This window comes from Gobius niger (genome assembly GCF_951799975.1).
Source record: "Gobius niger genome assembly, chromosome: 18".
In the NCBI taxonomy this organism is placed as follows: domain Eukaryota; kingdom Metazoa; phylum Chordata; class Actinopteri; order Gobiiformes; family Gobiidae; genus Gobius; species Gobius niger.
The window spans coordinates 7636755-7774811 of record NC_136869.1 but is presented as its reverse complement, the minus strand read 5'-3'; the positions used below and the strand labels follow the sequence as shown (position 1 = coordinate 7774811).

At 41.3% G+C, this 138057-nt stretch overlaps 11 protein-coding genes across 16 annotated transcripts; 7 read left to right on the top strand and 4 right to left on the bottom strand.

Moving 5' to 3' along the window:
• Nucleotides 1–3657: 3657 nt before the first annotated feature.
• LOC306978074 (pyruvate dehydrogenase E1 component subunit alpha, mitochondrial-like) lies at nt 3658–15220 on the bottom strand. Of its 4 annotated transcripts, XM_079576534.1 has the most exons (13): nt 15079–15220; nt 14287–14307; nt 12664–12792; nt 10355–10420; nt 10093–10266; nt 9894–10020; nt 8472–8563; nt 7485–7577; nt 7259–7414; nt 6864–6935; nt 5768–5835; nt 5570–5678; nt 3658–3938 (listed from the first exon to the last, which is right to left on the bottom strand). In XM_079576534.1, exons 1-13 carry the CDS (start codon nt 15136–15138, stop codon nt 3765–3767), a joined length of 1341 nt encoding a protein of 446 aa, XP_079432660.1. In that variant the 5' UTR covers nt 15139–15220; the 3' UTR covers nt 3658–3764. The 4 variants fall into 4 exon arrangements, with proteins under 4 accessions (XP_079432660.1, XP_079432662.1, XP_079432661.1 ...); XM_079576536.1 differs by lacking the exon at nt 12664–12792; XM_079576535.1 differs by lacking the exon at nt 14287–14307.
• Nucleotides 15221–16768: 1548 nt separating this feature from the next.
• On the bottom strand, nt 16769–32988 carry ezh2 (enhancer of zeste 2 polycomb repressive complex 2 subunit). Its single transcript, XM_079576533.1, has 19 exons — nt 32445–32988; nt 28661–28784; nt 28459–28587; nt 26431–26550; nt 26223–26343; nt 25991–26143; nt 24471–24573; nt 23394–23557; nt 23217–23314; nt 22857–23148; nt 21298–21461; nt 21087–21222; nt 20888–21013; nt 20615–20793; nt 19003–19098; nt 18845–18926; nt 18685–18765; nt 18493–18577; nt 16769–17300 (listed from the first exon to the last, which is right to left on the bottom strand). The coding sequence occupies exons 2-19, from the start codon at nt 28775–28777 to the stop codon at nt 17240–17242; spliced, it is 2307 nt and encodes a 768-aa protein (XP_079432659.1). The 5' UTR covers nt 28778–28784; nt 32445–32988; the 3' UTR covers nt 16769–17239.
• Nucleotides 32989–35415: 2427 nt separating this feature from the next.
• LOC306977689 (cullin-1) lies at nt 35416–59912 on the bottom strand. Its single transcript, XM_079576104.1, has 21 exons — nt 59732–59912; nt 50482–50810; nt 48801–48975; nt 48510–48677; nt 48323–48373; nt 48154–48244; nt 47794–47957; nt 46720–46882; nt 46497–46627; nt 46167–46274; nt 45872–46027; nt 44528–44659; nt 44293–44410; nt 41380–41456; nt 41184–41302; nt 39862–39967; nt 39721–39768; nt 39529–39611; nt 39281–39386; nt 37514–37627; nt 35416–36227 (listed from the first exon to the last, which is right to left on the bottom strand). The coding sequence occupies exons 2-21, from the start codon at nt 50619–50621 to the stop codon at nt 36147–36149; spliced, it is 2331 nt and encodes a 776-aa protein (XP_079432230.1). The 5' UTR covers nt 50622–50810; nt 59732–59912; the 3' UTR covers nt 35416–36146.
• Nucleotides 59913–62432: 2520 nt separating this feature from the next.
• Nucleotides 62433–65880, bottom strand: LOC306977460 (uncharacterized protein). The gene is made up of 4 exons (XM_079575775.1): nt 65424–65880; nt 63164–63222; nt 63002–63085; nt 62433–62803 (listed from the first exon to the last, which is right to left on the bottom strand). Exons 1-4 carry the CDS (start codon nt 65786–65788, stop codon nt 62700–62702), a joined length of 612 nt encoding a protein of 203 aa, XP_079431901.1. The 5' UTR covers nt 65789–65880; the 3' UTR covers nt 62433–62699.
• On the top strand, nt 65765–71065 carry LOC306977459 (E3 ubiquitin-protein ligase TRIM65-like). 2 transcript variants are annotated; one of them, XR_013793837.1, is made up of 3 exons: nt 65765–65902; nt 66970–68541; nt 70961–71065. XR_013793837.1 is itself a non-coding variant. In XM_079575774.1 (2 exons), exon 2 carries the CDS (start codon nt 67079–67081, stop codon nt 68477–68479), a length of 1401 nt encoding a protein of 466 aa, XP_079431900.1. In that variant the 5' UTR covers nt 65765–65902; nt 66970–67078; the 3' UTR covers nt 68480–68745. The 2 variants fall into 2 exon arrangements, 1 of the variants encoding a protein (XP_079431900.1); XM_079575774.1 differs by lacking the exon at nt 70961–71065 and having other exon boundaries at nt 66970–68745.
• Nucleotides 69504–70922, top strand: LOC306977877 (E3 ubiquitin-protein ligase TRIM11-like; the record flags this gene model as incomplete). The annotated part of the gene is made up of 1 exon (XM_079576316.1): nt 69504–70922. The coding sequence occupies one exon, from the start codon at nt 69504–69506 to the stop codon at nt 70920–70922; it is 1419 nt and encodes a 472-aa protein (XP_079432442.1).
• Nucleotides 71066–72713: 1648 nt separating the features above from the next.
• Nucleotides 72714–74102, top strand: LOC306977876 (E3 ubiquitin-protein ligase TRIM65-like; the record flags this gene model as incomplete). Its single annotated transcript, XM_079576315.1, has 1 exon — nt 72714–74102. The coding sequence occupies one exon, from the start codon at nt 72714–72716 to the stop codon at nt 74100–74102; it is 1389 nt and encodes a 462-aa protein (XP_079432441.1).
• Nucleotides 74103–77760: 3658 nt separating this feature from the next.
• LOC306977875 (tripartite motif-containing protein 16-like) lies at nt 77761–79212 on the top strand (the record flags this gene model as incomplete). Its single annotated transcript, XM_079576314.1, has 1 exon — nt 77761–79212. One exon carries the CDS (start codon nt 77761–77763, stop codon nt 79210–79212), a length of 1452 nt encoding a protein of 483 aa, XP_079432440.1.
• Nucleotides 79213–82895: 3683 nt separating this feature from the next.
• Nucleotides 82896–84290, top strand: LOC306977874 (E3 ubiquitin-protein ligase TRIM65-like; the record flags this gene model as incomplete). Its single annotated transcript, XM_079576313.1, has 1 exon — nt 82896–84290. The coding sequence occupies one exon, from the start codon at nt 82896–82898 to the stop codon at nt 84288–84290; it is 1395 nt and encodes a 464-aa protein (XP_079432439.1).
• A 2690-nt stretch (nt 84291–86980) lies between these two features.
• On the top strand, nt 86981–91194 carry LOC306977873 (E3 ubiquitin-protein ligase TRIM65-like; the record flags this gene model as incomplete). The annotated part of the gene is made up of 2 exons (XM_079576312.1): nt 86981–88109; nt 91085–91194. The coding sequence occupies 2 exons, from the start codon at nt 86981–86983 to the stop codon at nt 91192–91194; spliced, it is 1239 nt and encodes a 412-aa protein (XP_079432438.1).
• Nucleotides 91195–91415: 221 nt separating this feature from the next.
• phc3 (polyhomeotic homolog 3) lies at nt 91416–133927 on the top strand. 2 transcript variants are annotated; one of them, XM_079576088.1, is made up of 13 exons: nt 91417–91642; nt 98701–99322; nt 111385–111537; nt 113439–113513; nt 115622–115853; nt 117639–118799; nt 120938–121278; nt 123820–124009; nt 124201–124312; nt 127264–127384; nt 128884–128982; nt 129062–129401; nt 133086–133927. In XM_079576088.1, exons 2-13 carry the CDS (start codon nt 98720–98722, stop codon nt 133238–133240), a joined length of 3582 nt encoding a protein of 1193 aa, XP_079432214.1. In that variant the 5' UTR covers nt 91417–91642; nt 98701–98719; the 3' UTR covers nt 133241–133927. The 2 variants fall into 2 exon arrangements, with proteins under 2 accessions (XP_079432215.1, XP_079432214.1); XM_079576089.1 differs by lacking the exon at nt 113439–113513 and having other exon boundaries at nt 91416–91642.
• The last annotated feature ends 4130 nt before the right edge of the window (nt 133928–138057 follow it).

Genomic DNA, 138057 nt, shown 5'->3' with positions numbered 1-138057 from the left:
GTGTACTGTGAGGGAAGTGCGACAAAACGGGGTAGTTTAGAGTAGCTTTAATATTTTTGCTAAACCATATCAACACAGGACCAATCGTATCTCAAACATGTTAACATGACCGAGTGTGACACAGATATTGAATATTTTGAGCGTTAAAACTCTGTGTTTTTAAATGACTTCTGTGAGAAACGGGGACACAGTGTCACTGGGAAGAGAAGAATAACTTGTGGCCCTTGCTAAACCAATAAATACATAAAAAACATGCGATTTTTTAACTTATTAATTGTCTTGGAGTGTAAATACTACGCTGACAGGAAAGGCGAAGGGAGAGAGGGATATTGTGCATCCAATTTATACAGTGAAAATAATTATTTTCACTCAAACTTGGCTGTAAATACGGTTTAAAGTGATGCTAGCCGGCAGTTAGCTTAGCCCGTTAGCATGTTAGCCCGTTAGCATGCTAGCTTCTTCTTCGTGATTGTGAAAGTCAACTTGCAAGCATGGTTTTCTGGACAGAGACACCAGGGGGAGATGACGACGAAAGGGGTTTATTAAGGTAAACACGTTACTTACAGCTTTAAATTAATAGACGCATTGGTTACAAATAGTATTACTAGTTATCTATATGTCAAATTTACTCATTTGTCTTCTTACAGTAGGAAATGTGATGAGTACCTATGGTGACTCGCATATACAATGCTGTGAGGTTCCTCTATTACACTCTTCACTAGAGCAAAACTCTTCCATAGACGGATCAAGCCCACGTGGAGTCGCACTGTAATGGAGAATGAATGCGAACCTGGCATATCACAGTAAAACAACTTTAATTGACGTAGTAGTCACTAAATAGCAGAAGTGGGAGACTCGAGTCACATGACTTGACTCGAGTCAGACTTGAGTCGCAATTTTTGAGACTTGACCAAAGCTGCAAAAAGACTTGACTTAACTTGGGACTTGCTGTTTGTGACTCGAGACTTAACTTGGACTTGAGGCCAATAACTCTCAATGACTTGCTGTGACTTTATAATTATTATTTATTTGAGTGAAACTGTCGAAAGATCAGGATTCATTTCCTAAAAGCGGCGCATCTATGTTTACATTATGGTAATTAATTAGCCACATGTGTGTCTAATCAATACAGCGCGAAAAGGCAGGAGGAAATACCACGTGTTTCTTTGGATGCATTAAGAGTTTTCTAAAGACAGAGGAGGAGGAGATTTACGGACAGGAAAACGTTTGAAACGATGGGCTGGACCTACAGGCAGACAGAGCCTCCAGAACCACGATGTAAGGGCTGATTAATCAACAGAAATCTTGGGGTTTGTTCGATGTTTTAATTAATTCGTTCACACGAAAGTTACAGCTGTAGTGGTTATTTTACGCATCCGCACACAGTCCAGTGACAGCTGGACTGAAGCCTGCGCGGAATCTATTTTGAGCAGGGGCGAATCCGAGTATACAGGGCCTGGGGCATTACAGGGGAACCACTGACAGAAAAACTGCCAGAAACTAACTAAAATAAAAAAAATATTATTGTATATTTATATTTCATACTACAAGGAAAAGCAGCTCATGTTTCAAAGACTGTTTCATTTGTCTTTTTAAGTCGCCCCCCCGAGATTGATTGATGAGTTTGATTTTAGCCTAAATTTTCAAAATCGCTATATCTTGAGAAAGCGCTTGTTATTTTCAAGATTAAACACATTTTTAAACGTAGACACGCTGGCGTTTGTGACTTGAGGTGACTTGCCGGCTAAAGCAAGACTTGACTTGACAAAAGCTATGACTTGACTTGACTTGAGCCCATGACCGATTGACTAGGACTTGCTCGGGACTTGGACCTTCACGACTTGGACTTGACTCGAGACTTACTCCCACCTCTGCTAAACAGCCGGTTGTTATGATAGTGTGGTTTTAATGGGCTTTGTTGACACCGTGGGTCGGTATGAACTTTGACCGGAACATTAGGCTGTTTCGTGTTGGGTTCAAGATAAAGCCAAAATGCTCTCAAACCTTTTACTCAAAACCGCCATTAAAATCAACATTCCTTTGAAAGTAATATTAAAAAACTACCAAGTTAAACACCAGAAAGTCTTCCACTCCCTCACATCCTGTCGGTAAGGGGGAATTACCGTACACGTTTTTGTATTCATTTAAACCACGCCATGTTTTCCAAATGCTCAAGTCCTTCACAGAAATACACAAAAACACAGTCAGGGCTTTATTATAAATGTCTCATATACTGTACAGGTCGCCCACATTTACAACACAAACACTATATTGCGTCCCGAGATTGCACTTTCATCATAAAATCTGCATTATTACCTCATTTCTACTTGATAAGTGAAATATGCAAAATAAAATCTAGATAAATACTCACTTTCATCGATATATTCAGTTAACATACAGTTTCTATGGTAACTCTTACTCCCAATCCTTTACTCATGAATCTCATTTCCTCCAAACAAAAGTCAGTGGTTTCTTATAAAGCAAAAGTGCAGTAAGTAATGGTATAAAGCTAAATAAGACACTGACAGTCAACCTAACAAAGCCCTTTAAATAAACTATAGAAACAAGCAGCTTAGCATAATGAATGTTTTGGCATTTGGCTCTCCTTGGTTGTGTCGACTAGAGGTGCATTGTAGCAGAAAAGTGGAATTCTGTGCACAAGCTTAGGCTAAATAGAGAAATGTGTGATTTTGACGGTCAAACTTGTTCTACCAGACAAGTTTAGGTTAATAACACCTTTGAGCACACAGGAATGAACGTACTATTAGTCAACCCCAGAGCTACATGCAGCTCTTTAAAACCTCTAATGCGCCTCTTTTGAGGTTTGATGGACTAAAGCAGGGGCTGGACTGGGACTGAAAAACAGGCCTGGACTCTGACCAGCCTGGCCCAAAATTAGCGTAAATGTGCACCTACCACCCGCCTTAACGGAGCACATTTTCTCCAGTTCGGCTTTACCCAAATCTAAAAGCTTCTCGGCTGGAGAGCAACAATGTAACGCCTTATTTGAAAGCTGCATTTTTTTTTTCGTCATAGTTTTGTTTCTTCATGACTTTTTGTTGTGTTTTTGTCACTTTTTTGTCACATTTTTTCTATCATTTTTTTGTTATGGTTCTGTCACGTTTTTGTTGCTTTGTTGTCGCGTTTTTGTTGACTTTTCATCACATTTTTTGTCATTTTTCGGCACATTTTCGTTTTGTTTTTATCCTCTTTTTTTTGTCGCTATTTTGATGCTTTTCTTTTTAGCTTTTAGATTTGGGTAAAGCTCGGTTAAGGCGGGACCGGTGGCCCTAGAGCCAGTGGCCCTTCTGTGCTCTTCCAGAATGGACATATGGCCAGTCCGCCCCTGGAATAAAGTAAACCCAAGAAGTCATAGAGTAACAAGCTGCTGATATACGGTGTTACGTCTGGAAGTGACACAGGGGTTTGTTCAGATTTTCATAGAGAAGGATGCCCTCAAAGCCTGCTATATTTCCTATAACTGCAGCCTTCATTTATGAATTTATTGTCTACATCTGTGGGGTTGCGGCTCTTTTAACCCCTTGTACACGTGCGTTGACATGTTAAACACTGACTTTGTAACAGCACCTATTGAAATAAAGACAATATAATAAATGATGTATAAATTAAAGATCAGAGCGACAGTTTGATAAAAGAGCAGCTTCACACAGAGCACCGATGACTCGCCTCCACAGTGCAAATGGATCTTCTGAAGGTTCTGGTGATGTCATATTGTTTCTGGAATTCAAAGTCTTAAAGGGTCGTTAGCTGCTGCTGCTGACGGACTGCAGTTTGATCCAGGGGTTTGTTCCTCGGACCTGCACTGGGGGGCTGTTGTGGTAGATGTCTTTACACAGGTCGTCCAGCGGGGGCTCCGGGTCTGAGGTCGCGAACTGAGCCCCGTCGTCCACCTCTTTTCTGATCTCGCCGTCGATTTCCTGCATTGAGGAGACAATAAACATGCTTAAATGTAGAAGAATTCTGAAAGAAAGTTTCTATAGGGTTTGTACAGATGACGGCAATTCAAATTTAATGTTTTAACGCATTTTTAATCCCCAAATACGACATTTTTAATGCCTCAAATGGAGAAAAACTGGGGATACTTCTTTTCTTAAATGTGTTTTTATTTTGTTATCCAGGGGCGGACTAGCCATATGCCCATTCTGGAAGAGCACAGAAGGGCCACTGGCGAGTCTTGGGCCACCAGTCTAAATTTTCTCCTTAACCTCTTCAACCCCCGCCTTAACCGAGCTATACCCAAATCTAAGAGCTTAAAAGCAAAGCAACGAGTGAGCCAGAAAAGCAACAAAAAAGTGACAAAAAAGTGACAAAAAAACATGACATTAAAGCAATGAAATAAGCAATAAAAAAAACGACAAAAAACTGAAGAAAACACAACAAAAAGCCACAAAAAACGTAATGAAAAAACAACAAAAACCTGCTGCAACAATGTGACAAAAGGGTACAATCACTTTTGTAGGTCTTTCAAATGAGGCATTATACTGTTGCTCTCCAGTGGAGAAGCTTTTAGATTTGGGTAAAACCGAACTGGAGGAAATGCACTCGGTTAAGACGGGAGGTAAGAGGTTCACATATGTCTTTGTGGAAGTGCTGCATTTACGCTAATTTGGGCCAGGCTGGTCAGAGTCCAGGGCCCTTTTTCAGTCCCAGTCCGCCCCTGTCATTATCCAAGAAATGTACATTGAAAGCCAGTTTCAATCAAATGTAATGCTTCTTAAAGCGCAATGAATGGCCAAACCAACTTTTTTTCCTCTGCTGATGAACTATGTATCTGATAATTCTGCAGTATCATCTTCTGTTGATAGTATATAGGCTAAAACTGTGTAAAACTGTGTGTGTTCTGCCCCCCAATGGCTAAAAGTATACAGATTTTGAAAGTCATGAACGTCTTAACCTCTTAACTCCCGCCTGAACCGAGAGCATTTTCTCCAGTTCAGCTTTACCCAAATCCTGTAGGCCAGTGTAACACCTCATTTGAAAGACCTACAAAACTAAATTGATCTTTTTCCTCACATGATCAGATTTTTTTTCATCACTTTTTTTGTGGGCATTTTCTGCACTTTTTCGTCAAATTGTTCGATTTTTTTTGTCAAATTCTTATCACTTTTTTGTAAATTGTTTGTCACTTTTTTGTAAATTGTTTGTCACTTTTTTGTAAATTTTTTGTCACTTTTTCATCAATTTTTTGTCACTTTGTCAATTTGTCTTTTTTTTGGTAAATTTTTTGTAAATTTTTTGGCACTTTTTTCACATTTTCATCCTTGTTTTCGTCTCAGTTTTGTTGCTACTTTCACCCGTTTTTTTCCAGAAGCTTTAGGATTGGGGTAAAGCTGGAGAAAATGTGCTCGGTTCAGGTGAGAGTTAAGGGGTTAAATCCAGCACATTTAAGACTTTCCCTCCATTAAACTTTTTCCTGTTATGGAGCCATTTCGAGGGATTACTGACCATTAAAATGAGTGATGCTTGGAGTTGTTCGTCACTATGGAAACGGTCCTAATGTGTCTATGGATTTTGAGTACATTGGGATTATGAGAAAAAAGTGACCGACCTTCAGCTCCTCGACCGACGCCATGTTGTTGCTGAGCATTCGTTCCTTCAGCAGCGAGATCGGGTCGTTCTTACTCCGCACCTCCTGGATCTCCTCCCGCGTCCGGTAACTGGGAGAACGAAGGCAAAAACAGTTGTGTCGACTAAAAGCTGGGGGAATTTCAGATTTCTGAGAGACTTTTCCGTTGAAGTTGCTGACCTGACTCCTGGGTCGCTCATGCTGTGTCCGTGATAGCGGTAGGTCTGCAGCTCCATCAAAATGGGCCCCTGAAACAAAACACATCATCATCAAACAGAAATATATCAAACGAATAATCCCTCCATAAACTGGCAGTCTTTTTGTTTTTAAATCAAGGAAACAGAGGTGGTCAGTAACTATGTGAATCTACTTTAAGTACAGTACTTAAGTAGAGATTTTAAGGATCTGTACTGTAGTAGTATATACGCTACAAAACATGAAATACAATAATTTCTACACCACGCTTTCTAAAACAGCTCAACAGTAAAAGCAGAACTCATGCCCCTAGAGGCCATAAGCGCCACCTCAGATATCGCAGCATGTTGCAGTTTTTTACTCATTAACTGTCCGTGAGAGTAAATACTATGCTGACAGAAAAGACAAAGGGAGAGAAGGATATTGTACATTGTGCCAAAACATAATGACACAATGGAGATATTTTCTTCACTCAAACATGGCTGTAAATACTGCTAAAGCGGCGCAAGCCCAGTTAGCTTCTTCTTCGTGATTCTATTAGTGTGTATTGTGACTCCGACCGGGAGGCAGGGAAGTTGCAAGTGTGGTTTTCTGGCCAGAGACACCAGGGGGAGATGAAAGACCCTCCAATCATCCCACTAACACTTGTATTACCTCCAGAGGGACTACGAAAAGGATTTATTAAGGTAAACAAGTTACTTAGTTCTTCTTTAAGGCCTTATGATACTGCAGACCACTAGGTGGCAGTGTGCAGATACAATGTCCATGTCAATTTGGGCACAATATTTATCAATTAAACAGATTTGTATAGTATCAACAGCAAATGGTAATTTTGACTGATCAACTTATTCAAGCAATCGTTGTTGTTTACTTGTATTGGTGAATGTCAGGCATCAGCTCATGCATCAAGGCCTTTCATGCCGTTTCATAAAATTACCGAAGCAAAGCCCTGTTTGTGAACATTGTATTTGACTATCATTGAAGTTATATTATTTATTTACTACATTAAATTGACAACCACAGCCAGTTGTATCTGCACTTTTACTCAAGTATTTGACAACCACTGCACAGATGAACTCACCTTTCCCGATCGACAGTGGTCGGCGGCAAACTTTGTGGCCTCTCGGACACAGAGGACGTCCATCCCGTCCACCTGCGGAAACAGACGTCCACGAATTCAAAATGGCGCCTCTAATTTGTAAAGAACATAAGACACCAGACTAAAAATAAATCCAGGAAACAAGAGACACATTCAGAAAGATTCCAGATTTGGGAGTCGATTGTGTGCAGCATCATACATGAACATCAGAGTCTAGGTGAATGCTCACACCTGCAGCTGCCGGGACGTTCCAGACGGTCCCGTTATAATGTAAGGTCTGAACGGGGCGACCACAGAGGACAAGACCCCTGCAGTCACGGACCAAGACCAGGCAGACTAAAGGCAAGAGAGCGAGGAGAAGACGCTAAAGACCTCACCCTGAGCCCGGGGATGAAGTCTCCTCTCTTGTAGTAGTCGGTGCTGGCCGCGGCGCGCTCCACCGAGGTGCCCATGCCGTACCTGTTGTTCTCACACACGAACACGCAGGGCAGTTTCCACAGCGCCGCCATGTTGTAGGCCTCAAACAACTGACCCTGAGGGGGACAGACGGAGAGTTTAGATCAGTTTTGGAGGTCTTAGCTTTCAAACAGGCTGTTCTCTCACCTGATTGGCCGCTCCATCTCCGTACAGCGCCACACAGATCTGCCCGTTGCCCTGATACTGACAGGCCAGAGCGATCCCAGCCCCCAGAGGAACCTACATTGTATTAAACAAGATATTATTAGTTCAGTATGGTGGAGAAATACTTCATCTTTAGTGATAGAAAAGAACCAGACTAGATGGTGGGTTTTAACCTCTTAACTCCCACCTGAACGGTGAACCCATTTTCTCCAGTTTGGCTTTACCCTAATCAAAAAGATTCTTGGGGAAAAAGCACCAAAACAGCCACAAAAAATAAGAAAACAAGGATGTAAACACAACAAAAATGGGACCAAAATTCAACAAAAATGTGACAAAAATGCAACAAAAAAGTGACAAAAATTCAACAAAAATGTGACAAAAAAGTGACAAAAATTCAACAAAAATGTGACAAAAAAGTGACAAAAATTCCACAAAAATGTGACAAAAATTCCACAAAAAAGTGACAAAAAAGTGACAAAAATTCAACAAAAATTCAACAAAAATTCAACAAAAATTCAACAAAAATGTGACAAAAATTCAACAAAAATTCAACAAAAATTCCACAAAAATGTGACAAAAATTCAACAAAAATTCCACAAAAAAGTGACAAAAATTCAACAAAAATTCAACAAAAATGTGACAAAAATGTGACAAAAATGTGACAAAAAAGTGACAAAAATTCAACAAAAATTCAACAAAAATGTGACAAAAAAGTGACAAAAATTCAACAAAAATGTGACAAAAAAGTGACAAAAATTCACCAAAATGTGACAAAAATTCAACAAAAATGTGACCAAAAAACAAACAAACAAAACAAAAAAGGTGACACAACACAGCAACAACGCAAGGAAAAAGATCAGTTTTGTGGGTCTTAGCTTTCAAATGAGGTGTTACACAGGCCTGTATAATAGCCAAAGAGGACAGAATGCAATTGGTTCAGGCGGGTGGTAAGAGGTTAAAGAGAGATACCTGTGCGCCCACGATGCCGTTCCCGCCGTAGAAATGTGGCGCGTACATGTGCATCGAGCCGCCTTTACCTTTGGCCACGCCCCCTTTACGACCTTTAGGAAGATAACAAGTGAAATACTGGTTTAAATGGCCGTCTCGGTGAAGTATAATCGACCACAGAGGAGCTACATGTACACAAAGTAAAAATTAGCAGTATATTTTGTCCCATTAAAAAAAAAAACAGTAATGGAACACTCCATGAGCAGCAGGTGGCGCTGTGCCGATTTACCAGGTCGTGTTGCTGCACAGAGGGAAATTTGAGCGTGATCTCCCTGTTATTGAAGGCTCTGACTGAGTTCTTTCCAATGTAAAAGGGGAAAGAAGGGCAAAAACAAAAAGTCTCCATCACTGAGTTCCGGAGATATCGGCCATTAAAGGGGCTAGATGCAAGTTGGTCATTTTATGCTCACTACTGCCACCTCAGGTCTAACGCCTAACTGCAGCTTCTATATTAAGCTCGTGCATGACGGCACTTCAGACCCGAATTTACAAATTTAAGATTTTTTTGAGTGACAGTGCAGGATTTTAGAGGCAGTTGTGGTGAACAGGTCATTCTACACATTAGGACATGGCTGGAACATGGGGAGGAAAATACTTAATTTGAACATTTTTAAACTCTGTATAGTCCCTTTAAGCAGCATTAGATCGGCCGACAGCCAATATTGTCAAATATCAGTGCACTATAGCAGTCAACCTCTACAGCATCATTATTCACAAGACTACTTAAAGGGGGGTATTATGCAAAATCGACTTTTTCAAGCTTTACATCATGTTATTATGTCATTCCCTCATTAAAAACATGCCTGAAGTGTTGCCTTGGTACATTAACGTATTTTTGAGTAATCTGTAAAAACTCTGATGGCGGCCATTTTAGGGATAGGTTAGTCCTCCTAGGAACGCCCCCACCTCCTGGAGACGCCTCCGAGCTTTCGTCACCAGCCGAGTAACCTCCTCAGCAGAACCCCCTCCCCACTGATGCCACAGACAGCGTGTGGAGGGGGCGTGTCGGAAAGGCTCAGAGGTTCTTAAAGAGACAGAGGCCTATTTCAAGACATTCACTACAGCCATTTTGAGAGAGCAATTTTATACAAGGCAGTTATTCTAATTTACTGCATTTACAGACCAACAGAAGGTTTCGTAATCATTGTAGTGTGATGTAGACTGGTGCTATGTGATTGAAAAAAGCATAATACCCCCTCTTTAAAATTACTTGCACTTCCTACTTTGAATACTTAAGTTCTTTGTACAGCCAATACCTCTGTACTTTCACTGAAGGAAAACATTTGACTGGACTACTTTTACTTTTATTGGAGTAATATTTGACAAGTAGCATCTGTACTTTTACTCCAGTAATGAAAGTGTGTCCACCCCTGGTTGTCTCACCTGTGAGTTCAGCGAGGATCTCCCTCACGGACACTCCTCTCGTGTACGTGAACGCGTGGGCTCTGTACGCCGTGATCAGGTGGTCGGTTCTTTCAATGCCGGCCTCGATACCTGCGGCACACGCCTCCTACGAAAACACAACAACATCCTAAGTTAGTGACAGTGTTTTGCTTATGCGGATGCTCACGGGTCTTTATACCTGTCCGTCGTAGAGGTGACAGAAGCCTCGGATGATCTTCTGCTTGTAGAGCTGATCCGCCTTCAGCTCCATGCGTCGGATCGTCTGCATGCAGCGGTAGTAGCTCAGGCCCTGGTCACGGGTCAGGACTGCGGAGTCAGCGGGACCCTCCTCCAACCCATGGAGATCACAACTCTACACGGTGTCCAGAAGAGAAGAGAAGACGTCTGACCTCAGGGGAAAACGTTTGTCATTTTTAACACATGTGGAGAAAAAAACTCACCTTGATGTTGAAAGAGACTTGAGGAGTGAAATCTGTGAACGACCGAGAGGCGACGACCTGCGCAGCCTGGAAACAAAAACACACACAAGTCAAGGAAACAAACGCTTCACATACACAATGCCATTATTACCAAAGCATTTCAACAACATAAAGGAAGATTATACTGGAGTAGGTGAAGAAATAGAGCCCAAAACAGGTTCAAATTGTTAGACAGATCAGTTTCTTTACATGAAATCAAATCAGTGCACAGTGTCATTAAGATACTACTTTGGACAAACTAGTTTTTAAATCTACAATTAAACAGCCAAGTGAAGTAAATTTAGCATCACATGTTAGTTTAAGCCAAGCATTTAGAGACTAAAGCAGAGGAAAACAGATTTAGTGCCGAGTGGAAAGGTTTCCCCCATTAACCCACCAGTCTGTTCATAAAGATGGACATTTTTCACATCGCAAGAGCCAGTGATGAGACACAATGGAGATTATTTAGGCGGATAAAACCTCTTAACCACCGCCTGCAGTTACACGTTTGACCTGAGGTGGCAGTAGTGAGTATAAAATGGCCAACTTTAATCTAGCTCCTTCTGTAACCGAGCACATGTTCTCCAGTTCAGCTTTACCCAAATCTAAAAGCTCCTCAACTGGAATTTACAGCCTATAGGCCTCATTTGAAAGCAAAGACCCACAAAACTGACTTTCCTTGCGTTATCGCAGCTTTTTAGTTGCTTTTTCCATCACTTCTCTGTCGACTGTTTTGTCTGTATTTTTTATTTGCTTTATTGTCACTACTGTGTCCCTTTTTGATGCTTTTTTGTTGACTTTTCATAACTTTATCGTCTGTTTTAATCTGTGTTTGTTGCTTTTGTGTGGCTTTTTTGTTGTGTTTTTGCAACAACTTTATTCTCATTCACATCTCTTTTTGTCGCTAGTTTCATTCAAGAAGCTTTTAAATTTCGGCAATGTCGAACTGAAGAAAATGGACTCGGTTAACCTCTCAACTCCCGCCTGAACCGAGAGGATCTTTTTCCTCACGTCAGACTTTTTTTCATTTTTTTGTTGAGTATTCAAATCATTTTTTGTCACATTTTTGTCATTTTTTTTGGTCAATTTTTTTTATTTTGGTCAAATTTTAAATCAGATTTTTGTCATTTTTTGATCACATTTTTGTCGTTTTTTCGTCATTTTTTGTCACATTTTCACATTTTTGTCACATTTTCACATTTTTGGTCACATTTTGTGTCATTTCTTGTCACATTTTTGGTCATTTTTTGTCACATTTTTGTCATATTTTCACTTTTTTTTTGGGTCAAATTTTAAATCAGATTTTTGTCATTTTTTCATCATTCTTTTTATCACATTTTTTATCACATTTTTTGTTCACATTTTTGTAATTTTTTTTGGTCACATTTTTTGGTCACATTTTTGTCATTTTTTCATCATTTTTTTATCACATTTTTGTCATTTTTTTGGTCACATTTTTTGGTCACATTTTTGTCATTTTTCCGTCATTTTTTATCACATTTTTGTCATTTTTTTGGTCACATTTTTTGGTCACATTTTTGTCATTTTTCCGTCATTTTTTATCACATTTTTGTCACATTTTTTGGTCACATTTTGTCACATTTTTGTCATTTTTTTAATCACATTTTTGTCATTTTTTGTCAAATTTTTGTCAATTTCTTGTGCCATTTTTGCCACTTTTTCATCAATTTTCCGTCCCTTTTTTGTCAATGTTTTCTCACTCCCGCCTGAACCGAGAGGATCTTTATCCTCACGTCATCAGACTTTTTCATTTTTTTGTTGGGTTTTCAAATCATTTTTGTAACTTTTTTGTCATTTTTTGGGTCAAATTTTTGTTTTGTTTTTTTGTGTCAAATTTTAAATCAGATTTTTGTCATTTTTTGGTCACATTTTTGTCATTTTTTGGTCAATTTTTTATCACATTTTTGTCATTTGTCACATTTTTGTCCATTTTTTGTCATTTTTTGTCATTTTTTGTCAATGTTTTCTCACTTTATTGTCACATTTCTATCATTGTTTTCATCTGGGGTAAAACCAAACTGGAGAAATGTTAAAAGTTAAAAGTCCAACTGTTGCTTCATTGACAGATTTTCACTGAAAAACATTATTGGCTTAATGTGTATATTTTGAGTTTGTGGTAGAATGGGGACAATACGGAAACTTGAAAAGCCCCACACGGTTTGGGAATGACCCCAATCCCGCTGTGATGTCGCCCTTTTGTTCATCTTTACAAACAGACTCATCGTTAGTTTCCATCCACACATACAGTGCAACCATCGCCTGGTCCTTACAGCGGAGTCTATGAGGTCTGTATCTAACTCTGGATCTCTATCTGCTCCCGGAGGAGGTTCAGGAGGAAGCTTCCGGATGTGTGTCGCCCCTGACGACACATTCACGAACTCTGATAGGTCGATAAGGAGCTGCGGAAAACAGGAGCCCACCAATCAGAACGCAGCGTGACGGCCGCCAAGACAACACATGAGAAATCACAGGAGGAGGAGGGAGTTCAGTTTTAACTATGGTCTAATGGGACACGATACGACCTTAAATAAACAACATCAAAGCATAGGTTGTACAAGTGGTCAACTAGACTGGGCTGTTAACGGTTGACGTTGCTCAACTCGTCTGAGAAGCTTCTTTGTGTTCATCTGATAGAACTTCTGGACGCTACTTACTTCTCCTGCCCTAGGCCTCTTTCACTCACTCAACTTTCCTGGCCTGCCAAGCATTTTCAGTAAACATTAAATAAGGAAGGGAACTTTTTTCTTATAATTTGAATTAACAAGTTCCTCTTCTGTGAATTAGCTTGTTGCAGAATGTGGCTACGCTAGTTCCTCTGAGCTGAAGTTGTGGGGGCGCTAGCACTTCCTGTTCGTATTAACTTCCATTAAGATTAGCTTAGACCCGTTCGAATCATCGTATTTCCTACAGATCCTGTGGTGGACAGTGAGTTCCTGGTAGACGATCACTTCCTGCAGGTGAACGAGTCGCTGTACAGTGTAAATGTTTCCGTAGAGGAGACGTCTATGTTCATAAGGATCAGTGAGTTTGTCTCGAAGCTAAAGGCTAACATTAATTTCATGCATTATACAATTTGAAACGGCGCCTTTTATTAAAAAAATTCTATCATGTTAGCCTTTAGCTTCAAGACAAACTATCAATCCTGCCCACAACATAATCTTTAGACGATATGATTATTATTCCAGGAAAAGAATCCAGACAGGAAGTACTGGCGCTCACAACTTCAGGTCAGAGGAACTAGCATAGCCATACCGTGCAACAAGCCAATTACAGCTGAGGAGAATTAAGTGGTGATGTCACAGCTCTACTTCCGGGTCCGCAGATGCACGAGAAACGACAAAAAACTCCATGTTCAGTGTTGAGTTTCAGATATATTAATTGTGGTATTACTTATTCATTTTCTTTATTAGCCAAAAATACCGCACCTACTGCTATAAAAGTAATATTTACCAAAATCGGTACATCCGGGTTAGCGGAGATAAATGCTAACGGCTAACGCTAACCCCGGAAGTACTGACTTTAGTAAATATTGCTTTTTTTAGCAGTAGGTGCGGCATTTCTGGCTCATGAGTCTGAGAAATAAGTAGGTTCAGTAACTCTCTGTTGAGTTTCAGAAATATTGACGGTTGTTTTTAGAGGGTTTTTTTCTCGCATATTTGCGTGACAACAAATGTTATAATCTTAGGACTTAGAGCAAAGAAGCTTCACAGAAAACAGATGAAAACGCCCTGAACACAAACAGCTAGAAAACATCTGAAACTCAATATTGAGCCACACTAAACACCCTAAACCTACTTTTAACCCTGAAGCCCAAATTATGAAGTGAAGTGTTACATTTCTGAATATTGTCACAGGAAATGAAGCACAAAGGGTGAGGAGGAGAAGCGTCTTACCTCGGAGACGGTTTGTTCGGCCTACGATTCGGTTTGCAGGCGGGACGGGCAGCGGGAGAGAGGCCAGACAAACATTAGGTTTCTGAGAGGAGTTAAAAGGAGCAAGGCAGGAGTGACAAAACACAAGGTTAAGCGGCAGCAAACACAATAAACCAACTAGTTTTTAAGCCCGTAGAAGGAGTAAGCACATAATACTCTTCCATGCAGCTTTACTTTAGGAAATAGTTCATTGAAATCACAACTAGAATGATCCATGCAAGTTTATTTTGCTTTGTGTTGCAATAAGTGGCCAGTGAAAAGTATTAGTCAAATGAATCTTCTTTGTCCTCAACAACAAGTCTGCTCTGTTCAGTCAAATTGAATTCAGAGTGGAACAATTCAGGGCAATGACTGCACATTTTCAAGAATGCACAAACAATGCTCCATCTTTCTGAGGCTTTAGGCGTGACTGTGTTGGGGGAAAGACTGAGAAAATGTGAAATAGTAAATAAACGTTAACCAACGTCATGCAAGTTAGGTGTGACCCCAGTTTCCAACACCATGTAGTCTGGCCAAGTGCTTTTTATAACTACGAATTCATTCATTATTTCCACATGCTACTCCAAGTGCAATGATAAACTCGCAAAACATAACAAGCATGCGAGAAGGAGGGAATCAGAAGTCACGTCAGGCAACGAGCAGCCGCACAAGGTCAGTAAACACAGTCGGGTTAGCAGTTAGCATGTTAGCATTCCGCATCAACCCAGCCAAACTAAACACCGCAAAAGCCGAAATCAAACCCCGGGGACTCACCACCTTCCGGCCCGTGATCCGACACAGTGCGTTGGAGATGAGAGTTAACATGTTTCTCATTGTGTCGGGCTGAGAGGAGCAAGTTGAGCGGGCAAAAGTAAGCCGCTCGCTCAAATAGATGCAGTGGAGTCCGTTGATGAAAAGTCCCCGGGCAGAACGTGACACCAAATCAATGGTTCCGCGTTTAAAAGTTCCACGCAGATACTTTAAATTAAAATGACAAAGTGAAGTGGGTTTTCAACTGTATGTACATATTTAGAAAAAAGGGAAAAAAATCAATATTATCAACGCATACTAAATACAAACATGTAGTCATCAGTTCGAGCAGTAGAGCTGTTTATTACACATGCTTTCATAAAATAAATGCCTCTTAAACCCCACCTGAACTGAGCACATTTTATCCAGTTTGGCATTGCCCAAATCTAAAAACTTCTTTCATAAAACAAGAAAATGAGAATGAAAACGCACCAAAAAAAAGGGACAAAAGAGCAACAAAAAAGTGAAAAAAATGTGATAAAAAAGCATTTAAAGTGCAGCAAAAATTGGCAATAATGTGACAAAAACTCACCAAAAAAGAAGCAAAATTAGATGAAAAGAATATGCAAAAATGCACACAAAAAAGAAACAAATATGTGACAAAATGCACAAAAATGAGCGAAAGAAATGTGAAAAAAGTGACAACACGGCAACAACGCGAGGAAAAAGATTTGTTAACATTGTTTTTTTCTAGGTCTTAGTTTTCAAATGAGGCCTGCTGTGAGCTCTAGTCAAGAAGCTTTTAGATTTGGGTAAAGCCAAACAGCAGAAAATGCACTCGAAAAAATGTTTTGACCAAGAGACAGTTGAGATACTGTAGGTCACAGGTGTCCAAAGTATGGCCCTCTCCTCTCCTCGATTCTTTTTACTGTAAGTTCAATAACCCCACACAATTAAAACTTCAAAAATCAACATTTTATTGTGAGAAAAAGCTGCCATTAAAGGTGCTAGATGCAAGTTGGCCATTTTAAACTCACTACTGCCACCTCAGGTCTTATGCGTAACTGCAGCTTCTATATTAAGCTCGTGCATGACGGCACTTTGGACCCGAATTATCACTTTTTGAGTGACAGTGCAAGATTTTAGAGGCAGTTGTGAACAGGTCTGGGCTCATTCTACACATTAGGACATTGTTGGAACATTTAGGGGGAGGAAAATACATAATTTATAGTTCTAAGTATCTAAGTCTAGATAAAAGGTGTGGGTGACGAGTATTACCTCATCATTTTAGGTGTTTGTGTACACGCACCAGAGTTCAGTTTGAACACGCAGAACGTCTAATGGAGGCAATTAAGGGCTGAAATTATTAGAGTGAGTTACGTGCATGAACTTAAGCACGGCAAGTGATGGAAAAACTGAACTGCAATGAACCTTAACATGCATGAATGAAGCCACGTCAAACTGTGATTACGCTGGAAGAATTATAATAGTTTAATTATGCTGCACCTTAACCTGAGTTTGAGGCTTAGACACATCGACAATTTGCCAAATGTCTCTCGGTGCTCTTTCCCCATGAAGAAACCTTTTTGAATATAAATAAAATGGTTGAATAGGTTGTGATGGGACAATACGACAGTACAGAGGTACAGTTCGTATATTCATTTATTGTAAAACTTTTCAAACATAACAAAGAAAACATGTTTTTAAGGCTGCAACCTTTTCCCATTAAAATAGATAAAACTCAAATAAGTCAAATACTGTTTCCAGAAATTTACCTCCATATTTTTTTCCCCCCCGTTTCAAAATAAAGTTACAGTTTCTCAAGGCCTCACATTTTCTGCTGGCGTTTTGATTCGAGTCCTAATACAAATTGACAGTGTTGGCTCTGATCTCTCGCAGCGTTTTGAAAGACGGAAATATAAAAAAGGGTTGATTTGGATCGTGTGAAAAAACAGCTGGTGGTGGAAGTTGGTCCCTGAAGTTTGAACTAAAAACAATAAAGAAGAAGCAGAAAGACTTGGTTTGGTCTCTTCACTGTGTTTGAGTAAAAAAAACAAAAGAAACATGTTGATAGTCCGTCGGAGTTCAGTGAAATAATCCCATAGAAAGGTACAAAGTTGGCAGTGTGTGATTCCTGACGTGTTCCTGCGGGTCGGGGTAAGGCCTGTGTCTCAGAGGTAGATTCTTAGGCGATTTCGTTCTCGCGCTCGATGCCAACGTACTTCAGGGCGTCCGCCTGGCTGTACCTGCGGGCGGAGACGGACTTTAGCTTCACGTGGGATTAAACAATAACATCCAAGAGAAAAGCTGGTATTTGTCCCAAAAAAATCCATCCATTTCAACTTAAACCATCAGTATTGAAGCTTATTTAAGTAGATTTTGCACAGTGGAGGCGTCACAAGAGGAGCTACAGGACACAAAAACGGGGCAAACAAGGAGATATCCAGGCATGACTCACAGCTAGACCATACAAGCCTCATTTCTACTATTGTTCTGGCTTATGCTTGTTCACTGGAGAATAAAACGGATTATATTATGGTGAAAGACTGTTGTGGAGCGAAGGGAGCTGTGCAGGAGGAGGAGGAAGGTGGAGGTGATCAGTGCAGGACACCACGCTCTGAAACAGGGACGACACACATGCCCTGACAGACCTGAGATTGCACTGCCCCGATGTGTTTGTCATATTTTTGAAGGGTTTTCGTCATGTTTTCTTCTTTTTTTGCTCTTTAGTCACTTTTATATTGGAGTATTGTTGATTTTCTGGCTCGTTTTTGTTGCTTTTTCAACCTGGTTTTAATTGCTATTTTAAAGAGGGGGTTTTATGCTTTTTTCAATCACATAGCACCAGTCTATATCACACTACAATGATGACGAAACCTTCTGTTGGTCTGTAAATGCAGTAAATTAGAATAACTGCCTTGTATAAAATTGCTCTCTCAAAATGGCTGTAGCGAATGTCTTGAAATAGGCCTCTGTCTCTTTAAGAACCTCTGACCCTTTCCGACACGCCCCCTCCACACGCTGTCTGTGGCATCAGTGGGGAGGGGGTTCTGCTGAGGAGCAGTGGTTGGTTACTCGGCTGGTGATGAAAGCTCGGAGGCGTCTCCAGGAGGTGGGGGCGTTCCTAGGAGGACTCAGGCAAACCTATCCCTAAAATGGCCGCCATCAGAGTTTTTACAGATTACTCAAAAATACGTGAATGTGCCAAGGCAACACTTCAGGCATGTTTTTAATGAGGGAATGACATAATAACATGAAGTAAAGCTTGAAATAGTCGATTTTGCATAATACCCCCCTTTAAAAGTGTTTTTAAACAAAGAAGGAATTTGTGGGTAAGGAATCTAGTGCTATTGCCAGTTTGAATGTCTATCTAACCTTGTACCTTGGTTTACTCTACTTATCCCGAAATGTTCCTGAGGTCTAAGACTTCGTACAAACCTGTAGTCGAAGAACAGCTCCTCTCCGGTCTGAATCGCTCGTTTGGCGAAGATTCCTATTCTGTGGTCTCCGTTCACCATCATCACTGAAAACACAAGAGGTAAATCACAACAAACCAAACACATACAAAGCAAATGCGTCTTAACTTGAACCATGAAGTCTATTTCTAATACTAAACTGAGATCTCTTTACCTTTTGCATAGCAGTTGGGGTTCACAGAATGATTCGCAAAGCGGATCTTGTTGCCTTTCCTCGTGGCGTCAACAACAAAATCTAAAAACCAGAGAGATTGATCCGTCTTGTTATAGTTAAACAATAACCATCTGTGTTTCTGTATTCAGTTGTTTCTCACCGTTGTTGAGGTTGAAGAGAAAGCTGCACATGTATTTGTCGTAAACTTTTCCTCTCCGATCGGCTTCGTCCTGAGAAATGATCTGCACGAGAAGTCATGTGATTTAAAACGACCCCTTGGTTAACATGTGTCTCGAGTGTCGTCGGCTCCTCGCTCACCTCTCCGCAGTACTCTGAAATAAACTCATTCTTCTGAACGGGCTCTTTGATGAAGATGCCCCACCCGGCCACATCTGAGGGGGCCAGGAGCAGGTGCTGCGACACAGACACAAACGGAGGTTAACTCCACAAAGTTAAATATGTGGATGGGTTTGAGAGTCCAATGTGCAAAACTAGGAAGTTGTTTGTCCTCCTGGCTCAAAGCAAAGAGATTCACATGAGGAGTTTATTTAACCTTTATCTGAATACGTTTTAAGTTGAATATAGAAGCTGTACAACAAAACTAGAGATGCACCGATCCAGCTTTTTTGATTCTGATACTGATACTGGGGGTTTGAGTGTCTGCCGATATTAACCGATACCAAAAGACTTTCATAAAGGAATAGGCCACCGTTTTTACATACCGAGATATGTTCCTACTTTAGCTTAGACGAGTTCATTTGTACCTGTCTGTCTTCACGCGTGCCCTCAGTCACGTAAACACAGCACAGTTAGCATTTAGCCTCCTCCTCTCCTCTATAGCTCCAAACCAGGTGAAGATAGAAGCGACCAAGCTCTTCCATGTTTTCCCTATTTAAATATGGTTACGTGAAGTGTTACATGATAAAGTATACTTATACAAAACTCAACAATGTGGATTTTCTAAGCAGATAAAAAGGGGAACTATATTGTAAGGCGTAATAATATCAGGAGTAGTTCGGCGTCTGCACAGTAAAGTGAAGATATTACTGCGAGGATGTCGAACTACTCCCGTTATTATTACGCCTTACAATATAGTTCTCCTTTTTATCCGCTTAGAAAATCGACATGTTTAATTTTGTGTGACTATACTTGGATGGTGTAACTACTCAGGCAACCATGTTTAAAAAGGGAAAACGTGGAAGAGCTTGGTCGCTTCTAACTTCACCCCCGTTTGGCCCCAATTAGGAGAGGAGGAGGCTAAATGCCAACAACATCTTTGGTCTTTTTGTACATAAAAACACATCAACTCGTCTAAGCTCAAGTAAGAACATAGCTCAGTATGGAAAAACATTGGCCTGTTCCTTTAACTGTTCATATGAAGTCATCTGATCATTACAAGTATTTTATATCAGCATTACATTAACTAAAATACATGCGAGCAGTGGGTGATTTTATTTTATTAGGTCACTTTAGGTATTTCTTTCACAGTTTCTGATCCAGCCTTGATTAGTTCTTGTTAGCATTAGTACGCTGCCAATAACAGTAGCATGCTATTGCTATCAAAAATACGTTTACGGAGCTTAAAACTAACTCATTGATTGAATTCTCCAGGTTCTTAGCTTGAACATGATATACAGCATGTCTATATTCACTTAGATTTCGTCTGTGAAAATTGTGTTTTTAAAGCGGTGAGCAACAAAACTGGTACCGGTTCCATATCAGATCTTTGTAGCCGATACCCGATATCGTATTTTTTCCAGTATCGGATCCGACATCCAAAACCAGTATTGAATCAGTGCATCCCTAATTACACATTCAGATTGGCCAGATATTAAAAAAAGTTGGGCTGATGGTCTATCTCATTGCTCCTCTCGTTATAGTGCAGTTACAGTAATAGTATTTAAAAGTAGTGCAGAAGTATTAGTCGTACCTTCTTGGCTCCTCTCTGTATGGAGCAGTTCTTGCAGGACACGTTCTTGCTGTCCCAGTGCTCGGCGGCCCCACAGGTGAGGCACAGGTCCGGGTCGCACTCCCTCACGGCCAAGTAACACGGACACTGCTTCGTGTTGCACTGGGCCTTACAGCGGCAGCCGGGGAATCGGTTCTGACCTGGCAACGGAAAACAAAACAAAGGATTAAAGTCAATATAGATAAGAGTTTGGGCTCGATACACGATTCAAGTAGAGAGTCATGAACCACTCACACTCGGAGCTGCACTGACAGAACTTCTCACAGAAGTTTTGTGCCGTGACGCAGGGGCAGGACGAGTCACAGGGCTGGCGCGGGTGGTCACACGGCTGGTAGTTGTACACGTGATTCGAAGAGCCGTCTGTAAAACAACAGCACAGGTCAGTATCCATCTACGACTTCAGGGATTTGACAAACTGAAAGAAGAGGCTGACCTTTCTTGAGCTGGATCTTCCTGCAGTGCGTGGCCCAGAGCCGGTGTTTCCGCTTCTTCTTTCTGGGAGGAGTGTCTTCGTCTTCGGTCGGCGCTCGAGCGATTATACTCGACTCTTTTACCCTGAACTCGTAAACCTGAACAAAGAGGAAACGGACCAAGATGTTTCATTCACTCTCAAATCTCTGTGTCTAACCTCAGTAGTTTCTCACCTGTCGGCACGTCTTGGTGCTGATGAGGCGGGCGATGGCGCAGTAGTTGTCGTAGTACGTCCCGATGAGGACCCGGAACAGAGACGCCTCGGCTCCGCTCCACTCCACCGGCTCCGGGTCGCACAACTTCAGCTTCACCGGAGTCTGGCACCGCGAGTTTCCCTCTGCACAAACACAGGACGGTCAGACGGTCACTAAAGGACTTACAGCTTACAGAGCAACTACGACTAGCAACAACAGAAGCATCAGTCGAACTGCTCATAGCCTTTTTCTAAAGCTGCTCCATGGGCTTGTGTTGATGGCACTTTGAAAATGACCTGATTTAGACCCAGTTTTGTCTAATTCTGGTATTAGAAAACGAAGCAGATTGTCCAGTACAAGTGAATAAGACACTCACAGCTCGCGGTTAGCATGTAGCATGAAGCTAAAATTAGTATTATGGTTAGCATCTCCGTTATATATGATTGTATGAGCTGTCGAACCACTTTGCTCCTCTGCACATCTTTATCTGATAGAAAATACATCCACAATTCAGCATTGTTAAAGCAGTGGAGCAGGTGAGAAAGTAGTTATTTTCCCCTTTTGTTTTCTTTCTGGCAGCGTCGAAAGTGACAGTTTGTGGAGACACTGTCGGCATCTGTATACTGGGGAACAACAGACAGCTTTTCATGAACTTAGTGTTCTAATATCTAAAAGTTAAAAATGATATACTGGACCACTTGATTTTTCTGCGCCATCTTTCAGGTGACAATTATTTTTGTTTAGCACTGAGTTAGGCCCAACCGATAGTTTTGGGCCAATATTTGGGTATCAATTATGGCCGTTATCTCCGGAACCTAAAGTAAGAGAGATTTCCTTTCCTTTGCAGTGGAAAAAGAGCTCAATCAAACTCTCCCACAATCACATCGCTGTGAAAATCGCACAAGTTCGTACCCATTTTATGTTGTAGATTTGCAAATAATTTTGGAGTCATAAGAGACAGACGTCTTTTGCTGATTTTTGTTTTCCAAACAAGCTCTCTCTGAAGAATCTACTAAACATGAATGTCCTGAATAACTCAGCCCTATGTCCCTAATACAGCGCCCCCTGCTGTCATAGTTCAACACTGACACATTCAGGAGCAATACAAAGAATCATAAACGAGACATTCAAAAAAATTTGGCCCACAAATATCAATAGTGCTTATCTACATCGACCTTGGAAGAAAAAAAAACCTCCATTTTGATATATCTCTATGATTGAACCTTTACTATCAAAAAAAGTTTAACTACAGGTTATTAGAGATAAAAAACATGTTTAAAATCAAATTAAATACTTACAATATCGGCCAACTCCCTTCATATCCGTATCGGTGATCATTCATAAGCATTTTAGGCAAAACACTTGGTATTTTTGTGCTTTATAAAGTGACTGTATTTTATGTATTATAGTGTTGTAGAAGCTCCTGTTGTCTCTGAGTAAACAATGTTGATCCAAAATGGAGGTGGGCGACGTTATTGTGACGGGACTCATAAAACCAGATCAAAACCACATTTAGTTCTGGTTTCGTGATGTGGTACCTGAGCTGCTGCTGGTGTTGTCGTCCTTCTTGTCCTCCTCCTCCTCCATGTCGCGCTCCCCCTCGGCGCCGGCGTCTCCGTCGTCCTCTCCGGCGCCCCCCGTCTCCGGCTCGTCGTCCCGGCTGCCCTCGCGGTCGCTGTCCGTGTCTTTGGTTTCCGAGGAGACGGTGGGGGTGCCGGGGCGACTGCCGCTGTTCGGGAGGCGGCCTCGGCGACGGCCCACGCTGCGTTTGGACGGCGTCTTCGCTCGCTCCGCCGCGACTCCATCGGGGTACTCCCTCACCATCCCGTCCTGTTCAGAGAGGACACGTGAAACCTCATCCCAAAGTAACACAGGTGAAACATGGGGGCGTTCATTACCTGCACCAGATACATGTAGCAGTCGATGCCGCACGGTTTACTGTCCACCAGGTTCTCCAGGTTCTTCCTCTTGTAGGTGTTCGGCGTCGCATGAAACGCTGAAACACAGGAACAAACGGGTCACGACGATGCTTCAAAGCCTGTCCCGGGACGTGAGGTGTGAATCCGTGCACTGACGGTGGAGGAAGCAGTCGTATTTGAAGCAGCGTCTGCAGAAGAGCGTGTGGAAGGAGTGGAGGCTCTGCTCGCGCTGGACCGAGCGCGCGTTGGGGCCGTCGATGTTCGGGGTGCACTCGGGAGGAAGGGCCCCCGGGACCTGCTGCTCCGTCAGCTCTTTGTACCTGCAGCACACGGGACAACAGCCTTTAAGAGCTTTGCTGTGATACAGCAGCGGTTAACACTGGACGACTGGACAACATTCACACACAAAATGAAAGAAAACTCTGACTTTTAGGGCTGGGCACCGTTCACTTATTTTTTTCCAATACCTACACTAAAGTATTTGTCATGCAGAACCATAAAACAGATTAATAATGTTCATTTATTCCTTCCATTTCATTTCATTTGCATTTATATCATTTGTTTTAATTGAAACCACCAAGAAACTTCCTTTAACGACAAAAGAGCAGAATAAACACTTTCCAAGTTTTTCTTATTTGCCCCCATTTTTAACACATCCCACCCCATCTTCTTTTTTTCCCCCCAATTTTGCTCCAAATGTTCCCAGTTTTTCTGAAACTTTCCAGATTTTTTCAGATTTGTTCCCTACATTTCCTCAAAGTTTTCTTCATGTTTTTCCCTCAGTTTTCCTCCAAATATTCCCAGTTTTTTTTATTCCCATGTACATTTTTTCCCAAATCTTCCATATATATTTCCCCCCCCCTACATTTCCACAAAATTTTCCAGCCATTTTTCCCCTTACATTTTCCCCCCCACATTTACCCCAGTTTTTCCACTTCTTTTTTCCCAATTTTTTGTTTTTTTTTCCCCAACTTGTGTTTAATTCTTTTTTAATTTTTGATGACGAACAGCATCAACATTTGAATATAAATTTTTAGCTTTCTTTTCATTACCTGCTTTATTTTTCTGATACCAGCAGCACCTAAACCTTTTCTTTTATACCAGACTGGTATACTTTAACGGTACGTTGCCATAACGACCTTGTGTTCAGGGTTAGTGACAATGACAAGCACCTTGATCTTAAACCTTTATATAGTGGATATTTTTCCACAAACACCACAGTGATTGACTCACTTTTCTTTCAGCTCCTCAGTCGATCCTTTGTCGGGAAACATGGAGGAAATGGCTTCAAAAATCTTGTCTGTGGGAAACTTCTTGGAGACGTTATTGGCTCGACCTGGTCAAAGAAAACATCATGTTGAATATCACAATAATGTTAATATTTTAGTTCATTAACCTCTTACCCTATGCCTTAACCGAAGCTCATTTTCTCCAGTTTGGCTTTACCCAAATCTTAAAGCTTCTCAACTGGAGAGCAACTGTGTAAAGCCTCATTTGAAAGCCAAGACCTACAAAAATGATCGTAACTTTTTTGTCACATTGTTGTGTTTTTGTCCTTTTTTTGCTGCATTTTCATCCTCATTTTCGTTGTTATTTTGATGCCTTTTTTTAAGCTTTCAGATTGGAGAAAATGCACTCGGGTAAGGCAGAGGCAAGAGGTTAATACACATGTGTAAAGGAAACAAAGGCAGAGAAAATGTGCCAAAAACAGGGAAGAGACGAGCAAGATTTAAAGCTTTTTAATACCTAAATTACATATTTATAATGCAACAAAGTGAAAAAAAAGATCTATGCATTTATACATTTTTAAGATTTTATTCTGTTCCAGTAAACGGAGGAATAATGGAAGATTTTTCATATTTTGAAGCCAATTGAACAAAGATTTGTGTAAAGAAAAGTTAAAGGAACAGGCCACTGTTTTTAAATACTGAGATATGTTCTTACCTCAGCTGAGACGGGTTGATATGTAGCCGTCTGGTCTTTACGTGTGCCCTCAGTCACGTAAACAGAGGCGTAGTGATATTACGCCTCTCTACGCCTTGCAATATAGTTCCCTTTTTATCCGCCTAGTACATCTACATGTTTAATTTTATGTGACTGTACTTGGATCGTGGAAAGGTTCATGTAACCGTATTTAAATAGAGAAAGAGCTTGGTAGCAACTAACTTCACCTCAGTTTGGAGCTCTACATGCCTTTCAGTCATGTGATCTTGGTGGCCATTTTGGATACCGAAGTAGCACTATGTAGTACTACCACATGTAACAATATCAGACTGAGGATGAAAATGGGAGACAATTAATTGACAGTGGCATTTTTATGTACTCATTGCTCAAGATAACAGTAAAAACAAGAGGCTACATGCTACCGCTGTCTGTGCTCTGTTTACGTGATTGAGGGCCCGCATGAAGACCAGACAGCTACATAACAACCCGTCTCAGCTAAGGTAAGGACATATCTCAGTATTTAAAAATGGTGGCCTGTTCCTTTAAGGAAGTGTTCAGCAAAATGTGGACCATAGTCTTCGTATTTTTGCTAAACTTCTGGTGCAAAAAGTCAGGAATTTAGCTCAATGCCTGGAATCAAATGTAATGATCTTTGTCACATGGAAAACCACAGTATTGCTGCTATTCTTTGTCTCTTGTGACCGATTGTGATGATATAATGTGCAGCCCTAGGTTTCACATGGCTCGTTTTCATTATAAAGGCATTACTGATTAAACAAAAAGGGCCTAAACATCTGAAAGCGTGTTACCCTCGTGGTTGGCTCTCTGCTCCTCCGGCCGCTCTTTGCCGTCGCACATGTCGACCTCGGCCTCGTCGTCCTCGTCGTCGTCCTCGTTGTCGCTGTACTGAGCCAACGCCGTCACCAGCTCCACGAAGATCTCGTCGTTTATGAACCCGCACTCTGGAAAGAAAGACTCACATTTACACTTTCCTCAACCTCTTAGAAAGTCTTTAAATAAATGAAGGGTCACATGTCGCACCTCGGTCCCCGTGAACTTTCCCGTCGTAGTTTTTGATCAGCTCCTCGATGAAGGTCCCGTCCTGGTCCAGGATCTCGTCTCCCATGTACGGGATGTTGTGTAGCACCGTCTCATCCTCCACCTGTGAAGACGACAGAAACGTCCAGGTGCTTTAAAGAGGAGCGTCAGAGCCAGAATATGAATAACCGTAAACTTTTTATTGCTTTACCATGAAGTTCTGCTGCAGGGGGGACCAGGAGTACATGACGGGGACCGAGGCCACGGCGTTCAGCGTCTTCAGAGGAATCACCTGCCGCGGGAACTCAGAAAACCCACTGTCCACCGTGCACTGAAAACAAGAGACAGATGCACAATAAGGACATGTTGTTAATTTATGTGGAGTATGATCCATGGCCTTCAATAATAAACAGTTACAGGAAAATTTAATGCGAGACATTGAGAGGTGAATGAAAACCTTACATTTAGGGATCAATTTGAAACTTTTGCTGTAGATTACCGGCATAAATATGAGAAAAATGTACCTCAAACTTCAGTCATTTTAAGTTTTCATACAAAAAAAAGAAAAAAAAGCCCAAATTGCCTATGTTTTCAGTGACAAAATCTAAATAATGGATGGAGCAAAGTTTAAATGAATGGTTTTAAAATGTTAGGCAATAAATAATATTGAAATACAAGCATTTATTTTATGACAGATATTTTTATAATTTGAAAATTCCTCATAAATGTAAAAACCAACATGTGCTTTTGTTGTGAGCGGCTCAGCTCTCCTAAGACGTGACTAACTTTACCAGGAGTGGGAACGTCTCCAGCTCGTCTCTATGGAGATGTGACTAAAGATTTAAAATCCTTTCTTTAATCACCCACTGCAGAAAAAGCCTTTTCTGTGTCAAGCTGGTCATCAGGAGCATGTAGTCCAAAATGTTACGCAGTGTGGCTTTAACCTCTTAACGCCTGTCTTAATTGAGCACATTTGAAAGCCAAGACCACCAAAACTGATCTCTTTTCCTCGCATTTTGTGATTTTTTTCCCATTGCTTTATTGTTACGCTTTCATCACATTTCTGTCACTTTTTCATAGATTTTTTTTTCTCACGTTCACGTCTTATTTTCGTCTCATTTGTGTTGCTATTTTTTTAAAGAAGCCTTTAGATTTGGGAAAAGCCAAAGGTTCAGGCGGGGGTTTAGAGGTTAAAAGATCCCTCTGAAAAATCCTTTTAAATATTGTTAAGTCTGGAAAGCTTGGAGTCTGCATGACGGCAATTAGAACCAGAACCAAGATTGTAGAGGCAGTTGTGGTGAACAGGTCTGGGCTCATTCTACTCATTAGGACATGGCTGGAACATGTAGGGGGAGGGAAACACTTAGGTTTAACATTTTTAAACTCCGTATTGTCCCTTTAAAGGGGGGTATTATGCAAAATCGACTTTTTCAAGCTTTACATCATGTTATTATGTCATTCCCTCATTAAAAACATGCCTGAAGTGTTGCCTTGGCACATTCACGTATTTTTGAGTCATCTGTAAAAACTCTGATGGCGGCCATTTTAGGGATAGGTTTGCCTGAGTCCTCCTAGGAACGCCCCCACCTCCTGGAGACGCCTCCGAGCTTTCATCACCAGCCGAGTAACCAACCACTGCTCCTCAGCAGAACCCCCTCCCCACTGATGCCACAGACAGCGTGTGGAGGGGGCGTGTCTGAAAGGGTCAGAGGTTCTTAAAGAGACAGACGCCTATTTCAAGACATTCGCTATAGCCATTTTGAGAGAGCAATTTTATACAAGGCAGTTATTCTAATTTACTGCATTTACAGACCAACAGAAGGTTTCGTCATCATTGTAGTGTGATATAGACTGGTGCTATGTGATTGAAAAAAGCATAATACCCCCTCTTTAAGAGTGGAACGAAAACTTAATTTTGAGAAAAAGTTTTTTTAACGTCTGCACAAGCGCCTGTATGTTTCTCTTTACTTTAGCCACAGCGTCTCCCTGCTACATGTGGATATAAAACATATCAATACTTGTGACTGAATAATGAAAGATGAGGGAGTGCTGTGCTGTAGTAGTTATTCCCTGGATATCTCAGACTCCCTAGTGGACAAGAGTGAATTCAGTCTTTTCTTTTACTCTGATTATAACTGAGATGTAAAGGGAGAAATCCACCTAAAAATCTCTATCGCTGCATGAAACACCGATGCCGTGTCTCGCCTTAGCACGAAGCGATACTGAAATAAACGGTCACCTCTCTGGTTCCTCGCAGGGAGCTCACGGAGGTCATGATGTGCACCGGCTGAATCCGCCTGGTTTTCCACTCCTGGTTCAAAACGTCCGTCCGATCGTTGATTTTCTGACGATTCGAGTTGAACATGGTCTAAACCCAAGAAAATCATCATCAAAAACGGTCACAACTTTCTTTGATTCGAGACATTTCTGCGCGTTCTTACCTTGACCTCGTCGGCTCGTCTGAAGCGCTTGAGTTGCCGGAGTCGCGTGTATTCAGACTTGACTCTGCGTTTCCAACACGCAGGGCCTTTCTCCGAGCGCTTCCCCGTCAGCACCATGGTTCGGCTGCAGCACAGAGGAGCGGCCGTTATCAGGGCACCAGAGTCTCCATCGGGTTTAGAGCTTGACCTATATTCAGCCCACGTATGCATTATGTATGTACGCAAAAGAAACTATGACGGCGAGGAGTCTCTGGTGAATCAACAGACACTCAATCATTGCAAAGACAAATGTGCTCAAGGTTTCTCGAGCTCTACATAAACATGTGGGTTCGGTGGAGTTGAGGACTTTTCGCTTCTATTCACAGAAGCTTCTAAGCTCTTGGGGTCAGCTCATAGTTTAATCTTTTTATAGTTGACATTGAAAGTATATATGCAGTGTAGATCTTGATAAAGAACAGCAGCAAATCTTCTAAACCAATGGCCGTCGACTTGGGGGTCGCGGGACCATTTCCAGTAAATGCTTTTCTCAGGAAGCATTTATTTACTGAAAAAGCACTGAAGTCTCTTAAAATGACTGGTGTCGAGCTCTTAGACTCTTTAATAGCTGTATTTAATTCTAAAAACAACAATAATCTGCACTGTAGGAATATACTAATAGCACTTTTAGGTTCCAATGTGTTTTTTGAGTTTAAACAAAATTGTGTCATGGATTGTCCTGCTGTGATGGTGGGTTATATCGTTATACTGGCAAAATTTTTTATATTGTTGTAATTGGTGATGATGTTTTGGGAATGATATAATTTGCATGTTGCTCCAGCTGATTTTGACTCAAGTCACGACCAGGAGATGCAGCTAATGTTACGCTCAGCTCCATCAGAGCAGCGTAAACACTGACTGTGTAGGACAAAGGGGCAGCTGCTTAAAAGTAAAGTGAAGGATGTAAATGCTTGTTAAGATCATATAGTGCATGTGTGAGGAGATTTGCATGCAGGCTTGGACTTTGCATGATATCGTTGCTGCTCTAGTGGACCATGAGGTTAACCAAGTCAAAAACCACTGCTCGAAACAGTAATTGCTATACGGTAACAACCATATAATTGGGGTGGTGCTGGTGGTGGGACTGACCCTTCATGAGCTTTTGCTTTGTGGGAGTACATTTTTCACAATAAAACACGATTGTTTTTTTCTGGTCACTGTTGAGCAAGTCACTTTGTGGTTGTAATGTGTTCTATATCGGTAGTTACAGCCTTAAAGTGTAATGTGTTTTGGGTCACATCACATATTGCTGTTTCAAGAAAGTAGCTTAGTTACAAAACTTTCAGTTGCTCAACACCTTTAGCAACACATGGACTGAGATGGTCGTGATGCCGCCGAGCAGGGGTTTCCTTCTCTTTCCCCATTCTCTTGTGTTTCGTTTTGATGTTGAGCTCCTGCAGATCTCCTACGCCAGCGTCCAGCTTGATTTGGTAGCGCAGGTTAGCGTTCGTGCTTCACAGCCAGAAGGAGCGGGGGGGCTTTCTGTGTGGAGTTTGCATGTTCTCCCCCCGTGTCTGTGTAGGTTTCCTCCGGGTACTCCGGTTTCCACTACCACTAAAAACATGTACAATAGGCCAGGATGTCTGAGAGTGTGTTTGAGAGTGCGCATGGACGACGGATGGAAATTAAATCTCAAGGCTACAATCCGGTGTGGTTTGTTCATTAACTTGCACTGTACCTACCAAATAAACCAATAAATACATTTGGGGATTTCCTCTAGTGCTAATATTCCTTGGCTACTGAAAAAAGTATTGTTTTTTGTAACTTGTTACTTTTGTAATATGTGACCCCAACACTGCTTCTGATGTAGCAACAAATGCAATGTGTGAAATTGTGCAAATAAACTAAACTAAGCCGACAAACAATCTCTTTTTGGGCTCAATACTCATTTAAAGGGGGGGTATTATGCAAAATCGACTTTTTCAAGCTTTGCATCATGTTATTATGTCATTCCCTCATTAAAAACATGCCTGAAGTGTTGCCTTGGCACATTCACGTGTTTTTGAGTAATCTGTAAAAACTCTGATGGCGGCCATTTTAGGGATAGGTTTGTCTGAGTCCTCCTAGGAACGCCCCCACCTCCTGGAGACGCCTCCGAGCTTTCGTCACCAGCCGAGTAACCAACCACTGCTCCTCAGCAGAACCCCCTCCCCACTGATGCCACAGACAGCGTGTGGAGGGGGCGTGTCGGAAAGGGTCAGAGGTTCTTAAAGAGACAGAGGCCTATTTCAAGACATTCACTACAGCCATTTTGAGAGAGACATTTTATACAAGGCAGTTATTTTAATTTACTGCATTTACAGACCAACAGAAGGTTTCGTCATCATTGTAGTGTGATATAGACTGGTGCTATGTGATTGAAAAAAGCATAATACCCCCTCTTTAAAGTACATTTAGTTGTATGTTTTATATTATTCAAACAACTACATTATGCTTCATTGTGTCTCTTGTTTATTGCACCTGATGTGTTATTGAAGATCGTGTTAATAGTTTTGAAACAAGAAACTACGGTGCTTTCCATTTTTTTTTAGTAAGTTTCAGTGACATAAAATGGTGCCCTCCTCTCCTCCTCAGTGAGCCGTGCACCTCTGTGGTCACAGCTGCACTGGAGCGAACCTCAAGACTGAAAGTCAACTCTACTTCTCGGTGAGACTGGAGGCTCTCCCTCCTGAGGCGCTGGGATGTTCACAGATTTTCTGCACTTCTCAACGATCCAGTTTCTCTCAGACAAGCAGTCCGTCACTATGACAACAGTCTGAACTGAGCGTCTGTCGCCCCCAAATTAAAGGAACCACTGTCTCAGACAAAAACACCACTTTCTACACAAACAAATGCTTTTATATGTTAACAGACACGCAGGGCAGGGAGAGAAAGAAGTCTCATTTCATACAAAGAAGAGCTGCTTTTTCATCAAATAAGAACAAAAATGCAAAATAAACTAGGAAAAGCATGACTAAAACTCAACAATTGCACATTTGTGAGTTTGTTTACGGTGCTTGAGATAAAAAGTAAGTCTCAATCAGATGGATGGCTTCCTGAAATGGATATTACATCATCTAATAGCCCACTTACATTGACACTCAAGTCTAGGTCATCGTGACTTTGTGCTTGTTGAATAAGTATGACCCAAGTTTGACCAACGGAAGTCCTAATATTAGCCTTTACAGTAAATACACTTTAAATAAACAACATTAATACAATAGGAAGAGCCAAGAGTGTCATTTCCCAGTCACATGTACGCACAATAATTACAGAAGAAAAAGTGAGTGAAATGATTCGAGCTGAAAGACAACTTGAAACTTTCGGTATTGGTGGCTCTAGGTCATGACATGAAGGAGTGAGACCAAGAGGAAAGATGTGCAACTAGTCCATAAAACTCTGGTTCTTGTGAGTTTAACCTCACCCAGTTATGTCAACTTCTGTGCCAAGGATAATTGCTTTAGACTTCCTGTACAAAACAACGAAAAGCAAAACGGGTTTAACACCAAGACAACTGCTGAAATACACATGCCAAACTTCATTGGACAAGACTGTTTTCATCCTAAAATACTGAAATGTAATCACAGTTTGTTAGTGTAAAATACAAGATGCTCAAATCTGTAAGGGATGCACAATCTGGCACGACACCACCAACCGGCGAGCGAGTGCTAACACATTTGGACGCCTAACAAAAGGGCATCCGCGGCTCGTTTTAATCTCGAAAAAGGCGTCCAAAACACACACATGCATAGCTGACAGTTTGCCTTACCTGTTCGGAAAACACAGTCCTCATCCAACGCAAAGTTTGGGAGAAAAAGATGACAACAGCGAGCGAAGTCGTCTTTTGTGTTCAGGATTAGCTCCCCCCGGTTAGCTTCGCGGCTAGCGACCAGTTTCCTTACAACGAGGGAGCGGCTTTATCGCTAGAATATCACAAAAAACAGCACTTTCCCCGGCTCCTTGTCAAAGTATCTTAAAAGCAGCGGCGTTCGGGTGCGGAACACGATTGTTTTCTTTTATGTCCGATGTAAACAAAGTACCGAATTCGTGTTTTTTCCCCAGCTGAAACGGTTCAAACTGTGCTACCAGCCGTCGCTCTCGCCGCCCACCACGACAGCGGCACATTCAAGAGGCGCCAAACCGTACGGGCCAATCGCGAGGCCCGGTGTAGGCTCGCGCATCGCTGATTATCCGAGGGCTCTCTCAGCAATAACCAATGGGACGGGGGGGAACGTGTGGGGCCCTGCAACGGGGACATGTGGACGGCTTCTTTGTTCTCCCGAATGTCAATAAAAACAAGCGAAACGGCGAAGAAAGAGAGAATACGCGCTCGCGGGTTCAGTTGATCAGCTCGCGAGTCGTGTTTGGAGCGACTGTTAGCTTTTTAATATTTCGATTAAAAATATAACAACAAATAATATTAACATGCAAACAACTTTACACAACATATAAGCATGTCAAGTGTTTATAAACGCTGGATTTATATATTTTAATCCCTCAATTTGGGGCATAAACACGCAGAACGCGCTCTAAACCCATGTGGCACCTGCAGCTGTCCCGACAGCGTTCAGGTGCGCATGCGCGGAGGTGAAAGCGATTTATTTGTATGAAGAGAAAGCCGCGTGCCACGGTAAACAACGAGCAGATTAAATTCATCCGAGGACGAATTATAATCCATTTAAATGAAGCAGGTTTGGGGGGAATATACCTGGATTACAGCCTCGGATGCAGAACTAGGGTCGACGGGTTTAACAAGCTACGCCCCCCCTCGGTCTCGATTGGCCGGACGTCATTGAGGGCAATGCAGGCAGAAAATGCATTGCTCAACTACCCCTGGGCAAGCAAAAGTGCCTATATATAACCAACTTTCAATAAAGAATTGCGCAAGTGAGCTCAAGGACTCAGTCAATGTTGAACAGCGGATAGAAACCTGATAAATACAAGGAAAGTTACAAATAGAGGTTGTTACAGTAGGCAACAAATTTCCCATTATTGAACAAACAAGGCTTTTCAAATAGATTTTGGTAAAGAAAATGCTGCCATTACATTTCACCCAGCTGTTGTGAACGATGTTGAACACACACACATGTTTAAATGAGAATAAACTGAGATTAACTGTATATATTTTTGTTTCAATTTAAAGGAACAGGCCATTTCATACTGAGATATGTTCTTACCTGAGCTTAGACGAGTTGATGCGTACCTGTCTGGTCTTTGTGTGTGTGCTCAGTCACGCAAAACGACCAAAGATGTTGTTAGCAGTCTGCTCCTATGGCTCCAAACAGGTAGCCTGGCATCCAGACTAATCTCCGATGTTTATTAATTAATAAACAGGAGACTAGTCTGGCGACCCTGTCGGAGAAAAGCTACTGCTGGAGGCGGGACAAATGTGGGATAACTGAAGCGCAGCAGCCAATGAGAACATAGCGGATGTGATGACAGAAACAGCGACAAGAAAGCTGTATCATTCGGACATTAACAATGGCGCTCCTGCCACACGGAGTTCAGTAAATGACTTCTGTCGTTTATGTCAGAAAAACTTAAGAATACAAGCAAACCGGAGCATTACGTGAAGTGGTTGCTTGTGTTGAAAAACTACAAAACAAAGGCGCAACAACGTGACGCCCGTTCAGGGAGCTGCTCTGATTGGTCGGTAGGCTCCATATCACTGCGTCACTTCCTTTGAAAGCGCGCAATGGAGTGTTGCCAGACCCTCTTCTGTAAAGAAGCGGAGTCTGGTTGGCGAGACTACCAAACAGGGTGAAGTTTGAAGCTATCACGCTCTTCCACGGACACAAAGACCAGCATCAACTCGTCTAAACTCAGGTAAGAACAGATCTCAGTATGGAAAAACGGTGGCCTGTTCCTTAGTAAGTTATTCATGCATTTCTTTCTTAACCTCTTAACCGAGTGCATTTACTTTAGTTTAGCTTTACCTAAATCTAAAAGCTTCTTGACTGGAGCTTACAGCCAGAGTAACGGCTCAGACAACAGAAATTAAGTTTCTTTTGTTATGATGGTCATGTTTTTCTTTCTTTTTTGACACGTTTCAGTCACATTTTTGTGGCTTGATCAGGAACATAACACACCACCTGTATGTAGCCAAAACGCTACAAAAAAAGCAATAGAAACGTGATTAAAAATGTGGCAAAAAAGTGATGAAAACCTGACAAAAAGTAACAAAGGGTGCTGAGGGCGCTGCAGCAAACCCTGGTGGATAATTTGCGAACTGCAGGCAATATTAAAAAATCTGAAATATGCACAGAAATTGCGTTTTTGGGGTAAATTTTGTCCCTCAGCACCCCCTAACTATAATATCTTCCCACGGCCGTGCGAAAACATGATAGAAAACGCATCAAAAACAACTAAAGGCTGATCAGAAAAACAAGAAAGGAGATGTGTTTCAAATGAGGCGTTACTCTGCTCTTTAGGCTGTAAGCTCCAGACAAGACGCTTAAAATTGGAGAAAATAAGAGGTTAAAAGCCCAACTGCATAATTATAGTGTCACAAATTTTGAAAGAACCCTTATGTCGAGACATTTAGAGCAAACAAAACCTTGTTGTTGGGGCTTGACGTGTAAAGGTTTGAGTATCCGAGCTCCAAACCCAAATAAATTCAGTCAAATCTTTGCTATAAAACCCACTAGAGACAACGATTTGCCTTTGTATACTAGTTTTCCACCGTCAAAACCTTTTCTTTTTAGCAGCAGGTTTAAGAGACTAACCTCCGAACAGAGAGAGCCGAGCGTTAGAGAAATCTTTACTCGTTTTTATTTTCACACATTTAGAAAATGAACCACACTATACAAATGTCCACTGTTCAGTAATGAAACAGACCTCCTGCGTGAACTCTTTTAAAACAGAATCGGCCCCTTCTTCCTTTGCGGTTCACCCTCCTCTCTCTTTCTCCTTCTCTCACTCCCTCTCTCTCTCTCTCTCTCTCACTTGATCTGTCGTTGTACGGTGGCTTGCGTGGGGCCAAACCAGTGACTCCGCGGTAACTTTTTAGGATCATTTTTGTGGTCACTGTGGCGCTTGTAGCATGCAGAAACCTTTGGATGCGTCTCTCCTCTGATTGGCTAAGTTCATAACATTTGCGCTATGTAAGTAAGGGATAGGGCGTTTTTTTCCTTTTTTATTAAGAGTCTGTGGTATTTACATTTTTGACAAAAAGGGGGGGAGCGGGAATGATATCTGAGCAGATTTTTCCGAGTCCTATACATGAGAGGCAGGCAAGTACTGGGACGTCTCATCCCAGGTCCCGACAGCAGAGGGTTGGGTGTTTTTGTCCAGTTTTGGGGGGAAAGCGCGCCCCCTCCCCCCCCGCCCTCGTTGATAATTCGAGTCCGCCGCTCAAGAGGAATCCACAACTTTTTGAACTCAGACGTGAAATAAAAAAAAATGAATAAGATAAACAAAATAAATGGGGAGGAGAGCCGACAGGTGGGAGAAAGGGGCGGGGCGTTTTTATTCAGGCCAGGTAGCTGTAGGTGTCCTTCTCGCCGTCCACCCGCTCCAAGTACTCCTTCTCGATCAGGATGTCGATGCATTTCTGTCCACAAGAGGGAGACAAAGTGTTAGAACCTGGAGGCATTTCATCGAGCCAGTGCTCAAAAGTATGACTTCATTTGCTATTGTTTTAAGCGGAGGAAAAGAGGAAAGAGGACTCAAACACTTCACTATTATCTGTGTGAAACCTGCCTATAATCCGAACAGTGTTGCAAGTGTCTGCAGGATGTATCAATTTTTAATAATAAACCACTGAAATGTTAATTTCAAATAGTAAATCGTGTAGGGCAGGGCTGGATACCGTTGATTTTTTGATACTGGTACTTTCACGATACTTGGTTTTCGATACCGATACCTGAACTTTTTTCAATACTAAATTCTAAAACAGATTCATTATGTTAATTCATTCCTTTTCCTTCCATTTACTTTCTTTTGCATTTGTATCATTTGATTGAGGTGAAACAACCAAAAGAACTCCCCTTTAACTACAAAAGGGCAGAAAAAACACTTTCCCAGTTTTTCTTATCTTTCCCCAATTTTTAAAAGATGTTTTCTCATTTTTTCCCCTAAATTTACCCAATTTTTCTACGTGTTTTTTCCCAATTTTATCCAAATTCTTTTTTTTTTTTACATATTTTTCCCATTTTTTTCTCTCCACGTTTTTCAAATTTGTTCCACTTTTGAAACTTGTGTTATGCTTTTTTTTCTTTCAAATTTTGATGACCAACAGCATCAAAACTTGAACATAAAGATTTTATATTTCTTTTCGCTGCTTTAAATTTTTTCGATACCAGTAATAACTAAACTTTTTTTTAGATACCAGACTGGTATTGGTAAACCTCACAGCAGGAAAAAACTCGAAACATTTGATGAGTATTTGTTTTTTAAGTACATTACAAACACTGAACGATGGTGCGAGGAAATTAAGTTGTTAGTTGTGCTCCAAGCTCAACACATTTCAAACATCCTAATTCTTCACAAGGATTAGTTTATGAGCAACTTTCACAACTATTATGGTCAGTTTTCAGGGTGAGCGTCATAGAAAATGAGCCCGCAAGATTATGAAATTAATACAAATGCTTTATAATTGGATGCACAGTATTATTTCTACAGCTCGCAAGTTCCCAAAGGAAAACAAAATCTATTTTATTCCACTAATTATCTGGTATCGGGTTTTTAATAAGAATTAATACATTAACTGATGTAGCCCCCATTATTTTCAGAGGCACCAAGAGTGACAAGTGCATCGGGTTTATATAAACTTTCGTCATTACTACTGAAGGAACAGTGACGCCATTTTGTCTGACACAACAGTGTTGATGGTCGTACCTTGATGACTGGGACTCTGGGCTTGAATCGTGACGAGAGCTGGTTCAGGACTTCGGCCAAAAGCTGCTGGTGCTTCAGGACCTTCCTCATCTTCATGATACGAACGATGGCCGCCTTTAAAAGACACAAACGATACACTTTAAGCTCCGTGTTTGTGATTAGAAGGGCTGCATTCAATGGAAGAACTCGTTTGACCAAAGACATGTCCAAAATCCTTCAAAACTACAAAGCCTCCGACCTAAACTGCTCTCACATAACTTTCTATACAATATTGAAATGGAGAATAGGATTTATTTCTAAGTAAAAAAGGCAGATTAAACTCACCATTCTCAAAACTGAAGCTAACTCACTCCACGCCTCCTCCTTTCTGATGTCGTTCTCGCCTTGCCTGTCTGATCTCACACACACTGAATGTATGTACTGGTATTGTGTTACATTTGTACTCTGGTCTATAGCTCCTTATTTGAAGGCCACCTTTCACAGACATCACAACAAAGCCCTTTACATGGGACAATATGACGTTCACTCCATGGAGGTGGGTCCTGAAGCTCCTCAGGTCGAGAATCACTGGTCTAAAATAATGTAGAAAGTAAAATCTGTGCTTCTGGTTTATATGTTTGATGGAGAATTTAATATATTGTGCACCGTCTTGACATTACCCAGTTTCTTTGAGAAAAACAAAAAAGCCAGTTCAGCATTACCCAAACCTAAAACCTTCTTCTCTGCGCTTTACAAGCCTGTGTTACCAAGTTTCTCAAGCCGCTGCACTGTAGTCATTAATCCCTCACACCTGACTCTAATTCATGATCTAGCGTGGTCGCCTCCCTCGGGAGGTGTTCCAGGCATGTCCTATTGGGAGGAGGCCCAGACCCAGGACACGCTGGAGGGGCTATGTCTCCGAGCGGGCCTGGTGTCGCCTCGGGGTTCCCCCAGAACAGCTGGAGGAGGTGTGCGTGGAGAAGGAGGTCTGGGCATCTCTGCTGAGACTGCTGCCTCTACGACCCAGCCCCAGATAAAGCTTAAGAAAACGGATAGATATATATGTACTGGGTAATTCTTGACCTGAGAGCTTACAGCCTGTAGGCAGAGCGTAACACCTCATTTGAAAGCTGAGGCCTAAGCTCTTTCCTTGTTTTTGTTGCTACGTTTTCTTTGTTTTTGTCACATTTTAGCGGCTTCATCACAGTTACATTACACACAAAAAAGCCGCTAAAATGCTAAAAACAAACTTACAGGCCTTAGCTTTCAAATGAGGCGGCAAGGTAGCGCAATGGTTAGCACTCGTGCTTCACAGCCAGAAGCTCCCGGGTTCAATTCCCACCTGGACGGGGCCTTTCTGAGTGGAGTTTGCATGTTCTCCCCGTGTCTGTGTAGGTTTCCTCCGGGTACTCAGGTTTCCCCCACAAATAAAAACATGTACAATAGGCCAGGATGAATGACATGTGTGAGTGTGAATGCATGGTGGTGTCAGAGGGACCGTTGGTGCAGATGTGTTTCTGTCTTCCCAGGGGAAACTGAACACCACCGAGTATGGAGTGAATATACAACAAAGTGCTTTGTTACCATGTCTGTGAAGGGCTCTATATAAATAAAGTTCTTCTTCTTCCTCTAGGCTGTAAACTTTTAGATTCGGGTAGTGACAAACTGGAGAAAATGTGCTCGGTTCAGGTGGGGGTTAAGGAGTTTATTTCTCCAGCTGAGGCGTGCTCAGTGGTACCTCGCTGGTGGATAAGCCGTTTGAGATTTCCTGCCCGTTCGTCTTTGTACCTGAATGAGCAGTTTCCGGTCCTCCTCGATGTTTTTGTGGGTCGTTTCTTGTTCCTGCTTCTGCTCCGTCTTCATTGGGACGTTAATGTTCACCCTTAGCTTCTTGCTGTGATAAAGAAGGGGGAAAATAAAGTGTTAGGGAAAGTATTCTATCAAAAAAAGCAAAACCTTCTGACTTATTGGTAACTATGGAGGGATTTTGAGAAGGCTCACCATTACAAGATCGTAAATAATAACACTTTTCTTACTTCTTGTAGCCGAGGAACAGCTTGATGACAGTGTCCGGCTTGAAGTCCACCTCGTCCACGTTGGCGTTTTCATCTTCCAAAACCTGTAAAAAATCAGCAAAATATGAATGAATACTGTCATTTTGATAGAACTACTAATAAAAGATGATTGTTCACGCTGAATACATTGTTGGCCTTGATTGTTGCACTCACCAGCAGCTTGGACTTTAATAAAATCTGTAGAACTTGAACCAGTATGTCCTGAAACGAAATACGTCAAAGATCAGTTGACTTGTTTTGCATAAAGACTGAAATAATCTGGCCGGCGTGAGAGGAGGAAAAAGGGATGCTTACAGTTTTGATCTGTGTGCTGTCGGTGAGCTGCTGAACGGTGTAGCTGTCCTCCGTGTTGTACTGGAGCAGAATGGCCATCTGGAACGTCGAAGCCTGCAGCGTGTATCTACAAAACAGAAGACGTGATATTAACTGAGGTCGTTTATCACGGCTGGTCTCGTTTCTCACATCTCCAACTTCCCTCCCTCTGTTTTCGGCTTAAAGGGATATTTTTGACATAGGGCCTGATTTCCTTGTTGAGAGTGTTTTTGACTTTATATTTGAAGAGTTTAGTGGTGCTAGGCTAGTGCTAGGCTAGTGCGTGTCTATGGTAACTAGTAGCCTGCATTAAAAACCTCTTCAAAATCATGGGGTCGTCCTCCAAACGTTGCCATATCTGATTTGTAGAAAGCTCCTTTGTGAATTCAACCTGTACTAATGCCGGTAACGCAGGTAAACAAACTACTGTAGATCCGGTAACTGAGCAGATCACTCCGCCGCTGCGTAGCTACAACCAGGAAGCTGATGCTGCTCAAATATAAGTTATTTTAAATGCAAAATGGTTATATTTCAAGAATTATTCAGTCAACACAGACATTTATATCAGTAGTCTGGTGTTATAAGTGATTTGCCTCAGGTGCACTGTGCTTGGGTCAGACTGTTTTTAATGCAGGCTACTAGCTACCATAGACATGCACTAGCCTAGCACTACTAAACTCTTCAAATATAAGGACTGCATGAATTACACTCTCTGGATAACTAGGAAATGAGGCCCTATGTCAAAAATCCTGAAATATCCCTTTAACTCTTGAAAAACGACTTCACCTCATTTTCTCCGGTTTGACTTCACCCAAATCTTAAAGCAAAAAAAGTGACAGCAATGTTTAACACAAACGCGACAAAAGAGCGTCAAAAAAGTGAAGAAAAAGCAACAATAACAAAGAGACAAATCCATGACTAAAGAGCAATAAAAAAGTGACAAAAATTAGATGAAAAAGCGACGAAAAACGACAAAAACATGACCAAAGAAAAGATTAAAAAAAAGAGGAAAACGCAACAAACACATCCAAAATGTGCCATAAACGTGCTGGGAAAGCGACAATAACAAGCATGACTAAAGAGCGATGAAAAAGCAACAAAAAAGGCACAGAAGAGCAACAATAATGCGATGAGTAAGTGATCAAAACATGACAAAAGAAAACTACAAAAACGCTTGTATGCCTTATCTTTCACATGAGGCGTTTAAACTGGCCTATAGGCTGTGAGCTCCACTCGAGAAGCTTTTAGATTTGGGTAAAGCCGAGCTGGAGAAAATGCTCTGAAAGAAGGAAAGTCTGCTGTACCTGTTTTTGAAGCAGTTCGTGACGAGCTCCCCTTTGGACAAGTGATAGAGCCAGGTGAGCTTCCTGCCGCTGTGTCGACTGGCATAAAACGCCGTGAACCGCTGATAACTGCGCTCCAACTGCAAACACACCCATAAACATTTAATTGCAATCGAGTAACCGGGTTAAATTAGGCGAAGGGAAGCGGCAGTCTCACCTCCGACGGCAGCGCGAAAGTGCACGACTGTTGGAAAGGCCAGGACCCGGAGCTCAGGACCTGGATACTGAAGTCCACTGCACAAAGACAAGAGGAACAGCAGCTCAAGACCAAGTGAAAAGTACAGCCTCGTGCACACAACAGCTAGGAAAAGAAAATTACCCTACATTAAAGCCTCCTCATGGTGTAATTATGAGTAGATAGTATGTCGTTCTGGACTTCCTGTCTCTTAAGGGCTCATTTGCTGATCTTTTTTTATTTTTTATTATTACTTATATTTTATTGAACTTTTTTTTTAAATGAACAATAACATTAACATGACTGGGTTTTACATCATTAATTACTTTGCTTGTACAGTGTCCATTTTTCCCATTTTTTTCCCATTGTGGTTCTTGTAGTCTCAGTCTGCATGTTATTTTTTCCATTAGGAATATGTCCTCTATTGTGGTAATCCATTGCTCCTTTGATGGCACCGTAGCGTTCCCCCATTTCCTTGTGATGGATTTTTTTGCTGCTATCAACATTATTTTTACTAAATATTCATCACATTTATGAATAGCTCCATCACCAAATTTACATAAATATAACACTTCAGGTTTCAAAGGAATGGTATACCCTAAGACTTGACTAATGACATTACAAGTATTTTTCCAAAACTCTGAGAGTTTCTGACATTTCCAAAAAATGTGTGAATGGTCCACATCTGTCTCCCCACATTCTCTCCAACATAACTGTTGCCTCTGTAATTGTTTACTTTTTAATTTGGGCGTAATAAAAAATCTTATAAGATTTTTCCAGGCAAACTCCCTCCATGGCTCATTTGCTGATCTTGTTGGGTAAAACTAACTAAAACTCTCTCTCCTCTGTCCACCTCCAGTACATTGTGGAAAAAATACAATGCATCTAATTTAAAGCATTTGTATGTTTTCTAGTATTTCTGTGATAATTTGTTGGACCTCAGGAAGAATAGTGAAAGCTTGACTGTGCCAATCCTATCAATAAAAAGCAAAACTAAACTAAACAGTGACCCTGAAAAGTGGCTCCAAGTTTTCCCACAGTCACTTCATTCCAATCTTATTTAGTTCTGAGTCGGCATTTTAGTCTTAGGGTGCGTTTCAGTCGACGGGAGAATTGGCCAGTCCTGTCACATTCTGAAAAAAAAAAATTCCAGGTGATGCTGCAGCGCCTGTCAGGGCAAGTCCAGGGAATACTCTGACTAACAAACAGGAAGGCACATGTGACAGCAGGAGAGAAGAGCATCTGGTGGATTTAAGGGTAAAAATCAGCTACAAACTCGCGCTAACTCGTCTAATGGGTAAAACAAACATGTGAGGAGCCAGAGGACGATAAGGCCGCATTCACAGCTGGGTCTCGGTTCGATTGTTCCAGCTTTCTAACTGGCGCGGTTGGCGTTCACACCTCTTTTTTGTCAATCGAACCAACATTCTAGATGCAAAGCGCCTCTGCACGCCTGTATGAAAATTATGAACAGGAAAAACAGTGAACAAGAAACACGCTTCTCTGATTGGTCGAATAAACTCCACTTCCTGCTCCGTCATTTGTTTACAAAATGGAGCGGTGTCAGACCAGGTTTCTCGTAATTTGTAATATGACAGTGACTACGCTCGGAACGCACAGATAATTTTACTAATGAAATGCGAACAGAAATTAGCCGATACTCATGAGCGGCAGACGAGGCAAAACTGGGACTAAGACAGGACTAAAGCGGGGCTAAAGCGGAACTGGCGGACCCCGGAGATATATTTTCTTCACATGACAACTGCGAAGGCTCCGGGCAGAGACATAGGAAACTACATATGACAACTGTCCGAGGGAAACAGACGTGGAACATGGTACAAAAAAGGATCTGATCAGGGTTCTTTGTTCTCTGGCGCTGCTTATTGCAAAGGTTTCTGCCTCATATTTACGTCTTTTGGTGTAAATTTCGTATTAACCGTTAGCTCTAACTATAGAGGGTCTGCACATGCGTTTTCATTTTAAATAGAACCAACTACATTCCTTAATGAACGCCGTGATTGTCAGCGCTGTTCTGTCTTTGCGTTACTCGCTTGTTTCGGTTGTATCCGACGCACCACGTCCTGCAACTTTCTCTTCATGGTTTTGTTTCCGCTCTCTGGCTCAGTCGCGTTCACAACCCAAATGATCCACGAGACCCACGTTTTCAGGCAGACCATGGTTCACTTCTTTGGCCCGGATCAGAGTCCAGGATTCGGTTCAAGATGGGGTTGTGAATGCGACACAAGTTTACCATCGAAGAGGAAACTATCACTGTATTTGGACCACACGGATTATTTTTGAGGCTTCTAACAGTAAATTGTAAGTTTTATACTCTTTATGTTTTTTATACTCTTTATTTTTTCTTTATGATTCTTTATGTATATCAAATTGTTAGCGCTAAACTCTGAAGTCGCAGCTTTCTTAGGGCTTCCGACATTCTTCAACCATACACTTTTTTGCGGCTCCTTTGCAGATGTTTGTGTGTTGCTGGTGCGGGGCAGGTAAAGGGATGTGGGGATGTTGTTCTGTGAGGCTATAAGTGTGGATCTCGTCTTTGCTGCTTCCCGACAGAGAATCCGGCTGCAGCATCTGTTTACTTGCTAGTCCAGGGAAGGCCACATTTTAAATTGAATCGAAAATCCAGATCGATCAATAAGGGGAGTCTTATTAATACAATTATGCTAAAACTTGAGAAAACCTGTCCTGTTTTGCTGCCTTCCCTCAGCATGACATGTCTTCAATCTCGTCTCACATTGTCCAACAAAATGGCGGCAGCTGCACTTTACTTTTCTAAAATGACACCTCTTCCTCTTCCCACTTCCCTTCCAAACCTCACAATAGTTTATCTTCAGACCGCAGTAATTACGCGCTTCATTGTGATTTATGTGAACTCACAGTCCAGAGGCTCGGAGTTGGTCAGGTGCTTCTTGAACTGTTCGTTGAGGTCTTTGCTGACGCCGATGTCCTGGAACATCCGCTGCAGTTTGGACGTGTACTCGAACCCACAGGCTTGCTGCACAGATTACGAGGAGGAAAAATAACATCAGATAACAAAATAAAAGCCTATTATGAATACAAAAGTAAAGATGCTAAAGCTAAGGTACATTTGTGGGCGACTAAAGAGACGCACCTTGAGTTTAGAGATCATGCTGGCCTCTGCGTCGTCGCTCGCGCTGTTTTGATGCACCAGACGCTTGGCCAACATCTTCGCGTAAAACTTCTGGAAAACGTCTTTGTCCTCGATGTATTTGAACACAACCATCTACAGAAGAAAAAGGCAAAAGGTGAAGACACTGGTTTCCAACCTTCACACAAGACTTGAACCCACTAAACATTTAAGACTCTTTTAACACCATCACGGTGAAATTTAATACCACTATCGCAGGTCAAAAAATGCAATTGGTTCTCGTTCTAATAAATAAATTGCATGTTAAATTAAAAACAAATCTAAGCGATAGGCTAATAAGGATGAAATTAATAAAATAACAAAGTAATATAAGCAGAAGGATACAGTTTATTTTATGCATTTTTAGACCAAGTTGGTTGGATGAAGTAATTTGTCAAGAGTGGGCAGTATTTCAGTCAGTTTCAGACTAAACCCTGATAAATCAGTCCTGTAGAGCTTGGACTTCAAGTCTAACAATGTCCTAGACAGAACAAGGGCTAAACCAGGACTAAACGATCATGGTTCTGCGCTCAGTCACCAGGAGCAGCCATGTGAATACAGGACTATGGAGGAGCGTTTCAGTCACACGACAAAGGGCCGTGGTTTAAAGTTGTGCTTCTGGGCGACGCCCACAGGTGAAGCGTCAGGACTCTAGACATGTTTCTAGCGCAGTTCTCGCCTCTCACACTCGCACACCGATGAGGCGGGTCCAGGGAAGGTGAACACCGAGCAACAGAGATACAGTGTTTATGCAGACCCGCTTAAATGAACTGCCAATGAACAAACCTAAAACATGTTCTTCTTCTGCATTCCTCCCATCTCTCATTAGGCTAGCGTTAGCATCCTGCGCTGCTAGTCTAATTCTTTCCAGAGTATTTTTGGCTCCTTTACCAATGTGGTCTTGATTTACAGACTTAGGAGAAGGAGTTTTAGTTTCAGGCGCTGATGTGGAAGCACCGGCACACGCGAGCATTACCACAACATCACAGCCTGTTGCTACTGACGTAAACTGCACTGTCGTAATGACTTTAAGTAGCGCGGGTACATCGATTCTCAAATTAACATTACTCTAAAGGGACTATACAGAGTTTAAAAATGTTGAAATTACCCCCTACATGTTCCAGCCATGTCCTAATGTTTAGAATGAGCCCAGACCTATTCACCACAACTGCCTCTAAAATTAACTTTTTTTTTTTTAACTTTTAAGGCCTTACTTTTTTAATGATTTAAGACCCCGCGTCTACTCTGTGATGTTATCCGAGTCTACAGAACGACCACTCTCTGCATCATCGTAATTCCTGCTCTCACCACTTGGTTGAGCGTGTCCTCCAGCTCGGCCTCCTCCGGGTTCTTGGAGCTCTTCTTCAGGAGCGAGTCGCAGTATCGGGCCAAAAGCTCCGGAGATTTACTGGACGACTGCGCCATCCGAGTCACCGCGTTGTTGTTTATGAACCGACCGCAGGCCTGCAGAGACACACGAGGACATTCGAGGATTACGGCCAAGAAGGTACACCGAAATCTAAACCAAGTACTGGTGATAGTAGACCATATTTATATTGAAGTACAGTATATGTAACGTTAAAACACAAGCTGTAGCGCTGACCTTGTCTAGTGCAGCCACGAAGCCTGCGTCGTTGTTAAAGGCGGACATGACGAGTGCGTTGTATTTCTTATGAACGTCCAGCGTCGTCTGAACGTAAACTTTAGGGTCCTGGAGGGAGAAAGACTTGTAACTAAACAGAAATTTGCTGTAACATCAGTATCTAGTAAACAATAGACACTTGAGCTGCTACTTTTGTACAATAAAATGCGAATTTACCTAGAAATTCACCTAGAAATGTTTAAATCAATGTTTGTCTATCCATCTTTAAACATCTGCCTCTTTCTATCACTTTGATCTAGTATGAATCGACTGAAAGAGAATGTGCCGTACGTTGAGCGCGGCCTCTCCACACTTCTCGATGGCAGCCAGGCCCTGGTTGTGGATGTGCGTCTCCAGGAGTTTCTTCAGTTCTCCCAAACCGTCCGTGATCCGCGACACCAGGTTATACATGCGGCCCAGGTCTGAACAAGATGGAAGAGAAACGGTAGTAAACAGTCACGACAATGTGCCGTTTCCACGACAATGACGGCAACTCGTCCCTTTTCCTTCGTACCTTCATTCTTGTCGGCGTCGAGGAGATTCTGGAACTCCGTGTGGAAGATCTCCAGGTGCTTCTCGATCAGGACCTGCTCGCACTTTCGGGCCAGCTCGTCCTGCGTCGACTCGTGGAGGTAAACCTGGACGCGCCGCTGCTCCTCCAAGAGTCGAGCCTCCGCCTGGAAAACAACGAGCATGAAATACATTTAGAGAGCGTGTAAGTGTTCCAACAATCAGGCAATAGAACCGCCGCAACTGGCAAGAGGATTGGTAGGTTGGTTGTCTGGGAGAGCTTGATAAGATAATACTTTATTGATCTCACAATGGAGAAAATCACTTGGTAAATCAGATCCCAAGAAACACTCAGGGTGTGGAAAAAAAGACAGGAAATGTGGACTCAACTGAATAATAATAAAAAATAAAGCTCGAGCAGACTATAAAAACGTCAGCAGTCCAATTTCTGTCAGCCTTAGTGCAGGTAGAGTCACATTGATACAGAGATTAAAATGACACTTATTTGTTACATACATTTAAACGTCATAAAGCATATGTAATTATTTTAGGGCCTAGCGATAATGACAAAAACCATCAGAAATACTTTGTTTCTACCCTCTTGCATCTATTCAAGAGTCTGAGCGACAAAACAAAACAAAAACTCCCTACTTGACCCGTTTCTTTCTTCATCTTTAACAAAATGTACTTATTTTTTACCCCTTTTTTCAAAATGGTGCCCTATTTGTTCTTTCCATTTTTTTTAACCAATTTTCTCACATTTTCCCCACAATCTTTACCACTTCTTACATGTTCCCGATTTCTGCCCTTGTGTTGTTGTTATGTTTCCCAATTTTTCTCTTCATTTCCCCCCCATTTAAAAATAATGGTAAAAAATTCCACATTTCTTGACATTAGACATAACCTCGATCTTGCAAATTTGCACATGGTCCAATCAGGTATCTCAGTATCATCTCGTAGACGATGTATTACCTCCCTCTAAATTATTTATGTATTTGACTCGCAGAGACAGACCAGAGCCCAGTTGCATTAAAACTGTAACAACAAGGATCTGTAGGTGCTTGAAAACATGACTGACCTTCTTCATGTACTCTGTGACCGGGTTCTGCTGCAGGAACTCTGTGCTCTCTCGAGTGTAGAAACGCTCCGTGTCTGTGAGGAACTGGCACTCGAAGTACTCTTTGTAAACCGACAGCGTGGGGCCTTTGGCGAAGGCGTCCTCCTCGTTCAGACCCAACTCCACTGCAGCACAGACCAAGCAGAAGGAACGGTCAGAGCTTCAGGGGAAATCACTAATTACGATACAAATGTCCTGTATACATTAAGCTCAGTGTCGTTTGGTCATTTTGATGGCTTGGTTGTGAATATGACATTATGTTTTTGTTTCTAAGGGAGACTTTCGAAGGTTTATGGGTAAAAGTCAGCCATAGTCTCTTACCGTAGGATTGGACGACTCCACTGATGAGCCGTGTGTTTATGGTTTCCCCATTTCGCTCTCGCTCGATCAGCTTCAGCACGGCGTTCGTCACCTGAAACACGACATTAGCGACCGATTAAAACCGCAGATGGTTTGATGGTTTATGGTTCAAATGAAAAGCAACGCTCACCTGTTTGTTGAGGGGTCGGAACAAACACTCCCTCCAGGTCACGAGTGCGAGCTGAAGAAAAGAAATTAGATTATATTGGATGCCAGTTTGGTAGAAAATGAACCTACAAATATCAGCCAGTTCATGCCCACAAAGCAGAAAGAAAAGCTGCCCAATTGAGAGGCATTTAGCTGTGGACAGTATTTACCGAGTAGATTTCATAGATGCCCTTGCGGCCCTCGTCACACTCCCGTCGGACCCAGTGGCGGTTGAGGTAGGCGCAGATCCCGTTCAGGACTTTACTGGAGAAACGGTAGTCCTCCCACTGCTGTGTGTAGAACTTCAGCACACACTCGTCCATTAGGTCCTCTCCATCCTGAAATCACCAAAGCAATTACATTTGAAGACTGGGTTTTGCCTCGTCTGCCTTTCTGAAGTCCAAAGTGAGTCAGTAGAAAACCGGGATGTTGTTCGGGCGAGTAATCGTGTTCACACTCACCTTGAGCAGACTGGTCAGGTAGTTCTTGAGGAACTCTTTGAGCCTCTTGTAGAGCTCCAGGCCGACGAACTGCGCCCCTCCTGGAGTGGTGGACTTTTTGGAGGGTTTAGTGGGAGGCACAGAGCCGCGGCCTTGGCTCGACTGGTGCACACTGGTGCAGTAGTTATATACATGTCTGAGGGTCAGGGGTTAAAGAATGCACTCATATCAAATACAATATTTTAAGAGTGGACAAATTAGTAAACTCTTACATAACAAACAGAATGATGACAAAGCCTCATCTCGAACAGTGGTTCCCAACCTTTTTTGTCTTGCTGAACCCTTCATTCAAACCCTTCATCGAAACCCCTCATTGAAACCCTGCGCACCACAACTTAAGGGTTTAAGATTATTTAGAAGGGATCAATACAACTTATTAGTACAAAAAGACCATGTTGTGTTCAAAATAAAGCTAAAATCCATACATTATACTACAAACTCCAAATTGCACAGCCTAGTCAGTTTCATCCTCTTCTTTTTTAGGGAGTGTTCGCCTATTGATTCAATGATAATGATCCTCGCTCCCTTTGACGCTTACAATTGTTGTGTCCTTAGGCCAGACACTTAACCCACATTGTTTGCAAACTCAGCCAAAACAAACAAGCCATAGAACTTGTGCAAAATTACATTTTCAGTTACAATTTTCTTGATTTGGTGTTTTTCAGGTCTTGTTTTGACACAATTTTCTCATTTTCTGTTGAAAGTAAATATCTTAATATTGCACACTTGTTTCATAAGTTTATTCAAGAGGTCCTGCCTTCAGGTCTCCACTGTGAGGTCCACACCGCCACAGGCTCCACTCTCAAGCTGTCAGGACAGGAAATACACGGGACAATCGACTCCCTGATTGGTCAGTTTCATACTAACGCCTGAAAGACACCTTCTGTAAACTCCACTATCGTTAAGGTAAGAATTAGAGTCAGGTATACGGTTAGTGAGGATTATTATTAATATTTTTTCAACTCATATTTTTATTGTTTTATATGGAATGTGTCCAAATACAGGCTTATAAAAAGGCATATGCACGATGTCTGGTTGTTTATAAATGCTTGTACTAGAAATAATCTAAAAAAACACACTTCTATTAACCTCTCAACCCCAACCTGATTAGTTTAATGTTGTTTTGTTGCGGTGACGTCATGGTTGGAGCTCCACTTATCATTGGCTGCCCTAAACTGGCCAATCAGGGAGGGCAGGCCTGTCCCATCCTACGAAAAAGGAAAAAAAATTGGCTCCCGCCCCAAAAAAAACTCTGCACTTCCCGTCCTGACAGTGGAGGCTGCACCGGAAGCGACCTCACAGTGGACGCCTGCAGGCCGGTGCCGCTCAGTTTTTTTAATTCAGCTCACCGCAGTATGAGGCTTCACTCGTCACCAATAGTGCCCAAATACATAGAACATACATGCAGACTCAGACATAAAGTTGGCAGAACCATCACCAAGATTGACAAGATTTTCACGAACAAACCAAGCCTCATAAAAAGCCAGTTTTACTAAGATTTGCCCGTGTGATGCCGACATCCAGGAGGAAAACCTTTACACATGAGGATCAAACTCTCTAGACAGTGAAAACAAATGAAAAGGCCCTGCATCCGTCGAAAAGCCTTCATTTTAAATCCAGTTTCAGACTCGGTGAAGGATACGTGTAAAGCTCCATGTAGCGCGACTTGGCCATGCTCTGCCGCGTGTAGACCTGCTGGATGCCCGCTCTCAGGTCGTCCCATATCTGGTCCAGCCCGATGGGTTTGAGTCCGTGCGGGTTCTGGGTGCGGCTCGAGGACATGGTGGAGCTGCTCCCGTGTGCTCCTCCCAACCGTGGCCTGCCGTCTGCTCCGCTCCTGTCGCTGCGTGTCTCGGACGAACGCTCGGACCTCACTGTGCCATGGGCTGGCGGGTCAGCGTCAGTCCCACTGCCAACACCAGGCGGCGCCGTGTGCCTCGCCTCCACCAGCGCTGCACTCTACCCGATGACCTGAGGGGCAGAGAGGGGAGAGCGTGGGTGTGGGTTCTTGTTCTCAAAAGATAAAGCTCATGATGTTTTGACAATCCTTCTCTTTCATCTTACAACACATTGCTCATTTTTCCTGAGTAGAGCAGACATGGTTTACACTCAAATTAGATGGGGCTGCACAATATACTGCTAAAAATATTGCAATATTGGGTGAGGCAATATTCGTAAGAAGTCTTCTATCTGACAGGTTTTCCTCTCAGCCAAATGTGCAAAAGTTAATTAAGTTCAAACTAAACATGCTCCTAATGAGCAGCTCCACACAGAAAAGTTTATTGTTGCAATGGTTCTTCAAGGAATGGATTTGTATGAGGACCTAACCTATTTAAATCTCATATTTGGCTGCTTTTTGGAAATATCTCCATGGGGACGAGCTGGAGACGTCCCGTTCCCAATAAAGTTGGTCAGGTCTTAAGAGAGGTGAGCTGCTTACAGCAAAATACACTGATCAATCTTTAGGTATTTTTCCACTATATACCGTATTTTCCGGACTATAAGTCGCACCAGCCGTGGCAACTACCTGGGCCTCGAGGTGTAACTGCACCGTTGACAAGCTTCTCCCGGCATCGCGTTGTTCAAGCGCTCATTTGCGAACTTGTTCCTCTAGCTTTGGCCATCTAGCTTTTTTCAGTAAGAATAACCTCCGCTTTTCGCTAGTCCTTCACAAGTTTCTCGCTCACTCCAAACTTTCTTTCTGCTGCTCAAATTACCATTTTAAAATCCAGTGGTACAGGAGTAGCAGATATTGGTACACAAGCCTTGAGCGCCCTCTAGCAGCGGTCAGCGTGAAAACAACAAACATGTGACATTATATATTTTGATGCACCCCAGGCAAACAATGAAAAAATAAGCAAGACTTCTAGTCCGGAAAATACGGTAAATGTTACACGGCGTAGATTCGTAAAATATTGTAATAATATCGTGTCTCAATATTGCAGGTATCCCACCTTTTTACAATATAGTGCAGCCTGAGTTTAGATCTAGACAAAGTGTGTGGCCAAGGGGTTAGGTTGCAGGGAACATGCAGTCTCTAATGTCCTATCCAAAGAATAAAAATCACTCAATGGGATAATGAAAAAGCATCTCCCTCAAAGCCAGAATGACCGTACGCACTTGGGCAAGGTTCAAACCACTGACTCTGAGGTTAAGGGGCAAATGTACGGTGCCACACGCAAGAAAACGGACAAAATGCATCAATTATTAAACAGGAAGTGGCAAGATCTTCAATTAGCAGTGGCTGTAGTAGTAAAAGCGTCGCTGTAAAGGGGTAGCTCATCTGCTGTGATACTTTGTTGGTGGAAAAACCTGTTGTAGTAATGTGCAGTATGTTTGAGTCCAGGGTTGGACTGGTTTATGAGGCGACACCTGGCTCGGCTCCTCAGACACTCAACGTCACGGTCTTTAATGAGGGATTAGTCCAGTTCACAGAGACGGGCCACCGCTACGTGCCGCACACTCAAGACGCCATCTTTACAGTAGACGATCCCATCAGCTGGAATCAGATACTTGGCGACGAAGGGGCCGCATCATATGAGGAAGCGTTTGATTAACATCTTATTCAGGAAGTCGCGGAGCCATCTTGTGTTCGTGACCCGACTGCAGGCCTAACTTAAGCTGACGTTGGCTTTAATTACTGCATGTACATACTGCTGTGTAAATAAAATGCATTTGGACAAACCTCAACTCAAACAACAACGGGAAAGCACAAATGATATGTTCATGAAAAAGCTAGATGTATTTATATTTATCATGAAAATATCAAATCAAAAGAAGAAAAAAGTAGTGATTGATTTGTTTTCCTCACATCCAGCTCTAACACAAACTTATTCCTTTGAGCTTTGCCACGAGTTTTCTGTTTATTACCATGTTTTATTCATCACTCTCTGTGATTGACACCATAGAGTTCAGGGCTTATTCCACAATAAACTGAAGGAGATTTTCAAAGGTATTTTTACATTACAATATTTAGACTGCTGTGTGTTCGCTGCTACATCTTTACTGGTAAATACATCTACTACAAAGATCAAAATCCTTTGCAAACAAAATCATGCCATCTCCACTGGACTCTTAATCATTCACGAAACTTGCAAAGGCTGTATTTTACTTTACACGTTGACAAATGAGCTCCTAAGAATGTGTGTGATTACGGCGACCAGCTTGGGACAATCCCCAAATCCAGGCTTTCGTTTCAGATCCCGAATCAAACCTACACTCGCCCTTGCCCCCGGATCACCAGACCAGACCGATTTAAGGCCAACACAATCGCATCAGTTAAAGCAGGGGTAGGCAAGTTTTCTTAACGGAGGGACAATTTTTTTCATTGGAAAAAGACTGAGGGCCAAAGCTGCCAATTTTAGACCAAAGTAAAGCACTACACTGGAAAATGTCCATCTTAAATGAGATAAATGACTTAAAATTGCTTGATTAAAGGTTCTATATGTTGAATTTGAGCCTGTTTGGACTCATCTAAGATAAAAGATACAAATGCTAATACCAATGGAACAAGCATTTCAGATCTTTGAAACCAGACAAATGAACTTTTACTTTTAAAAAGTTTGTTTTACACCTGAAATTATACAATATAATCTGAATTAAGAGAATAATGACTTGTTCCATTGGCAAAAAAATGTTTTATCTAATCTAAGACCAGACCAAATCTACTCAAATTTTAGATTGAATCTCTTAAAGCAGTACTAAGAAACTCTTCCCCCTAGAGGCCATAAGCGCAACTGCAGGTGTAGTAGCAAGTTACGATTTTTTAACTTATTAATTGTCTTGGAGAGTAAATACTACACTGACAGGAAAGGTGAAGGGAGAGAGGGTTACTGTGCATCCAATTATATAATGGAAATATTTTTTTTCACTCAAACTTGGCTGTAAATACTGTTTAAAGTGACGTTAGCCCGCAGTTAGCTTTGCCCGTTAGCATGTTAGCTTCTTCTTCGTGATTACATTAGTGTGTATTGCTTTCTCCGGACCGGTGGCAGTCAAGTTGCAAACATGGTTTTCTGTCCAGAGACACCAGGGGGAGATGAAAGACCCTCCAATCATCCCATAAACACTTTTATAAACACCCCACAGGGACTAAGGAAAGGATTTATTAAGGTAAACAAGTTACTTAGTACTTCTTTAATTCAAGCAGGCTTAATTCAATTATTTTTCCAGTGCACTTTCTACAAATGCCAGAGTTGTAAATAATATGAACTAATTGGGTATTTGACAGTATTTCTCCCATTTAACCCTAAAAATGTTAAAGTACTTTCTGATTTGTGTCTCAATGTTTCTCAAAATCATCTTGAGCGCCAGGTCTGTGCTGGAGGGGCCGAATTTGGCCCCCGGGCTTGACGTTGCCTTAGATGAGTTGATACGTACCTACCTGGTCTTTGTGTGTGCCCTCAGTCACACAAAACGACCAAAGATGTTGCTAGCTTTTGGCCTCTCCCAACGTATTCCTATAGCTCCAAACAGGGGTGAAGTTAGAGGTGATCAAGAACATATCTCAGTATGCAAAAACAGTGGCCTGCTGTTCGTTTAAAAAGAGTCGCTTTAACGTCAAGAGGGCTGTCGGTAAATGCAATCGAAAAATGAGTCGTCCCTTTGCTTCTCCAGCTATGAAACTCTCCCCAAACTAAAAGGAGGTCAAATCTCTGTGAGAAGTTTAGACTGAGGCTGTAATTTCATCCCACAGAAAACAACAGGGCTTAAATCACCGCGAAGTCACAGCACGATCAGATCACATGATGAGTTTACAGAAAATTCAGCACTAATTTCATGTTGGAAAACTCGACTTAATAGTGATAATATCTAAGAAAGCAACCATTCAAAAAAGCAATTCAATCAATCAAAAGGTCATGGTGTCGATGATTGATGCACCGTAGCTTAGAAATCCTGATGAACCTTTCAAAGAGGAGCACCTGTAAGTTTTCTTTCTTAATATCGTGAGTAAATTTTCGTCCGGCGCTCCTTGGGCTGTGGTTAAATTTAGCGTTGCTGCCCACACAAACAGCTCCCACAGGCTGCTCTCGCGGCGCTCCAACGCCAAGACAGTTTGGACACTATTATTAGACGTGCTTCAAAGACCAAATTAAACTGTCTTAAAAATATTAGTGCGCCTCCGTCAGGGCTTTGTTCCAACACAATGGAGCCGTCACTTCGTCACTTTGTGTCAAAATAAAGCAATCCTTCCTGGCACATTGAGAAAATGTTACACCTACGTTAAAAGCTGAGAGTTTAGGGCTGAAACGACTCACCGGATGAATCGATGAATGAAACAAGCGACATGTTTAAAAGCTGAGGGCAAACTTAAATAGCATTTGGGGGAAACGCTTCAAAAACATCCGAAAGAAACCACTTAATTGAAGGATATCCCACAATAACACTTAAAATATAGACTCAAGAGCAGTTTGAAGAATCAAAGTGTGAACCGTTCTATTTTTATAAAGGAGGCAAGGGAAGCGAGGAAGCCCCAAAGGACACATGGGCACAGAGGGTGAGGCCCGATTCAAACATGCCACTGAGCACAGATTCGTGATTAGGTGGAAAACACTATTTCACATTTGATTAAAAGACTAGGAGCCGTCACGAAGTCCTCAGGCAGCGTGGACTCAACTTCACATTATTGATTTATTGAGGGGGAGAATAAAGTAATCTGAATAATCAATGACCAAAGTACTTGTTGGTTGCAGCCACAGATGAAGACACAGGTTAAGGAAGTGTATTATCCAACGGATCGTCATCAGTGGATTCTAAAACACTTTGCAAGCACACAGTTATAAAAGGGTTAAATGTTTCATCAAGAGGAGATGAAATGAGCAAATAACATCCCCAGGGAAAGAGCTCATCTGACTTTTGGTTCTGCTCCATTTCCATCATTTTGTGCAGTTCCTGTGTTACGCAAAGATTAAACGTCCCTCTTGTGTTGTTTGCATTTGACCCGACACCTGGGCCCCACTTCTCCAGACGTCCGTCACCGGAGAAGTAACTTGCGTTAAGCTCAGAGACCAACATAAAACTCTACATTTTAAAACAAAGCGAGAAAAACCCTCCCAGAAACAAACAGCGGGATCTCCACACGGCGTGATCCTCATCGTGCCAGTCCCATGCACGTCGTACGGAGAGTCTACGGTCCTTAAAAAAAACAAACCGCTACATCTCGCTCCCGGCGTTGCAGAAGTCACCTCAGGTGCCTCTCTACCTGCAGTTGCCATGGCGACCGGGGCAGACAAAAGCGAGAGGAGCGATTCAGCGAGCCGCAGATCAGATGTCCAACTCCCACCGTCTGTTTACATGGAGTTCACAGGTAGAAGTTATGGCTTTTGTTTGCAATTGGATCTTTTTTCCTGATCTGTTCGGCGATTTTCTACGAGGGGGGGGGATACTGTTGTGGGATGGGGCTTCAATTTGCAAGTTTAAGACTCAAGCACTTTTATAATATATCCATGTCGAGAACTAACATTGTTTTTGTGGACTTTGTTTTGCCAAAGGGTTACAATCGGGCGCTTTTTTCCATTACTGAAGGTTGCCATTGTGATTCCAAGTCATGTGACGCCGATCTTAGCCTATCGACAAACAGGATTCATACGTCGTGCTGTGGTTGCGTCCCATACGTTCCTACAGCGAGGGTTCAGCATGGCACGTCCAAAACCCAAAAGTGGCATCACAAGCATCTAACCAGTAAAGGCTTGAAACGAACAGATTCTAAAACTGAAATGGCTGCAATGAAAACGATTTTTGATAAACACTAAGCTGCCATTTTAATGAATACGTTTGAGGGCTTCCTTTACTCTCCTTGATCCAGTTAATACAGAACCACAATGAGACCAACAACAACAACAACACTGAGTTGTAAAGAAAAGTAAAATGCTTAATGAAATAATGGATTTTCAATATGCTCTTGAAGGTTTATTGCATTTCTAATTGTATTTGTTGCTTTTAATGGCATAATTGACACAATCACTTTATAGCTTTATATTTTATCGATGAACTACTGTCTTAGTGGTTGTACATTTTTTTATTCTGCTAAAATTGCTGTGAAAACACTGTATATTTATTCATTGTAATGTCTCACTGGCAATTTTCTTTTTTTAATCGGAACCCCAGGAAGATTAGCAACCGCCATGGTGGAAGCTAATGGGGATTCCAAAATAAATAAACAATAAACAAACTGAGAAGAAGGTCTGACTTCCTGAACAGCATGTTGTGAAAGAGAAACCCAAGTGTCAGGATGTAAACAGCAGCACGTTTCTATGGATTTCAGCGCGGCAGCAGAGGTTAAGAGGTTAGAGTTCAAAGGCTGCGACAGGTTTTTCGAGGAAGACGCTATTTTTAGGCGGACCACGGTAAATAGGGCAACACGGAAGATGCGGAGCAAAACAACATGATTGCACACAGCCCAGAGATGTCATCAGGAATGCAGGTATTTCGTTCAAACTAGCCGCATCGAGCCCGAGTGAAATCGAGCAGCGTTTGTTTAATCGTGGGAAAAAAAAGGCTCCGCGGGTTTAATCTGATTACACCGCTCAGACGCTACAACCTCATTCCCTACATTCACGCCGAGGAGCTATTGAAAATCCATGTACTGTATTTTAAATGGGGCCGCAACAACGAGGCACTATGGTATCGAAATCTCCGCTTGTATGGGGGGATATTGGCAAACTGCACATGGCTGCCATTAATAAGCGGTAATGTCCTCCGCAAACAACTAATATCCTGCCGGCTTGGGATCATATGACGTCCACAAATCAGCAAACCCTGGAAAGCTAGGCCAACACAAACGCACTGAAATAGAGGCCATTCTTGCAATAGTTTGGGAGTTCGGATATTTGTCAAAGAAATGAAACACTTCCCCCCAAAAAATGGACCAGGTTTTTGTGTTGAAACATCTGAAGAAGAAGAGCAAAGTGAAAACGTCCCGGAGCTTTTCAACGCGTCACCTGGATCTGCTCTTGAGAAAAAAAACTGGGCCCTGTCCCAGTTAAAAGCATTTGTCAAAGCCTGAGGGGCCAAAGGAAACTCTACCCAATGCTTTGTCTGCAGGTCTGGCATTCACGTTGCACAATCATGAGGAGAGGATAAAAATCAGTGTTATATGTTAAAGGATTAGGACTTAGGAGAGTGTTAAAGGGGGGGGTGTTATGCAAAATCGACTTTTTCAAGCTTTACATCATGTTATTGTGTCATTCCCTCATTAAAAACATGCCTGAAGTGTTGCCTTGGCACATTCACGTATTTTTGAGTAATCTGTAAAAACTCTGATGGCGGCCATTTTAGGGATAGGTTTGCCGGAGTCCTCCTAGGAACGCCCCCACCTCCTGGAGACGCCTCCGAGCTTTCGTCACCAGCCGAGTAACCAACCACTGCTCCTCAGCAGAACCTCCTCCCCACTGATGCCACAGACAGCGTGTGGAGGGGGCGTGTCGGAAAGGGTCAGAGGTTCTTAAAGAGACAGAGGCCTATTTCAAGACATTCACTACAGTCATTTTGAAAGAGCGATTTTATACAAGGCAGTTATTCTAATTTACTGCATTTACAGACCAACAGAAGGTTTCGTCATCATTGTAGTGTGATATACTGGTGCTATGTGATTGAAAAAAAGCATAATAATGAGTGTTTTTTGTGTACAAGATAAATTGAAATGGGGCTAAGCATCAAGATTGTTGTGAATAATCAGACAAATTAGCCTAGAAATAAATGAAAAAACTGACAATATTAAGGCAATTTCCTCAATCTTTGAATAGTAAGGCATCTCTTGTTTCTGCTACGTGCCCAGTGTGACAGATATAGGTATGAAAAGGGGGAAGTCAATGTCATCAAACGTAGAGAAGGGTAATCGATGACTATGAGGGCTTGCTTGTACTGACGTAAAACGTTGTAAAGCACATCTGGCTTCCTCAAAAGTTGGACATTACTAATCTGCCTTTTTGGGAATTGCACAAACGTTCACAGTAAGACAGGCAGACATTGCAAACGCGGTGGATATTGCACATTGCCGCTTCAGGTTGTTTCCACTGGACCGTGTTATTATTGAAGTGGCTCGCGCGTTCATACACAGCCTCCCTCACTGTTGTGCAACACACAGGCTAAACTACACTCGGGTGTTTTTGGGGCGGTTGAAGAATAAACAACGCGAATACACACTTAGATTTTGGCCTTTTTTAAACTTTGTCAAGCGGAGTGCAGGCGATAAACCATAGTAAATAAACATCACAATAAATATACAAACTTTTCCTCGCATTTGTGAACAGCGCAGATCAACACAGACCCCTGGGGAATGCAAGTTCAATCACGAATAAAGCCAAAACGCTCCGATTACACCGAAAGGCAACATGACGAGACTTAAATGGACCTGATCAATAATAGAAAATCAGCTACACGCCTCCAATCGTTTGTAGCCACAGATTATCCATACACAACGCGGAGAAAGAGATCAAATTGACATCATATGAGCGAGCTTAAGGTGGGAAACCAGAAGCGGGCATGTAAATAAGCCTTTGTTAGAGTTGGATACGAGTAATGAGGCTTTGTATATTGTCTGGTTAGCTGTGGGGGCCCCTCGGATGTATTTGCCTTACGCCACTTTTGAGTTAGCTCGCGGCTAACACGGCAGCCTGGATTTACGAAGGCTTGTTTTAGACCCAACCAAGCGAGCCATCTGGCGCTGAAACACATCCTAATCATCCCGATCCGTGTACAATCCTTATTATTCTGTCTATGAGAAACGCCAGGTCCAGCCGAAAGGGCAAAGATCGAGGCGCTGCTGTATAAAATGGCTTCTCAATAATGAGTCAGGAAAACAGTCCGCTAAAGGTAGCATTAGCAGGCTAGCAGTTAGCATCGGAGTCATTGGGAAACAGCGGGGCAGATATCGCCACAAAACACGTCCTTACCATTTTAATCACGGTTCTGTGGCGTAGTCGTCGGTGTAATCGCCACCCGCCGGCTGTTCAGAGGCTTGTATTCGTAGTGTTTAGAGTTTTTTTCCCCCCGCGGCTCGGCGGTGTGTTTCCGTACGATCCCGTTGCTAACTGCGACCGCTCGGTTCTGCTCGCACAAAGATCCGCCGCTGTTCACGCGCCCTCGGAAATAACGAAGAGGCTGAACGGGGGAAGCAGGTAAATAAATCACAGTCAATGAAACACAGGGACTTTTCATGCTCAGAATGTTTCACTTTTATGTTTAAATTGTGTACAGTAAATACATGTAGAATTATTTATAAAGTTCGAAAACAATTGTATCCATATGGGCAATATATCGCCAAATTATCCTTATCAGATGACACGAATATACATCGCAAAATCACTAAGGGTTTCGGTCTGAGATTTACATATTTACACCACTCAGCCTAAAAAAGAAAGCAACTTAAATATATGTATAAAAGTTCGGTTTTAGTCGTAATTTTCCTCACCATTTTGTATAATAAAGTGCAGTACTTATGACTTTGGTTGAAAGTGAATATTATTCAATATTCAAGACAATCATTGAATATCAACATTTTTCCCTCTTTTTATGCAATTTGTTTCATCTGATTTTCCAAATAGTAACAGTAAAAACAATGTTTCCCATTATCGGTACAAAACAATAGTGCCCCCATTGTGGTCTAAAACTTTGGTACATGTACCACTGGTAATACCTGGACCTGATTCCAAAGTTTATTCATTTTATTTCCATCCATTTTTCCCCATCCATTTTCTTCCGCTTTATCCGGGGCCGGGTCGCGGGGGCAGCAGTCTCGGCAGAGATGCCCAAACTTCCCGATCCACACACACCTCCTCCAGCTGTTCTGGGGGGACCCCGAGGCGACACCAGGCCAGCTCGGAGACATAGTCCCACCACCGTGTCCTGGGTCTTCCACGAGGCCTCCTCCCAATAGGACATGGCTGGACCACCTCCCACGGGAGGCGACCAGGAGGCATCCGGAACAGATGCCCGAGCCACCTCAGCTGGCTCCTTTCGACGTGAAGGAGCAGCGACTCTACTCCGAGCGCCTCCCGGGTAGCTGAGCTCCTCACCCGATCTCGAAGGATGCGCTCAGCCACCCTGTAAAGGAAGCTCATTTCGGCCGCTTGTATTCGTGATCTTGTCCTTTCAGTCACGACCCAAATCTCATTGTAATAAGTTACTAAGTTATGCTTCAGTTATGCATCGAAGGTCAGAACTTTTCTGATTTAGACCGGGTTTATACTCAGTTTTTACAGAATTTAGATCTATTTCAGATCATGTTCATGCCAAAATGGGTCCTGATTTGATTTTGGTCCAAGCCTATTGTTTCTCGCATTTTCATATATTTTATGAGATGTAAAGCGTTTGAGAACCACTGATATAAAAATAATAATTATAAGTAATAAGCATTGTAAACTTGTATTCTATATGTTTCCCTTTTTGTGTAGTAAAACAGTCACGTCAAAAAACTACAAGCAGGAAAAGAAATCTAACATTAAAACTCAATGTATAAAAGAGTAAAATTAGTGGAGATCAACCTGAACGCACCACAGTCGTGACGATCGTGTTCTTTTGGACTACAAACATGGCCGCCCAAAACAACTACAAAGGCGAAGGACGGTGCAGTGTGTCAGGACAGGAGCATGCGCAGAGAGCTGCCCTAGTCACCTAATATGACATTTTAATTATAAATGCCACGGACTGATTCACGACTCTGACATTTGCTTGCGCCTGATAGTGCACGTGCCCGGGTTGTACACTTAACATTAATAACAAAAACACACGTCTTGCTGCTCTGTTGCCCTTTGTTAAAACGCAGGGGGTTCTCAGCGCACAAGAGGTGACCGGTTTGAGAGGTTATTTAGCGATATATTATTATTATTTTAATTTCAGAATGGGGCAATACGCCAAAATCATTGAGGGTCATCCTATTATGCACCTGCTACATAACAATCTCAAAGTGCCCTCTGCTGGAGAAACGGAGAAAAGGCATACATCTGCAGTATGGGGAAAACATACCAACAACTCGAGATGACTAAATGAGACCTGTTCATTACTTTATTGATCAAATAAACCAGGGGTGCTCAAAGTGGGGCCCGCCAGAGACCTACTTCTGCGTCGCGTATGGTGTTAATACCAACTCTCTTCCATTCATTCTCAATTGTAAATAAGGATGCAGTACACATTTTGGCCACCCGCGTCAAATCGGGGGCGCTGTTTCACTCCTTTCATAAAGTTAAGGAAACACTGTTGTATCTTGGTACTATCAATCACAGAGCACTTTCCCATTTGTCCAACTTTTATTGCAAAGTTGTTTCGATGAACAAAGGTACAGGTTAAAAATGGACTTATAAAAAAAAAAAATGCTGAACTGACACTTTCAAAAATGATCTAATGTGGCATTTTCTTTAAGTTAACAAATGAATGAGGTAAAGCCACTGTACTGTAGATACAGGTGGTGGTGTTGTTAAGATTTTGCACTATATTGCTAAAACAGTTGATTTTGTTAATGTGTAGCATGTTATTTGCATAGATAGAATCAAATGCAAATGTATATCAAAAATCAAGTAACTATTATTTGCAGTTATATGTGTTTCATGCTTGACATCGCCGTGTTTGGTCCGCGACCCACAGGAGAACCACTGCTCTAAGCAACATGATCAAGTGGCAGATTTATCTAATTGTGGAGTTTTGGTGGTGCTGCGAGGAGGCGCTAGTTCTTATGCATAAATGTGTGTCTCCAAACCTTCAACATCCACACACACATTTTAAGTAATTGATGATTTTACCAAAAAGCAAAGGGTCCACTAATAGCCATCCTTGGAACATTGCTTGCGATGTAACCAGGTCATAACTAACAGTGTTGTCTTCACACCTGTCACAAAGGGATGCTGAATGTACACAGTAGAGGAAATGTCAACGGTTTGTTGAGTTCGACGTCACCTCTCTGGGTTTTCTTCTTGTCTGCACCATTTCTTGCTGCTGCTTCTGTCGAACCTCCTCCAAACTGAGACAACCTCCTGTCAACATGCATGAAAAGGATCCATGAGATTTTTACACTATGTACAAAGTTGAATATTGTAGTTGTTGGGCAAGTACCAATGTAAATTTAACAGCGAGGTTCATATGGATTAATCTGGTATTTACAGATATATTCATCACAAACAAGAGGGAAACGTTTGACATTCTAACAGCACATTTGTACAATTAAATCTTACCCACAGCGCTGGGACTGATAGAGACATAGGCCATGGCTTTTGATAGACGAAGTTCCTCTAACGCAGTAAGCTCTGCCTCCGCCTCTGCCCCAATCAGATCATAGCAAAAACATGATTTAAAGCCTTTGAAAAGAGAATCACATTATGATGAAACTAACTCACTTTTCTGTATCTCAAGCCTCTTCTTTGGGTCCGGGGGAATGACTGTGAACGCTGTGTGACTAAAAAAGAATACATGGTTTGTTCTAGGCTTAGGTTAGATAAGTGTTTCATCTGGATTAGAAGGCAGGGCAGATACAGTGTAGTAATTTGCAAAAGCATGAAGACATAGAGTCAATAACATTGGTTTAATTAGGTATAAGCAGGTAAATACGCTTTTTGCACAATTTAGCTCCACCTCCTATTTCCACATTCATCCCTGTCCAGTTGAAACGAAGCACCAGAGGCACCACCAGAGGGACTGCACAATCCCTGTGAGGAGATCTGCATCCAGTCACACTGTTTTCTCCTTCACTGCCTCCCATCACTGGAACACAGTACCTCCATCAGTAAGAGAGGCTCCATCTTATCAGTCTTTTAAATTGAGTGGCAAACAATGGCTAGTTGAGTTGCAAATCTGTGAACACTGAAACTAGCATTTGATTGTGTGTATATAAGTTATGTGTTTGTCTTATCTTATCTGTTATGTCTGCTTACACTGTTCCATTACTGTAGTATGTGATTTTTGTATTACTTTTTTAGGGTGCCTTATGAGATCTGGCAGGGGGACTAGGCAAGGCAAAGCAAGTTTATTTGTGGAGCGCAATTCATACACAAGGCAATTCAAAGTGATTCACAGTTGCATAAATACAAGAAAAGAAAACAAGTAGAATCAATAAAAACATAAAAAATTGATCAATTATATTAAAAGGCAAGAGTGCAGATAAAATACTTTCAGTCATATGCACGGGCAAAAAGACCTGTTTTCAGCCTGGATTTGAACATTGTCAGAGTTGAGGCCTGTCTCACATCCTCGTGAAGACTGTTCCAAATTTTAGCTGCATGAAACTGAAACGCAGCCTCGCCGTGTTTATTATTGACTCTGGGAACCACCAGGAGACCCCTCCCTGAGGTTCTCGGGGCTCGAGATGGTTCATACGGCTGCAGCATGAAAAGACTTGTACACGAGCAGAGCTGTTTTAAATTCTATTCTCTGAGTGACAGGAATCCAGTGCAGAGACCTGAGCACTGGACTAAGATGGTAGTGTTTCCTGGACTACCGGTGAAAATGAGCCTTTTGGCTATTTCGAGGACATTTACATTGTCCTAATGTTCATTAATGTACATTGTCCCACTTAAAACTAAATAAATAAATACAATAATGAATGCCATGCTTCTGTGGTAAGATGACTGCGCTCCTGTTGCTTGTCTCGTTGTCTCCAGCAGAGGGCGGCACTCCACTGAAAGTACTTTTAAGAGACGCACAGGTGTTTTGTTTGAGCACGCTTGGGACGCATGAGAAATTTGGTATGTTCCTTATTGTTATGTAGATTTAGCTACTTTTGCCTTGATTTGGTGGACAACACATTTTCTCGATCCTAAAATGAAACTAGAGTTGAGAGATAACTCGAAATGGGCCAATTTAGGGAGGAGGGGACAAGCTAACGAGTAACATTAGCTTAAAAAAAGTGGAGAAAATGGCGGCAAAACAATTTCCATTTGCTGTCCGTACTAATTTAACCTCTTAACTCCCACCTGAACCGAGAGGATCTTTTTCCTCACGTCATCAGATTTTTTCCCCATCATTTTTTGTTGGGTATTCAACTCATTTTTGTAATTTTTTTTTGTAATTTTTTGTCACTTTTTGTCATTTTTTCGTCCTTTTTTATCACATTTTTGTCACATTTTTTTGTCTTTTTTTGTAAAATGTTTGTAATTTTATTGTCAATTTTTTAATCAATTTTTTGTCTTTTTTTTGCAACATTTTTGTCATTTTTTGTCACATTTTAGTCATTTTTTGTCCATTTTTTGTAATTTTTTTGTCAAATTTTTGTATTTTTTTACAACATTTTGTCACATTTTTGTCATTTTTTCGTCAATTTTGTAGCCATTTTTTGTCACATTTTTTGTCAATTTCTTGTCAATGTTTTCTCACTTTTTTTTGTCACATTTCCATCATTGTTTTCGTCTCAGTTGTGTTGCTATTTTCACACCTTTTTTCCAGAAGCTTTTGGACTGGGGTAAAGCCAAACTGGAGTAAATGTGCTCGGTTCAGGTGGGAGGTAAGGGGTTAAAACATGCCTCAAAAATGATTTATGCGGACGCTAGCCAGAAGTTTAGTTGTCTTTATTACAGTAAATTAGATTGTTTTGTTTTTTTAATCACATTGGTCAATACATACTACATACTATGATCAAATGTGGTAAATACTTTCACATCTCACCCGGGCTTGATAGTTGTGAGTTGGTGCTTCTGAGCCGGTCCGTGCGCCCCCTGCTGGCTGCATTTCGTGTCTTGCTTTACGGGGCAGCAGCCGGTGGGCTTCTTGCACCCGGGATTTGTTTTTGAACCCTGGACGGTGAGTTTTGAAGCCGTGGAGGAGGCTCTGGTTCCTCTCTGGGAGTCTGAGATGGGAGGTCCGGTGCGGGGATGCAGTGAGCTCTCTGTGCGGTCCCCACTACGGACACTGGACACTTTAGATCCGCTCTCTCCTGTCGCAGCTCTTACCTGCAGCAGACTAGCTTTCTCTGCTCGGGCTTTAATTGTTGTTTTCCGTGGGTTGGGCTTTGTTACTTTTGGAGTTGCCATATTTTATGATGAGTTTTTACCGGGAATTTGCGTAACCTAAGCGTAAACCGGTTGCTAGGGCTCCATAGCAACCAGGTCGGTGTGTCACATCGAAAGAGGTAGTTCCGACTGAGGGTGAAAAAAAGTTTATTTATTTTTTTCACTCTATGTAGGGCCCAAATTACTTATTATTATTATTATTATTATTATTATTATTATGATGATTATTATTATTATTATTATGTAATCTCTTTACTCCCGCCTGAACCGAGAAGATCTTTTTCCTCACGTCATCAGATTTTTTTTCCATCATTTTTTTGTTGGGTGTTCAACTCATTTTTCTAACTTTTTTGTCATTTTTTGGTCAATTTTTTTTTCCTTTTTTTATTCAAATTTGTATCACATTTTTGTCATTTTATATCACATTTTTGTTATTTTTTTGTCAATTTTTTTTTCTTTTTTTCTTTTCTTTTTTTGTCACTTTTTTGTCATTTTTTCATCAATTTTTTATCAATTTTTTGTCATTTTTTGTCTCATTTTTTGTCACATTTTTGTAATTTTTTGTCAAATTTTTATCACATTTTTGTAATTTTTTTGTCACATTTTTGTCTTTTTTTTCCACATTTTTGTCATTTTTTCGTCAATTTTTTGTCAATTTCTTGTGACATTTTTGCCACTTTTTCATCCATTTTTCGTCACTTTTTTGTCAATTTTTTCTCACTTTTTTGTCACATTTCCGTCATTGTTTTCGTCTCAGTTTTGTTGCTATTTTCTCACCATTTTTCCAGAAGCCTTTGGACTGGGGTAAAGCCAAACTGGAGAAAGTGTGCTCGGTTCAGGTGGGAGGTAAAGGGTTAAAACACCCGCACCAAAATAGTTAGAGCTTATGATGTCAACTGTCTGTGGTCATAACATAGCAACATCAGTAAGCTTTCTATCATGGTGAGTGGTGTAAAATTCATTGATTGATTCAAGCTTCACTAAGGACATTGAATTCTGTTCCATTGTATTAAAAGAAAAGGAAAATAATGGTATTGAAAGTAAAGTTGCATCATACCTAAAATATGTGCACACCCTCTGTACAATTAGCAGTGGAAACACCTGCTCAACAACATGCTTGTTTCAGCTGGTTTTCCGATACTTGATAGTACTCATTGATTGTACTCATTCAGTTCTGACTCATCTCTCGCTTTCTGTTTTAGGTGAGCTCAATCCAAATGGGAGCGGCTTCTGTTTCCACTGTCTGTTTTCCACTACTCTCACTCCTCTTTCTGTGAAACTGAAACTGCAGGATTCGTTCTGAGCAGGGAAATGTCACAGGCAGCAGTTCAGCTCGACAAAGAGGCCTTTTCCTGTTCAATATGTTTGGATCTTCTGGTGTGTCCAGCCACTCTTCCCTGTGGACACAATTTCTGCAGGAGCTGTATTCAGAGCTACTGGGACAAACAGGAGCAGAGCACCTGTCCTCAGTGCAGACAGAGGTTCGATCCGAGGCCCACCCTTGTCAAAAACACCATGTTGGCAGAGTTAGTGGAGAAACTGAAAACGACCGAGGTCCAGCTCAATCCAAAGTGCCTAAACGTGTCCATTGTTGGGTCTTTTGAAATTTCACAAAGGCAGCTGCAGAGCAGGAGGGCACAGATTCTCCGCACCATCCACGACAAAGAGACAGCGCTGCAGAAGCTCCAACAGGAGGCGCTGTCTTTCAGACACTGTGCGGATGAGGCGGTGAACCTCAGTGAGCAGAGCTTCAATGGATTGGTCCGAGAGTTGAAGTTTGTCCACAGTGAAGTTTCACAAGCGATAAGAGCAGTGCAGGAGAGAGAGGAGGCCAAACTCAAACAGCTCCATGATCAGCTGCTGCAGGACATCACTGAGCTGAGAATGAGTGTCTCTGAACTGGACTCACTCCCTCCAGGCCAGACTCTCCAACACTGCCCCCCTCTCTCAGCCCTGGACCCCCCCAGGACCTACTCACTGCCTCTGGGCTCCTTGGAGCAGGCGGCCTCAGCTGTGACCGAGCTCACTGCCCTGCTGAGGGTCACTCTGAATGACGGGCTCCAAAACATCTCACAGGGATTTAGACCTGACCAACATCCACCGCCCCGACCAGAGGCAGCGCTGTCTCTGCCTGAGCCCGAAACCAGACAGGAGTTCATCAACTACGCACGAGAGATCGTCCTGGACCCAAACACGGCTCATCAAGAGCTGACATTGTCCAGAGGAAACAGACGAGCTACAAAGAATCCAATTAATACTTGCGTAAATAGGTATCCTGATCATCCAGACAGGTTCAGTTACTTCTATCAGGTCCTGAGCTCTGAGGGGCTCACAGGCCGCTGTTACTGGGAGGTGGAGTGGGAACACTATCATGACGCTGTTATTGCAGTGTCGTACAAGGACGTCGAGAGAAAGGGCCACTCAGAGGACTGTGGATTTGGATACAATGCTAAATCGTGGGCCTTAGATTGCAAAATAGATGGTTTTTCGTTTTGGCATCACAGCATTGAGACCAAAGTATCACACTCGGTTTCCTACAGAATCGGGGTTTACCTGGACCACAGCGCAGGGGTTTTGGCGTTTTACGACATTGATGAGAACAAAACCATGAGCCTCTTCCACAGAGTCCAGACGACCTTCACTCAGCCGCTCTACGCTGGAGTCAGGCTGGAGATCTTTGATGACACTGCCTTTTTCCCTAGACTAGAATAATGTGTCCGGATCACAGTGCAGGGGTTTTGGCCAAATGCAACAAATATGTGAGTCTCTACGACGTCTCCCTAAAGTAAACTATGGTCCCAACAAGCCACCACCTGTTTAAAGTTACTTTATCCTACTTTAGGCCTGGCTCATCCTGGGTTAGTTCCTATACACACGTTTATTTACTTTGACGATTTCTGTTTTCTTAAGCTGGAAACCAGACAAGTTTCATGTCCAGTTCAGAGCTAGTTCTTGTTCATTTGTGATTTACCTTTTATGTTTTTGGAATTCTTTCATTAAAAAAAGAGTAAACAAAAACATAAACAAAACAAAGAAAAAATAGAACGTTTAGGTTTTGAGATGACAAGTGTTTTTCTCAGGAGTCATGGGACAACATTAGCCAATCCCGTATTTTCATTTTAAAGGGAAGCTACGCAATCTTTACCTGGTTCAAACCGGTGCGATTGACATTTTTATTTAATTTGTATTTATTACTGGTTTGTAATAGTTGGTCCTTATAGCCTAAGTCTATCTGACATTGTTCTATTGTAATGTTTGTTCTGTTTTTGCAGTTTGAATGGTAACATTTTGTAAAATGACATTAATATGGCATGGCGTTACACATTTTGAAATGTTCATTCATGTGCATGGCAAAAATCCTGATCGTTAATTGTCTATCAATAAAAGATTTGTTTGTTTAAAAGCTTTTTATTTGTGAATAACGTTGTATATTTTGCCTATAAGGGAAGATGTGAAAGACTGAAGGTGAGAGTTTCTTAATGCAAAATTTTATGTGTTAAGAACACCAGGAATTCCATTTAGGGTAGAACAACGGCTTTATTATTGTGGGCTGAAAAAAAATCAAATGAGGTTGCTTTAAACTCAGAAAGTGTTATACAATGGACAGTATTTAAAGAGGCAGTTTCCTGCTTTTCATGAGCACAGTCTAAATGGATGGATCCACAGTCTACCTGCACAAATGGAAATGCAGCCTCACCCTTCTTTATGCAAAAATGCTTTCACTCTGAGCGGAGAAATGGCGCAGGCAGCAGTTCAGTTCGACCAACAGGCCGTTTCCTGTTCAATATGTCTGGATTTTCTGAAAGAACCGACCACTCTTCCCTGTGGACACAACTACTGCAGGACTTGTATTCGGAGCTACTGGGACAAACAGGAGCAGAGCAGCTGTCCTCAGTGCAGACAGAGGTTCAATCCGAGGCCCACCCTCGTCACAAACACCATGCTGGCAGAGTTAGTGGGGCGAATGCAGTGGACAGAGCTCCAGCAGAGTCCAATGGCTGTCCGAAATTTCTTCTCAAATTCGGAGAGAGATGCTTCTTTTCAAATGGCTCAAAGGCAATGGTTGCAGGGAAGGAGGGGACAGATTCTCCGCACCATCCAAGACAAAGAGGCAGCGCTGCAGAAGCTCCAGCAGGAAGCTCTGTCTTTCAGACACTGTGCTGATGAGGCGGTCAACCTCAGTGAGCAGAGCTTCAGTGGCCTGTGTCCAATACTGCACTCTGTCCACAGTGAAGTTTCACGGGAGATTAGAGCAGTGCAAGAGAAAGAGGAAGCCCAACTCAAACAGCTTCAAGACCAACTGCAGCAGGACATCACTTTGCTGAGAATGACTGTCTCTGAGCTGGACTCACTCCCTCCAGACCAGGTTCTCCAACACTCCCCTCCTCTCTCAGCCCTGGACCCCCCCAGGACCTACTCACTGCCTCTGAGCTCCTTGGAGCAGGCGGCCTCAGCTGTGACCGAGCTCACTGCCCTGCTGAAGGTCACTCTGAATGACGGACTCCAAAACATCTCACAGGGATTTAGACCTGACCAACATCCACCGCCCCGACCAGAGGCAGCGCTGTCTCTACCTGAGCCCGAAACCAGACAGGAGTTCATCAACTACGCACGAGAGATCGTCCTGGACCCAAACACGGCTCATCAAGATCTGACATTGTCCAGAGGAAACAGACGAGCTACAAAGAATCCAATTAATACTTGCATAAATAAGTATCCTGATCATCCGGACAGGTTCAGTTACGTCTATCAGGTCCTGAGCTCTGAGGGGCTCACAGGCCGCTGTTACTGGGAGGTGGAGTGGGAACACTATCATGACGCTGTTATTGCAGTGTCGTACAAGGACGTCGAGAGAAAGGGCCACTCAGAGGACTGTGGATTTGGATACAATGCTAAATCGTGGGCCTTAGATTGCAAAATAGATGGTTTTTCGTTTTGGCATCACAGAGTTGAGACCAAAGTATCACACTCGGTTTCCTACAGAATCGGGGTTTACCTGGACCACAGCGCAGGGGTTTTGGCGTTTTACGACATTGATGAGAACAAAACCATGAGCCTCTTCCACAGAGTCCAGACCACCTTCACTCAGCCGCTCTACGCTGGAGTCAGGCTGGAGATCTTTGATGACACAGCCTTTTTCCCTAGACTAGAATAATGTGTCCGGATCACAGCCAATCTGTGAGTCTCCACGAGTTGGGCCTCCCTAAAGTAAACTATGGTCCCAACAAGCCACCACCTGTTTAAAGTTACTTTATCCTGCTTTAGGCCTGGCTCATCCTGGGTTAGTTCTTATACACACGTTTATTTACTTTGACGATTTCTGTTTTCTTAAGCTGAAAACCAGGCAAGTTTCATTTGGAATTTCTTTTGGAATTCTTTCATAATAAAAAAAAAGTACAAAAACAAATACAAAAACATGAACAAAACAAAGAGAAACAGAACGTTTAGGTTTTGAGATGTTTGAAGAAATGTTTTTTGCAGTTGTCACAGGACATTAGCCAATCCCATTTAAAAAAACAAACAAACTATACAATCTTTACCTGGTCTGAACCGGTGCGACATTTTTATTTCATTTGATTTTTTTTATTACTGGTTTGTAATATTTGCTCCTTATAGCTTAAGTCTATCTGACATTGTTCTATTGTAATGTTTGTTCAGTTTTTGCAATTTGAATGGTAACTTGTTGTAAAATGACATTAATATGGCATTACACATTTTGAAATGTTCATTCATGTTTATGGCAAAAATGATCATTGATGATGATCCTGATCATTTATTGTCCATAAATAAAAGATTTGTTTGTTTAATCGCTTTTTATTTGTGAATAAAGTTGTAGGAAGGGTGGAAAGATGGGACAAAAGATGTTAAACTTTCTTAATCCATAAAACATTTAAAATCCAGAGAGGTTGTTTTAAACTCAAAGTGTTATATTCACAGTGGACAATATGCAAAGAGGCAGTTTTTGTTTATACTGTATGTACAGCACATATCAGAGAAATTCCCATTACTTTATCTCCTTTGCATTTAAGCTTCCCAGTGGAGCGTTCCAGATTATATATTGCTGTCACAAGAACGATTTTCTCACAGTGGAAAAAACAACAGCCTATTTTTACTCAAGAGTACAGATACTTCATTAAAATTTTACTCAAGTAGAAGTAAAAAGTAGGCTACTGTATGATAAAACTACACTAAGAAGTACAATTTCTTCAAAAGGTTACTCAAGTACATACACTTGAGTAAATCTGTTCTGGCCATTACAGGTGAAACTCGTAAAATTAGTATTGTTAAAAAGTGCATTCATTTCTGTAATTCAACTGAAACTGTGAAACTAATATATGATATAGACTCATTACATGCAAAGTGAGATATGTAGCCTTTATTTGTAATCAGTTTATCATTATGGCTCAGCTTCACCTCAAATTAAAAATGTCATAAAAATGTATTTTGGAAAATTGAATATAAGTCATATCATCAACATTTTAAGTTGAGAGGTTTTGAACGACATTCTAATTTTCCGAGTTTCCCTGTAGACTATGTAAACATCGGCTCTTGCTTCCTGTTTTTCTTTAGCACAGTCTAATGCTTTTTGTTTCCTTCTTTTTTTTTTTTCTTTTTTTCTAGCACAGTCTCATGCTGCCTTCATGTGCTCTGGTACAGATGATCCATTCCAGTTGTCAAGTGGAAAGTACGAATGTTTTAAAGTAAAACTTTTAAAAAACAAAACAAAAAAACACACCAATGAATACACTAAACAAATAAGTGATGTTACTTTGCGTCTGCTTTGATCTGGGGGGAAAACATAAAGACTGAGCAGCTAAATAGCTAAAGGCATCTTGTTATTTACCATAATAATGAAACACTTGAAGGCAGCATTAATGGGTGGATCCCAAGTCTGTACCTGCATAAATGAAAGCGCAACCTCATGCTTTTTACTATGAGCGGAGAGATGGCGCAGGCAGCAGGTCAGCTCAGCAACAAGGCCGTTTTCTGTACAATATGTTTGAAGGAACCAGCCACTCTTCCCTGCGGACACAACTTCTGCTGGAGCTGTATCCAGAGTTACTGGGGCGGACGGGAGCAGAGCAGCAGCTGTCCTCAGTGCAGACAGAGTTTCAACCCGAAGCCCACCCTCGTCACAAACACCATGTTGGCAACTTTAGTGGAGCAACTGAAAACAACCGAGGTCCAGAAGAATCTAATGGCTCTAAATTTGTCAAGCGATGCTCCTTTCCAGATGGCCCAAAGGCAAGGGCAGCTGCAGGTCTGGAGGGGTCAGATCCTCCACAGCATCCACGACAAAGAGGCAGCGCTGCAGAAGCTCCAGCAGGAGGCGCTGTCCTTCAGACACTGTGCTGATGCGGCGGTGAGGCACAGTGAGCAAAACCTCGGTGGCCTGTGTCAAATACTGCAGTTTGTCCACAGTGAAGTTTCACGGGAGATTAAAGCACTGCAGGAGAAAGAGGAGGCCCAACTCAAACAGCTTCACGATCAGCTGCAGCAGGACCTCACTTTGATGAGAATGAGTGTTTCTGAACTGGACTCACTCCCTCCAGACCAGGCTCTCCAACTCTCCCCTCCTCTCTCAGCCCTGGACCCTCCCAGGACCTACTCACCGTCCCTGGGCTCCTTGGAGCAGGCGGCCTCAGCTGTGACCACACTGACTGACCTGCTGAAGATCACTTTGAAAGACGGGCTCCAAAACATCTCACAGTGTTTAAAACCTGACCAACATCCACCGCCCCGACCAGGGACAGCGCTGTCTCTGCCTGAGCCCAAAACCAGGCAGGAGTTCATCAACTACGCACGAGAGATCGTCCTGGACCCAAACACAGCTCATGAAGATCTGACATTGTCCAGAGGAAACAGACGAGCTACACTTGATATTAAATATGAGATACTTCCTAGTCATCCAGACAGGTTCATTTGCTTCTGGCAGGCCATGAGCAGAGAGGGGCTCACAGGCCGATGTTACTGGGAGGTGGAGTGGGGCACGTTGGCTGCTGTCATAACAGTATCATACAAGACTATTGAGAGAAAGGGAAACTCAGAGGAGTCTGAATTTGGGTACAATGATAAATCCTGGGCCTTAGATTGTTCGAAGTTTGGTTTTTCCTTTTGTCATCACAGTGTCGAGACCAAAGTATCACACTCAGTTTCAGACAGAATCGGGGTTTACCTGGACCACAGCGCAGGGGTTTTGGCGTTTTATAACATTGATGAGAACCAAACCATGAGTGTCCTCCACAGAGTCCAGACCACCTTCACTCAGCCGCTCTACGCTGGAGTCAGGCTTCAACTCCCAAATGAAACCGCCTATTTTCCCAAACTAAAATAAGCTCTGTGCTTGGGATGTTCAGCCATACAATATTAAAACTGAACAGAGATGACCTCCCAATCTGGAGAGATACTGCCTAAGTTTTCATGCAGACCAAAGTGTGATCATTTATTTGTGGTGGGTTATTAAAGTAAATTATTTAGAAAAGGTCCTGAAGCCAGAGCAAAGCATCAGCATGTCCTGCTGACGGATACTTTTCGTTGTATACACAAACTTGAATGTTTGTTTTTATTCTGCACAGTTCTTTTCTTGATATGACACGGCCCGAGAATTATAATTATAATTGACTTTATTAACAACAATTTCTGTTTTCTTTTTTGTTACATTTGTTATTTCCTGTGTGCAGCGGTTTAGGTCTTGTTTAAAAGAACTGTATTTTGTAGTTTATTTGTGATTTACATGTAGCGTTTGAGACAATTGTACATGTTTAAGCAGTTAATAAAAAGTAGTCGCCATATTGGCAAATCATCTCTTGTCATAGAGGGAAACTATTCAAGATTTATCTGATTCAAACCAGTGTAATTAACTTTTTTTTTTTCTTCCAATGACTGATTGTAACATTTTCTCCTTATAGGAGAATCCTATAATACCATTTTAATGTTTGTTACAGTTTTAATGGTTATATATTATAAAAATTACATCAATATAGGAGGCTACGGTTCTATACATATTGTCTATAATCATAAGAGATGGTTGTTCAGAGCTTTTTACTTTGCAAATAAAATGTTACGTTTTGACTCTGACTTTTCAGTCTTATTTCTCACCACGTCCAAAAGACCCTGAACGGTCGGCAGAGTTTTCTTCCAGTTTATGGAAGAAATCATAATCAGTTCAGTTTCGCTTTCTTCTCAATATCACGTGTAAAGCAAATCCAAGGAATTTTGATTTTGTGAAAGAAAACTATAAGCAACACTATGTACACTAACATTAATAATATGTTAACAATGACGGCAGCAGAGGGAACATAAAGAGTGAGGCAAAGAAGATAAGAACAAGTTTTTGAAATGTAAGGCTGTATGTGTAAACAACACCTAGTTGGACATTTAAAATGTAGGTTTAGTCCAGTTTAATTAAAATATTCAGGGAGCTGGCGCCATCTGCTGACCATTCTGATATTAACCATAAAGGCCTAATGCTTTATGAAATTCAGTAGCGCTACTCAATACAATTGATAATGGCACACAATCAAATGTGGTTCGTTTGAAACTCAGAACTAAGAGTTAAATTCACAATGGACAACAGAAATGCAAAGAAACAACAGTTCATTTAATTTTACATATACTACTGCATATAATAACATCTGTGAAAATCTCAATAATTTACTTAATCTCCTTTGCATTATAGACACTCTGTGGAACTGCTCATCAAATATCTGTCACTGTCCAGAGGAAACAGACGAGTATCAAAGGATCCTAGTAGGAGTGGTGATTACCTTGATCATCCAAACAGGTTCAGTCACTTCATTCAGGTTCTGAGCAGAGACGGTCTCACCGGCCGCTGTTACTGGGAGGTGGAGTGGGAGGATTTTGATATTATAGCAGTGTCTTACATGAATATCGAGAGAAAGGGAAACTCAGAGGAGTGTGAGTTTGGGTTCAATGATAAATCATGGGCTTCACAGGATAAGTCACACCGTGGTTCATTTTGGCATCACAGTGTTGAGACTAAATTTCAAGCATGATTGGGGTTTACCTGGACCACAGCGCAGGGGTTTTGGCATTTTATATCGTTTGCAAAAGCAAAAACAACCTCATCCACAGAGTCCAGACCACCTCCACCAGCCTCTCTACATTTCCCTAAACTCAAATAAACTCAGAATTCATAATAATTGCAATATACTGTCGGCTAAATAACAAAATTAAGACGGTTTTATTGGCTCTTTTATTAGTAACACATTGTGAAAGATCTATTAATATGGAATGGCTGTTTATGTGTTGTCAGTATTCATGCATTGTGAGATATTTGATATCTCAGTGCAAAACGTAACAATTATTTTTACTCAAGTAAGAGTGCAGATCCTTCATGTACTTGAGTAACTGTGACTGAGTACTACCCGCCTCTGATTAATACGAGTTGGGCCTCCCTAAAGTAAACTATGGTCCCATCAAGCCACCACTTGTTTAAAGTTACTTTATCCTGCTTTAGGCCTGGCTCGTTCTGGGTTAGTTCCTATACACACGTTTATTTACTTTGACGATTTCTGTTTTCTTAAGCTGAAACCAGACAAGTTTCATGTCCAGTTCAGAGCTAGTTCTTGTTCATTTGTGATTTACCTTTTATGCTTTGGGAATTCTTTCATAATTTCATCCCCACTGCTGTCAGACTGTACAATAAGACTGTGAAGTAACGCCGACTATAACAAGTGAATTTCTCCTTTGTGAGATCAATAAAGGTTTATCTAATCTTATCTTATCTTTAAAAAAAAAGTAAACAAAAACACGAACAAAACAAGGAAAAAACAGAACGTTTAGGTTAGGCAACATTAGCCAATCCCGTATTTTAATTTTAAAGGGAAACTACGCAATCTTTACCTGGTTCAAACCGGTGCGATTGACATTTTCATGTAATTTGTTTTTTATTACTGGTTTGTAATATTTGATCTTTATAGCCGGACTCCATCTTGCATTGTTCTATTGTAATGTTTGTTCTGTTTTTGCAGTTTCAATGGTAACATTGTAAAATTACATTAATATTTCATGGCGTTGTGCACATTTTGAAATGTTCATTCATGTTAATGGCAAAAATCCTGATCGTTTGTTGTCCATAAATAAAAGATTTGTTTGTTTAATCGCTTTTTATTTGTGAATAAAGTTGTAGGACGGGTGGAAAGATGTGAGGGACAAAAGATGTGAACGTTTCTTAATCCAAAGCTTTATGTGTTCACCTGGAAGTCCATTTAGGGTAAAACATTTCACATCCAATGAGATTGTTTTAAACTTGGAAGGTTTTATATTGGCCAATTTGCAGATTTGTGGGATTATACAGTATGTACAGCACATATCTGACAGAAATTCCCATTATTTACTTTCATCTCCAGATTATGTATTGCTGTTACAAAAATAACTAAACTGTTGAAAAACTAAACATAAGCAAACTTGATGGACATGTCACTGATGATCAGCTAGACATGGACAATATAATTGTGGTGGGTTATTTAAATAAATTATTTGGAGGAGATCAATATGTTCTGGTGATGGATACTTTTCTCATCAACACAGTCATCCATGGGTAGAGTAGCCAAAATATTTACTCAAGAGCAACGTTACTTTGCAATAATTTTACTCAAGTACAGGTTAAAAAAAAATAGTGACCAAAAGGACTCGGGTTATAAGTACTACCAGAAAATGGCGTGAAAATACAGGGTGGGGGATAGGTGGAAGAGGAACTACATTTATCAAAATGAAGCATTTGCCACTTAAATATTTACTCAGTGGAAAAAGCAACAATTATTTTTTACTCAAGTAAGAGTGCAGATCCTTCATGTACTTGAGTAACTGTGACTGAGTACTACCCGCCTCTGATTAACACTGAGCTCTGTTTGGCTCATTCGCTCTCTACTTCCTGCATTTCATGAGCACAGTCTGAATGGGTGGAGCCACAGTCTACCTGCACAACAAAAATGCAGCCTCACAAAAATGCTTTCACTCTGAGTGGAGAAATGGCGCAGGCAGCAGTTCAACTCGACCGACGGGCCTTGTCCTGTTCAATATGTCTGGATTTTCTGAAGGAACCGGCCACTCTTCCCTGTGGACACAACTACTGCAAGAGGTGTATTCAGACCTACTGGGATGTACAGAAGCAGAGCAGCTGTCCTCAGTGCAGACAGAGGTTCAGCCCGAGGCCCACCCTCGTCACAAACACCATGCTGGCAGAGTTTGTGGGGCAAATGCAGAGGACAGAGCTCCAGCAGAGTCCAATGGCTGTCCGAAATTTATTCTCAAATTCGGAGAGTGATTTCTCTTTCTCTTTCTCTTCTTTACAAATAGCTCAAAGGCAGATGTGGCCGCACGAAAGGAGGGAGCAGATTCTCCGCACCATCCAAGGCAAAGAGTCAGCGCTGCAGAAGCTCCAGCAGGACGTGCTGTCTTTCAGACACTATGCTGATGCGGTGGTGAAGCACAGTGAGCAGAGCTTCGGTGGCCTGTGTCGAGTGCTGGAGGATGTTCACAAAGAAGTTTCACGGGAGATTAGAGCACTGCAGGAGAGAGAGGAGGCCCAACTCAAACAGCTTCATGATCAGCTGCAGAGGGATCTCACTGAGCTGAGAATGACTGTCTCTGAACTGGACTCACTCCCTCCAGGCCAGACTCTCCAACACTGCCCCCCTCTCTCAGCCCTGGACCCCCCCAGGACCTACACACTGCCTCTGGGCTCCTTGGAGCAGGCGGCCTCAGCTGTGACCGAGCTCACTGCCCTGCTGAAGGTCACTCTGAAAGACGGGTTCCAAAACATCTCACAGGGATTTAGACCTGGCCAACATCCACCGCCCCGACCAGAGACAGCGCTGTCTCTACCTGAGCCCAAAACCAGACAGGAGTTCATCAACTACGCACGAGAGATCGTCCTGGACCCAAACACGGCTCATCAAGAGCTGACATTGTCCAGAGGAAACAGACGAGCTACAAGGGAATGTAGTTTCCTTTTCCATTATGCTATAGGGAGGCATGAACCTGATCATCCAGACAAGTTCAGTCACTATTATCAGGTCCTGAGCACTGAGGGGCTCACAGGCCGCTGTTACTGGGAGGTGGACAGGGAACACTTTCTCTCTAAAAGGGTTGTTATTGCAGTGTCGTACAAGAATATTGGAAGAAAAGGAGACTCAGAGGAGTGTGGATTTGGATACAATGAGAAATCCTGGGCCTTAAATTCTGGATTTCCATTGGCGTTTTGGCATCACAGCGTTGAGACCAAAGTATCACACTCAGTTTCCTACAGAATCGGGGTTTACCTGGACCACAGCGCAGGGGTTTTGGCGTTTTATGACACTGATGGGAACCAAACCATGAGCCTCATCCACAGAGTCCAGACCACCTTCACTCAGCCGCTCTACGCTGGAGTCAGGCTGGAGAGCTTTGATGACACAGCTTATTTCCCCAAACTTAAATAAGCTCAGCATTCTGTCTGTCCCTGCAGTAAAGTGACGTGAACAACTCTAAACACAAACAACCTTCAGCCCTCCTTCATTTAGCACCAGAGTCACACCAGAGCTTAGAGGAGTGGGGAACATAGATTCAATCAAAGAAACAAGGCAACATATGAGCTTTTTACAGTTAACATTACCCTTCAAAAGAGTTTTTTTCCCCCTGATTTAGTAGGTTTGTTATCATATGTATGTTTTATTCTGCTTGACACCAACAATGCTCTTTGTAAAATGTTCTGCAGTGTGACTTTAATCTTACAAATGCACAAAAGTAGAGCCTTTGTTTTCCTTTCTCATTCCTGATTTAAATCTACTTTAGACTCTGCATTTCTCTTGGTTCTGACATAAAGAATAAAGGCATTGTAACTACACTAGAGTGACTTGGTTTTTAATAAATATTGTCTCATAGTTAATCTCTTGTTTGAAGCAATTTTAAATCTGTATTTGTGATCCATGTTTAAGGCTCTGGGACGAGTGTATTATTCATAGTAATAAAATGTAGGTGTTGTCATTTGACCTATTCCTGATTCAAACCTGTTTTTAATTAACATGACTTTGTTGTTGAGTTCTAATAATCTTTCTTCAAAAATCTAAGTAGGCCTAATATTGGAATTGCTTTGATTTATTTATTTATTTTTTCTGTTTTAGTTAGAGGGGAAAACCTACAAGGAACAGTCACATGTGCTTTAATATCCACACGCACATAAGTCTTTATAAATAAAATACTAATAATTATTCATAAAGTTGTATATTTTGCCTCTACATTGTCAGGCTTCTTTCTCTCCACGTTTTTATGTGCATATTTTTGATTGTTTTATAATAGAAAATGTAAATGAAAATATGATTAATAATATATGTTTATTAAAGTTTTGAGATAAATGTTAGTTGACAAGGCTGTGATTGCCATATGTTAATTTTTCTATAAAGTAATGTTTTTGTGATCCTTTGTGAATCACTATGTGATTTTATCTGTGAGAGGTGCTGTATAAATAAAGTTTCTTCTACTTCTTCTTCTTCTTCTTCTTCTTCTTCTTCTTCTTCTTCTTCTCCTTCTTCTTCTTCTTCTTCTTCTTCTTCTTCTTCTTCTTCTTCTTCTTCTTCTTCTTCTTCTTCTTCTACTACTTCTCCTACTTCTTCTTCTTCTTCTTCTTCTCCTTCTTCTTCTTCTACTACTTCTCCTTCTTCTTCTTCTTCTTCTACTTCTTCTTCTCCTTCTTCTTCTTCTTCTACTTCTTCTTCTTCTTCCTCTTCTTCTTCTTCCTCTTCTACTTCTTCTTCTTCTTCTTCTTCTTCTTCTTCTCCTTCTTCTTCTTCTTCTACTTCTCCTACTACTACTTCTCCTTCTACTTCTTCTTCTTCTTCTACTTCTCCTTCTACTACTTCTTCTTCTACTTCTTCTTCTCCTTCTTCTTCTTCTTCTACTTCTTCTTCTTCTTCTTCCTCTTCTACTTCTTCTTCTTCCTCTACTTCTTCTTCTTCTCCTTCTTCTCCTTCTTCTACTTCTTCTTCTTCTCCTTCTCCTTCTGCTTCTTCTCCTTCTCCTTCTTCCTCTTGTTTTTAGTCACGGAACTTTACAACATTTACCCGATTCAAACCTGTGTTTACTAGTTTGTTATATTGTCTTCTACAGCTTAAGTATTTTCTGTTCCATTGTAATGTTTGTTTCTATTTTTACGGCTCTTTTAATGCAAATTTATTGTAGAATAACATGGCACAGCTGCTAACATTCACATGGTGATGGCAAAATTTAAATCATTTTCGTTTTGTTTATAAAGTTATATATTTTGACTAATCTTGTCTTCTTGAACAAATACTAAGCTGTCGGCCGAGTTTTGAGAGGGGCCTCTGTAGCAGGTCTTCTCCAAGTTTCATTATTCAGAAAACTGATTTCAGCTCAGTTAGATTTCCTCCCTGTTGGAGCCATGTGTCACCACTAGGAGGTGCTGTGTTGGTGCTCTATGAAAGGGGAGACACAGGTGTTGGCAATCCAGAAGAGCACACAGTTTGTGGACCAGGACGCTCCGGGATCAGTTGTTTGGAAGGTTTTCACTGCTGACGGACCCTCTCACCAGAAAACCTACAAAACAAGTGATCCTGGAGCGTTGTAGAGACCACTGTGATGGAAAGTAAAGGCGCCGCGCTGACCAGTCATACAGCCAATGGGTCACTACAAGATTAAATATGCACAAATATCAACATAAAAAGTTGCATAATGCACCTTTAAGTGGAGAAGTTGTGAGATCTTAAATAATGCAATTGAAATTACCATTGCCCATATAAATCAATGACGAAACAAAAGAGACACAAAGGGAGATGAAAAACCTTCCAATCATCAGATCAGTTATTAACATGCACTGTCCCTACCAAATAAAACAATGAATAAAATAAATTTGATAGACATGTCACTGATGATCCGCTAGAAATGAACAATATTTTTGCGGTGAGGTATCGCAGTAGATTATTTGGAAGAGGTCCTATAAAGCTCATGTTTTTCTGGAGTCAGAGCAAAGCATCAATATGTCCTGGTGATGGAGGATACTTTTCTCTTCAACATAATCATTAATCAGAGATGTGTAGAGGAGCCAAAATATTTACTCAAGAAAGAGTAATGTTACTTTGAAATAATAAGTAGAAGAAGAAGAAGATCTTTATTTATATAGCGCCTTTCACAGACATATAGTCACAAAGCGCTTTACGTGAGACAATTGTACATTCACTCCATACTCGGTGGTGGTAAAATACATTTGTAGCTTCAGTTTCCCCCAGGGGGAGACTGTCAGAGGCGCTTTCGTGACTGCGCCAACGGACCCTCTGACCACCACATTCACTCACACACATCATTCACCCTGGCCTGTTGTGCATGTTTTTAGTGGTAGGGGAAACCGGAGTACCCGGAGGAAACCTACGCAGACACAGGGAGAACATCCAAACTCCACACAGAAAGGCCCCGTCCAGGTGGGAATCGAACCCGGACCTTCTAGCTGTGAAGCGAGAGCACTAACCGCTGTTCTACCGTGCCGCCGAAGTAAAAAGAAGTAACCCAATAATACTCAAGTAACTGGAGAAAATGTTACTGGAGTAACTGAGTAACTGTGCGGAAAAGTCTGATTCATTTTCAATTATGCCACACATTGTGTGAAACAAAACATATAATCTTGTGGAAATCGGGATATTTTCAAAGAAAATGACCAGAAAATGGCATGAGAATACAGAAAAACAAAATAATTCTAAAGATTAAGGTACACAAGAGGAACTACATCTATTTAATAGATCAAAATGAAGCATTTGTAAGGTAAGGTAAGATATATTTTATTAATCCCCGTAGGGAAATTCATTCTCTGCATTTGACCCATCCTTGGTGCCGCTGGGGCGACCTGTAGGAGCAGTGAGCTGCCACTTAAATATATACTCACAGTGGAAAAGTAAAGATTATTGTTACTCAAGTAAGACTACAGATACTTACTTGAGTAAATGTTACTGAGTACTACCCGCCTCTGATTAATTAAGTTCTGTTTTGGCTCATTCGCTCTCTGCTTCCTGCTTTTCATGAGCACAGTCTGAATGGGTGGATCCATTGTCTAACTCCACCTGCATATACAAATGTGCAGCCTCACCCTTCTATGCAAATCTACTTTGCTTTGAGTGAAGAAATGGCGCAGGCAGCAGTTCAGTTCGACCAACATAACTTTTCCTGCTCAATATGTCTGGATTTTCTGAAGGAGCCGACCACTCTTCCCTGTGGACACAACTACTGCATGAGCTGTATTCAGACCTACTGGGACAGGCAGAAGCAGAGCAGCAGCTGTCCTCAGTGCAGACGGAGGTTCAAGCCGAGGCCCGTCCTCGTCACAAACATCATCTTGGCAACGTTAGTGGAGCAACAGAAAACAACCGAGGTCCAGAATAATCTAATGGCTCTAAATTTGTCAAGTGATGCTTTCCAGATGACCAAAAGGCAAGGGCAGCTGCAGGTCTGGAGGGGCCAGATCCTCCACAGCATCCACGACAAAGAGGCAGCGCTGCAGAAGCTACAGCAGGAGGCGCTGTCCTTCAGACACTGTGCTGATGCGGCGGTGAGGCACAGTGAGCAAAACCTCGGTGGCCTGTGTCGAGTGTTGGAGTTTGTCCACAGTGAAGTTTCACGGGAGATTAAAGCAGTGCAGGAGAAAGAGGAGGCCCAACTCAAACAGCTTCAAGACCAACTGCAGCGGGACCTCACTTTGATGAGAATGAGTGTCTCTGAACTGGACTCACTCCTTCCAGACCAGGCTCTCCAACACTCCCCTCCTCTCTCAGCCCTGGACCCTCCCAGGACCTACTCACCGTCCCTGGGCTCCTTGGAGCAGGCGGCCTCAGCTGTGACCGCGCTCACTGACCTGCTGAAGGTCACTCTGAATGACGGGCTCCAAAACATCTCACAGTGTTTTAGACCTGACCAACATCCTCCGCTCCGACCAGGGACTACGCTGTCTCTACCTGAGCCCAAAACCAGACAGGAGTTCATCAACTACGCACGAGAGATCGTCCTGGACCCAAACACGGCTCATCAAGAGCTGACATTGTCCAGAGGAAACAGACGAGCTACACTTGGTATTAAACATCAGATACTTCCTAGTCATCCAGACAGGTTCATTTGCTTCAAGCAGGCCATGAGCAGAGACGGGCTCACAGGCCGATGTTACTGGGAGGTGGAGTGGGGCACGTCGTCTGCTGTCATAACAGTATCATACAAGACTATTGAGAGAAAGGGAAACTCAGAGGAGTCTGAATTTGGGTACAATGATAAATCCTGGGCCTTAGATTGTTCGAAGTATGGTTTTTCCTTTTGGCATCACAGTGTCGAGACCAAAGTATCACACTCAGGTTCAGACAGAATCGGGGTTTACCTGGACCACAGCGCAGGGGTTTTGGCGTTTTATAACATTGATGAGAACCAAACCATGAGTGTCCTCCACAGAGTCCAGACCACCTTCACTCAGCCGCTCTACGCTGGAGTCAGGCTTGAATACTCAGATGACACCGCTTATTTTCCCAAACTAAAATAAGACCTGTACTTGGGATGTTCAGCCATACAATAAAAGTGTGATCACATTTTTGTGGTGGGTTATTAAAGTAAATTATTTGGAAAAGGTCCTAAAGATCTTTTGTCTGAAGCCAGAGCAAAGCATCAGCATGTCCTGGTGACGGATACTTTTCGTTAAAACCAGAGGTGGGTAAAGTAGCCACAATATTTACTCAAATAAGAGTAACGTTACTTTGAAATAAGTTTGTAGTAGTAGTATGTTTCTACCTTAGAAAACACGTCTATTGATTAGGCAAACTGTATACACAAACTTTTATTCTGCCCAGTTCTTTTCTTAACATGACACGGCCCTGAGAATTATAATTATAATTGACTTTATCAACAACAATTTCTGTTTTTTTTTTTGCTGCATTTTTTTTATTTCTAATGTGCAGCGGTTTAGGTCTTGTTTAAAAGTACCGTATTTTGTAGTTTATTTGCGATTTACATTTAGTGTTTGAGACTATGGTGCATGTTTAAAAAGTAGTCGGGGGTAACAGTATTAGCAAATCATCTCTTGTCATAAAGGGAAACTATGTGAGATTTACCTGATTCAGACCAGTTCACTTTTCTTTTTTCTTAAATGACTGCTGTGTTACATTTTCTCCTTCTAGGCCTATCCTACCATTGTGATGTTTGTTAGTCCTGTCAGTTTTTGCAGTTTTAATGGTTATATATAGTACGGTTCTATATATATTGTCTATGATTATAAGAGATGGTTGTTCAAAGCTTTTTACTTTGTAAATAAAATGTTACGTTTTGACTCTGACTTTTCAGTCTCATTTCTCACCACGTCCAAAAGACCCTGAGCTGTCGGCAGAGTTTAGTTTATGGAGGGCGTCTCGACAGGAGCAGCAGATCTAATCCAAGCTTCTTGTGTCTCATTTCCTTTCTTTCAGTTACTCAGAAAACACTAAAATCATAATCAGTTCAGTTTCGCTTTCTTCTCAATATCACATGTAAAGTAAATCCAGGGAATTTTGATTTTGTGAAAGAAAACTTTAAGCAACACTATGTACACTAACATTAATAATATGTAAACAATAACGGCAGAGGGAGGGAACATTAAGAGTGAGGCAAAGAAGATAAGAACAAGTTTCTGAAATGTAAAGCTGTAAATATAAACAACACTTAGTTGGACATTTAAAATGTAGGTTTAGTCCAGTTCAATTAAAATATTCAGGGAGCTGGCGCCATCTGCTGACCATTCCGATATTAACCATCAAGGCCTAATGCTTTATGAAATTCAGTAGTGCTACTCAGTACAATTGATAATGGCACATAATCAAATGTGGTTCGTTTGAAACTCAAAACTAAGTGTTAAATTCACAACGGACAACAGAAATGCAGTACATATACTACTGCATATAATAACATCTGTGAAAATCTCAATAATTTACTTAATCTCCTTTGCATTATAGACACTCTGTGGAACTGCTCATCAAATATCTGTCACTGTCCAGAGGAAACAGACGAGTATCAAAGGATCCAAGTAGGAGTGGTGATTACCTTGATCATCCAGACAGGTTCAGTCACTTCATTCAGGTTCTGAGCAGAGACGGTCTCACCGGCCGCTGTTACTGGGAGGTGGAGTGGGAGGATTTTGATATTATAGCAGTGTCTTACAAGCATATCAAGAGAAAGGGAAAGTCAAAGAAGTATGAGTTTGGGTTCAATGATAAATCATGGGCTTCACAGGGTAAGGCACACCGTGGTTACACTACATTTCAAGCAAGATTGGGGTTTACCTGGACGACAGCGCAGGGGTTTTGGCATTTTATATAGTTTGCAAAAATAACAAAATTAAGAAGGTTTTATTGTCTCTTTTATTAGTAACACATTGTAAAAGATCTATTAATATGGAATGGCTGTTTATGTGTTGTCAGTATTCATGCATTCTGAGACGTTTGTTCAATAATTCTCAATAAATACAAAATCTTGAACATCATCTTTATTATTTGTAAATAAAGTCATATTTTCGCCTCAGGCTTCTTTCTCTCCACAGACATTTCCACCAACTCTAGAGAAACCGGGGTGTTCCTGTTTCAGCTTTAAGTGGCACTAGCTCAGAAATATCCGACCGAGGAACTTTCCAGTTCTTTCGAAGTAGCACTCTGAAGGCTTAATACATTTTTGCAGCCTGTTGAACACGATCTGCAACTTAAATGTATTGTAGAGATTATAAAGGAAGGAGAAAACTTAAGTATTATTCTTTTAATGCATTGAAATATCTTGGCAGCTCATTGTCACACCAGGGAGATCTAAAAGAGTCTTAAGATCTCCTTGGTCTCCAGCAGGTCTCAGAGACATAGCAGTGACGTCACAGAAACGTCTGACAGGTTGAGGACAACAAATCTTCGCACAACTACTCAACAACGGTAGGTTGGGGGTTCGAATCCCAGCTCCTGAAGATGCCCACTGTGTTTTTGAGAATCTTTGTTTGCACCCCTTTGAAACTCTGATACCTCCTCAATAGACAGTTATGGAGCCGGCGTATTATTTTGTTAGAATATCAATTGTCAAATCCAGTACTTTTCACCTCAATTCCACAAATGTTTTACTATTTACTATTGAGTCTGATTTTCTCCTGTTGTTTTGCATTAGCACAGTCTCCACCTACACAAACGAAGGTCGCTCCTCTTTATGCAAACGTGATTTGATCTCAGCAGAGAAATGGCGCAGGCAGCAGTTCAGCTCGACAAACAGGCCTTTTCCTGTTCAATATGTTTGGATTTTCTGAAGGATCCAGCCACTCTTCCCTGTGGACACAACTACTGCAGGACCTGTATTCAGAACTACTGGTACGGGCAGAAGCAGAGCAGCTGTCCTCAGTGCAGACAGATGTTCAAGCCGAGGCCCGTCCTCGTCAAAAACACCATGCTGGCAGAGTTAGTGGAGAAACTGCAGAGGATCGAACTGCACCAGAGTCTGAAGGACTTCATGTTGGAGAGTGATGCTTCTTCCAAGAAGACTCAGACGAAAAAATGGATCCTCAGCACAATCCAGGACAAAGAATCAGCGCTGCAGAAACTCCAGCAGGAGGCGCTGTCCTTCAGACGATCTGCTGATGAGGTGGTGAAGAGGAGTGATCAGAGCTTCAGCAGTGTGATGCAAGTGCTGGAGGAAGTCCACAGTGAAGCGGCTGGACAGATCAAGGAGGTGCAGGAGAAAGAGGAGGCCAAACTCAAACAGCTTCATGATCAGCTGCAGCAGGACATCGCTTTACTGAGAATGACTGTCTCTGAACTGGACTCACTCCCTCCAGGCCAGACTCTCCAACACTGCCCCCCTCTCTCAGCCCTGGACCCCCCCAGGACCTACTCACCGTCTCTGGGCTCCTTGGAGCAGGCGGCCTCAGCTGTGACCGAGCTCACTGACCTGCTGAAGGTCACTCTGAAAGACGGGCTCCAAAACATCTCACAGGGATTTAGACCTGACCAACATCCTCCGTCCCGACCAGAGGCAGTGCTGTCACTACCTGAGCCCGAAACCAGAGAGGCGTTCATCAACTATGCACGAGAGATCGTCCTGGACCCAAACACGGCTCATAGAGATCTGACATTGTCCAGAGGAAACAGACGAGTTACAAATGATGGAAGCAGGTGTAAAAATTTGCGTGATAATACAGACAGGTTCAGTTACTTCAATCAGGTTCTGAGCAGAGACGGTCTCACCGGCCGCTGTTACTGGGAGGTGGAGTGGGAGGATTTTGATGTTATAGCAGTGTCTTACAAGAACATCAAGAGAAAGGAAGACTCAGAGGAGTCTGAGTTTGGGTTCAATGATAAATCGTGGGCCTTAGGTAAGTCAAGTAAGCCAAACAATTATTCATTTTGGCATCACAGCGTTGAAACTCAAGTAACATTACCATATTCAGAGAGGATTGGGGTTTACCTGGACCACAGTGCAGGGGTTTTGGCATTTTATGGCATTTGTAATAACAAAATCGAAAGCCTCATCCACAGCGTCCAGACCACCTTCACTCAGCCGCTCTACGTTGGAGTCAGATTTTTCAGATATTGTCAGTCTGTGACAGCTTATTTCCCTAAACTTAAATAAGCTCAGCATTCTGTCTGTCCCTGCAGTAAAGTGACGTGAACAACTCTAAACACAAACAAGCTTCAGTCCTCCTTCATTTAGCACCAGAGTCACACCAGAGCTTAGAGGAGTGGGCAACATAGATTGAATCAAAGAAACAAGGCAACATTATATGAGCTTTTTATAGCCACCATTATCCATTAGTTTGTTATGAAATGTTTTTTTCTGCCTTGCATTCACCAACAGTGCTCTTTGTGAAATGTTCTGCAGTGTAACTTTAATCTTACAAATGCACAAAAGTAGAGCCTTTGTTTTCCTTTCTCAATCCTGATTTAAATCTACTTTAGACTCTGCATTTCTCTTGGTTCATTCTGACATAAAGAATAAAGGCATTGTAACGATACTAGAGTGACTTGGTTTTTAATAAATATTGTCTCATAGTTAATCTTTTGTTTGAAGCTATTTTAAATCTGTATTTATGATCCATGTTTAAGGCTCTGGGACCAGTGTGGTTTTCATAGTGATTAAATGTAGCCACAGATGTTCAGATTAGCATGAAATCATCGACTGTCATTTGATCTGTTCCTGATTCAAACCTGTTTTTACTCAACATGACTTTGTTCCTGAGTTCTAATAATCTTTCTACAAAATCAAAGTAATGTAATATTGAAATTGCTTAGAACATTTTCTGTTTTAGTTAGAGGAAAAACTGTAATAGACCAAAAAGGAACGCATGTGTTGATATTACTCTGATATGTACTTGTTTGATAATTCTCTAAATAAAACATCTTAAATTTATTCATAAAGTTGTATATTTTGCCTCTGAATTGTAAGGCTTCTTTCTCTCCACAGACACTTCCACCAACTCAAAAGGCTGTAGCGACCGTCCAATCTATTGAAAGCTTAAAGTGTCACGAGTTCAGAAATCTCTAACCAGGAGTGATAAGAACTCCAAAGGCTAAATACATTTTTGCATCTTCGTTTTATTCTGAACACAAACACAATCTGCAAACTTTAATGTATATATTATAAAGTCAAGAGGAAACTCAATATCATTTTTATTGTATTTAAATATCTTTGCAACTAATTGTCACAGTTACAAATGTAGCTTTTCTTTGTTATTCATGAGACATTTATTTACTATTCTTCTTCTTCTTCTTCTTCTTCTTCTTCTTCTTCTTCTTCTTCTTCTTCTTCTTCTTCTTCTTCTTCTTCTTCTTCTTCTTCTTCTTCTTCTTCTTCTTCTTCTTCTTCTTCTTCTTCTTCTTCTTCTTCTTCTTCTTCTTCTTCTTCTTCTTCTTCTTCTTCTTCTTCTTCTTCTCCTCCTCCTTCTCTTTCTTCTTTTTATTTTGTGCATCTTATTATAAACTCGTTTTTTAGCATTTCTGTTACAGTGACTCTGAGAAGTGACCCTCAAGTTGGGAAATGAGCCTATAAGCTCATTAGGATCCTACAAATATATAAGGAATAAGTTTGGACACAACTGACATTTCAATTTAATGGCTTCCTCTTCCATTGTTTGTACTAAACAAAATCAGGCATTGGGCCTTTAAAGGGGCTTGATGCAAGTTGGCCATTTTGTACTCACTACTGCCACCTCAGGTCATACGTGTAACTGCAGCTTCTATATTAAGCTTGAGCATGAACCGAGCTCATTTTCTCCAGTGCAGCTTTACCCAAATTGAAAAGCTTCTTGAAAAAAAGTGATGAAAATGAGACAAAAACGAGGATGTACAAGCCACAAAAATGCAACAAAAAAGCCATAAAGGAGCAACAAATAAGTGACAAAAATGTGATGAAAAAGTGACAAAAATGTGATGAAAAAGTGACAAAAATGTGATGAAAAATTGACAAAAATGTGATGAAAAAGGGACAAAAATGTGATAAAAAAGTGACAAAAAAGTGACAAAAATGTGAAGAAAAAGTGACAAAAATGTGACAAAAATGTGAAGAAAAAGTGACAAAAATGTGAAGAAAAAGTGACAAAAATGTGACGAAAAAGTGACAAAAATGTGAAGAAAAAGTGACAAAAAAGTGATGAAAAAGTGATGAAAAAGTGATGAAAAAGTGACAAAAATGTGATGAAAAAGTGACAAAAATGTGATAAAAAAGTGACAAAAATGTGATAAAAAAGTGACAAAAATGTAATGAAAAAGTGACAAAAATGTGATGAAAAAGTGACAAAAATATGTGACACAAATGTAGCAAAAAAGCCATGAAAGAGCAAAAAAAGGCTAAAAATAGTAACAGAAAAGTGACGAAAACGCAGCAACAATGAGACGAAAAATATCCTTTCAGATCAGTTATGTAGGTCTTAGCTTTCAGATGAGCCGTAACTCTGGCCTGTAGGCTGTACCCTAGATTTGGGTAAAGCTGAACTGGAGGAAATGCACTTAAGGCGGGGATTAACTGCAGGGAAAGCAACTTCTATGTACAAATCCAATGAAGACAGACTGTGCACTTTTCTTACAGCAACAATCAATGCATTTCTGTTTTCCAATCCCTGCAATAATTAATTGTAAACACTGTATTTGTTTCCAAGTGAAACTTATAAAGAGTTTTGCCTTCATTATCTGCCCTTATTAAGCAGATATGGCACTCAAAACCATCCTCATGTCAGCTTGTGTTAGCATCACACACTCCTGGCATCAGAAATCCATTTGTATTCTCTCTGACTGAGTCCTCCTGAGTCCTCCTGAGCTCTGAGTGGTGCTGTCTCCTCTGTCGCCGCGTCTCCAGCCCCAGCCTCAACAGCGGAGTCTCCGGGCCCAGGCAGCCGCTGCACAGTGACCAACACCCGGGCTCTCACGAACGCACAGGCACGGAGAGCGCAGCGCAAAGGGCCGTGACAGCGGGAACCCAAACCCCCCGGAGCCGGACTGGGGCTGATCCAAACCCGGCCTGCGCGTGTATGCATGCGTGTGTGTGAGCTTTTTTTCTTGCCCTGCCTCTTCTTCTCGCAGCTCCTTGTTTTGGCTGCCGTGCGTGGAGCTTGGAGACCGTCTGCGTGTGGGGCAGCGGTGACGCGCACTTGTGAGACGAGGAAGTCAGGCAGGCTACATACAAACACGCCCATTTCTAGCTGGCTGCTGCTGCTGCTACCCGTATTGGTGGTGGTGGTGGAGGTGGTGTGTAGACCCTGCTGTGTGTGTGGGGAAGGGAAAAAAAAGAAAAAAACCGAGACCTGTGTGTTCATCAGCGGCAGCACGCAGCCCAGCGGACCCCCGTCAGACATGCTGCCCGCTCGTGATGGCGCACGGCGGGACTAACGTGGAGCACAAGGCCGCTTTTGCGCAGGTACGTCCACGCGAAATGACACCAAAAAAAACCTCACTGTGCCGCTTCTCAAATCGGTTTCTTGCCCTATCTGCCTCGTCGGGCTCCACGGAGGCCTGTCTGCGCGCACCCCCCCCCCCCCCCCCTGTGTTGCTATGTTGGTGGTCATATTATGTGGGAGAGCTGGAGGGATAGACTGTAGCCCCGGACTTGCCAGATGCCAACATCCGTCCTGCTCGCACCTGCTGTGGGGAATGCGGATCACATCCACGCAGCCTCACATGGAAGGTTTTGGCCCCGTTTTCTGTGCGGCTCAAACGCAACCTGTGCGTTATTACAGGTGGATAAAGCCGAGGCTAATGGGGCATCACGGTAATCATGGAGGATAGGCTGCCGCACGCGACGCACGCAGAAATGCACATGTTAAGTTGACATATGGAAGTTTTTAATCCAACTTTTATGAGCCTATTGTACAGTTGTTAGGCTACTATGGCTAACAAGTACAATGCAAATGTGCGGTGGGTTGTCGATTTGTTTAAGGTGAGACATCACAGGTGAAAGGAGAAACACACTGAGACCTGAGGCTATTTGTAGATTACTGGTATAACAATGAGAAAACAATGTGTTGCAATGTTTTGTGTATAAATTGCTTCCAGGGGCGGACTGGCCATATGTCCATTCTGGAAGAGCACAGAAGGGCCACCGGTCTGGCCTCTCACTTTACCTTACCCTCACCCTTGGGCGAAACCGAGCTTTACCCAAATCTAAAAGCTTAACCTCTTAACTCCCGCCTGAACCGAGAGGATCTTTTTCCTCACGTCAGCAGATTTTTCATCATTTTCTTTGTTGGATATTCAACTAATTTTTGTACCTTTTTTGTCATTTTTTGGTCAATTTTTTGTCAATTTTTTGTGATTTTTTTTGTCAAATTTTCGTCAATTTCTTGTGACATTTTTGCCACTTTTTCATCCACGTTTTCTCACTTTTTTGTCACATTTCCATCATTGTTTTCGTCTCAGTTTTGTTGCTATTTTCACAGCTTTTTTTCCAGAAGCTTTTGGACTGGGGTAAAGCCAAACTGGAGAAAATGTGCTCGGTTCAGGTGGGAGTTTAAGGGGTTAAAAGAAAAGCATCCAAAAACAAAAATGTGCTGGAAAAGCAACAAAAATGTGACAAAAACGTGACGACAAAGCGATGAAAAAAGCGATGAAAAAACAACAATAACATGAAAAAAAACAACTGAAAAACAAGAGACGAAAACACAACGAAAAAGTAATGAAAAAGCAACAAAAATGCAGCGACAACGTGACAAAAAGTTACCGTCACTTTTCTAGATTTTACCTTTCAAATGAGGCGTTACAGTGTTGCTCTCCAGTCAAGAAGCTTTTAGATTTGGGCAAAGCCGAACTGGAGAAAATGCTCTCGGTTAAGGCGGGGGGTAAGAGGTTCACATATGTATTTGTGGAAGTGTCGCATTTACGCTAATTTGGGCCAGGCTGACCAGAGTCCAGGGCTGTTTTTCAGTCCCAGTCCGCCCCTGATTGCTTCCCAAACGCCTGTATTTTTGGAAACAGAATGTGAATAATGATTAGAGCCACGTTCAAAGGCAAGGCAAGTTTATTTGTAGAGCACAATTCATACACAAGGCAACTCAAAGTGCTTCACAGTTGCATAAATATAAGAAAACAAATACAATCAATAAAAACATCAACATAGAATTAATCAATTACAGTGAGAGGCAAGAGTGTAGATAAAATACTTTCAGTTTTATGCATTTTTAAGTCTTGTTTGGACTCGCTGTGTCTTGAGCACTATTTTTTCTTGCTCGTTCACACAAAGTTACCTAACCTCTGTTTTGTCGCTCCTTCTCCTCTGGACATCAACATAAAATTAATCAATTACAGTAAAAGGCAAGAGTGTAGATAAAATACTTTCAGTCATATGCACGGGCAAAAAGAACTGTTTTCAGCCTGGATTTGAACATTGTCAGAGTTAAGGCCTGTCTCACATCCTCATGAAGACTGTTCCAGATTTTAGCTGCATGAAACTGAAACGCAGCCTCACCGTGTTTAGTCCTGACTCTGGGAACCACCAGGAGGCCCCTCCCTGAAGTTCTCAGGGCCCGAGATGGTTCATACGGCTGTAACATGTCAGAGATGGACTTTGGTGCTAAACCATGAAAAGACTTGTACAGAAGCAGAGTTAAAGGCGTTCATTTTGTTGATGTATTGATGATTTTCTACAGACTGGTGGTGCGATATCGTATTTGTCTTGGCGTTTTGTTGTTCCACAAGAAATCAGTCCTGGAAAAGGATTCTGTATGATCCCTTAAAGGTGCATTATGGAACTTTTTATGTGAGGGAAGCTTTTATTTGACCTCTTAGTGGTCCAGCGGCTGTACGAGTGGTTACTTAGCATGGCCTCGATGATGCTGTTGGATCAATAGTTTTTTACAGTTTCTGCGAGGTTTTCCCCGCTGATGGAGCCGCTCACCAGAAAACCTACAAAACCAATTGATCCCGGAGCGTTGTAGAGGCCACTGTGACTGAAAGTGAAGGCGCCACGCTGACCACTCAGGCAGCCGCTGGGTCAGTGAAAGGTCAATTACGCACAATTATTCTAAGCTATTTTAGGCATAGTTCTATAATGCAGCTTTAAAAAGAAAAGAAAACTGCTTATGTGGAGATGTCACAGCCTCATTGTATGAAAGAATAGATTTAAACGGCGTATTGTGACCCACACAGTACTTTAGTATCGGGTGAAAGTTTATGTTAAGAGAACAAACTGGACCAAAACATGAACATTTAAAATACTCAGTGTGAATCAGGGGCCTTATGTTCATTCTGGAAGAGCGCAGACAAACCGCCGGTCTGGCCTCTCAATCTTCTCCTTAACCTCTTACCCCTCGTAAACAGAGCTTTACCCAAATCTAAAGGCTTAGAAGAAAAGCATCAAAATAGCGACGAAAACGAGGATGAAAACGGAACAAAAATGTGCCGGAAGAGCAACAAAAAAGTGACAACCCCCCCACAAATTACAAAAACACAACAACAAAGCAATGAATAGAGCAATAAAAAAACCAACAAAACATGACAGGAAACTGACAAAAAGCTGTCAAAAAAGAGACGAAAACAGAACAAAGCAGTGAAAAAAAGCCACAGAAACGCAGTGACAAAAAACAAGGAAGAAAACACAACAAAAAAGTGACAAACGCGCCAAAAAGCCACAAAAACAGTAATAAAAAAAAAGCAACAAAAATGCGGCAACGTGACAAAAAGTTACTATCACTTTTGTAGGTCTTAGCTTTCAAATGAGGTGTCACTGTTGCTCTCCAATGTCGAAGCTTTTAGATTTGGGTAAAGCATAACTGGAGAGAATGCACTCGGTTCAGTAAGAGGTTAAAATATGTCTTTGTGGAAATGCGCATTTACGCTCATTTGGTCCAGGCTGGTCAGAGTCCAGGTCCATTTTTCCGTCCCTGGTGTGAATATTCCAGATTGACGGGTGTTCAGCCTGAGGACAAACTCCTTTAACGAGAGTGAAATGATGTCGTCTGCAATAAAATTACAAAAGCAATTGGCATATTAAAAAAAACTCGAAGTTATGTTCATAATTCTGTAATGTCAACATTATATTATATTGTCTGGGCAAGTACTTTACCAACTTGAAGGGATATTTCAGGATTTTTGACATAGGGCCTAATTTCCTAGTTATCCAGAGTGTTGCTGATTTCTGGAGATATTTTCTTTTGTCATTCAAGCAGTTCTTATATTTGAAGAGTTTTGTGGCGCTAGGCTAGTGCAAGGCTCGCGCATTTCTATGGCATCAGCTAGCCTGCATTAAAACAGTCGTAGCTTATACAACCGCAAAGCTGATGCTGCTCAAATATAAGTCATTTTAAATGCAAAATGGTTAAAATTATTCTATCGACACAGACATTTATATGTTTAGTCTGGTGTTGGTGACTGTTTTTAATGCAGGCTAGCTGATACCATAGAAATGTGCTAGCCTTGCACTAGCCTAGCGCCACGAAACTCTTCAAGCATAAGAACTGCTTGAATGACAAAAAAAAATGTCTCGAGAAATCAGCAACACTCTGGATAACTAGGAAATGAGGCCCTATGTCAAAAATCCTGAAATATCCCTTTAAAGTTAGTTCCAAATTATGATGCATCATGTGCTCCTCTAGTCATGAGTCATGATAATATTTATCAGACATGTACATTTGCCCAGATGATAAGACGAGGAAAATCTCCTCCCTGCTTCAGCAATTCTTTAGTTGTGAAACGTCAAGTTCATTGTTTTAAAACCAGACAAACTTCCACTGTGGAAAAAGAAACAAGTGCAATTTTCTTTTCGATATCGTGGAGCAAAACGGAATGAGAGTGGAGAGTTTATGACGATTAACAGCAAAAAGAGCCTAAGCACATATTGCTCACTAAGTATAAGCCTTGATACTCAATAAAACTAGTAATCATTGAAAAAAATACAGTTCACAGTATTTTAGTTTTAAGTTCGTGATCAACATATTACGCTATGTGACGATCGACTGAGATGATTCTTTGACGATGTTGCAATGGGATTTTCATTTGTTTTGTATTTGACCAGAAGAAAATGTTCCTGTTCTCTCACTCAGCATGAGATCTGTAATTTGTTTATTTTAATTTGTTTTATGGGTGTGACGCGAAGTATAATCCCTTTGGGGTTTCTGTCACACTCCATCACGCTTAAAAATGTTTTATGTTTTCGAAATTCCTGCAGTTTTTTATGTGAGAATAAATAAATAACCAATGTGAGTCCCGGGCCTATTTACGAACAGAAAATCCACTTTCAGCAAAAAAATATGATCAAGTAGTAACACTTTTTATGCTGTATGTACAATAATTCATATTTAGATAGAAGATACTTTGTGAGTGAGCAGTGTCACGAGTTACAAATACATAACCTTTGAAGGATTGCATACCCACATACAGCACTTCTGCTTTTCATCTCAATGCTCAACGTGGAATGTTATGACGAGGCGCAACACGTGCTCGGTAACAAAAATAGCACACGCAGCTCAAGTGTTACATTTGTTGTCAGTGTAGCCAAAAAAAGTGATCAGAGGAGGAAGAAATGTGACTTTTTACACTTTCACATAGATCCCGCTAAGATTCAGAACAACTTTTTCAGAATAGTCATGTTGAAGTAAGTGAATATGTAAAAGGTCAACCCAGTGCTTTCTTGTTAAGTTGTTCCGCTGTTCGCACAATAATAGCTTTGTTGACAAGCTTCTCAAAGTGCAGCACAGGCGACACTCCGTGAGTAAAGAGGCCACTCACTCACACATTCACACAGAGGCGGCAGGTGAAGGGTCTCAACAGCAGAACTACGGTCGCCGCTTCTGTGCTGCTCATTTCTTAACCTCTTGAAAGGAAAACGTTATCTCCAGTTCAGCGTCATGAAAAAAGCATCAAAATAGTGACGAAAACAAGGATGAAAACGCAGCAAAAAGTATCAAAAAGTGACCCGAAAAAGCCATAAAAATGTGATAACAATGGAAGTGCAGCATAAAAAGTGACCAACCAATACAAGAAGATAACAAGGATAGAAACGCATAAAAAGGTATCAAAAAGTGACCAAAAAGAGATGAGGGCGTAACATAAAGGTTGCAAAAATGAGATGAAAAAGAACATGAAAAAAGTAACGGCAACTAAGCAAGGAAAAAGATCAGTTTTGTGAGCTTTCAAATGAGCCGTTACGCTAAGAGCTACTGCTTAGTTTCAGTAGCTAATGGGGATCTAAATAAACCAACACTGGTCTGTAGGCTGTAAGCTTTTAGGGTTTATTCAGACCAGAAAAGTCCTTTGCTTCGCTTGTTTGGTCCGGATCAAAAGCTGACTTTTTTTTTTTTTCGTTTGGTGCAGTTTACATTCAGACTGTATTTTTTGCAAGAGAACTACATTTTGTAAACACATACACGAAGATCGATGCTCTCATTGGACAGAAATGACCACAACAAATGAAATAAAAATGAATTTTTGACGCTTACTATGATAATAAAAGAAGCGTGAGAGACTAAACCACTTACATTAACCTCAGCTTCACCGGAGCAGCCGGAGGAAGAGGTGTTCTGTGCGGATGAAGAGTCGTCTGCTGAGCTGTTTGTTTCTATTATGTTCCTCCACTCTCTTTAATGCGTCTCGTACTTTCATTTATGTTTGGCGAAGTGTTTTCCACTTTGATGCCGGGGCTGTACATGAAACCGCTCGAAGCCCGTCTCCATTTTCTCACTAAACATGCTGAACACAAACGCATTTTTGTCTTTTGAAGCGAACTGGACCAGAGTCCGTTTGGAAGCTGGACCGAGACCACCTGAAAAAGTGGGTCTCAGTCCGGTTCTTTGATCCGCACCGGGAGTCGTTTGTTGGACCAGCGTTCAAAACGAGCCCTGATCTGTGTAAAGTGGACCAAACAGTGCAGGTCTTAATCTCTTAACTCCCACCTGAACGGATCCCATTTTCTCCAGTTTGGCTTTACCCGAATCGAAAAGCTTCTTGGGGAAAAAGCACCAAAAGAGCCACAAAAAATGAGAAGAAAACAAGGATGTAAACGCAAAAAAATGTGACAAAAATTCAACAAAAATGTGACAAAAATTCAACAAAAATTCAACAAAAATGTGACAAAAATTCAACAAAAAAATAACAAAAATGTGACAAAAATTCAACAAAAATGTGACAAAAATGTGAAAAAAATTCAACAAAAATTCAACAAAAATTCAACAAAAAAAATTACAAAAATTCAACAAAAAATTCACAAAAACTCAACAAAAATGTGACAAAAATGAAAAAAAGAAAAGAAAAAAAAAACATTTAAAAGGTTGCACAACACAGCAACAATGCAAGGAAAAAGGTCAGTTTTGTGGGTCACAGGCCTATATAATAGCCAAAGAGGACAGAATGCATTTGGTGTAGGCGGGTGGTAAGAGGTTTATACACCCTTAGATTTGGGTAAAACGGAACTGGAGAAAAAACACTTGGTTAATGTAAGAGGTTAAAAAGTGTTTGAGAAACTTCATTGTTTTGCCTTTTGTGTTCCAGACCCTCGACCTGTTGAAGCATGGAGCGGGAGGCGGGACTCCATCAGAGCCAATTAGAAACTAAAGAATCATCCAATGAGACCCAGCCGTCTCCTTCCGATCCCTCCCCCTCTTCCTCTGCGCCCGCCCCTCCCTCGGTGACCCCCTCCCCCCCTCGCCTCACCCCGAACCCCCTCTTACTGGACAGTCCGGCCGCGACCGTGACGACCCCGATCACCTGTTCCCCTCCTCCGCCCCTCACCCCGGCGCCCTCTCTCTCCGCCTCCGCCCACGTCACCAAGTCGCCCACGCCCACCTCCCCTCACCTGCTGGTCCCCGCCCCGCCCAAGCTCACCTCCACGGCCACGCCCGCCCTGCGCACCTACGGCCGCCCCATCCTGCCCTCGCCGGCTAAAACGCAAGCCCCGCTCTCCGCCGGCGGCGTCACGACGACCACGACAACGACCGCGGCGGCGTCCAACAAAGCGAATTCTTCCACCGCTTCGGCCAACGCGACCACGAGTACTTCCTTAGCGACCAAAACCTCCAGCTCTTTGACCAATGGCAGCGCCAGGACGGTTGCCACGACGACCTCTACACCGATCACGCCATTCCACACGCCGGCCAGCCCCCCGGGACGACAGGTGCGTAAGATGATAATGATTAGAAGGATGGAATTAATTAACTATTGTCAGTGATGTGTGTGATCATTGCAGTTTTATACATCTGATGCTGATTTGTGCCGCATAGAACAGAAAACAGGATAGTTTTTATTGGCAGTGAGTGCATTGGTTTAATGTTTACTCTCTGCTCATAGTGAGAACCTTTTTGCTGTGTTTTAGTTTATTTAAAGGGACTGTACGGAGTTTAAAAATGTTAAAACGAAGTATTTTCCTCCCCCTACATGTTCCAGCCATGTCCTAATTTGTAGAATGAGCTCAGACCTGTTCACCACAACTGCCTCTAAAATCCTGCACTGTCACTGTCATGCACGAGCTTAAAGCAATACTAAGTAACTTGTTTACCTTAATAAATCCTTTTTGTCCCTCTGGGGGTAATACAAGTATTCATGATTGGAGGGTCTTTCATCTCCCCCTGGTGTCTCTGGTCAGAAAACCACAATTGCAACTTGACTGCCACCGGACCGGAGCACCAATACACACTAATGGAATCATGAAGAAGAAGCTAACAGGCTAATGGGCAAAGCTAACTGCGGGCTAGCGCCAGTTAAACAGTATTTACAGCCAAGTTTGAGTGAAAAAAAAATATTTCCATTGTGTAATTGGATGTACAATATCCCTCTCTCCCTTCACCTTTTCTGTCAGCGTAGTATTTACTCTCACGGACAATTAATAAGTAAAAAAAATCGCAACTTTCTACGACACCTACAGTGGCGCTTATGGCCTCTAGGGGCAAGAGTTACTTAGCCCTGCTCTAATATAGAGACTGCAGTTACGCATAAGACCTGAGGTGGCAGTAGTGAGCATAAAATGACCAACTTGCCATCGACCATGTACAGGAGCATTAAAGCAGTACTAAGTAACTCTTCCCCCTAGAGGCCATAAGCGCAACTGCAGGTGTAGTAGCAAGGTACGATTTTTTTAACTTATTAATTGTCTTGGAGAGTAAGACAGGAAAGGCGAAGGGAGAGAGGGTTACTGTGCATCCAATTATACAATGGAAATTTGTTTTTTCACTCAAACTTGGCTGTAAATACTGTTTAAAGTGACGCTAGCCCACAGTTAGCTTTGCCCGTTAGCATGTTAGCTTCTTCTTCGTGATTACATTAGTGTGTATTGCTTTCTCCGCACCGGTGGCAGTCAAGTTGCAAACATGGTTTTCTGTCCAGAGACACCAGGGGGAGATGAAAGACCCTCCAATCATCCCATAAACACTTGTATTACCCCCACAGGGACTACGGAAAGGATTTATTAAGGTAAACACGTTACTTAGTACTGCTTTAATCAGCACATGAACAGACTTCAGCTCTTGAAGCTAATTTCCACCTGCAGTCTGTATAGTTACATGTCTGAGGCTCTGAGATCTGAATGAAAGTCGCCTGTAATGTTGGTTCTGTGGGTATTTGTTGACATGTGGTTAATGTTTTCGTTCAGTCTGAGCAGCAGCAGTATTGTAATTATTGGTTTATTTGGTAGGGACAGTGTTAATGAACAAAACACACCAGATTGTAGCCACCAAAATTAAAAAAAAAACCAAAAAAAATTCTTCAATGCAATGGTGTAACATAAACTAGTAATAATGATTATTAATAAAAGCATTAGACTATAAGGGCATGCAATAAAACAGGTGGGCAAACTGCGGCTCGTGGGGCAGGTCGGCCCCCCAATAATTTTGTCCAGCCCTTGACTCTCTTTCCATAATTTATATGGCTCTAATTTTTTTATTTTCATCTCATTATTTAAATTAAAAGTGAGATTATAATATATGCAATAAATCTGCTAAGTCAATGCAGTTTCAATGAAAAAGAATGAATGTTAAGTTACTTTTCAATCACTTAAAGGGGCTAGATTCAAGTTGGTAATTTTTATACTCACTACTGCCACCTCAGGTCATACGTGTAACTGCAGCTTCTATATTTAAGCTCATGCATGACGATGCACACCTTTTTGAGTGACAGTGCAGGTGGTGAACAGGTCTTTTATTTACAATATTTAGTATTTGTACTTATATATTATTTTGTGTATTTTGCAATGGGAGAATGTTGAGCAAAGTTCAAGTTATTGAACTGTTGGTACAGCCTCGTGTGGCCTCTTGTAAAAATCAATTATCAAGATACAACGAAGATAAAATACTCTGAATATACAAAATATACCTGCACTGACAAAACAACAGATATAATCTAGTCCAATTTGGTCTATTTAAAGAGTGAGCTGCAAAAAGGGACGTAACTAAAAATTCATGTTCCTCGTGTAGGCCTGTGAGCGAGTTTTTTAGAGGGAAGAAGAAGGAAACCATTTTAATACCATTGAAATATCTGCTCATTTTCCTTATTGTATACTGTAGATGCAGAAAAGGCTTCCTAATGAGTTGGAGGAAGCAAACAGTTATTACAAGATTAAGTTTGGGACATGCAGGGCTGGACCGAGCCTTATCTCGAATAGGAAAGCATCCATCAGGCCTGTGTGGAAACTGCAGGGCCTGGTTTTGTTATGTTAGTACAATCGTTGCAGAGAAGGAGGGGATTGAACGTTATTTTTAAAAGTTCAGAACAAGTAGAGCGAATATCATGAGCTTTATTTTTGAAAAGAGACGGGAGTATTTGGTAGAATCTAGTTAAACTGGTGGAGGAGTAAAGTAGATACTCACACTCCAGGACTGTAGGTGGCGGTAATGCACCATAACGAGTGTCATACAGCTTTATTTGTCATTATACAACAACTACGCTATGCAATTTGTCTCCAGATGTGGAGCCAGGCTGATGGTCATAACCCAGTCACCCATTGTACATGTGTTCAGTTGATAATTGACCTCTTATAAATTGCATAAGCCACTCCTGTGTGAAATACATAAGCCTTTGTTCAGACCGATTATTCAAAACATGTCTTTTTCTTTGACACAATCTTTGCTGAAATGACTGATGGAAAAGCCCCCACAGTCATACGTGTAAACACCTCTGGACTTTTAGAAGCACATTTCAAGTTACTACAAAGTTATGATGCAACAACACTCAACTTGGAGAGTCAAATGTACACAGAGAAGTGAGTAAGGTGTGATTTAGAGCTCATGATTGATTAACAATGCAATGAAGAAGAGGAGAGGGGGAGGCTGAGATGGCTGGTGGTTCTACTGCTGACGTATAAAGAAGGGGAGATAGAATTGTTGATATGAATGCCTTGATGTGGATTTCCTTGAACAGAACCAGTGTTTTCATGATTTCTTTGTGTTGGGAGTCATGTCAGGACCTACTGAACATCAAATCTTGCTTGTTTTAGTTGATTACCGTGACGGGAAAGTTGTGAAATGAGCTCATAAACTTACTCCTTTGAAGAAGAGCTTTGCTTCTGTTTCTGAGTAAATGGACGAGGGCCTTCAGTGCTATTTAATTTAACACGTTTTACTTAAGCATTGGTTGAGCAGTAAGTGATGAAAAGTAGAAGGAAAAGGGATGTTTTACAGTTTCGCTGAAAAAATTTGCACATCAGCTTCATGACCACTTGCAGGTGAAACTGAGTAGTAACACGTTATTATCGAGACAAGCAGGTGCCGTATCCAGCAGTCAGTGGGAAATCTCAGGCTGAAAGTGGATCGTTTCTCCTGCAGTGGTTCTCAAACTGTGGCACGTAAAGCACTGGTGGCACTGGGGTCTCTCTTCATGTTGTTCTCAGGGTCATTGGCAATTTTGGACTTTATTAGTTTTCTTTCAACAATTCATGCTTTAGTGATGCACCTCAGTTAGGTGTTTGTCTGGTTTAGAGATGGTTTATATTGGGGCTGAAACAACAAATCGATTAATCTACGACTAATCGATTATTCAAATAGTCAACAACTATTTTAGTAATCGACTAATAATTTTCTGGTTCACACAGACTCAAATAGAGCAAAAATTACATGAAAATGTAGTATTTTTGCTGAAAACCTACTTTGTTTGTATAATTAGGGTCTGTAATGTTTTATACATTGTAAATTTCATGAATATCTGTCTGTGTCTCGTCCAATCAGAAGCAGAATTAGCGCCAAGAGCCTCCAACAAACATTTACTAAGTTTACTCCATCAGCACATCCTCAAGCGGCGCCACTTTAGCATTATGTGATATAAAAATGGAAAAAATTAAATTTTCCTACACCATCCAGTTTAGACTAAATTTAGTAAAATGTATGTATATTTTTGTACCTTTTTGTGCTATTTTGATCAACATCAAAACATGCTTTTGTTGCAGAGGTTTTCACTTCCCGGGTTCGATCTCTGGGCCTCGGGCTGTGCAGTTTATCGAAATCGCGATCTCTATTTTGGCCAATCTCACTTCTCGTCATGAGACTTTGGAATCAACAGGTTTACAGACAGTTCTTTGGCAGAAACAGCTCCTAGTTTTGGAGTTTGGATGTAAGAGTCTTGCGTTAAATGATACTGGAAAAAAGGATTGTCTTTGGTTTGAGCTGAGGTTTGTGCAAAAGGTTTGTCTAAATTCATTAACCAGCTACATGTATTTTTTTTTAATTATTATTCAAAACAAAACATGTAAAATAGTCCAGGATGAATGATGTCTCTCTGTGTGTGTGTGTGTGTGTGTTCTTGTACTTACGACATTGTGAGGACCAGTGTGAGTTTTTAACCAACAGAGTGACATTTTGGGTGGTCCTCACTTATTCACTTATTTAAAGGACTGTTTGAGGGTCAAGATGTGGTTTTAGGGTTAGAATTGGGTTAAGATTAGGGTTAGGATTAAGGTTAGGGTTAGGGTCTGGGTGATCCATTATGTTTATGAGTGTCCTCACTAAGATAGAAGTACAAGTGTGTGTGTGTCTGTGTGAGTGTGAATGTTGGTGGTCGCTCTGTCAGTCTGCCCCAGTGGAAACTGTTGCTACATTCATAGTTTACCACCTCTGTGTGTGGGGTGATAGAAGAACAAATCCCCTACACCAGGGCATTTACTTTGTTGTAAAAAGACCGAGGGCCGAACCTGCCAATTTTAGCCCAAAGTAAAGCACCACTTTTACAAATGTTGGTGTTGTACAAAATACATGACCTAATGTTGTGTTCTGTTTGGAAATTTTTAAGGAATTTATATATTTTTCTCACTTTTTTTTAGATTTGTTGAACTCTAAAAATGTTTAAAGGAGCTATACCTGATATTTCTTTCTTTTTGTAGGGTCCCTTAAAAGTGTGTATGGGCAATCCAAATAGTCAATATGTGACGAAAAAGGGGTTTGCGTTTTCGTCACATATTGACTCCAAAGGTTCAAACTTAGGTACAGTTCGGGCTGTCACGATAATTACTACATCGACCTATCGCTCAATACAGATAAACGATACATTTCTGGACTCGATATTTATCGTCTGTACATTTATCAGCATTTCCCCCCATTTTTTTCTTTGTAAAACTTTCATTTCTAATCGGGAGCAAATTGAGTTACATTATATTTCATGTTTATTGCAGCTGGTGTGGTATTTTTGGACATGATTGTGATAAGAACAAAGGTTTACTGTCATGTTTATGCCTGAGAGTTGACCGTATCTAGTATCGTTAGTCAATAATATCGTTTATCGCGATACTTTCCTGCCTCAATATATCGAACTTTAAATTTGTCATCGTGACAGGCTTAGGTATAGTCCCTTTCTGATTTGTATTAAAATGATTCTCAAAATAAACTTGAGGGCCAGCGGTGCAACGGACAGATTTTGTTTGTTTTTTTGTTTATTTTGGTCGGGACAGTGTGTGTTCAAGAGGCTAGATGCAATTGGCCATTTTATACTCACTACTGCCACCTCAGGCCATACGTGTAACTGCACCTTCTATATTAAGCTCGTGCATGACGGCACTAGTCGTGAGTAACAACTTTTTGAGCGACAGTGCAGGATTTTAGAGGCAGTTGTGGTGAACAGGTCTGGTTGATTCTACACATTAGGACATGACTGGAACATATAGGGGGAGGGATTTTAGCATTTTTAAACTCAGAATAGTCCCTTTAATGAACACACATGGGTCTCATACATGTATTTTTTGAAACGGTCGTCCCCCACCCACACTCTCTGGTGGAGGAAACCTACACAGACACGGGGAGAACATGCAAACTCCACACTGAAATGCTCCGTCCAGGTGGGAATTGAACCTGGGACATTCGTGCTTTGAGTGACTCGTGTCATGTGAAAAGCCCTATACAATTTCATGATGTGGTACTTTGCAGGAAAAGTTTGAAAACCGCTGTGTTAGAAGCATTTCAGGCTTTCTCAGAAAACAGAGAAAGAAAGAATAGAAGCTGACAGTAAGATACTAATTTACCTAAAACAATTCAAACACTGGGACACAGACGAAGAGGTCACTCAAGGTCGTTCCACGTGTACGTTAGACTGAACCTCAGATTTACATGTTTTATTATTCAAATCGTCTTTATCAGAGTGCGTTCTGTCCGGTCGCAGCAGTTACAGTTGCCCTCTACTCACACTGAGCCTGTGTGGTTAAACACAGTGATACTGAGAGATACAGCAGCCATGGTTTGGTGGTTTTTAGGCTCCGGTCTCTCCACTGTACATGTGTTCAATGTTCACCGCCTTCACTTCCTGGTCACACAGGCCTTTTATCTGTGTGAGAAGATACTACAACGGCACCAGTGAGCACCTGGACGGGTTAAACGCCTGTGGTTTATGTTTTAAAGACTCTGTTCAGACTGTGGTTTTTAACACGTCCGAACAGCATTAATGTTTGATATGCAACTGATGAATTAAAGGATGAACTCATGTGAGACGCACAGGTATTTCAGAACATGTCTGTGGTGGATTAAACTACAAGGTTTACAGGTTTAATACCAAGAAGGTTTGGAAGTTGACAATATCTTTATGCAGAATTTCAGTTGTTTACTCCTGTTGTCCGGATTTGTCACTGCCTAAATAATAGTTGTCATTACGTGAATCTATTTCAGTTTTATGCTATATAAATAATAATCTTCTTCTTCTTCTTCTTGTTCTTCTTGTTCTTCTTCTTCTACTTCTTCTACTTCTTCTACTTCTTCTACTTCTTCTTCCACTTCTTCTACTTCTACTTCTACTTCTTCTACTTCTTCTTCTACTTCTTCTACTTCTTCTACTTCTTCTACTTCTTCTACTTCTTCTACTTCTTCTTCCACTTCTTCTACTTCTACTTCTACTTCTTCTACTTCTTCTACTTCTACTTCTTCTACTTCTACTTCTACTTCTACTTCTACTTCTACTTCTACTTCTTCTACTTCTTCTACTTCTTCTACTTCTACTTCTACTTCTTCTACTTCTTCTACTTCTACTTCTACTTCTTCTACTTCTTCTACTTCTTCTACTTCTACTTCTACTTCTACTTCTACTTCTTCTACTTCTACTTCTACTTCTACTTCTTTTACTTCTTCTACTTCTACTTCTATTTCTTCTACTTCTACTTCTACTTCTACTTCTTCTACTTCTACTTCTTCTACTTCTTCTACTTCTTCTACTTCTACTTCTACTTCTTCTACTACTTCTACTTCTACTTCTTCTACTTCTTCTACTTCTACTTCTTCTACTACTTCTACTTCTACTTCTTCTACTTCTACTTCTACTTCTACTTCTTCTACTTCTTCTACTTCTTCTACTTCTACTTCTACTTCTTCTACTTCTACTTCTTCTACTTCTACTTCTTCTACTACTTCTACTTCTACTTCTTCTACTTCTTCTACTTCTACTTCTTCTACTTCTTCTACTTCTTCTACTTCTTCTACTTCTACTTCTTCTACTTCTTCTACTTCTACTTCTACTTCTACTTCTTCTACTTCTTCTACTTCTTCTACTTCTACTTCTACTTCTTCTACTTCTACTTCTTCTACTACTTCTACTTCTACTTCTTCTACTTCTTCTACTTCTTCTACTTCTACTTCTTCTACTTCTTCTACTTCTTCTACTTCTTCTACTACTTCTACTTCTACTTCTTCTACTTCTACTTCTACTTCTTCTACTTCTTCTACTTCTTCTACTTCTACTTCTACTTCTTCTACTACTTCTACTTCTTCTACTTCTACTTCTTCTACTTCTTCTACTTCTTCTACTTCTACTTCTTCTACTTCTACTTCTTCTACTTCTTCTACTTCTTCTACTTCTTCTACTTCTTCTACTTCTTCTACTTCTACTTCTTCTACTTCTTCTACTTCTACTTCTACTTCTACTTCTTCTACTTCTTCTACTTCTTCTACTTCTACTTCTACTTCTTCTACTTCTACTTCTTCTACTACTTCTACTTCTACTTCTTCTACTTCTTCTACTTCTTCTACTTCTTCTACTTCTTCTACTTCTTCTACTTCTTCTACTACTTCTACTTCTACTTCTTCTACTTCTACTTCTACTTCTTCTACTTCTTCTACTTCTTCTACTTCTACTTCTACTTCTTCTACTTCTTCTACTTCTTCTACTTCTACTTCTTCTACTTCTTCTACTTCTTCTACTTCTACTTCTTCTACTTCTACTTCTTCTACTTCTTCTACTTCTTCTACTTCTTCTACTTCTTCTACTTCTTCTACTTCTTCTACTTCTACTTCTACTTCTACTTCTTCTACTTCTTCTACTTCTTCTACTTCTACTTCTTCTACTTCTACTTCTTCTACTACTTCTACTTCTACTTCTACTTCTTCTACTTCTACTTCTTCTACTTCTTCTACTTCTACTTCTTCTACTTCTTCTACTTCTACTTCTTCTACTTCTTCTACTTCTTCTACTTCTTCTACTTCTTCTACTTCTTCTACTTCTACTTCTTCTACTTCTACTTCTTCTACTACTTCTACTTCTACTACTTCTACTTCTTCTACTTCTTCTACTTCTACTTCTTCTACTTCTACTTCTTCTACTTCTTCTACTTCTTCTACTTCTTCTACTTCTTCTACTTCTTCTACTTCTTCTACTTCTACTTCTACTTCTTCTACTTCTTCTACTTCTACTTCTACTTCTTCTACTTCTTCTACTTCTTCTACTTCTTCTACTTCTTCTACTTCTTCTACTTCTTCTACTTCTTCTACTTCTTCTACTTCTTCTACTTCTTCTACTTCTACTTCTACTTCTTCTACTTCTTCTACTTCTACTTCTACTTCTTCTACTTCTTCTACTTCTACTTCTACTTCTTCTACTACTTCTACTTCTACTACTTCTACTTCTTCTACTTCTACTTCTACTTCTTCTACTTCTACTTCTTCTACTTCTACTTCTACTTCTTCTACTTCTTCTACTTCTACTTCTTCTACTACTTCTACTTCTACTTCTACTTTTACTTCTTCTACTACTTCTACTTCTACTACTTCTACTTCTACTTCTACTTCTTCTACTTCTACTTCTTCTACTTCTTCTACTTCTTCTACTTCTTCTACTTCTACTTCTACTTCTTCTACTACTTCTACTTCTACTACTTCTACTTCTTCTACTTCTACTTCTACTTCTACTACTTCTACTTCTACTTCTACTTCTTCTACTTCTACTTCTTCTACTTCTTCTACTTCTTCTACTTCTTCTACTTCTACTACTTCTACTTCTACTTCTTCTACTTCTTCTACTTCTTCTACTTCTACTTCTTCTACTTCTTCTACTTCTACTTCTTCTACTTCTTCTACTTCTACTTCTTCTACTTCTTCTACTTCTTCTACTTCTTCTACTTCTTCTACTTCTTCTACTTCTACTTCTACTTCTACTTCTTCTACTTCTTCTACTTCTTCTACTTCTACTTCTTCTACTTCTACTTCTTCTACTACTTCTACTTCTACTTCTACTTCTTCTACTTCTACTTCTTCTACTTCTTCTACTTCTACTTCTTCTACTTCTTCTACTTCTACTTCTTCTACTTCTTCTACTTCTTCTACTTCTTCTACTTCTACTTCTTCTACTTCTACTTCTTCTACTACTTCTACTTCTACTACTTCTACTTCTTCTACTTCTTCTACTTCTACTTCTTCTACTTCTACTTCTTCTACTTCTTCTACTTCTTCTACTTCTTCTACTTCTTCTACTTCTTCTACTTCTTCTACTTCTACTTCTACTTCTTCTACTTCTTCTACTTCTACTTCTACTTCTTCTACTTCTTCTACTTCTACTTCTACTTCTTCTTCTACTTCTACTACTTCTACTTCTTCTACTTCTACTTCTACTTCTTCTACTTCTTCTACTTCTACTTCTACTTCTTCTACTTCTTCTACTTCTTCTACTTCTTCTACTTCTTCTACTTCTACTTCTACTTCTTCTACTTCTTCTACTTCTACTTCTACTTCTTCTACTTCTTCTACTTCTACTTCTACTTCTTCTACTACTTCTACTTCTACTACTTCTACTTCTTCTACTTCTACTTCTACTTCTTCTACTTCTTCTACTTCTTCTACTTCTACTTCTACTTCTTCTACTACTTCTACTTCTACTACTTCTACTTCTACTTCTACTACTTCTACTTCTACTTCTTCTACTTCTACTTCTTCTACTACTTCTACTTCTACTTCTACTTCTTCTACTTCTACTACTTCTACTTCTACTTCTACTACTTCTACTTCTACTTCTTCTACTTCTACTTCTTCTACTACTTCTACTTCTACTTCTTCTACTTCTACTTCTTCTACTTCTTCTACTTCTACTTCTTCTACTTCTTCTACTTCTACTTCTTCTACTTCTTCTACTTCTTCTACTTCTTCTACTTCTTCTACTTCTACTTCTTCTACTTCTACTTCTTCTACTACTTCTACTTCTACTACTTCTACTTCTTCTACTTCTTCTACTTCTACTTCTTCTACTTCTACTTCTTCTACTTCTTCTACTTCTTCTACTTCTTCTACTTCTTCTACTTCTACTTCTACTTCTTCTACTTCTACTTCTACTTCTTCTACTTCTTCTACTTCTTCTACTTCTACTTCTACTTCTTCTACTACTTCTACTTCTACTACTTCTACTTCTACTTCTACTACTTCTACTTCTACTACTTCTACTTCTACTTCTACTTCTACTTCTACTACTTCTACTTCTACTTCTTCTACTTCTGCTTCTTCTACTTCTACTTCTACTTCTTCTACTTCTTCTGTTATAAAATTCAAAAGGTTGTGCACAGTGATACAGCAGTTCCCTCAAATGGCTTTAAAATCAATCAATTGTTCCTTTTTGGGCGTTGTTGCATCAATTGTGCTTTATACACTGCGAGACCAATGTAACTATCAGTTCTGGTCTGTTGTTGCTGCAGTTGTTTACGTTTGCAGGTCTAGCAACACTATGAGCCCAAAGAATGAGCTGACGATCTGAATGACCAGGTTATTTGTATATGTATTTGTATATTTGTATCCAAGGTGACAATGCCAGGATTTATCAGGCTCACATTGTGGTTCAGGGAGCATCATTTTCACACATGGATTTGACGCTACAGAGTCCAGATCTTAACCCCTTTGTGATGTGCTGGAGAAGGATTTGTGCAGTGGTCACACTCTCCCGTCATCGATACAAGATCCTGGTGAACACTGGGTCTTTTGTCATCCCAGAAGCTTATTGAAACAAGGCCACAGCGAATATTTGCTGTAATCAAAGTTAAAAGCGGTTCAAGCAAATATAAGTGCATGTGACCCTTTTTTATGTGGAGACTATTCTGTGTGTTGGGCAGAGTTAATATTGCCTGACACAAAGGGTAGAATTAAATGCCTTTTGACTTTCATTCTACACATTAGGACATGGCTGGAACATGTAGGGGAAGGAAAATACATATTTTTACCATCTTTAAACTCTGTATAGTCCCTTTAAATGCGATCACACTATATTGCATTAACCATTATAAGCCAATAGGCCCTTTTATCCCCATTGCAATTTGCCTTTTTGAATGTTGTCTGAACTGAATCAGTCATATTTTACTACTACTGAGCACATGTTTTCTGCAGATGTTTTGTTTCTTTTTATTGTTTGTTGTAAATGCTGTTTTTTTTTGTAAATGCACATGTCTTGCAGTTAGTGACACCTTTCGTGCACCACATCACAAACACATGAAGTCGCTCTCCTTAAGCCTGAACCTGTTTCTTCCTGTTGTGTCTTCAGGTGTCTCAGTCTCTACCCGTGGGCTCCGCTGCGCTGGCTCGAGCCAATCAGAGCGCGGCGCCCGCCCGACCCAGAGTGTCCCAGCAGACCCTGCTCCTCGGGAAAGGCCTCAAAGGACCAGGCCAGGACCAAGTGCTGCTCAGAGCTCAGATGGTAAACACAAACAAGCACGAACCAGAGGAGAGAGATTATCACCATAAGATATGTAAATGAAGAAAGCACTTTGTAGTTTGCCTGCTTAGTGGAATAGTACACAATTAATGTGGACTTCTGTCCTCCACATTATAAACAAATAGCTTAATGTAAGAATGGGGGCGGGCAATATCCACAATAATGAATCTCTCAGTATTTTTTGGGCCTTCTCGATAATTATGATGAAGCGATGCTTTTGCAAACAGAAATCAGAAATCAGAAATATGTAAAAATGTGCTGGAAAACCTCGAAATTTATTGTACTGTGTCGCTCTAAAAGATAATTGTCCTGATAATAAACTTGTACAGTTTCAGAATCATACGGGGCTGTTTACCATTTCATGCAGCAAATGTATGTATGCAATGATTTTCTCTCATCTTAGTTACTGCATAACCTCCTGGTCACAGGCAACAGCCACAACAATCAGAGCATTGAAATTTTTAGATAAAACATCTGTCAGAACGCACCATTGTGGAGTATTGCAGAGGTTAAACTTTCTTAACTTTGAAAATGTAATTAAATTCTGTAACTTAAAGCTGGGGTACCTGATTTTTTTCTGTTCAAACAGTGACATTTTTCGTTTTAGCCCAAACTTGTTTCTAGCTCTCACAGTCCCTCCTGTGTGTTCAAATTGTTCAAAGAATGTAATTATATGCACATTTCACACCCATATACAGCATTGAGTGGTGACAAAGTGAAGCAGGGGCGGCCACCCCCAAGATGAATTCCAACTTCTATCATCCATTGCTCAATAAAACTTTAGGTGAAGACAATACAACAACGTCTGTGATTTGCTGTGTTTACAACATAGTCTGAGGTGGCAAAAATAAATGTATTTTCTACAACACCAAAAAAATCAGGTACCGCAGCTTTAAAATGAATGTATAAATGTCTGCACAGCCAAGCCCCTGATGTTCTCATAGTTCCACTTAGGCTCATAGTTCCACTTCGATCAGTGAAGGAGGATGACATGAGGAGCTGCTAATGGAAATGTGAAAGTACCCGTTAGAAAAAAGACCTTTGGACAGTCAGCTTTTACCGTCCAGGGTGTTAAACTTTGGAACTCTTTGCCTCCTGAGCTGAAACAGGACTTAGATCTGGGGGCTTTTAAAAATGAACTCAATGCACTTCCTTTGTGTAATGTCAGAATTAATGAATTAATGTTGCTGTAAATGTATTTTTTGTACTTTCTGTGTGCATTTGAAAAGCCCTTCTAGGGACGGACATTGCAAATTAGCCTTGGCTATAAATGTTGTGGTGCGGTACATGTTTATTGTTCACACATGTCCCTATCAAATAAATGAATAAATAAATGAACAGACTACAAAAGGGCAAAAAAAAAGAAAGAAAAGAAATCCCCATTTTCTTTTCTTTCTCAATTTCAATATTATCCTGTGTAGACGATATTTTGCCCACCTCTATGGAAGAATGTCTATCTTTTTCAATGTGACAACAGTGGAAAATTAAGGTGCAATACAACAAAATCATATACATTTCACTGATAAGAATATTCATGTGTTTTTTGTGCCCTTTTGTGAATCAATATTACTGTTTCTTCCTCACCTCAAAAGCTTTCTCTTCTTACACGCTTGTTTTAATGCAAACACAATATTAACCAACTCAATGTTAAGTTAAAGGCTGATTACAATGTTGTTGCGTCAACCTATTATTGAAAGAGTGGACAAAAGCCGTGCTAACCCTAAGCCCCTCCCTCTGTGCCCTGGCTCCGCTCTCTGCTCCTGCCTTTGTGCCTTTAACCCTGTCCTCTCCTCTGTGTGCTCTTCCTCTGGCTTCCTGTGGTCTCTGGTGTTGGTCCGGTTGTGGTTCTGGTCTTGTTTGTGGCGCTGTCTGTCCTTCTGAAGCTGATCCTCACGTCTGCTATGAGACCCTCCTCTTCCTCCTCTTCCTCTGCCTCCTCCACTCCTGCCTCCGCCCAGGTGAGCTGCCCTTACGGATTCACCCACAGGTGCTTCGAAAAACACTGTTTCAAATGTTTTGGGGACACTTTAGTATCGTTAGTTTTCTATTGTTTCACGTTTTACAGCTTAAGCCTTCATAATGAGTGAACAGCGCTCTTCGTTCACTGTAAAAAGGTTCTTGGTTCAATTCCCGGACCAGCTGGGCGGTTCTGTGTGAAGTTTAAATGTTCCTCCTGTGTCTACGTAGTTTTCCCTTATCACCTTCAAAAACATGTGACTAACTTACTTACTTATCTGACCAATCTGAAATACATGTTCTTTTCTTTTTTAGAACTTAATTTTTATTATGTTTTTCAAGCAGAGAAACTTAACAAGATACGTTAACATTAAGTCCCTTTTTTTTCTTTTTTTCTTTTTTTACATCAAAGAACAAACACAAACAAAAAACAAACAAACCAGCAAGCACTTAAATGCAGGATCTTAGCATCCGAGTAAAATACTCATTGTCCACGTGAGGTAAAATAAATTGTAACAGAATAATATAAGAGAAAATGAAGCAAAGAATAATTAAAATAAAATAAAGCGAAACAATCACTTCTGATTAATCTGAAATACATGTTCTGGTCTCACACTTTCTTTCACTTGTTGCTACGTTTCGGTCCCACTGACCTTCATCACATATGGAATTATATGTTTAAGCATAAAAAAGGTGAAGTAGATTCTTCCTTTTGCTTCGATCACTGCTTTGCACATTTGACATTTTCTCAATGGCTTCATGAAATAGTCTTCTGTAATGGCTTTCACTTCACAGACTTGGCGATATGGACCAAAAGTCATATCCCGATATATTTCGGTGGAATATCGATAAACGATATATATCCCGATAATTTTTCCGCAAAGTGAGAGCTGTGAAATTGACTGTTAAAGGAATAGGCCCCCGTTTTTACATACTGAGATATGTTCTTGCCTCAGACGAGTTCATGTGTCACGTAAACACAGCACAGACGGCGTTAGCATTTAGCCTCTCCTCCTCTACAGCTCCAAACCAGGTGAAGATAGAAGCTACCAAGCTCTTCCACGTTTTTGCCTATTTAAATATGGTTACGTGAAGTGTTACACAATAAAGTATAATTACACAAAATTAAACAATGTGGATTTTCTAAGTGGATAAAAAGGGGAACTATATTTTAAGGCAGAATAATACCAGGAGTACTTCGGCGTCCGCACAGTAAAGTGAAGATATTTCAGCACGGATGCCGAAGTGCTCCTGGTATTATAACCATCGTAACCGTATTTAAATAGGGAAAACGTGGAAGAGCTTGGTAGCTTCTATCTAGCCTTTGCTGTTGCTGGCCCTAAACTCTGGAACTCTCTGCCTCTGCCAATCAGAATGGCCTCCACTGTTGACAATTTCAAGTCGTTGTTGAAAACGCATCTCTTTGCACCGGCTTTGAATCCAAGCTGAGCTGGACATTTGATTATGCTGCAGTTTTTATTTTTTGTACATTGTTGAAGTACTCTCTTTTTAAATGTGCTATATAAATAAACCTTGACCTTGACCTTGACCTTTAAAGTGTTTGAAATGATCATACAGGCCTCACACTTTAAATGTGCTATAATGGAGGAAAATACGAAGAAGCATCTAAAATATAATATACCTTTAAAAATGAATACAACCCCTAAATAAATGATGATTGCGGTTAATTCATTACAAAGGCCATAATTAACTCGATTCACACTACCAGGGTTCGACGCTCCTCTCCATTTATTAACATGGAGTCTGAAGAAAATCCATGGTGGCAGCTCTGACGCCTCGTACAGAGTATGTTCATAAAACCTGCAGAGAGAGAGAACGTGTCTTCATTGTAAACTCAACAGAGCGGCATCGAGCCCCCACAGTTCTGCGCCGGCTGGACCTGTCAATCAAACGCTCTGTTGCGAATCTACAAAGCGAAAGCCTGTGTGGTTGAAAAAAAAACTCAGAAATGGTATAGGAGAAAACTGTAGCTTCAGAAACCATAATATTCTTTGGGACCAGGCTATAAAGTTGTGGAAAGTCTGGATTCCACCTTGTTGGGTCTTGGTTTCTGCTCATGACTCCTCCTCTTTCATCCTGTCTTGTGCAGCTGCAGAGTCTGACGCTGAGACCTCCTCCCTCCGGGGCGCTCACCATCCCTCCCTCGCTGCGGCTCAAGCCCCCCTCCTCCACGTCCGGCTCCTCGGCCCCGCCCCCTCCGCTGTCACGCCCGCAGACCTCCCTGTTCCCGCCCCTCAGGCCGCGCCCGGTCACCACAGCAACAGCCAACAGCGTCACCACGACGACCACGCCAAGCCGACACCTCTCCGTCCCACCGCCAAGTACGTCAGAGTTTAACGCCGTATGTTCTTAGGTTTTGGTGACCCTGCGGCACATCAGTGTAAGGTAAAGCAGCATGTGGTCCTCACTCAGCCAATCAGAAGAGACCACCGGACATCACAGTACCCGCCTCTGAGGCATTTGACCAATCAGCAGAGACCGGTCGCGCTCTCAACTTCCTGTTTTCTCCGCAGTCTGAAAACCCCCCAAGTCTGGCTAAATTAATGGTTCATTTCTTTATATAACTTGAAAACTAATGATAAGTTGATGTAACTCACATTTTTTTGGTGAATAATTGTGCTCAGTGATGATGTAAGTAACGTGTTTACCTTAATAAATCGTTTTCGCAGTCCCTGTGCGGGTAATACAAGTGTTAATGGGATGATTGGAGGGTCTTTCATCTCCCCCTGGTGTCTCTGACCAGAAAACCATGTTTGCAACTTGACTGCCACCGGTCCGGAGAAAGCAATACACACTAATGGAATCACGAAGAAGAAGCTAACATGCTAACGGGCAAAGCTAACTGCGGGCTAACATCACTATAAACAGTATTTACAGCAAAGTTTGAGTGAAAAAAAATACTTCCATTGTATAATTGGATGCACAATAACCCTCTCTCCCTTCGCCTTTCCTGTCAGCGTAGTATTTACTCTCCAAGACAATTAATAAGTTAAAAAATCGTAACTTTCTACTACACCTGCGCTTATGGCCTCTAGGGGGAAGAGTTACTTAGTACTGCTTTAAACCTGCACCTATTATTCATGCTTACAGTATTTTCTTGACAAAAGAACCAATAAACCTTAGGACTATGTTTTAAGTTGCCAAAGGTTGTTTTTAGTCAAGTTTTAGGCAAACTATATTGAAGGTGACTCACCCTGCCTGCTGCACATAAAGCACAATCACATTAGAAATACTCTTGCCTATGACAGGTCTGATCATTCAACCTTCAATATCACAAAACACAACATCTCATGAGTACCAGCTGAGACCTGAAAGTACTTTTGGTATATTTTATATACTAGCCTTTGTAGTTTTTTTTGTTTACAGTAGTTTTTTGGAACTTTGTTGCATTCTCGTTTTCATTGCTACTTTGGTGCTTATTTTCAAGAAGCTTTTCGAAGAAGCCAAGCTGGAGAAAATGTGCTTGGTTCAGGTGGGAGTTAAGAGGTTATATTGTCGACTGGGCTGAGTCACAGAAGCTTTCTCTTAGCAAAGATTAAAGAAACCTATTAAAGGGGCTAGACGCAAGTTTGCCATTTTATACTCACTACTGCCACCTCAGGTCATACATGTAACTGCACCTTCTATATTAAGCTCGTGCATGACGGCACTTCGGACCCGAAGTAGCACCATTTTGAGTGACAGTGCAGGATTTTAGAGGCAGTTGTGGTGAATAGGGGGTGGAAAATACATCATTTTAACATTTTTAAACTCTATCTAGTCCCTTTACGGCCTTACTTTTGACAAAATTCATTGCTTTTAATACCCCACAGAAACCTATTCATAGTATTTGTTGAAACAAGACACAATTTATGTGTCTCTTCTGGATTAATCCTTCAGAGCTTCTCTCTTCATGATTAAACAGGTCTGAGCTCATTCTACACATTAAGACATGGGTGGAACATGTAGGTGGAGGAAAATACTTCATTTTAACATTTTTAAACTCCGTACAGTCCCTTTAAACTTTATGAGTTTTAATTTAACTTTGAAAGCCTTACAGGTAATGATCAGAGGAGCTAATTTTGTGAATAATAAGACTTAATAATTTGTTTCCTTCCTCTCCCCAGCCCTGTACTCTCCAGTGCGGGCCGTCCCTCTTCGACCCAGGCTGCTGTCCCCGAACGGGCACCGCTCTCCCGCCCCGAGACAACCCCTCCACCCCATCGCCGCCGCTCCTCCCCCGTCCACCACCACCTCCTCATCCACAGGACCTCCCTCCATCAACCGCCCGCTGTCCGGACTCAAAACATGCCCCCTCGCCCCGACCATGCTCTCCCCGGGACAGCCTCCCAGCTCCTCCCCTTGCTTCGAGCGATCTCCCTCCGCCGCGCGACAACTGCAGATCATCGCGCTTTCGTCCGGGCGCCAACTCCAAACCGTGAACGCCCCTCCGCAGAAAACGGCGCTGAGTTCGGAGAGCAAAAACGTGCACCCGCTGAGTCCGACGTTAGCGAAGAGGAGCTCGCCCCTGCCCTCCCCGCCCGCCCCGAAAGTGGACACAAAGGATAAGTTACAGCAAGATAAAAAACCCAATGAAGCTACAGTGGCTAAGGACTTGAAAGTAGGAACTGTTGACCAAAGAGAGAGAGAAAAATCAAAAATGCCTATCGAGAAAGAGGACGTTATAGCAGCTAAAAAACCTAGAATCGATGAAAAAGACGCGATGAATGTTACTGAGCGAGGGCAGGGCGGTAAAAAGCAGGACGAGGAGAAGAAAACGCCCGACGTCGAGATGCGGGACCAGCCGAAAAAAGAAGCAAAAGACTCTAAAAACGACACCAGGCCAAGGATAACGGAGGCTAAAGCGCTAACAGAAGCTAAAGCGCTAACGGAAGCTAAAGCGCTATTGGAAGCTAAAGCGATAACGGAAGCTAAAGCGCTAACGGAAGCTAAAGCGCTAACGGAAGCTAAAGCGCTAACGGAAGCTAAAGCGCTAACGTCGCCGCTCAAGTCGGCCCCGAATGCTTCGCAAAAGCCAATCCCCAGCGCAGCACCCGTGGCGATTCCCGTAGCGGCCCCCGTAAGAACTCAAATGACTGCGCCTGCCCCGGCCCCGGCAGCGACGGGAGGGCAGGGCCAGAGCCCCCCGGTCCCGTTGGCGTCTCCCGTATCCTCGCCGCTTCCTGTCCCAGAGGCGACGGCCAATCAGAGCCATCCGAGCAGGTTCAACGAGCTGCATTCGGCCAATCAGGACGACAATGTTTCCGTGCAGTCGGACAACCAATCAGGTGAGAGCGGTGGCTGCAGAGACTCTGGAGTCAAAACAGAATCGTCATGTTAGAGGTTTCTTTTAAAAATGCCTAAATATACAGCAGCTGATGTTCATATATGTTCATAATCTAAAACACTTTATATTCAGTACCGTATTGTCCGGACTATAAGTGTATAGCTTTTTCATAGTTTGGCTGGGAGTGCGTGTTACTCCATACTCCAGAGCGACTAATATGTGATTTTTCTTTTTCTTTTTTTAAATTCAAATATATAATTTCATGCCACTAGAGGGCACTGCAGGCTAATCGAGCAGCAGAAGGACAGTTTGGAGTGAGCGAGAAAGCAACAGAATAAAGCTAATCACGGGCTAAAAGCTAGAGCCACAGCTAGAGGGATGAGTTCACAAATGAGAGCTTGAAAAACGTGCTGCCGGGAGAGGCTTGTCAACAGTGCAGTTACGCCTCCGTGCCCACGTAGTTCAGAAGTGACACAGAGGATGAAGATTTGGAGTGAGATTGAGAATTTAGTTTGTTCTTAATGCTATAGTTTTCCAAACTGTTTATGTGACGTTAACATACCAGACTCCTATTTAGTTTGTTATTTATGCCTCACCTCTCCTGGAACCGCCATCTTAATGTGGTGGAGGGGTTTGAGCACCCGAATGGTCCTGGGAGCTCTGTTGTCGGGGGCTTTGTGCCCCTGGTAGGGTCTCCCATGGCAAACTGGTCCTAAGTGACGGGTCAGACCAAAGAGCGGTTCAGAATCCCCTTATAAGAGACCAACAGGCCCGGTTAGAATCATGAGGCCGTCCTTCTGTGGACCCACCACCTGCAGGAGGAGCCGTAAGGGGCTGGTGCAATGTGATTTGGGCAGCTCCAACAGCTTCCCCCACGACCTGGAAACGGACAAGTGGAAGACAATGGATGGATGTTTATGCTTCATGTAGCTAACCATCAATGTGTTGCGTTAGCATACTGTACGCCCATTCAGCCTGTTCATATTTTCTTCATTTGGCATTGTTTGGCTTATGCTCCGGAGCGACTTATAATAGTCCGGAGACATTCACTGGGAGGGTGGATACAGCAGAGTGCTAACAAGAGCACCATTGGATGCTCAAGGACACGACAACAATGGTTGTATATCATGAGAATCTGACCATGAACCTTTGCTTGTGGCGGATAATCTCTACCAGGGACGCTTTGGCTACAAGTTTAGCTTACCGTTAGAAGTACATTATATTTGTACAAGGGCAATGTGATTAGAGGTCGACCGAAAGTGTCTGTCAGAGCCTTAAAATGAGCCCACCCACAACTTCCTAGACCTCAGGGGAGCTGAGAAACATCGCAGTGAAAACACGTCACAAGTTTGTACCTCGGATCATTTAATATGTTTATGTTGCAGACTTTTGTGGATAATGTCTTAGCCATAAGAGATAACTTAGCAATTGTTGTTCTGGAATCAGCTGATTTTTGTGATGAGCTCCCAATGAAGCATCTACTAAACATGAATGTCCTGAATAAATCAGCCCTATGCCCCTAATAAAGCGCCCTTTGCTTTGCTGTCCAGGCCCGGACATAGGCAACGTGGTGCCCAAGGCCAGATTGAACATTTACCCCCTCCTTTTGGACACAGTCTGGATCAGGAAAAGGCTAGTTTTATTTGATCAAGATTATGATTATAATTGCTTTTTTATATTATATTTTTATATTTTTTTTAAAATTGAAAAAGTTCATAACAGTTATTTTGGATCAGGAACTTCTACTTCTTAAGTAAATTGAAGAATTTTCACTGCAATGTTACATGGCTCCCTGGAGGCGCACAAGGACCAGGGAGGAGTCATTGGAAAGCTTGAAATCTCTAGTTTCCGACACATACACAGAATAATATCAGCATCACCCTTAGAAAACCCCATATTGGTTGACCTCAATTTGCGATGGCGATATATTGTGATTTATGAAAGAGTGATACAAATAATTCATTTGTTAGTAGAGAATGTTGCTCAGCCTGGAAAATATGTTGCATCCTTTTAAATTGCCTTCAACGTTCATACATTTTGATCAAAGTCGAGCCAATTCAACTATTAAACACTTATTCTAGTGTTTACTCATTCTTATGTTACTAATAAACTTGTCCAAACTTCTGTCTCTTGTCCCAGCTCTGTCCAGCCTGTCGTCCCAGTCTCCCCCGTGCTCCCCTTTCGTCTCCCCCTCCGCGGACCCTCCCCCGCCCCCTCCGCAGCCTCTGGAGCGTCCCACCGACCTCCGCCTGAACCACAAACCGCCGGAGCAAACCACCAACGGCGACGCCCACAACCACGAGCCCCACGCCGAACCCCGCGAGAACCTCACCCAATCAGAAGAGGAGGAGGCGGAGCTGGAGGGGTTCGACCAATCAGAGAGGTGCCCCTGGGAGCCGAGGGTGTGGCCTGAGGGGCAGCAGGTGCTCACTCACCTGGTGGAGGGTTTCGTCATCCAGGAGGGACTCACGCCGTTCCCCGTAAGAGGCTTTGAATTAGTCCCTGAAACAAAGTAAACACTAAAGATCAATGTCGAAATCAACTGCACTATTTATCTCTTAACCCCCACATGAACCGGGCGCCTTTTCTCCAATTCGGCCTTACCCAAATCTAAAAGCTTCTTGACAGGAGCGCTATAGGCCAGTGTAACGTCTCATTTCTTTTCATTGATTTTTGTTTCTCTTTTGTGGTGTTTTTGCTGCTTTCTTGTCATTTTTTTGGTCACATTTTTGTCACTTTTTCGTCACTTTTTTGTCACTTTTTTGTCACTTTTTCATCACATTTTTGTCACTTTTTAATCACTTTTTCATCACATTTTTGTCACTTTTTTGTCACTTTTTCGTTACTTTTTTGTCACTTTTTGGTCACTTTTTCGTTACTTTTTTGTCACTTTTTCGTCACTTTTTTGTCACTTTTTTGTCACTTTTTCATCACATTTTTGTCACTTTTTTGTCACTTTTTCATCACATTTTTGTCACATTCTTGTCACTTTTTCGTTACTTTTTTGTCACTTTTTTGTCACTTTTTTGTCACTTTTTTGTCACTTTTTCGTCACTTTTTGTCACTTTTTTTCTGCCTTTTGTGGGTTTTTTGTTGCATTTTTGCCACTTTTCCATTGCTTTCTCTCAATTTTTTCGGCGCTCTTTTGAAGCTTCTAGATTTGGGTAAAATTGGAGAAAATGTGGTCAATTTCAAAAGTAAAAAAATGTCCATATCATTATCATCATTATACAGGCAAAACACTAAGAAACAATGTCGGCCTGAAAGTGCTTAAAATGCACATAAAGGGACGGGGACGGGGATACAAAACAACTACCACACATACAGTAGGAAGTTACAGGGAATTAAAGTCATTCAAAGTGAAACATTTGCATGAGTTGTTAAAAAGGTTCTTTAGCCTCTATGAGGAGCTTGTAGCTTTACAAGCGTCCTACCTGGAGGGGACTTCACACTGTAACAGCTGGTTCAGATATTTAGGAGTGAGGCCCAACATACTGTAGTTTTATAGATGAACATGAGCACATGCCATTGTAAACGTTCTGCACCTGAGTTATCATTAGAAACTATTTATATCATCAGTGCCACAAATCTGTGAAAGCGTCTGTGGCCTTGTAGCGTTTATGAGACAACAAGCTCGACTCTACAGTACTTTGCATTTTTCTACATACTTTGCAAATGTCTAGTAAACCAGGCTCTTTGTGTGTTGTAGTATCACACAGGGTTAAGATCTACCTCAATATAACTCAAGCATTCTCCATTTGCAGAGATATTTCCACACATCCCTGTTAGATTTAGATGATGCTGGGCGTAGTTAAGGACTTAGCAGAAATTAAATCTATTTTAACAACAAGATTATTTTAGGTTTATTTTTAATATACAACATTGTCTTTTTACAAACAAATAAACTGCAATACCATTGAGATAGGGGTATGTGGATTACCATTGAGCAAAGGGATTCACAAGGCATACAAGGTTGGGAACCAAATTCTGCAGAAATAACCACTGTGTAACATTAGCAGAATCATTTCTAATATATCTGTACACTACCTGTTTTGGAGCCAGTATAAGTCTGTATTTAGCTTAATTTACTACAGCTTGGAAGAATGTACAGACAGACGAAGACCGACTATAGCAGCACTTTCAGTACATTTCACCTATAATGGAAAATGGTTTGAAATCTTGCTTTTGAAACTCACATAAACCTCATAGCCCCCACCTGAACCGAGCACATTTTCTCCAGTTTGACATTTTTCAAAATAGCAACACAAATGCCAAAAAGCCACAAAAGAGCAATAGAAGTGTGACAGAAAAGTGACAAAAAAGTGACAGAAAAGTGACGAAAAAGTGACAGAAAAGTGATGAAAAAGTGACAAAAAAATGACTAAAATGTGACAAAAAAGTGACCAAAAAAATAACAAAAATGTGGCGAAAAAGTAACTACAATGTGGCAAAAAAGTGACGAAAAAGTGATGAAAAAGTGACGAAAAAGTGACAAAAAAATGACTAAAATGTGACAAAAAAGTGACCAAAAAAATGCCGAAAATGTGGCGAAAAAGTAACTACAATGTGGCAAAAAAGTGACAAAAAAGTGACGAAAAAGTGATGAAAAAGTGACGAAAAAGTGACAAAAAATGACTAAAATGTGGCGAAAAACGGACAAAAAACTGATAAAAATGTGACAAAAAGTTGATGAAAAATTGGCAAAAAATTTATGAAGAGCATAAAAAGAAAAGTATGACAAAAACAACAAAAAGCAATGAAACAAAAATGTTAAAAAACTGACGCCAATGTGGCAACAATGTGAGGAAAAAGATCCTTCTGTAAGTCTTGGCTTTCAATTTAGGAGTTGTAGTGTGTAACCTTTTTGATTTGGGTAAAGCTGAACTGGAGAAAATGCACTTTGTTATGGCGGTGGGTAAGTGTGTGGTGTCTTTCCCAAAGGCACAACAACACTCTGAAATCTGCCCATGTGTCCGTGTTCTTTCTAAACTCCAGACCTGATGAATGTGTGTTTGCTGCAGGTGAACCGGTCGTCTCTGCTGGTGCAGGACCCGGTGGCCAAACCACAGGAAGTGACCAATGGGACCAATGGGACCAATGGGAACGCTGCATCCCCGGAAGTCGCCACGGAAACCAGGAAGCAGGCGGAGCACTCGACGGACACGGAGGAGGAGGAGGAGGAGGGAGGAGAGGCGAACGACCACGACACGAGTAAGAGGGCCAGACTGATGTAAAAAGATACAGACATAAGTGATCACCAATAAGCGGCCCGCGGTCCAAAAGCGGTCCGAAATGCTCGAATCCGGCCCTGAGCCAATCCCAGGGCCTCTAGTTCCATTTACGCACTATAACCATGCCCTAATATTACACTCATATATTGTTTTTCCGTCTCTCTCTCTCAGGGCCGCCTCACCGGGACCGCACGGTGCTGCACTGTCAGTTCTGTGGTAAACGAGGCCACGCCCACAACTTCATGAGGTCCAAGCGCTTCTGCTCCACGTCCTGCGCTCGAGGGTGAGTGACAGTGACGGCTGACAGTGTTGGGGAGTAATGGGATACATGAACCGCCATTACGGAGTTTTTTCAATGTAGTGACACAGATTTTACACCAGTTACCAATTATTATACTAGCAACTTTTACAACCTTTACCTTTCAGGTCTGGGCCAAATATGACAGTTTATGGATAATCTTCAATACCTTCTACATATTTTACTATAGTGGCACCAAATTTACACTAGTTACCAATTGTTATACTTATTATACAACTTACTACAACCTTTATTTTTTTGGATCTGGACATTTATTTTGAAATTTACGTCAAAATATGATGATTTATGGATAGTACTATTTAATAGCTTCTACAGCTTTCACTGCATTGATCACTGTAGTGACTCTAAAATGGCACCAATTATTAATTATTATTCCAGCAACTTACTACAACCTTTATTTTTTAGGTCTGATCCTTTATTTTGAACTGCATACCAAAATATGACAATTTATGGATATTAGCTTCTACAATTTTCAATGTAGTGGTATCAAATTTAGTTACCAATTATTGTACTAGAAACTTACTACAACCTTTATTTTTTGGATCTGGATATTTATTTTGAAATTTACGTCAAAACATAGCGATTTATGGATAGTACTATTTAATAACTTCTACAGTTTTTAAGTATATTGACACCAATTGACATCAATTATTAAATTAGCAACTTACTACAACCTTTACTTTTAAGGTTTGGACCTTTATTTTGAAATGTATGCACAAATATGACAGTTTATATAATACCGTTTATAAATACCTTGTACATATTTTACTATAGTGAAATTCACACTAGTTACCAATTGTCATACTAGCAACTTACTACAACCTTTATTTTTTTGGATCTGGACTTTTATTTTGAAGTTTACGGCAAAATATGTCGATTTATGGATAGTATTATTTAATAGCTTCTACAGCTTTCACTGTATTGTTCACTATAGTGACTCTAAAATGGCACCAATTATTCATTATTATACCAGCAGCTTACAACAACCTTTGTTTTTTAGGTCTGAGCCTTTACAGTTTTCAATGTAGTGACACTAAATTTACACCAGCTAGGAATTATTATACAAGAAAGTTACTACAACCTTTATTTTTCAGGTCTGGACCTTTGTTTTGAAATGTATGCACAAATATGACAATTCATGGATAAACTTGGATCTGGATATTTATTTATTATGGATAGTACTATTTAATAGGTTCTACAAGTTTCAATATAGTGACAGTAAATTGACACCAATTGACATCAATTAACTTTCTACAACCTTTACTTATTACTATACTATTTATGGATAATCTTCAATACCTTCTACATTTTTTACTGTAGTGGCACCAAATTTACACTAGTTACCTACTACTACAACCTTTATTTTTTAGGTCTGAGCCTTTATTTTGAAATCCATATATACAATACTATACAACAATTCATGGATTTTACTCTTCAATAGGTTTTTTCAATGTAGTGACACTAAACACTAAAAACGATATCCAAATTCCCCTCTGAAAAAATCTTTGTAGCTACGATACAAACAAATTATAACAATAAATAGATCCATTATGTAGATTAGTTGCTGAAGATATAGTATTAATCTACAGCCAAAGTTTCAGATTGATTTGGTTCAATGTACACGTTTCCCTGAGCACCTGCAGCGTCTCACCTTAACAGCTCCACAAGTGAGAGTCACTTGAACGTCCGAGACGTTGCATGTTTCACACCTGACGTGCACTCCAGCAGCCGCACTCACCACTTCCTGTTTCAGATCTCACCTGAGTCACATGCTGCAGCTGCAACGCTCGCAGACAAAACCCACTGTGACTGTACGGGACGGAGGCCGCTCGGGCAGGGTTCATGGGACACTGTGAAAACTGTCACTGCAGACGCTTTGACCTGTTTGTAGTTCATTTCTCTACAATTACTGGATATGTCATCAGGGTTTTCACAATTGTGCCAAAATAATGACATTGAGCAACTAATTTTATTGGATTAGTTAATTAAAAATACTAAAATGTTGGTCCAAAGCACATCCAGTTATAGATTGGCTGAATTTTTTTTTTCCTCCAAGTTTCTTCATCATATATAATTTGATTTTGAATATAATAACCTCCTAATTTAAAGGGATATTTCAGGATTTTTGACATAGGGCCTCATTTCCTAGTTTTCCAGAGTGTTGCTGATTTCAGGAGATATTTTTTTTGTAATTCATGCAGTTCTTTTATTTGAAGAGTTTCGTGGCGCTAGGCTAATGCAAGGCTAGTGCATTTCTATGGTATCAGCTAGCCTGCATTAAAAACAGTCTGACCCGCTCCACAGTGCACCTGAGGCAAATCACTTATAACGCCAGACTAACCATATAAATGTCTGTGTCGATAGAGTAATTTTTGGAATATAACTGACCTTGCATCACATGAATGATCGCATTTTGAGGGACTATTTTCTAGCAGATCACTCCGCCGCCGCGTAGCTTATACAACCATGAAGCTGATGCTGATGCAAAATGGTTAAAGTTATTCTATGGACACAGACATTTATATGGTTAGTCTGGTGTTATAAGTGATTTGCCTCAGGTGCTCTGTGGAGCGGGTCAGACTGTTTTTAATGCAGGCTAGCTGATACCATAGAAATGCACTAGCCTAGCACCACAAAACTCTTCAAATATAAGAAATGCATGAATTACAAAAAAAAATATCTTTAGAAATCAGCAACACTCTGGATAACTAGGAAATGAGGCCCTATGTCAAAAATCCTGAAATATCCCTTTAATATCTCTATAATTACTGGATATATTATCAGGGTTTCCACAATTGTGCCAAAATAAAGGCCCAAATGAATAAAATGGCATTTTTTGCAACAGCAGCATCAGTTTTCAAATCCCAAACCAAATCGTTCCACACAATCTAAAACTGACGTCCTGTCTGTTCCAGGTTTAATGTCCGTCTGACGAAGCGGCTGCGAGCTCTGAGCGCCGGGAGCCGCTCCGATCGACCGCGGCCAGTTCTGAACCGAGCCGAGTCTGTGCCGGGGAAACCTCTGCTGCTCCGGCTGGTATGACTCCGATTTAATCACTTTTACTGTTCAGGAAACAACATGTTCTGCTGTAATGAAAGAGTGGGTATTAAGGTATTTGAAAAACACATTATTGTCACCGTCTTACACTTTGTTGGTTATATTGATCTAAAACAGCTGAAACTATCCCCCCTCTGGCTCACCTAAACTGTCCAGCTGATTCAATAAAGACAGAAACAAAAGTGACGAGTGATTTTTCTTTGCGATGAAAGGATTAAGCTTAGAGATTGAGAGGTGAGGAAAGCGTTTCCTGGGAACACAGGACCTTTCTATCTTCCAACCCAGTTGTGCCATGATCCCGCCATAGACTGTAAAATGAATGGACTTATTGAGACTGACGTCTTCCTGTAACTGTAAGAAGATGGCGGCCGGCTCCGGATGGTCCTGGCTCCTGTGGACTTTGCATTGAAACATTTTTGCCCCTCATTAAGTCATTATTGAACACCAGCTTTTCACTCTGACCACATGTTTATCTGAACATGCGTAACATCGTCCTACTTTATTTCCTTTCTCTGTTTGTTTTTATTTTCGCCCTATTCTAGATAATGGGTGCTGGCTCCAAAAACCCAGTCACATTGCTAGCATGAACGAGCTTTAGCCCACGCTGAACGCTATGGGAACAGCCTCACTCCCTCAGTTCATTCTTAATTTTACAGTCTATGGATCCCATCCCTATACACACTTTTTCCATACTGAGATATGTTCTTACCTGAGCTTAGAGTTTATACCTACCTGTCTGGTCTTTGTGCCCATGGAAGAGCTTGGTCACTTCTTACTTCACCCCGTTTGGAGCTATAGGAATATACAATGTATCAAGGGTAGTGTAACATAAAGTGTTACTGTAAAAAGCTCTAAGAAGTCAATTTTGCATAATATTCCCCCTTTAAAGGAACAGGCCACTGTTTTTCCATACTGAGACATGTTCTTGCCTGAGCTTGGACGAGTTGATGTGTAACTGGTTTTTGTACGTGCGCTCAGTCACGCAAAAAGACCAATGTTAGCATTTAGCTTCTCCTCTATGGGGTCAAACGGGGGTGAGGTTAGAAGTGACCAAGCTCTTCCACATTTCCCTGCTTAAATACGGCTACGCGAGTAGTTACAGGATCCAAGTATAGTTACACAAAATTAAACATGTCGATAGTGGTGGATAAAAAGGGGTAATATATTGTAAGGCGTAATAACACCTGAGGAGCACTTCGACGTCCACACAGTTAAGTGAAGATACTTATTACTGTGTGGACTGGAAGTGCTCCTAAGGTATTATTACACTTTAAAATACAGTACCCCTTTTTATCCACTTAGAAAATCGACATGTTTAATTTTTTGTGCGACTGAGGGCACTCACAAAGATCAGACAGTTACGCATCAACTCGTCTAAGCTCAGGTAAGAACATGGTAAAACGGTGGCCTGCTCCTTTATATAAATGCTGGCAAGAAAGCTTCAAAGTAAGTGTTTTCACGGTGTCTCCTCTCGTCAGCCTCGAGATCTGTGGAGCGCTGGTCGCAGAGAGAAAGAGGTGAAGGAGAAACCCCCTCCGGCCGCTGCTGCAGAAGAAGAAGAGGAGGAGGACATGGAGGTGAGAAGCTCAAATGTTTTTTAGATGTTCTTTCACTCACCCTTTTGTAACATGGATTAACCCCCATCTTTCCCTGAAGGTTGAGGCTGGGGCCGAGGAGGACGATGGAGACGACGGCCCAGAAGAAGAGGAGGAAGAAGACGAGGAAGAAGAAGAGGAGGAGGAAGAGGAGGAACCTGCTGCCATGACAACCTCCCCCCATAGCAACAGCAGCCTCACCCACAGCAACAGCGTCCCACACAATACCAACAACATCATCAACCACAGCGGCAGCGGCGGCGCCATGACGCAGGCGGAGGGCGCAGTACCGCAGCGCGTCCAGAGGAGGGCGTCTGCTCCGGCCGTGACCTCGACGTTCAGGCCGTCGCCGTCGCAGTGGAGCGTGGAGGAGGTGACCGCCTTCATCAACACGCTACCAGGTGAGAGGGCACGGGACGGGCGCATCGGCGTGGAACGAACTGTGCCAAAAACAAAGCCTTAATGTCAGTAACATAATGACATTGCTCAACTATTTCTACAAACAATATGGTCTTTCTAATTCAACTGCAGTTTTGTCGGAAATTGTACACATTTTTCCGCTAAATATTGCTTTTGGGTATAAAAATGGAATAGGATCACGGATTTTATTTGGGTTGTCAACATTTAGTTATCGACAAGCTTCAAAAATGAGTAAGATGATCTTGATTTCAGTAACTTTTACACTGAAATGAAGAAAAAAACATCAACAACTATCTTATTTCATGTAAATTAAGATTTTTTTCTATCCAATTTTGAGTGTGATAAGATCCTTTTCCTTAATTTAAGTGTATAAAACTGGTTATGGGTTACTTAAATGAAGAGCAAATTTATCTCCAGATTTTTTTTACTCAATTGTAGATCGCTTTTATGCAGACTTTCCATTGCTGCTTTTTATTTTGCGTCTGTTTTCCTCAATCCATGTGAGGTTCATTGGGTGTTTTGGGTCTCGCAAAATCAGACACCCTCGCCCGGGCAAACCAGCCATCTTGAAGCCCTTTCTGCCGCTTCTGTTGCAGCTCTGATGGCTTTTTTCTTCAATGGCCGACGTATGCCCAGCCGTGGGTAGCCTCTGTAGAGGGAACAGCCAGCAAAGCCCCTGCACTAAATTTCTACAGGCTGGCAGTTTGCCCTCCATCCCTTCCTCCGGCAATCCTCCACCAGCTCTTGACATTTTACATGCCTCTTGGATTCGGTCTTCCCAGGGAACTGTCAGTTCTATCAGAGCAAGTTGTCTAGTAGCTTCCGTCTCAACAGTGGTGAATGATGAATGTTTGGGCCTCTTGAAACAGTGTAATACCGTTCACGACCATGAGATGCCGCTGCCACTCTCCCTCTTGAAGGTCCTCTTTTCCAACGAACCCCGTCATAATCCGTTTCAGCTTTTAATCACTCGCAAGACGACTTGGAGTTGACATTGTTGTGTTGTTGATCCTGCAGTAAAGTTCAGAGTGGCCTGGTTTTCCTCTCGTTTTCAAAATAACCTGAAGATCTGCTGTTTTATGTCTGTTTTCGTACTACAATCATTGACTTTGCTTCTACTTTGGTCGTCCAGTGAGCGCTCTCTGCCTCCTCTTCTTCAGTGTTTTTATTTTATTGAGCCTTCATTTAACCAGACCTATTACTGACTTATTCACCGTAAACAAGCTAAAGCCAGTGCAACGAAGGACCTGGCGTCTCCCGCTGGAGCCGTCATTTTGATTTACCATTTAAGGATTACTATAAAGTCGTAATCTGGAGCCGCCGCACTCCGCTCCTCTGTCGCCTCCAGGATTTCACAAAAGCCTCTGAGGTCAAACCCAGGGCTGAGGCGCGGTCCCAGTGCAGGCGAAGAGATAACTACAAACATCTGCATTAACGACATAACACATTTCAGCATCGCCGCACCCAGACGTGTTTACTGAGGTGCTGGTGTCTTCTAAAATGCATTGATGAGAACGTAGAAATGTCCTGTTGTAATGAACTTATGTTATTGACACCATATCAATATAAAAAACTGAGTCCGTGGCCCATTAAGAGTTCCTTTGTCGTGTTTGTGTGCATCAGTGTGATATGACATGGAAAAGAAGTTTATAAATTGAGACCATTTACCATAAAGTCGCCCCAAAACACCACTGGGCACCATTTTGGATAATGTTTCTAATGCACATGATGTCAAACTGAACCTGAAATAAAATCACAAAGTGCTCGTGCCTTTCCAAATGTTTTACTGTCCCAGAGCGGCAAAAGGAATTACTACAACTACGGGGAACAGCACAAAATACAGTGACATCTTAAAGCTTAAAAATGTATTTATGAAGCATTTTGCTAAACTGCTATTGGAGGATTAGCAAATTACATACTGTAGAGGATTACAGTATGGAATTTCAATGTTTTAGAGATGGGTCTTGATCAGTTTCTGCTGACATTATGTCCATGGAAAGCTCTCTGTTATCCCCCTGTATGGCGCTGACTTTATCTCAGTTTTAAAGGGAATATACGGGGTTTAAAATGGTTAAAATTATGTATTTTCCTTCCCCTACATGTTCCAGCCATGTCCTAATGCAGGGGTAGGCAACGTCAGGACCGGGGGCCAAATCCGGCCCTCCAGCATAGAACCTCTGGCCCCTAAGATGGCTTTGAGGAATACCTGTTACTGTAAAGTCATCTAAAAATGCGAGAAATAGTGTCAGTATTAATGTCCTGTCAGAACATCCTGCTTTGTCATATATAATGTTAAATAATGATGAATAATAATAATGTTGATTCTCTGCTGGTGGGTCGGGAGACAAAAGTGGGTCATGGAACCATTTTCAGTGGGTCGCGAGTCTATAGGGAACTTTTATTCAATGTTTTCCATCTGAAACTGCATGGAAACATTAACTGTGTCTGTTAAAATGAATGTTATTGGGTTGTTTTGATCATAATTTCAGTCTTTACTTTAAGCGACAATGTTTAGGTTCGGCCCTTGGGTGATTTGGGAATGATGAAAATCGGTCTCCACAACCCAAACTTGCCAACCCTCGTCCTAATGTGTAGAATGAGCTCAGACCTGTTCACCACAACTGCCTCTAAAATCCCGCACTGTCACTCAAAAAGTTATTACTTCCGAAATGCCGTCATGAGCTCAATATAGAAGGTGCAGTTACACGTATGACCTGAGGTGGCAGTAGTGAGTATAAAATGGTCAACTTGCATCTAGTCCCTTTAAGAAATCATTATAAATATTTGAATTGAACATGTGGTGACATCTGGTGTTTGAAATATTCATACAATAATCATCATCATAATTTTCATAAATGATAAAAATAGCTTTAATTAAGGTACTTTATGTTGAATTTGAGTCGGTTTGAATCTAAGATGAGAAAATGATGATGCCAAAGGAACAAGCGGAAATCCCACTTAAAGTGCATGTGACACATTAGACACAATTTTTGCTAAAACATAGTTACATGAACTCCACTTATATAGCACTTTTCTACCTTTATCAGGCCCAAAGCGCTTTACAGTAAGCAACCACTCACCCATTCACTTTCTCATTCATACACCAATGTACGCAGACACTTGAGGCAAGGATGGTGAAGTGTCTTGCCCAAGGACACAACAACAGCATGCATTTGTGGGAGCTGGGATTCGAACCCACGACCTTCCGTTCAATCATGAGGCGACCCACTCTACTTACTTTGCCACAGTCTCCCCAGTTAACACAATTATATCTTATATTTTGCTGAAGATTGTACCCAGCTTTCTTTAGTTTGACCATTATTGTGATGTATAGATTCACTTCCTTATTTGACAGGAAGTGACATAGATCAAGAAAAACAATTTTAAACTGTTGCCGTGCCGACCATGCAATGTCAATGGGAAATTAGTCAAACTACTGTGGACCTTACCTTTATCTATGTCACTTATATACTTGCTCCATTGGCCATAAGAGATTAATTTTATCCAAGACTAGGCTAAATCGACTAAAATTTGAGATTTAATCCCTTAATTCAAGTCGATTTATGTCATTTCTTCCTTAAATGTGTTATTCTTTTTCCAGTGCACGGCTGCAGGTTTGATCATTTTACACTGAAGTCGTCTGATCTTATGTTTTCCTCCTTCAGGCTGTGGAGACGTGGCCGAGGCTTTCCGCTCTCAGGAGATCGACGGCCAGGCGCTGCTGCTCCTCACTGAAGACCACCTCATGACGAGCCTCAACATCAAACTGGGACCTGCCCTGAAGATCTGCGCCCACATCAACTCGCTGAAGAACCAGTGACGCGCCAGGACCCGGCCTGGACGAGATCCTAGGACTGGCTTAAACGAGCGGAGAAGAAGCAATATACTGGACAAGTGAACTGGATTTCACTGAGGGATGGATGGAGAAAGAAATGATGGGGAAATGCAATAAAAATGTGCATATGTTAAGCTCGCACCGAGGACAATATGGACAAAAAGTAGACGGAGAAATTGTCAAAAGTCATGGGAAGATGTGCAAATGTAAAGGCCTCAAACACAGTCCTGGTTTCCCCAAAAGTCTCACATAAAGTTACATGTAATTCTCAAAAGTGGCACTTTTTAATCAGTTAATTGTACATATACTATAAAGAGATTTTATTACATTAAACCTGGGGCTACAAGCTGAAGGCACCTGTAAAATAGATGTAATAAAATGTTATGTATTTATTTTTAAACGTTTATTTAACCACTGAATTGATCATGTTTTTAAAAAGCAGGATGGAAATTATACAGTTTTATGGGATGTGATCTCAGACTGGCACTTTATTCCTATCCAAGTGATGGAAAACGAGGACATTAGTGATTCAAAACACTATATTCTGTCTTTTGAACGGTCGCAAAAGTTCACAAAATGGCTTCCAGGACTTGAAAGACCATGAAATGTGGGGATATCTCACCGAACCGTAAGAAATCTGTGAGGTGGCCTTTGTTTTACTAGTTTGGTTGGAGTATATGCGTTTCGAGAATATTTAAATTTAAAGTTCTGACCATATGTAACAAAATGGAAATGGGTGTTTTTGCTCATAGAAATCTCAAAAACAAAACAAACTTTATGTGAAGGACTTAGATTTCGACAAAAATATCACAGAACCTGATAATTGTGAATTGAAAAAGAGATTAGAGGTAGATAGAGGTTTTTTCTCATGACATACATGCTGTATGTCGTATTGAAGAACAGAACCTGAAGAATTCCATCGCTGAGTTAGTTTTAACCTCCGCGATTGTATTTTGATTGCCGTGCAAGATACAGACGGCATCTCTGGACTCCTCCATATATGGTCATTTTTGAAAACAGTTAAGGGGGAAAAGAATTTGGAGAAAAATTGAAACTTTCTCTAATTATTCAAAAACTACTTTAACAAATGCTGAATGATGAATATAGTTTTCTACTAAGTAAAGATACAAAGACATAGAGAGGAGCAAAGTGGTTCAACAGCCCATAAATACATAAATAACGAAGAATGCTACCATGATGCTTCATGTTAGCATCGTGCTAATGCTAGCTAGCGCTAGCTACGACTGCCGTTTATTCGCTTCTACTGAACAACCTGCGGGGAATAAACATCCAGATGGACCCGATTTAGACTTTACTTTATTTGTATGTGATAAATAAGTTAATATTTCACCAGAAAATGGCTAAAAAGAGTGAAAAACTGCCGCCTGTATCTACGCTAATGCTAACGGCATCAAATCAAAGCTGGGGCAAAAACTATGATTGAATCGCCTAAAATAATGAAATAGAATTGGCATCTGCTGGAGTGGCCAAGTATTCATGTTTTTAAAGAATTATACACCAGACATTTTGAAAAATCGGTCAAAAATATCGGCCAAGCATATCGGCATCGGCCAGTAAAAATCCCCCCAAATTTGGCAGCAGCCTTAGAAAAATCCATATCGGTCGACCTCTAAAAGAGATGGTTAAATTTATGGCAAACTTGCATCTTAATGTGTGCTTATTTATGGAAATGTCCCGTTATTTCTTATATATAATAGGTTTTGAATCTATTACACTGTCTGAGCCCACATGGATAAGCTACGAAACCAGGCAGGAAGGAGTTTTTTCTGGCATATTTACCCAGACTACTGTAAATGGGCTCTGCGTCTCTCTCCCGTGACTTTTGACAGTTCTCAGCTTGTAATAAATCCTATGGAGACGTGTTGTAATGTACTGGAGGCCTTTGAGACGCACAACAACATCCAACAACCGAGTCCGTGATAAATTTCATCGTTTTACCCCCGTAGCAAACGACTGTGCGGTTTCTTTCTGTGTGCATTGTTCGCTGTCGGTCGAGGAGTGTAAATCTCAAACTATTTCATGAAGGATTTCCGATATTATGATATAAATTTGTCTATTTTAGTTCCGTTATGCTCTTTTTTAGGTGGCGACTAAGCGTTCTGCCGTAGCTGACATAACCGCTGTGTGTCCCTGAAATAACTAACCGTAGACTTTGTAAGTGGTTCATGAATGTTTTCTATCACTATAATCGCACCAGGGTCGAGACTGCTGTCTTTAATCCTCATTTTTATGGTATCCTGCTTGAAATTATTTAATAAATGAAGAATTAATAATCATCATTTTGGTGTGTTTTGGTTATAGCTTTGGTGCACAGATCGGGACACGAAACTAGGGCTGCAAGTGACAACTGAATGAAAATTGAAATTTTAATAGTCACAACAGGTAATCGCTTCTTGATTCATTTGACTGTTATGAGCAGAGCCGTGGGAAGATATTTTAGTTAGGGGGTGCTGAGGGACAACATTTACCCCCAAAATACTTTTTCTGTGCATAAATCCTATTTATTAACCTCTTAACTCCCGCCTGAACCGAGAGCATTTCCTCCAGTTCAGCTTTACTCAAATCCTGTAGGCCAGTGTAACGCCTCATTTGAAAGACCTACAAAACTAAAGTGATCTTTTTCCTCACATCATTTGTTTTCATCACTTTTTTTGTTGGGCAATCGTCTCATTTTTGTCAAATTTTCGTGACTTTTTTGTCACTTTTTTGTCAAATTCGTATTTTTTGGTCAAATTCTTATCACTTTTTCATCCATTTTTTCTCAATTTTTCTTCAAATTTTTCTCACTTTTTTGTCAAATTTTTGTCCATTTTTGTCATTTTATGTAAATTTTTTGTCACTTTTTCGTCAAATTATTCGCATTATTTTCACATTTCCATCCTTGTTTTCGTCTCAGTTTTGTTGCTATTTTCACACCTTTTTTCCAGAAGCTTTTGGATTGAGGTAAAGCTGGAGAAAATGTGCTCGGTTCAGGTGGGAGTTAAGGGGTTAATATTGCCTGCAGTTCACAAACTATCCACCAGGAGGTGCTGCAGTGCCCTCAGCACCCTGGGTTCCCACGGCCTTGGTTATGAGCTGGAGTTGCTGCAGTAGGTCAGGTCTAGGTCACAACACCAAAGAATGAGATCCTGATGAGGTCCTTCCCTGATGACATAGGCATATTCCAAGATGATAATGCAAGATTAATCGGGCTCACATTGTGAAAGAGTGGTCATCATCGTCACACACGGATTGGCCACAGAGTCTAGAACAAGGATCTCCAACCAGTAGCTCGCTTGATAGCTCAAATTTTAGATGCATTTTTTGTTTGTTCTGAACATGCTGTACACAATCTGCAACAGTTTAGTCAATATTGTAAAGTATAAGGACTAAACTCATGTCATTTTCTTTAAAATACTAATTCACCAGGGGGGTGAAGTCCACCTAAGTGTTTTTGAAGCTTAAGTAGCTCTCCGACTTTCTTGTTGTGTAAAAGCAGCTCGCCGGGAAAAAAAGGCTGGAGACCCCTGATCTAGATCTCAACCTCTTAACCCCCTGAACTGAGCACATTTTCCCCAGCTTTTAATCAAATCTAAAAGCTTAAAAAAGCAACAGAAACGAGGATGAAAACGCAGCAAAAGAGCGTTAAAAAACGTGCAAGGAAAGCAACAAAAACCTACAAAACAGAAACAAAGACAGAGGTGTTTGAGCTGTACTGGTGATTTTTGAGGCCTGACTGATGATGCAGGAGAGAATTGGATTTAACTGTCAGAAAGTTACAAATCTTGGTGACAAATAATTGCAACGTTGGATGTCTTGCCATTACAGAAGCTTTTGGAAACAATGGCACAACAAATGTGCTGCAAAAAGCTAAAGACGATACAACCAAATATTAGCATTAAACAGTGTCACACCACACAACAAGCTGTTCCAAAGAAAAGATTTCCATCACTAGTAAACCAGATCAATAACTCAAGCAATAAATTATCAGAACACACACCTCCCCTGATCCGGTTTTATATGTTTGCAGAGGTTTAAGCCGGGGGTTCTTAACCTTTCTGACCTTGGAGTCCATGTTTTCAGTATAATCTACAGACAAGGAGTTATGGAGCTTATAAAACCCACTGTCCTGCAGCCTGATCGTTATCAGAAGATTTTTCCACAAAAAGAGAAATAAAAATCACTCACTTGTTTATTTTGCCCTATAGAACATCACACATTTCTAAGTTAAAACCAGCTGACATAATTATGGACTCTGTATTGCCTGTTCTGGTTAAATGCAGCCAAGCCTTACCCTTGTTTAGTGATTTAGTTTTAGTTCATTTATTTATCTACTTTACAAAACGTGATAATTTATATGTTTCAATGTTGCTGATATTAAAGTCAGTTTTGTAAAAAGGGGGAATCCTCAGAAGTCCAAAGCTTATGGACAGAGACCCACAGTTAAAATACATTATAGCCTAACCAAAAAACAGAACAAAATACAAAAAAGGAAGGAACACAGGAGGAAAACAAAAATTGCAAACTTCACCCACCAACAGGATCACATTACAGAAAGGAAGCCTGTTAATTCACCCCTACACATCACAATATTCAACATTCAAATCAGATTTACATGTATCTTAAGGTTTGCAAGATTTCGCATGCATTCAAGGGCCAGACCAACATGGACCAATGAATCATCAGCCATATTGGGTTATACTAAGCTTAACGTAGCAATACATATGTGTTTCTTGTATAGAACTATCAGTCTCATTCCAGACCTCCTCCTCTACAGGCTCCACTAAAGCTGGTCCACTTCA

Coding starts and splice junctions, on each gene's coding strand:
- LOC306977689 (XM_079576104.1), bottom strand. CDS start 50,621: ATGTCCTCGAGCCGCACCCAGAACCCGCACGGACTCAAACCCATCGGG. Junction 48,976..50,481: donor CGCTACATGGAGCTTTACAC/GTATCCTTCACC, acceptor CCTGACCCTCAG/ACATGTATATAACTACTGCA. Junction 46,275..46,496: donor GTGGAGAGGCCGCGCTCAAC/GTACGGCACATT, acceptor TTCTCCCTCCAG/GACCCTAAAGTTTACGTTCA.
- LOC306978074 (XM_079576534.1), bottom strand. CDS start 15,138: ATGAGAAACATGTTAACTCTCATCTCCAACGCACTGTGTCGGATCACG. Junction 7,415..7,484: donor GAGATGGAGCGGCCAATCAG/GTGAGAGAACAG, acceptor TGTCCCCCTCAG/GGTCAGTTGTTTGAGGCCTA. Junction 6,936..7,258: donor ACTTCATCCCCGGGCTCAGG/GTGAGGTCTTTA, acceptor CTGTTTCCGCAG/GTGGACGGGATGGACGTCCT.
- phc3 (XM_079576088.1), top strand. CDS start 98,720: ATGGAGCGGGAGGCGGGACTCCATCAGAGCCAATTAGAAACTAAAGAA. Junction 118,800..120,937: donor GCAGTCGGACAACCAATCAG/GTGAGAGCGGTG, acceptor CTCTTGTCCCAG/CTCTGTCCAGCCTGTCGTCC. Junction 128,983..129,061: donor AAGAGGAGGAGGACATGGAG/GTGAGAAGCTCA, acceptor CTTTCCCTGAAG/GTTGAGGCTGGGGCCGAGGA.
- LOC306977460 (XM_079575775.1), bottom strand. CDS start 65,788: ATGGCAACTCCAAAAGTAACAAAGCCCAACCCACGGAAAACAACAATT. Junction 63,086..63,163: donor GAGGCTTGAGATACAGAAAA/GTGAGTTAGTTT, acceptor TGATTGGGGCAG/AGGCGGAGGCAGAGCTTACT. Junction 62,804..63,001: donor TATCAGTCCCAGCGCTGTGG/GTAAGATTTAAT, acceptor GCATGTTGACAG/GAGGTTGTCTCAGTTTGGAG.
- LOC306977459 (XM_079575774.1), top strand. CDS start 67,079: ATGTCACAGGCAGCAGTTCAGCTCGACAAAGAGGCCTTTTCCTGTTCA.
- ezh2 (XM_079576533.1), bottom strand. CDS start 28,777: ATGGTGCTGACGGGGAAGCGCTCGGAGAAAGGCCCTGCGTGTTGGAAA. Junction 21,462..22,856: donor CAACACCAGCAGCAGCTCAG/GTACCACATCAC, acceptor GTGTTTGTGCAG/AGGGAAACTCGCGGTGCCAG. Junction 21,014..21,086: donor GAAGATCCAGCTCAAGAAAG/GTCAGCCTCTTC, acceptor GTTGTTTTACAG/ACGGCTCTTCGAATCACGTG.